The sequence below is a fragment of the Sturnus vulgaris genome, chromosome 1, assembly GCF_052056855.1.
Source record: "Sturnus vulgaris isolate bStuVul1 chromosome 1, bStuVul1.hap1, whole genome shotgun sequence".
In the NCBI taxonomy this organism is placed as follows: Eukaryota; Metazoa; Chordata; class Aves; order Passeriformes; family Sturnidae; genus Sturnus; species Sturnus vulgaris.
In genome coordinates this window covers 22,109,340-22,235,226 of record NC_142243.1, presented here as the reverse complement: position 1 = coordinate 22,235,226, position 125,887 = coordinate 22,109,340, and the positions used below count along the sequence as shown (strand labels likewise).

At 37.9% G+C, this 125,887-nt stretch overlaps 1 protein-coding gene across 3 annotated transcripts; it reads right to left on the bottom strand.

The window, feature by feature from the left end:
• Window positions 1-9,686: 9,686 nt before the first annotated feature.
• STEAP1 (STEAP family member 1) lies at window positions 9,687-119,377 on the bottom strand. 3 transcript variants are annotated; one of them, XM_088161358.1, is made up of 8 exons: window positions 118,944-119,377; window positions 37,057-38,967; window positions 33,059-33,266; window positions 21,540-21,848; window positions 17,707-17,811; window positions 16,438-16,950; window positions 14,835-14,999; window positions 9,687-13,325 (listed from the first exon to the last, which is right to left on the bottom strand). In XM_088161358.1, exons 5-8 carry the CDS (start codon window positions 17,797-17,799, stop codon window positions 13,068-13,070), a joined length of 1,029 nt encoding a protein of 342 aa, XP_088017484.1. In that variant the 5' UTR covers window positions 17,800-17,811; window positions 21,540-21,848; window positions 33,059-33,266; window positions 37,057-38,967; window positions 118,944-119,377; the 3' UTR covers window positions 9,687-13,067. The 3 variants fall into 3 exon arrangements, with proteins under 3 accessions (XP_088017484.1, XP_088017491.1, XP_014731086.2); XM_088161365.1 differs by lacking the exons at window positions 37,057-38,967; window positions 118,944-119,377 and having other exon boundaries at window positions 33,059-34,231; XM_014875600.2 differs by lacking the exons at window positions 21,540-21,848; window positions 33,059-33,266; window positions 37,057-38,967; window positions 118,944-119,377 and adding an exon at window positions 20,815-20,983.
• Window positions 119,378-125,887: the final 6,510 nt, after the last annotated feature.

Sequence of the window (125,887 nt, the reverse complement as noted above, 5' to 3'; positions counted from 1 at the left end):
ACAAAGAGGATGAAGGATCTGGAACATCTCTTACGAGGAGAGACTGCGGGAGCTAGGCCTTTTTAGTCTGGAGAAGAGAATGAGAGGGAGTCTCATCAATGCATATAAATATCTCAGAGATGGGTGTCAAGAGTTGGTGTCAGGTTCTTTTCAGTGGTGCCCAGCAACAGGACAACGAGCAATTACCATAAACTAAAACTCAAAAATTTCCACCTCTACATGAGGAAAAATTTCTTCACATTGAGGGTGGCAGAGCACTGGAAATGTCCACCAAGGAGGTCGTGGAGTCTGCTGCTGGAAACATTCAAAACCCACCTGGATGCTTTCCTGTGTAACCTGCTCCAGGTTACCTTGCCTTGACAGGTGTTGGTTAGATGATCTCCAGAGGTCCCTTCTAACCTTAGTTCTGTGTTTCTGTGATGGATGACAGCACAGGGGGTTGATGTAGGGAAAGGGCTGTGGATGGCCCTGCCGTGCCCTCAGCTTTGGCCGCTGTCACTGTGCTCCAGCCCCTCTGGCCTGTGCGACACCCCCAGCACAGGCAGAGCTGGACCCGAGGTGCTGCTGGCACAGGAGCAGCTGTGGGCAGCTGGCCCGTCCCCAGATGAGCTCATGGCCTGGAGGGTGAAACGTGGCTCCCAGGCCCTGCCCCACCTCAGCTGCCTTGGCCCAAGCCATTCTTCACCAGGAACCAGTCACCAGCCCCTTTCCTTTTCCTCTCCTGGCAGAAGGGTGCTGCTGCAACCAGTGCCAGCTGCAGGGCTGTGCAATTGTACCATCATATGTCACAGAACTGACATATGAGTTGGAAAGAACCCTTAAAAGTCACAGAGTCCAACACCCTTGCAATGACCATGAACATCTTCCATTAGACCTGCTTGTTTAGAGCTCCATCCAGCCTGACTGAATATTTCCAATGATGGGGCACCCACCACCTCTCTAAACAACCTATTCCTGCATTTCACCACCCTCCTCAAGAAAAATTGATTCTGAGGGGGTGTTGGGTGTCCCTGCAGCCCAGAATAGCTTCCCAGGTTTGGTTAGTGGGGGGGTCACTCCCCATGTTTGTTGTGTGACCAGTATACTCTGTGTAGGTGGGAGTTGTGCTCTAATTTCAGTGTTACTCAAAATGAGAAACACACAGTTCAGCCACAAAAAAAGCAAAGCTGAGCCCCAGGATCTGAATTCTATCTTATTCGACATGGAAATTTCCAGTTGAAAACAAATTGAGCTTTTCCCTGAAAAAGCATAGCTTCTGATTTTAACATCTTCTGATTTACCTAATAAAATCTACCTTTCATTAAGCTATGATGTGTATGTAACTAGGTATAATCCTCAATTCTTTGTTTTTAATGCATTTCAAACTGACCAACCCACATGAAAATGTGTCTCTCATGTTGCAGCAAAAACTGATGAATTCACAGGTGATTGTGCTTGAAAGAAGCCATATGATGACACCGAAACACTGAAGATAACAGTTTTCAACTTTTGTATATGCATACTGACTTGTTTCTAAAGTGTATTAACCAAGGACTTCAGCAAAATTAACCATGCAATCAATACAAACATCTGTTTCCATATATAACCATGATAACCATGCTGGAGAACTTGAAATGATGGCTGTGACACTTTTCTGTTGTAGTTCAGAAGCCATTCATTCACCTCCCCAGTTACTAAATTAGTAATTTTCTTGATTGAAAATACATATTTTTAAAGTATTTTTTTATTTGGTAAACAGGTGCATGGAAATTGTATTGCTTGATTTTCCAAATTGCATTTTCAGCTCCCAGACACTGAGGACTGAGTTGCTACTCCACAGAGCAAAACAAATAGGTGAATCCATTGACAGACCACTCAGAACTGAATTGGTCCTTTCCATGATGAGAACTGGCATTTCAGCTCTTCATTTTCTTGTTCTAATATTCTCCTTTGCTACTGATTCAAAAGTCATTACCAAGGCTTGTTTTTTGGTAGCCAGTACAGCTACAATAGTATGAGCGCAAAACTTTTAGTCCAGCCAACAAATATATCAAAATAAAAAAGCACAATGTTCTTTCCTGCATTATTTGTGGCTGATTCTCTTTATATTCTACTTTATGTGACTCCAGAAAAGTATTTACATGAAAATGGGCACTTGAGTCATGTGCCTCAAAATGATAATATATCACACAAAATCAGAGCAGTCACAGTCTTATAATTCTTAATTTATTTGAATTCATGTATTAATAAGAAGGCTATAAATTGGAATGTTTGTCATTGCTTTCCTGCAGGATTTTTTTAAACATTATTATTGCAGCTGAAAGCCTTGAACTGAAGTCTCCGACTTTTAGGAGATGATCATTAGATCCATGTTAATTCTTTTAACAAGTAGGGAGATTTTTTCTTATGCAGGCATATGATTAACAATGCATGATTTGTTACCTGTTTCTTGAGCAGCTGTTTGGCCTTGTGCTTTTAGCTACATTTTCATGGGAAGGCGTCACAGGTTCTGTCCTCCAGCCTGCACTGTGTAGGCTGTGCCAGCTCTGAGCCTGGTCCTTCATTCCTAACCCACAACCCCATGGATATCATTCAGTATAATTTCTCACCTACATTGTTAATTTCTACTCCAGTTGTTTCTCCTCTTGCTATGTGCAAACCTATCTGACTTCAGCCTTTGGCACAGGGGTAAATGAGGGAACTTTTGAGACATGGTAATTTACCACGCTGCTGAACAGGCACCACTAACTTGGTATCTTGTACATTTAAAAATGAAAATCAAGGCAGTTTCAGGGATTTAACTTGTTCATATGTTTTCTTTCTCCCTTTTTAAGTTTGAAAATTCTTGTTTGAAATTGGGACTAAAACAACTACAGCCTTTCTTCCATTGCTGTGTAACTGATCTATTCAAACAGGAAAAGCATAGAGGGCCCTATTTTGTAGGGAGATTAGCATGAGAGCAAGGGTATATAAATACCTTTTATATACTTGAGCTCTCAGTAAAATTGGACCATGTCTCAGTAGTAAGAGGGTGAAATTGGATAAGTACAGTTCTCTCAAATCATGTACCAAGATCTATGGTCACTGTAGTTCCCAGACACCCTGTTAAATGGCTATCTCAAACAATCTGTTAAAATAGATTATTTTCTCTTAGCAGGTGTTTTTCCTTTTTTAGAAAAGACCAGGGCAGCATTATTATTTCTTCCTTTAAGGGATAGAACATAACAAAGGACTTTCCAAATGGCAAATGGAACAGATATTCTAGTTCTTCCTCTTGGCAATGGGAAAGCAAAGCCCTGGGGATTTCCTTGTGGCAAGAGAGAGAAAACAAACACATAAAATTTTGCTTCCCATCAGGGCAACAAAACCAAATAGAATAATTTTTGGCATACTATGCTTACACAGCTAATTTTATAACCTAGCAGAAAAATACAATGTTTCCCAGCCAGGAGCATTTAGACCAACTAATTTTTTCTTATGGCAGCCTGCAATTACTCTAAAAATAAAACTTATACTTCCTACCCATTCTTTGTAAGGACAAAATGGATTTGAGAGATATGTTATTATTTACTTGAAAAAAGGTTTTTTTTTGTTGTAATAAATAGATTATTAAAAATACCACCACTTTACTACTAATTAAATGAAGAACAAAAGTGAATGGTTAAACATCTCAACTAAAGTCTCTTTCTTCACTTGTTGGATTTTATTGATTTGTGATATTCCCTTTTCAGTAACTGTCCAGGTATCACTACTTCTCTCAGACCCTGTTGGGGTCTGATTTTCAGTAGTCAAAAGAAAGGAAAGGAGCACAAACTAAAAAAACTAAAACCATTTAGATATTCTTTTGAGAGGAGAGAAGAATGTAGTAAAGAAAAAGGAAAATAAAAAAAAAAGATAAAAAAGAGAAAGAATGAAGAAAAGAGAAGAAATGCCTTTATAGAGCACATTTAATAAACTATAGTTGAGAAATAACTGGAAAGTTATGTGGAACAAGACAAGGAATCTCTTTCTTCTCAAGAGAAATTACAAAATAAGGGTGATTCACCTGAAGTAGAGGACTACTCTTCCCCCCACCCCTTTTACCCTCACACAAGAAAAAAAAATCCAAGTTTACACTTCTATTTCTAAAGCAATCCAAGTAGGAAAAAAGTGAGGATTGTTTCTGATTTTATGATCTATCTGATTAATTTTATTCACCAGAAAGAAGCGGAAGGAAGGAAACCTTTCCTAGATTTCTCTGACTATGGTTTTCCATAGCTATTGTGATGCCCAGTTGAGGGGTTTCAGGACCTTTGTTCTTGGCTTCATGTGGAGAACAAAGTCATGTGGGACCTTTCCACTTCTTGAAACAACATTTGCTCTGTGGTGTAAGTAACAAAAGGTCAGACATTTTTTTCTTTATTTGTGGCAGTTCATCTTAAAAGGTATCTACAAAATGAGACAGTAGGTTGTAAAACTGTGATCTATGACTACAATAATTGTTGGACCCAAAGTCAGGGGAAAAACAGATTATTTTTCTAATGCAAACAATTACATCCAGACCAAAGCTTTCAGTCAGCTGGCTTCTTAAACAAGAACAGACACGCCCTCCTTCTTAGTGAAGTATGGATATTACAAAACTGAAAAACTTATTCAAAAGACACTAATATTTGCCTGAATACTAAAGTAGGTGAGGAAGGCATAGGCTGGATTGTGGCTTGGCCACCATTTGACAGCCTAAGACTAGCGTGTTTTACTTTTTTAGCTCTCTGATTTCAAATTTCCTTCACAAAGCTGCAGACCACAGGTTTTTCTTGAGAGCAGAAGAGAAGTGAAAATCAAGATCTGGAATGTTTCAGGTTGGAAGGGAACAGAGTGGGTCATCTGGTCCAACTACCCTACCCATGCAGGGTTATCCTAGAGCACATGGCACAGGATTGTGTCCAGATGGTTCTTGAATATCTCCAGTGAGGGACTCCACAACCTCTCTGGACAATCTGTTCCAGTGCTCAGTCACCTGCACATAAAAAAGTTCTTCCTCATATTCAGGTGGAACATCCTGTGCATCCGTTTCTGCCCTTTGCCTCATCCTATTGCTTGGAACCACTGAGAAGAGCCTGGTCCATCCTCTTGGCACCCTCCTTTCAGATACTGACAGACACTGGATGAGGTCCCCTCTCAGTTGTCTCTTCTCAAGGCTGAACAGGCCCAGTTCTCCCAGTTTTTCATCCTAAGATATTCCTGTCCCTTAATCATCTTTGTTCTCCTCTGCTGGACCGACTCCAGGAGCTCCATTTCTCCCTTGTACTGATGAGCCCAGAACTGGACACAGCAGTCCAGATGTGGCCTCACCAGGGCTGAGCAGAGGGGCAGGATCACCTCCCTGGACCTGTTGGCAATTCTGTTCCTAATGCCCCCCAGGACACCACTGGCCTGCAAGGCCACAAGGGCATTGCTGGCTCATGGACAGATTGTTGTCCGCCAGGACCCTCAGATTCTCTTCCTCAGAGATTCTTTCCAACATGTCAGCCCCCAGTCTGTACTGGTGAGGTGTGTATTATGTATCATTATGGTGGTGAAAACATAAAAATATTTAATATGTAAAATATTTGTAATCTCATTATTACATGTACCTTGTAATTGATTGTGAACATTCTGTTTCACTGAATGGGATTGTGCTGGCTGTGTAAAATATTTCCTGACAAACAAAAATGAAACCATAATTCAGAAGCAACTTATCACTGCAAAAGGAAAATCTGCACGTTTATAGAGCAATGAAATACTAATTGAGTTCTCACTCCTGTGAAGAATTATGTAGTTAATTCCACAGATGTGAACCGAGATCAGCGAGTTGCTACAGATCCTAAGAGTTAAGCAGTTTTTCACTATCAAGGCAATAGCTTTTTCTTTAGAAATTAAGTTGTCATTCCTAACATATTTGTTTTCCAGCCACGAAACTTACAGGAATGCATTAGTCTGAGTGATTTACTCTTGATATAAGGGAACATAAGAAACCATACTTGGTCAGACCAATAGCCTATCTAACTCACTAATACAGCAAAACAAAATGCCGTTTAAGGAGAGTGTGCAATCTTGGCTGCTGTATTTTGTACTCTCCTCCCAAATCCATATTTACCCTAGTGATGTCATTGGGTACATACCTGCAAAGCCCTTTGGGTGTTGTTTTAGAGGCTGTTGTTTCTGGGTTTGTCTAACGTCCTTTTGAACCTGCTGATTCTGTTTGCCTCCACAGCCCTCTGTGGCAGCAAGGTCCAGAATTTGTTCACTGCAAAAAGATGCACATTCTTAAACTGATCTACTATTTCTATTGAATTCTCTCTGTCCTGGTAAGGTAGATCTGGTTAAAAATAGTTCTGTGCTTACCTTGCCCACTGTCTTCAATATTTTGTAAATCTTTATTTAATCCCTTTCCACCTTCTTTGCTGTCATTTGAAGATGTCCCACCTTTTTAATCTCTTCCTGTAATGCAGCTGCTCCACACTCTGCTCATATGAGAAGCACTTCTCTGTATTGCTGGGTTGAATTATCAAAGGCTAATTGTGGCAAAAAGACCCAATGAGGGTCAGAGAAGCAGTAACAGGCAAAGGAAGCTGATCAATGAAAATGAAGCCAAATTGCCTACAGCCAGGACTATCCAAGGGGAATGACCAGATCATTGTCACTGGGGTGAAACCTGCCAGGGTCATCAAAGGAAGAAACTGGTTCCCCTGAATGTAATGTGAACTCAAGAGGTGTTTTTTTGAAGAGATGTGGAATTTGATATGCAATATATCTGAAAATTATTATTGGCTATTTCGGGGGGATTGTAAGAATGTGCAAGGCATACTGTGGGATGTTTAGGGAGGGATCAAAGGTGGAGAAAGAGAAACATCAAGGAGGATAAGGTTGGAATGGAATGTGAAAACAGAGGGAAGGGGGCATTAAATTATACCCTCCTTCCATCTCACAAACTTTGTGTAGGCTCAAGTTTCTCCCCGCTTCATTCACTCATCCTCACCTCATTCTAGTAGCTAAGTGTATCTCATTCCTACTTACCCTATGTACTTAATTTTCTCTTCCTCACTATTGGCATTCCCCACCATCATTTTTCCCTTATTTTTTTAGCACCTTGGTGTCAGAAAGGTGTAAGAACTCAATTATGTGGAAGAGTTTCCAGGGACGTTGTGCTGGTTTTGACACCAGCAGGGAACTACACTCCAAATACACGACTGCCTTTCCTCTGCCCCTTCTGGTAAGGGAGGGACAATAAACCACAGACTATGGATTGAAGTAACAATTTACTAAACCAGCAAAGCAATGGAATAAGAAACACACAATAACAACAGCAGTTGTTATTAATAGCAAAAGTATGCAAGAGAGATTATTTACCTACAAAAGGGTATTTGCCACCAGGAACAAAACCCCAAGATGCCGGACGCTTCCCATAGTTCTGGCTCCGTGGTGCCTGGGCCCCTGGCTCGTTTGCACCTCACAGCTGTCTGGTCAGCACCACAGGTCCGTGGTTGTGCTTTGGAGAGAAGAGGAAGGAAAGTCTGGTGGGTGGCAGTGGGACCAGGTCTGCAGGGTTAATGGTGACAGCCCCTCTGCTGGGGCAAGCCAGGTGCACTCCTGGTGCCGCTGCCCCAGCTTTTCCTGCTGAAACCAGCTCCCAGCAATGATGTTTGTGGTACAGAATAAACAGCTGGGCAAGGCCACCAAGCCCCTTCTCTGGAATCAGGGCAGAGGTGCTTAGGAATTACTGAATAAGGATGTTAAACAGGGCTGAGTAAAATTTTGTGAGATTGCATGGCTCAGCTGCTGTGTTGTGACATGGAGTGTTTCAGGCCAGGCTGATAATAAAAAATGGTAACAAATTTTATTGCTCTTCCCATAATAAGCCTGCCTTAATGGAAGGTACATGGCTGGATAGAGTTTATCCCAAACACTGGAGGAGGTGAACAAGTTTACCATTGGTAATTGGATCAAAGACAATGAAGACATGAGGTATTTCTGTGACTGGAGGGGACAGATCTTGCTCTGAATAGCTAAAAGGCCCATTGGTTTCACTGTGAATTTTGCCTCTGCAAAAACTAAATGGTGACAATTTAATATTTGAAGCAGAATAGTGATATCAGCACAAGGATAAAACTAAAGCTCTTAGGAATTTTTTAATGTGTAATGCACCATCTAAATCTGGTTTCAGTCGGTTCCTTATTTTGCATTAGAAACATTTAAGAGAGCTTTAGTTTCTTTGTGTCTTCATAAGAGTTATCCTTCGTTTAGCACATGATGTACATTTTACCAGGAAACAAAACAGCAACGTCTGCTGTTATTTGAAAACAACTCAGTTTATATATAGATCATTATGAAAAGTGGAACAATATCTATGACTCCTTCCTCAGATTTCAGAAATGGTATGTCACTGAACCACTTATAACCTCGCTGGTGTTCATCAGTAGATTTTAAACAGATTTCCCCAAAAATGCCTCAAATGGTATTTCAGGGTTGGAGAAATGTTTGCAACTTAATAGTTGCACGTCAAACTCTACACATACCTGGGTTCTTTGTATTTATTTATTCCATTCCCCAGGTCCATGTGGATAATCAGTCCTCTCATCCCCTCTGTTTCAAGGATTCACTTCAGTGTTTTCAGGCTCTGCCACCAGGACAATCCAGTTGTCCTCTATTTCACGCATCTCTCTTACTAAGAATTTCTATTCTCTACTAACTTGATGATGTTCATTGATCTCATTCAGTATCCTCCACCTACTTATTTTTACCCTTTAACATCCATTGGGCTCCTTTACTCTTTCCTCTCATAAGAAAATCTGAGTGCTTGCAATGTCTCCTTTCCTCTTTTTACAGATCTCCTATTGCCCTGTTCCAATTCCATGTTGATACCTCTTTTCATAGATTCATAGTCCCAGAATACACTTTGGTCATTAATTAACAGGGAATAAATAAAGATGTGAAAAAATTATGTGAATAAATTAAGATGTATAAATTCTATTGAAAATTAGAAGGGAGAAAGCCATCATTATTTTAATTATGGGTGACATCCAACAATTCTTAGATTTCTAAACTAAAGTTGCAGAAATACTTGAGGAGCTCTGAAAGCGGCTTGTTTTTTTTTCCCAATTCGAGCTTGTTTATTTTCTTTTTAAGGATTTCCTGTTAGATACTTAAGAGTATTTTTGAATTAGTGAGATACATTGTTCAGAAGTTATTCTGGTACATGGACAGGTACATGCAAGAGAGAAGTGCCATTCGGTTTTATATATGAGTCACACGACTGAAAAAATAAAGCAGAGACATAATTAGAGATGGGTTATATGGCCATTCCTTAAAGTCCAGCAATAAGATACTTCTCAGCATTTCAAGTAATGGAATGATTCATGTGGAAAATTATTTTTCAGTAGAGTACATTCCACAATAAATTGTAAGTATGTATATAAAGACTGCACATGACTGCAAGCTACAAATTTGACCATCCAGTTAAAAAATCCCCACATTTGCCTCGCTTCTTTTTTAGTAGTGAGACCAAACAAATGAAATTTAAGTACCAAATACTTCTATCTAGCAATGGTATTATTCTGCAAGTCCCACAGAGACTACACATCTTTAACCAAGTCAAAGACATAGTATATTTATCACAGCAATATACTTTCAAGCTATTAAGATTAAACATACATAAAAAGAAACAAAAAAATATACAAAACAACTCAAACTTCTGTTGTATTATCTTTATTGAAAATAGCTGTGGTCTTTATGTTTAAAGAGTTGCGTTCATGGATTGGTTTTATGTATTTTCAGTTGAAAAATCTCTGAAGACTTATTATGCCTACTTAATAAATTAGCCTCACTTCACCCCTTCAAATGTTAAATTTAATCTACAGAAAAGTTCAAAAAAAGATGCAAAAATTGAACCCTAATGCAACTGATTCAATGAGATGTGCTTTAATAAAATAAATAATAAGAAGTAATTTTGCCATCAGCAACAGAATATGCTCATGGGATCAAGAAATCCTGGCATTACTGAAAAAACATCACTGGCAGTCGTTGCCAGACACATAAAGCAAGTACAGTGGATTACATTCTTCAGGGGCTTTTTTAAAAAATGGTCTTTTTGTTTCATTTTTTAAAAATTATTCTTTTCATGCCATTTAAAGAAAAACAGTTTAAAAGAAATTAGTCGGAATTTCAAAAATGGTTAACATAGCATTTTGTGTTGTTAACGGACAGTACTAGAAACTATGGATGTAGGAGAAAAGAGCAGATGTGAGATTATCATCTCTACAAATGAAACCACATAGCCCACAGTCACGTAGAAGTCAGTCAGTTTTATATGGGTTTTGATGACAATTTCTAGAACACATTTTTGCCCACTGATTCATAGAAAACTAAGAACATGACAAAGAAATGAAGCAAGGGAATATTCTTGCTACTGAAATAGGATGAAATAATGTACGTTTTAACTTTTAGGAGCACTTGGAACCTTTCATTTAGGGCTGGTTTAAGTTAAACTGCCTGTTTATACCATTCCTCTTCTCGTTCTTCCTACTGATGTGTGCATGGCTGTCAGCTGAACAAAGCCCATGAGTGGATCTGGCTGAATCATTCTCTCTGCATTACTTTTCAACTGGATCCAATGTCCTACTCTGATGAACTTCATATCTTTAAAGACTTGCAGCACTGAGAGAACAGAGAAGAGTGGCCAAAGGGAGGGACTGCTTACAGTAAATGCTGCTGTCAACAGGAATTTGTGTTACACAATAGCCAACACAGACCTGGCTCTAGCTTCCTGAACAATGATTGTTGCTATCACGTCTTGGGAAGAGTATTCTGGCTATGACCTCTCCAAATGAATTTGGAATAAAATTCCTCAGGCTCCTTTAACAATTTATATCTTCAGAGTTTCAATTCTTTGTCTCTCAAACACATTGGAGATGTGTAACAACAGAAAAAGTTATTTGCAGGCCTTGTAGAGACATTTTAAAGCCACTGCCACTAGAATGAGGGATTCTTACACAAAAGTATGCCCATACATGCCCTTCCTCAATGCCATTGCTATTCTTGAACTTCTCTTGATCTTTGATCATTATTTCCAGGGATCTCAGGTCTCCCTCCAAAGCTTCCTCTTCCTTCTCACAAAATCTCTGAATGCTAGAATATACAGTTGAAGGTTCTGTCAGGAAAAACGTAATTTCATTATACTATGAAAGTGTCCATTTTGCTTTCCACATCTTTGTTTTCTTTCCTTTGGAGGCTCCAGGCTCATCACTAGTGTGGAGAAAATGGTTCCTCTTGACTGTTTATATCAGCAACTCCTCTAGAGTGTACTGTGCCTTTTACCCTTTTACCCTGGATGTATATGACAAAATGGCAGGTACAGCATACATTGAAGCATTTAATGACACACAGTTTTATAAAACTAATTAGTGTTACACAAATAAGTGCCTAAAATGTGCACACACATTCAATTAATGTATTATAATAGTATATAGGTTATTAATACACTGAATTTTGAAACAGATACATAAACATAAATTAAAATGTACATATGAACTTAGTTTCATCAGTATTGAACTAAATCATGTCTGCTACAAATGGAGAAATTAAATACTGTCAATGGCATTTTCTTCTTAGCCTATATAGATCTACCTCACTGTTTTATCTGAATGCCTAAAAAGCAAATCATAGAATCATTACGTTGAGTCCAGCCATAAATCTATCAAGCCTACCATGAGAACGTATCCCAAAGCACCACACCTACATGTCTTTTAAATAACTCCAGGGATAGCGAGTCAACCACTTCCCTGAGCAGCTTGCAGGCTGGGAATTGAGTTACTAGGACATAGTTTACTAAAGACTTACAAAGCAGTGAAGAGACTCCAATATGAAGTCTCAAGTTCTGGCTATAAGCATTCAATGGTAGCTTCGAGAGAGATGGCTAGATGTGGCAATAGGTGGCATCAACAGTCCAAGTCCTAGTCAACTTGTGCAGGCAGACTGGAAGAAATGTTCCTGATGTTGGGTGAAAATATTTACTACTGAATAACATATTTCAAAACAGATACTAACAAATGAATTATTAATTTAAAACTTTCAGCCAGACCTGCGCAATGTAAGGAAAGGATTTAATGAGCTTATTAAAGTTACTAGGAAAATTTCTGTAAAAGCAATGCATTTGGGAATCATTTAACATGAGAATCTCACCAAATCAATGGCAAGATTCAAATGTCTATTTTTAATGTTTTTCTTCCAGTCACACAATTGTGCTGGCCCTAGAGTAAACAAAAAAACATGTTACCTGATAAGAGTTATCCCACTGGGATAATTTGTGCAAATAAAGTTTAGCACACGTTAAGGGCTGCAGGCTTAGGTCAAAAGCATGGAAAATTTCCAGCATCAGAAACAAAAGAACGTGTTCATGGAAAAAATATGGGAAATGTTTCATCATTTCAAGTAAACAGACACACCTAGTCCTGAATAAGATGGAGATCTGAGTCTAAAAACTCTTTCTTTAGACCGTGCACAAGCCTCAGGAGGTGTTTACCTTGTAAAGATCCCTGTAATTCTGCTTGCCCAGTTGTGTACATTCAAGACCTCGCAGGAATACACAGTTTATGTCTGGCTCATACGCCAAGGTCCCTACTGAGCATAGTGAAATACAGGCTGCAGGTGCTAGGAGGCAATGGGATGATAAATACTCTAGTTTTTGTCCCATTGTAATTCTGAGATTTAATGAAGGTATACACATAGCTGTGCGAAGCAGAAAACATTCCTGGGCTCTGTGGTGTACTAATTTTTTTACTTTCTGTGGTCATCTGGAGAAATGATTTATGTTTGCTTTTGCATACAAAAGAACTGGGATAGAGACAATGAAAAACACTTGGATTTGAAAAGCAGATTTTTAAAGTGTAAAATAAATGCGTTCATTTTCTGTCTTTGAAAATGATGAAATTGCATCAAGTATCTCATACTTCTGAAATTAAAAAGAAAAGTGAGAAAGAAATATCTATAGCAAATGTGAAAACAGAGCTCATGAGTGAAAATTTCATGGCCTTGAGCACATTTCCATACATAGACAGGAAATGTCCATATTTGATCTACAGTCTGGAAGTTATGCTGGCTTGATTGGCTTGTGCCTTAGCTTCCCAACCACTTCTGATTTTTCTTATCCTCTTCCTAAAACATGGGAGGAGCAGTACGCATTTACAAAGCAGAACTACAATAGGAAGAAAAACTGCAATCATAAATGAAGGTGGCGTATACCAGATGAATTGGTTAGCATCAACCCACTTATTCCAAGCAAACACCAGTGCATGAACAGTGCACAGCAGCAGGGCTAAATATCCCATCTTGCTCTGCAAAGAGAAAGAAAATAGCAAGCTATTTATTTTTCCCAACTTGGCAAAAAAGTACTCAGTTAAGCAAATACAGAAATCTGAACGGGCCTTGACCAATATACTCAAGTCAAAAGCGACCATTGGCTTTTAACTAAAAGGTAAGAACTATAAGTCAAGACTCCAACTGTAGTCCTTTATGTCACTGTAAAAGAAAATGGATGAGGCACATTTTTCAAGTATTGCTATGATACTTAGCTAAAATACGGAAGAGATTGTGGGTTATTCCTGAGACATGCTCAATCCTGAATATCTTGATTTACAGATGCCCTCTATATACTAAATTACTTAATTCTGTGATAAATCGTTATGAGTTAAAAACCAGGTATGTTAAGGGATTGATTACTCACAAAGAAAAAATTTAAGCCAAATTAAAATCACAAAGCACTGCTCAACTACAGAAAGCTCAAGTCTTTCATTTCACTTACAGTGATAAATTTGGCTTAGCTTGTCTACAAAATTCAGGAGTAAAGAAAACTTAAAATTACTACTAAGTTTCTTGTCACTTAATAATCTTGTACTCATTAGTGAAGTTGAATACTGTCTTTCCAACTGCTGAATGTACAGAATATGATTATTAAGTAATAAGCTTATTTGTTTATAACATAAATACAATACAGAAGTATTACTTTTCTGGGTTTCTTAACCATAGTCTTTCAATAGTGAAAGCAGTCATGCATTTGGAGACTTCCTTCTGACTTGTCCATATTCTCTGTACACTTATCTTACACACGGTGGACTTCATAGAGTGTGCAGATCACTAACTGGTGATTATACACTTCAGATCTGCTTTTAAAATATAAATCAAATTCTCAAATGCCAGGTATTTATTGAATTTTCAGATTTTGGTGTTTGAGGGTCTGATCCAACACTTCCTTAAGTCTAGTGTGACCATACTGATGTCAGCAGAACCACCCTGATTATTACTGCATATGATAAGAGAATTGAGAGCAACCCAGATGCCTGGGTTAAGGAAACAAGCACAGCTGTAGCAAACTCAAGACTGGCTGGATTTGATTATCCAGCATCTGTTCTAAGATGTCTCTCTCAGAATGCACTGTGTCATATGGGAACAGCATTGATTGATTCAATGCCACCTACTTGAAATTCAGCAGGACATGGGACATTCCGGAGAGATAAGTACCTAGAAGATTAATTCAGCACCAGAGCTAAGAAAAGGTCTCAAAGGGACAACTGCTGCTGGCCACAAAGTCAGGAGGAGAAAACAAAGTTGTATGAAGTTGTCTTTTTTTTCCATTTTATACACTGAACACAACAACCTGTTCTCTTGATGAAAGAGTAATGGAAAGAACATTTCTCACAAACCAGTTAACAAAGAGTACGGAACAAACTTTTCAATTGGTTTCACTAACTCTGTGTTTGATATTTCTAACTCCTAATGGTCTTAGCTGATAACAAACAGTTCTACAAATGGGACTAACAACGTGCAGTAATGACATTCATGCACACCTGAATGTAGTGGAACTCTCTCCAGGTCAAAGAATGACTGACAGATGGAATTGATGTTATTGCCAACAGGGCCAGCAGAGCAAGTCCCAGAATTCCTAGAGACACATAAATCTCCATTCTCCAAACATCATGTTCAATCCAGGCATTTTCTTTTTTTTGTTTGACCTGCCAAAAGAACACAATAAAAATTACAGACTGGCACATTTGGCTGATTGGATTAAATATAATTTCATTATTTTCACCAAAATATTAATAAAATAAACAAAGAAAAATCAGTATTTTGGTTTGAATGTCTTTGAATATAATTGCTATTTACTTCTGATGACAAATCTTCACTAATATCTGCAGAGCAGTGCAAAGGTGAGCTTTTAGACAGAAGAATTTAGACATCATCAGTGTCTCGGCCCAGGAGAGCTTGATTCTGAGGCCTCTTAACCTGCCTTCACAGCAAGGGTAAATCTTGGTTTTGACAAGAAAAAAACCCACCTATGGCTAAATACCATATCAGGGAGATTATAACAACAGGAAATATATTAACAGCACTACTTCAGGGAAGTAATTCAGCAGGCCCTCTTAATAAAAATACCCTGCCAAGGAGTTGTTTAGCTCTGTTTTTTTATAAAAAACCACAACTTGGTACATTTGTGATTTTAATAAACTGATGTCAAAGCTTCTCCTATCTACAACTACTGCAACAGCACTTTAATCCTACTAGTGATCACCATGGCACAATATGCCCCAAATATCATTTCTGCATCTTGAAGACTGGAATCTCAAGGAAATTTCTAGTAATTCATTCAAGTCAGATTACCAGTAAGGCTGATTTCAGAGTTTTCAACAGGTAATTTGACTGTTTACAAAAATCTTAAGAATCTACTGACATTATCATATTGTCCTTTTAATAATTTTTAATAGTTAAGACTTTAGGGGTAATGAAAACATACATTTTGCAGTCTATACCTTATATTGGAATATCCCTAATACTGCATTACCTATGGCACAGAAGGAAATAGGTGAGCATTAGGAACTCTCTAGTTACAGAGGACATTGGAGAGCTTTACATGCCAATTATTGACCATGAGTCAGAAGCATCATTGAAATCCTATCTTTAAGCAAGCTAGGTTTCAGTCCAAAAGTATTCACAAATTTAGTTTGTGCAAATACAGATTACTGTGATTTAGCTCAGCCCTCCTTCACTGCTGGCTGATTCACTTTGCAAAGGTGTCTAAAAATGTTCAGTGCTCAGTTTTTGTTTCTAGATCTCACTGGTCCAGAGAAGATTAAGCTACACTAAATTAATAGTGTGCCAGACTTACATGTTCCTATGACATACAATTTTGTGCATTTTATAGATGGAAAAAAATCCCAAGTTAAGAAAATTACTTATTTAATATACATTGGCACAGCTGTGATGACTCTTAACTCTCTATTACATGCTTTGGCAACTGGGTCCTGCTCCATCCCTGAACAGCACTCTCTGTGAATGTACTTGAAAATCAAACAAAGGCAATGAAAATGGCTTTCCCCCATCCAGATTTGCCTGAATGACCAAACCAAGGATTTTCTGAATACAGAAGGGTTGATGTTTGTGTGCCCATCGTACCTGCTGGAATGCCCAGTTCAGCAGCTTGTATCTGTATGATCTTCTCATTGGATAGCACAGGCTATAGCAGGCATGCAATGTAGCGAAGAAGAAACTGAGAAGTCCAAATTGTTTTCTTGATGACATCCATCTATCCAGCCACTGAGGAAACCTTTTATACTTGGTGCCAAAGTACAACTGGAAACCAGCAGCTAATATTCCTGGTAAATACACTAATGCTAAAAGGGTAATTGAAGTCACTGGTAAAACTTTATTTATGACAAGGATTGGAATTTTATAGAAAACGTTTTCCTTTCTGGTTATAAAAGGATATATGACATCTCTCATGGAAGTGTAAATAAATGTTAATAATGAAATCACAGATGCTATCTTCATTGGCAAGTGCCACTTTGGGAACAGATCCTGCTTGCAGTGCTGTTCTGAAGAGTGTTCAAACTCACCAAAATGGTGTGCTTGATGTAAATCAAAAAGTGCAGCTGCTTCTGATGGATTGGCAACCTGCATATCCACATTCTGGAAGAGACAGAACGGAAATACAAAGGGAGTTCAAGAGAAGATTAAAAACTTCAGTAATGACAGTATTTGCTATCATGACTTTTACAACTTATTGCAGTGGAACCATATACAAAACATATGCACTATGAGGTAACTTGGAAGCATAACATATCAAACAACATAGTCGGCACTAGAGTAAGGCACTCGTAGCATATATTTCCCATTCTTCATTATCTGCAGTGATTTTAAAATAGATTTTCATTCCAGGAAGATAACTACACTGCAAGGAAGGAAGGATGACATTATGTGAAGCATCATTTCACCTTCTTATTATATGAGTTACAGACTTCAAATGTCAAATTTCAGCTATAGACTTAATGATGTGGCCCAAATACCATGCATAAGAAAGGATTAAAGGACTTTTTTTTGTAGGATGTGGAAAACTTTCTGAGTGCAATGTTGCCATAGATAAATTTCATACTCCTGTGTAAAAATCCTGAACTATTTCTATGGAGTTTCGCTCATTTGTAAGATACAATTAGCAGCTACCCCCGTGTAATTTTTAGCTGTCTCAAACTTTGTTTATTTTTTATCATGGACTGTGATTAAATTGAATGAGATGTTCTTTATCTTTTTATCTCCTCATGTCAATATTGTGACAACACTTCAGAAATATTCATGATATGCCAATGTGATGGTAACACTCTGGACAAAACTGAATCAAGGATTGCTTTATTCTATGACATATGAGCTGCTTTTTTACAGAAACATTACCAAGTAGTTAAGATTTCCTGTATTTCTTCTTGGCATGATGCTCTGACTTGCATTCTGATCAATGGCACGATTACCACCTTCCCTCTTCTCCATTGTAGAAACTCCCTGCAAAACAAACACAGGATGTAAAACAGGTTTTGAAATGCCATACTGGAACTTTGAGGCCTATTCTCCCTCAAAATGTTTTCTTCCTTGTCCTCCACACACTTGCTAGAGAAGGTACAGTCAACTAGAGAAAGGAAAGTCTGTTCTCTGGGAATGGAAAAAGCTCAGCTTATTTTCTGGGTAAAGCAGAGAATAAGAGAAAGCATAAATCAACATAAGAAAATTACTAATGAAAAATAATATTAAAGCCAAATATCCCTGTCACCAGCGGAACTGATGCATTAATTCAAGTTTTTAAATGACAATAAATTAGTTTGAAACAGCTTACAGGAAAAAACACGTAAAATGTGAAGATGGATTTTAAGTTCATGAGACTTGCTGATACAAGAAGCTCATGGAGAGGTGTTGTTTCTAATATATTTTAGGGTTTAGAATTGGTCTACCTGACAGTCACTCTGGGGCTTTAGAGGTAAATTCTCCCTTCAAGATTGTCAAGAAACTGGAGCTTCACTTATGCTGTTTCCAGTTATTTTGGCAATACTCATCACCACCAGTAGTAACAGAAATGGTTCTAAGCTGTTAGGGATGACAAAAAATCAGAAAAAGAAGAAAAAAGAAAGACAATCAATAAACTGAAAGAGATTATTTCTGGAAATCCTAGGATAGCAGGGAAGACAGTATTTTGAAGAGCATGAAATAACTACAGGGCTTGCAAGGACCTTGCAACAAGCGCTTCCCAGGTATGCATCACACTGTTGCACACTGCAGGAGAGGCACTGGCACCATGCTACTGGAAGCTCAGAGTCCATACCACAGGGTGACTTTCTGTGACAACCTTTAAGAAAATTTCATGGGTCTTCCATGTACTTTCCTACCGAACAGCTGAATTACTAGATATTAAATGTTTTTTTCTAAATACTGATTCTTTTATATCTATAAATCTTTTGGGACATTATCTAGAGAAATCAGACTTTGACAATTTTCCTTCTTTTAGGAAGGTTCCTAGGTTAGGTGTCTAGTTCCTTCAGTGGATGAGTCTCAGTCTTTTACTGTCTGCTATGAGGGTTGGCTCTCTGCCAGGCCACCAGGCACCTAAAGCTGAAGTATTCTTTTTTGAAGTGTTCTTTCCCTTAGTATTTCTCTTTGGATTTTTCCCTCCTGGTAGTCAGCTCTCCCTTTGAGCATAACCTTTCAGACAAGTGTTGCAGAGGAGGGTCAACAAGAGTTCTCTCTGAAGGTCAGGCTGTTAACCCCTTCCTATACCAGCTAATGGTGTAGGAAAAGGTTATCCTTTGTATATCCTGCACACAAGAAAGTATGGACTGATGAAGGCACACTTCTGTTTTTCCCCCCTATTCCTAGGGCTAGTCCTGGTGATTTTATCAAAAGTTTTGGGGTATCACATATCTTCATAAAGCCTCAGATTTTACCATTTCTACTTCTACATGTTTCAATTTACATGATTTCTAGCTGTTACAATTCAAATAATAGTTAGCAAATAGAACTTAGTAGGGTGAACTTACCTGTAAAGAACCTAATAACAAATACAGTGAATTCCACATCTGTTTTTAAGGAACTCATAATATGAAGGGCAGACACTAGTTTTGAGGCCTACCTTCTGGCTACCAATGCTGTCTTAGAGGTCCAAAAGTGTAATTTAGTTTGGGAAGCTCTGTATGGAAAAGCCTGCTTCACCCAGTTCGTGTACTCCTATCACGCTTCATTCAGACATTTTCAAGTCCATTATTAGTTTCCAGTTAAAGGTTTATATTGATGAGGATGTAATAAATGATATGATGTGAACAAAAGCAACCCATGAGCTAGAATGCCAGCAGCTGATCCTAAAAGCTGATTTATTGGTTCTTTTGAAATACAATGTTTAATACAATGTTAAATACAGCGTTAGAGGTTTATATAGCAGAAAACAAGACAAAGAAAAAAGAAAGTGTGTGCGAATGAATGCATGTGTTCATCCAGGGAACTATGTGTTTCAGCCATGCAACTTAATGCAAGGAAACTCAAGCATCATATTTCACCTGGCTTCTGATACCAGTTAACACGAAATTATTTCCCAGTAACAACAGTAATAGCCTTTCAAAACCCTAGAAGAAGAGTACCTACAATTCACTATTCAGTGCCTTATAAATTGCTAGAAATAAGTATTCTAGACTATATGTCTTTCTGGAATATATCCGAAGAAAAATTAGAGTCCTGCAAGAGACAGTTAGTCACCTAACTCACAACTGTAGTAAGAGAAAACAATTATATTAATGTCCATCCTCAGCGCACATCCCTTCCGCTCTGGGAGGCAGCTGTCAACGAGGGGTGGAGAGCGTCCCGCTGCAGAAAGCCAAGTTTCCAGCGCTGTGAGCACGCCGCTGGATTTTGTACCGAGACAGCACGCTCACTGTAACGCTGAACCATCAGGGATCTACACTGTGCTGACATTATCCCGGGAAAACACCATCCCAAGTCACTGGGAAGTTTTCCTGAGTAAGGGGTTTCAGGGCTGACTCCACGAAAAAAGAAAAATGCGCAAAATAAACGAGGAGGGGATGGAAGAGGCGCGGGATAGTGCCTGCACCTCTCTCTCGGCACTATCGGAAAATTGCAGCATGGAACTGCTGGGGATGTGTGTCTCACTTTCCAAGTGCCCGCTGCATCGTGCGGGACGCTGTAGGCACTCGGCACACGAGCTCATAACTCTCCTCTCTCTTCAGAAATTCTGCTGAGCTCGGTGGAAAACCGAATGAAAGCCCAGAGGATGGGAGCCGGAGAGAGTTCCTCTTCGGCGGGGTGCACTCCCTCAAGGCGCCCGAGCTCGCCGGGTGCTCCCGGCCCGGCCCAGCCCAGCCCAGCCCAGCCCGGCCCGGCCCGGCCCGGCCGCGTGGCGGGCGGGGCCCGAGTCGGAACGCGCCGCAGCCCGCCCGGACGGGCGCACACGGACACCTCCCCGGCGGCTCCGGGCACGGTCGGCCCCCGTCCGCCCCTGGGCTCACTCACCTCGGCCCGGCAGCCCGGCCTCTCCTCCCCGCCCCAGGTCCCGCCGAGGAGGGGCGGCAGCGGCGGCGGCGCGTCTCGGGTCCGTCCGTGGGGAGCAGCGCCCGGCGGCGCCGCTCGGAGGGGAAGGCGGCCTCGGGACAGCAGCGGAGCGCCTGCCGGACTCTGAGGAGATGAGAGGCGGGGGAGCCCGGCCGCAGCCTCCACCTCCCCTCCCGGCCCCGCCTTCCGCGCCCATCCCGCTCCCCTCCGCCCGGCTGTGCGAGCCGCGGTGCCGTGCCCTGTCCCGAGCAGCGGCGGGACAGCTCGGCCGGGGGGACTCCCCTCCGACACCGGCCGGCCCAAACAGCGCCCGGTCGTGGGTCTGCTGGGCCCTCGGCCGGACAAAGGGCGCATTCACCTGCTCCCTCCCCGCCCCGCCGCAGGGAGGAGGAGGAGGAGGCGCCGAGGTGCGCTTCTCCCCCCGGAGCCCCTCGCCTCCAGCAGCCGGAGCTGTGCCCGCAGCCCCGCCGCCTGTGACCCTCGGGTCCCGGGAACTCTGCTGCTCTCCTTTCAGTCCGTTCTCTCTTCCCTGCTGCTTCCTCCAAACGTGTCACTCTCCTAACCTGACAAAACGCCCTATTAATCCTTGCTTCTCATACGAGCAGTCCTCACTTTAATTTTTTTTCCCCCCTAAAATACGATGATCCCGTAAGTTCATTTTTGATTGGTGATTTTTTTTTTTTTACCTGTGCTGGCGATTTTGAAAAGGCAGCTGTCTCCTGAAATTTTAGTCACACAGTTGTGTGAACTATCATTATCTTGCGAAATCTCTGTTTTAGTGCGTATTTTGACATTTAGTTACTTCCTGGCGTTGAAGGACACACAGCCAGTTCGTGTTAGAAATGTTTTCATGCAGAGCTCATTGTGTCCTTCTCGGGATGTCTTCACAGAAATTATGCCAAGTTCCATCAAGTTGTATCTTGGGCGGGGGGAGAGTAGATTTTTATTTTCTCCTTTCCAGTAGATGTTAAATGGACGTAGACTCCAGCTGAATGCTACATATGGGAGAAAAGAGGAGATTGCCTTAGAAGGATTAGAAGAACGGAATAATTCTCTTGAATAAAACCTTAACTTTTACATGTTTTTTAGTTACTTTCATTAGCATGTTTTTCTGTGCTTTGCAAAAGGCTATTTCCCAAGTGTTTCCCATTAGTTACTGTTTTTGCAAGGGATGCTGACTTGGGTATGCGCTCACTTTGTGCAAGTGCCGTTTGATTTCCTTCCCTGCTCCTTTCTTTCACGGTCGGTTTGGGATTTTTGCCCGTTCCCATCGGCAGGGTGACGCCTGGCGGTGGGAGCGCAGGGGAGGAGGCTGCCTGGGTCAAGGTGTGCCGGGCGCTTCCAAACCCGGCTGGGCACACTTTGCAGTCTAGAGGGCTAAAAGCATGTTCCTAGTGAACTCCTTGGCAAAGCACTGCTCAGAAGCCCTGGTGTAAGCTAGTGTTACGGGAACTGCATTTATAAAAGATATCTCAAGATGCGGAGAGATTGCAGCATCTGGATATCCTGTCTTAAGAATAGAATATGCTATCTTAAGGATAGAATATCCTTAAAGTATCCTTGGCCTTTTCATAAAACACACAAGAGCTCAGCCCCTGCATATGCGTTCTCAGAAGATGAGATGAAAAGGCAGCCTAAATGTGAACCTGACTATTAAATAAGTACCTGGTAAGCAGTTCTGCACAGATGCTTTTAGGTATCTCTGGACAAGCAATCCCCTCTCTAGTCTGCATCCTGAGTACTATTAGGTGCCTATCTGTGAATAAAAATGGAAAGCTGATTTTATGTGGGTGCTGACAAAGTGGAAATAGATTCAAATGCTAGTGAAAGCTTTCATGCCTACCCTAAGGCATGACTTCCACATCACTCAAAGTACTACTTATATTAGAATGGTTACTGGAAAGCAAACTGCATGGCAGTCCTGCAGACCATTACACCCAGATGATGTGCATGCTCACTGCATGCTCACAGCTGTGAACTGGTATTTATGAGTTATGCTTTGTAAGAAGTCTAAGGCTGAAGGTAGGAAACACCAAAGGAATCAGGAGTTGATTCAAAATGAGATCATTTCTCTTGGAACATGCTGAATGGGCATGATGTCACTGACAAGTATGTAAAGTTATGCAGGTTTGGCTAGCTCCAGAGGTTTAGAATAGTGTCAATATGCTTTAACTCTTGTAGGAGCTGAGGGAGAAAGAATAATACTTTTGTGTTTGCTGAAGTGTGTCAGGGTTTTTTCCAGAGAACAAAAATACTCTGGTGACACTGTCTTAACCACCTGTGTTTTATTCCTTCTATATTCTGATCAAAGTCTGTGTGTGATGTTGACAAAGAACATGAAGGAATGCTTGATTACATTTTCTGGAGGAAAGAAATACTGCATAATTGACAAGATTGCCAGAGAGTTCTTTAATCTTGATAACAGTTTCATCAGAATTTTTATGTGGAGAAGTCTGTGGTCAGGACAAAATTTGTCTGCTTCTGCAACTAACTCTTTAGACTAGGAGTTCTCAGAACAACTTGCCAAATGGTGGAAAAATGGTGCAGTGTTCCAGTAACTCGCAGACCTACATATAACCACACTAACAGTCTTACTCAGAATTTGTTGAGTAAGCTGAGTGTAACTATTAGTGTCAGCAAGATGACTACAGCATGCCCTTGGGTGACTCAGAAATGATGCTACATAGAGGAAGCTGGTGTGGAAAGGTGGAAACCATTCCCTGTAATTTAACCAAGTGCAAACGGGCTGGATTCAGCCGTGTTGAAACGCTTAAATGGTGACTGGGTTTCCAGGATGGCACTTGAAGGGTTCACTAGAGGCTTACCAAGGTGGTAAAGGGCTCACAGCTCATGCTCCCTGGGGAGAGCCGTGGAGAAACTGGGCTTGATTTGTCTCGTGAAGAACAGACTAAGGGATGACATAGTAGCATAGTACCCTCCATACTTGAAGCGAAGGTACAAAGCTGAGGAAATCCAACTCTTGTTGGTAGTGCCAGTGAGTGTAAAACAGTCAGGGATCACAAATGGCATTTGAAGGTTCCCACTGGGTGCTAGGGAAATATTCTTCACTGAGAAGATAGTGAAAATCCTCATTGTGTCCATTGCTTCTTGTCTTTCCTTTGAACTCCACTGAGAAAAGTGTGGCTCCATATTCTTTACTGTCTTCCTCTCTCAGGTATTCATATGTCATGTTAAGAGCACCCATGAGCCTTCTGGTCTCCAGGCTGAATTGTTCCAGCTCTCTCAACCTTTCATTGTAGGAGAAGTGCTTCAGTCCTTTAATCCTCTTCATGATGACCTGCACAGAAGCAATTTCAGTACATCTGTGTCTTGCTCGTTCTGCGGAGTCCAGAACTGAACACAGCAACACAGATGAGTCTCAGAGGGGCTGAGGGAAGGGGAAGGATGACCTGCCTTGACCAGCTGGCAGTGCTCTTCCTATTGCAGCTTAGTACTTGGTCTGGTATTGACAGGAGTCTTCCTTTGAGTGGGACAAAATTTAACTGCATTAATGTTTTTGCCCATGAAAATATGTGAGATGACACCAAGAGGACTCTTGCTCAGAATCCCCAAACTCAGCAGTCTGTGAAAAGGAACATAAAAATATAGGAGCTACAAAGAATCATGTATGAATTTAGAAAATTATGAAAGAATTTGAAAACTCATGTTGAAATGCTATCAAATCTAACCTGATTTTGAAAATTGCAGCCTAAGAAAATGCAATGTTGACTCCTAAATAGGAGTCAGGAATGGAAATGGCGAATTCCCCGTGCTCACGTTGTGAGTAGGAATTGCAGATGCAGCTGGTAGAGAATGCTTGTCCCTTGTGGACTGAGGCCATTTGAGAACAGAGACATCAGACAATGTACTTGGTTTACTGTCATTTAATAAGCTTCTTTATCCAGAAGGAGATCAGATAAGCATACAACTGCTGTATTCCCTGTTGAATGAGTATGTAGTGAAGGACCAGCTGTTCTTAGTGAGTAACATTGTTAAAGTCAAACAAATTTCTTACTTGGCCTGGATTTATCACACAAATCCTGATTCAAAGAAGTGGCACTCAAGCTACTTGAAATAGTTGAATTCCTCTGGAGGATTTAAGTCATCGGTGCCAAGAAATGGGAAGCTGAGGAAAATAACTACAGTGAAAAAGCAGAGAGGCTCAAGATTGTTTGAGAGGGCTGTTCAATCTCTCATGTGTAAAAAAATTATGTATTACTTCTCTTGAATTGTGAGAAATCAACAAAGCCACATGACACTCAATCTTTTAAACAGTGATACTTTTAGATGTTGTTGAAAGTACAAGTAAAGGCCACGTGACTGCCACAGTTAAAGTTCAATGAAATGAGTTGAAAAACAACTCAAAGTAGAGGAGAATAGCAGTATTTTATTTTCTCATTCCCTGTAAAAAATTGCATTCTGGATTTCAAGTATATAATTTATAGATAAATTTAGAGAGCACTTCCATTCTTAATTTTTTGAACTAGCACCTTTCACAGCATTCCTTTCTGATAATGCATGTTGTTTCTTGGAAGCAACAGAGAAGAATTTGTTTTATATTTAAGAAAAAATTTTGATTGAATCAGACATAGTGATATTCCTTGGGTATAATCACACACTCTTAAAGAAATGCTTGCCCTTCCCAGTGCGTTTGTTACTTTTGCTTATGTAACATCTAAAATTGTATTGTTATCCCTTGAGGCAGCTGTGGTACTTCTCTGTGGTGTCCTGTTGATTTCAGTATATTACCACACACATGCCACTGGAGTATAGAGCTCGCTGCCTTAAAATACTTATAATAATGAAACCAGTGATAACAAAAATAACAGTATTTTATATAAAGATTAACAACAACAACAAAGCCACAACAGCCCTGACACACTTCAAGGCTGTAAAATGTAAAGAATACAAGGAAAGGAGTAGACTTACAGGGAAAGGGTTACTGAACAAAGACAGAATACTGGTCATGCAGGTTTTTTTTACAGGAAACCTTTTTCCCTAAATCTGATTATGTAATAGCAAACATCAGAGATATTATTTTCTGCTGTGGTATATACGGGTATTCATTACCTCTAATTGTTAAAAAATATAAGGTTTTACAGTATTTCTACAAGAATCCATTGAAATTAAAATACTTTGGAACATATCTTGTGAAAAAGTATGGCTTATTGCTCATAGCTGGGGTTCTTTGATGGATTTTGTGGTTGTAATTGTTTAACCCCAGCCAGCAACCAAGCTCCAGGCAGCAGCTTTCTCACTCCCCCTTCTGTGGAATGGGGAAGTGAATTGGGAAGATAAAAGTAAGAAAACTCATGAGATAAAGACATTTTGATAAGTAAGAGAAAAACTATGTTCACAAGCAAAGCAAAGCCACTTCCCGTGGGCATGCAGGTGCTCAGCCATCTCCAGGAAAGCAGGGCTTCATCAAATGTAATGGTGACTTGGGAAGAGAAACGCCATCACTCCAAACATCCCCCCTTCCATCTTTTCCCCCCAGCTTTATATGCTGAGCATGATGCCATATGGTTTGGGGTTTTGCTTGGGTCTGTTGGGGTTGGCTGTCCTGGCTGTGTCCCCCTTCCAACTTCCTGTGCATCCTCAGACCACTCACAGTTGGAGGGGTGTGAAGAGCAGAAAAGGCCTTGTCTCTGCAAGCCCTGCTCAGCAATAACAAAAACATCTCTCTATTATCAGTGCTGATTGCAGTGCAAATCCAAAACACAGCCCCATGCCAGCCATTGTGAAGAAAATGAATTCTACCCCAGCCAAAACAGCACAGGGGTTTAGGAATGGCATTCTAATGTCATTATACTTCCCGTGTGGAGTTACAAAGGCATGTGGTGACACAAAATTGTCAGGATGTTGTAACATCCCTCCCACAGTCATTTTCTTTCCCAGGTTTTCTACCTCAGAAATTTATCAGAAAATCTTGTTACAATACCATATTTTAAACTCCTTAGAGTTTGTAAGGAATTTTTTGGCACTACACCTACAACAAAAACATGCAGGTTTTTTCCTATCACCTTAGTGCCTACAAACTCCAGTCCCTGGTGTCAGATGCAGTGCAAACACAAACCACGGGCACTGACACCTTCTCTGCAGCCTGTCACGTAGGTTTCACATTAGAAACAGTAGGAGACAGGTGATGCAAGCACGTGGGGAGGAAGCTGAAATGAACATGGTTTTAGAAATGTAATGAGGGTGATGGTTTGGATGTCAGGCTGTGGTAATAACTGTGCAGTATGATGATAGCAGTCTCCACTGCTGATGCCATTGTAATAGCAACAGCTTCCTAATTTTAAAGAGGGATTTGAAAGAAGACAAAGAATTAGCTTTGTCAGAATTTATAAATAATTTCTTGGTTACTAAGACGTCTTTGTGAAGTGAGCACGTGAGAAAAGTTCTTAAAACACTATGTTAAGGGTACTGAGGTACTTAAAAAGACCCTACGTTTGTCAGATGGTTGTGAGAAATTTGATACAATCTAAACAACTGTGGAACAGAACCTGCTGATGCATTTGAAATTACTTAAATACTTCAATCAAGTAATACCATAATTAATTTAAATGAAACAAAGTTGTCTGCCATCCAATTTTGGGAAAATACTTTTTATGTGAAACTACGGCATGAATACATTTGTTATGGTTGACTGGTAAGGGAATCGTTGCTCACATGCAAAGACTGACAACACAATTACACTTACGTCTTCAATATGGAAATAATTGTGCTAATTAGAGCTTTTTAAGTTGGATATTTTGGTAGATTTGGAATTAATTTTCAACAATTTTGCTGCTAATATTGATATTATATAGCAATTGTAAGTTCTTAGAGCAAGCATATTTTAAAATCTGAACAGTTTTCTTATGTACAAAAGAAAAGAGCTTTTGTCCAAAACTTAATACTGGAATTCTAGTTTAGGATTCCGACTGTTCAAGAATACTGTCCGTGGTCAAAATTAAAATGCTCCTGCCATCCAGAAACACTATTCTATGTGACTAACTTCATGCTACAAACAATACTAGATAGCTGAAGCTAATTGTCAGAAATAATCCAAGAGATTATATCTAAAATGAGATATTTGTTTGGATTTATTCCCACTGCCTGGGGCACTGGTCTACTCTAGAAGCAGAGCAAGGACTCAAAAAATAACTGGAGCAGGAAATGAGGCAGGGCTGGAACAGACAGAGAGCTCAAGCAGAGCAAGAACAGGGAGCTCAAGCAGAGCAAGAACAGCAGGCTCTAGCATGCTGCAGGTTCCAGAGAAAAGCTGTAAACTTCCATCTAACATCTAAATGAGCTTTGCAGGAGACGCAAAAACTGTGTGGAGTGGTAGATATACCAGATAGTTTTGCTATAATTTGGAGTTGCTTCAGCAGGCTGGAGAAATGGGCCAATATGAAGTTCAGCTAAGTCCTATACATGGGAAGAAATAAACCCATACACCAGAACGGGCTGGTGGCTGACTAGCTGGAAAGAAGCTTGGCAGAAAAGGCCTTGGAGACACCAAATGAACATGAGCACCCTTGGAACAATGAATTATTCAATTCCTGGGCAGCAGGAAGCAGAGAATTGCCAGAGGGCTGAGGGAAGAAGTTCTCCCTCTCCTCATCTCTCAGCCCACATCTAGAATGCTGTGTGCAGTTCTGGCTCTCCATACTTGTATGGGTCCAGCAAGGGCTGCCAAAGGATTAGAGGATTGGAGCATCTGACATAAGCAAAGATGGGCTGCATAGCTTGGAGAAGTGAAGGCATGGGGACACTTTATCTATGTGTAAATACCAGGGAGTAAAGAAGAGACAGACATTTCTCAATGACAGAGCAAGAGGCAAAGGGTACAAAGTCAAATACATGAAATTACATTTAAACCTAAAAGAAATATTCCTGATGGGCTGTGGTTGAGATTGCGTTGATTGTGAAAAGACTGAAGTGAAACTCCACCCTAATGAGTATGGATGGTTTCAGGAATTGGACTGGAGAGTGCACTAACTTGAATATAGAGGTTGAGTGATGAAACAAGAACTTGATGAGAATTTTAAATCTTTATCAGAGGAAGTGTAGTCAGAAATCTCCTTTAGGGTAATTTTTTCTGTTTGGTTATTGGCCGTACTTGAATTCTAGAGTAGAAGTCTAGATTTCTGCTATTTTGCTATTTACTTTGGCACACTTGTTTGACTAGAGTTGGTGGCCTAAGGTGACTTATCATTAATGGCCCTCTGAAAATTCTGTCTCGGCCAATTCTAATAGAGATCTCAATGAAAGTGGAGGCAGAGAAGGTGTGGTGAAAGAAAAGATAGACACTGGCCTGGGTAATGATTACAGGCTGGCAGATTTAAGCTTGGCAATCACTTCACAAAGAGATGAGAGTCAAGTCAGAAGCTCTTTAAATTACTTAGTAGAAAAATTGCATATATCTTGTCTCCTATCTAGTTTCAAAAACAATATTAGAAGATAAAACAGTGTAAAGAAACCCAGTCTGAGCGTTCATTAAAGAGCAGCAAAGCCTTTTATGGAGACAAGATTTTCTTAAAATGATTTATTATTATAGTTCCCTGATTTTCAATATGGATCTGTAACAGCCCTGGTTTTGGCATGAACTACAACATGATATTTTTTCCCTTCCTAATCTGTGTCAGCTGATAATATTGTCCTGACTTATTTAGTCAATGGTTCATGAAAAAAATAGGAACTTCAAAGACAGGAACTATGGTCCTAAATATTCAGGTGCTCTACTAAGGGTTGAGCGCTGCTATTTATCCTTTACTCTCACCTAAGGAATCTCCTATGATTACAAGCACTTTTTTCTTATTGCCTAAAATAATTGTTTGGATCTTTGTGAATTCCATTCTGCAAGGCATTTGTCTAAATTTTGGGTATTATGGTGCTTTGCATGCCTAAGAAACTGAAGTGGGCTGATATATTTAAGGATGCCTTAGTGTCTGAGGAACTTGCCTAAATGACTGCTGTAGTGGTATTTAATAAACATTAATTAATAAACTGGTGTGGTAAACCATAAACCTTTTATCTTTGTAAGAAGATACTCTTTTTGATTGACTCATGACTAAACCTGTCCCAATTCTACCAACTCCTACTTCTTGTAAATTTAGAACTTTCAGCAAAACAAAAATCACCCTAATATACACTACCAAAACACAACTTAGAGGGGAAAGTTAAAATAAAGTACTCTGAATAGATGTAATTTAGTATCCTTTGTGTTTTATAGTCTAGTGTTACTTAATTTGGGGCTCACAAGTGCTATTTTATGTTGACAGAAATTGAAAATCCTGATTTTCATTACTTATCCTGACTGTCTTGTTTAAAAGTAACTCAAATAATGTGCTTTTATATTATCTAAAAGCCACCGATATAAAAGTAGTTGAAAGAATTTAGTACATTTCAATAATGGTGCTGGTAAAGCAATAAAAATAAATTATGTAATTTTTTCAAATTTTGGTTATATTAATACTAAATTCTGCCCTATTATTACTGCTTTGGTGCTGAAGAAAAAACCCAAATTTTGTCTTAGTATGTTTTTTGCACAGTTAATTAGTACAAAGCATACATAGTTATTTGTAACCCTATGAAGAAAATGACAGGTCAGGTTTTTTATAATGTCTTTGAAAGGAAGAGAGGTGTAACACATTTAACAAATCAGTAGAGCAAAGTAAAATTATGATGAAAAAAGTTCTTCTGGTAATACATTAATTTCAAATGCAAGTTCACATAAAATTCAGATGTTGCAAGAATTTTCATAAATGAGTAAATACTGTGTCAGTTCTAGCTGTATATACATGCAGTTGTAATTAAGAAAAGGGCTAGAAATTATATAAGAGAAAAAGAAATACTCTTTTCCTATGCAAGTCTTTCTTCCTGCTCTAAGATGTAGAGTCAGAGGTACTAAATGAAACATTGAAGCTGTTTGGTGTAGAGTGGTACATGTGGATTGGAATAAACAGGACTGCATTGGAGCTGACAAAGAAGTTGACTTGTATTTAAAATTGAATCAATCATTTGAAAATGGTTGGTAGTGGTGTATAATTCTACTGTTGTGGAGTTGATTCAGCATCACATCTGCTTGACACTAGTGTTGTGTTATTGTTGGTAGAATTGTTCCTTCTTTAGCATCACAAAAGAACATGGCTTAACCCTATAGAATGTCCTCTATGGAAATTCCTCAAAAAATTAAGGGACAATTTAATTCATGTGTTAGATAACAGAACATTCCATACTGAAATAGGTTGTGGTCCTTTAAATATTCCATAAAAATACTCTTAGTTTTACTTTTGCCCTTGAACAGCAGCACTTTGTGTAATACACAGGAGCAAAGTAAATCCATATGCTACCAAGCCCTTTTTCTGCTAGAAAGGCTTTTGATTTTGATGGCATGGGAAATCTCACTCATTAAATAAAAAACTCACTCATTAAACAGCTTCTCCCCTTACTGCCATGCTGACCACCTCTACTTTCATTCACAAATTCATCTAGCTATCTCTCTGAGACACATAAAGTTATACTTTGGCTCAAGGGAAGAGAAAATAGCTTCCTGTATATGCTCCTCATCCCAGCTGTTGACTTTTCCACATGGCCAGCTGTTTCCCTGCGACAACCTTCCCTCTTCAGAACAGCATATGTTGGAAAAATGTATAACATTATTTCTGGAAAACAGCTTCTACTCTTCCCCCCTCCATTCTTGGCCATGTTCTGTGGCCTGAAGAGTAAAATGTCAATATCAGTGTAGGGTTGTTTGCTTGTTTAGTTGGTTTGTTTGTTTTTCTTTTTTTCCTTGTTGTTGTTTAAGACCAAAAATGTACTGAAGAAGTAATTTCCATTTATCCATTTCCATTTCCATCCTTATTCAAAATTTTTGTTTTAGCTCGGAGAAACAGGAAACTTGGATGAGGGTGACTTTGAGGAAAAAAAAAAAAAGAAAAACTCTGGGTGAGAAGAAAAAAACTCAGTATTGGGTCTTATCTTGTTTGGGTTCTCTGAAAAGTTCTTTCTTGTCCTCCCCCAGTACTACTATTACTAAATTAGCTACAGTGCCAGAACATGCTCATATCCTGATACAGCCCTAAGAACTTCCAGCTTGCAGCAGCCAAGCTTTCCACTAGTGGTTTAAACTAGCACATCGTTCTTGCAGGGGTGAAAGCATGACCAAAAGGTCACTGAGGTCAAGAGCAGATACTTTGCCACTGACTTCAGCAGACTTTGTATCTGGTCCTTTGTCAGAAGCTCAGACACCAAAAGCTCCGGAACGCAGGTCGGTGTCAGAGCCAGGGTTTGCTTTCCTCTGGAGCTGAACACCGGGCGAGAAGGAAGCTGGGATTTCCGCGGTGGGCACGCACAGTGCCTCGCTCACACTCAGCAGGGCACCTGGGCTACAAGGCTGGCTGGCTTTTTGGCTTCCTGGCTATTTCTTGGTTTATGTTTTGCTGCAATGTCTTACGTCTGCTGTGCACTAAGAAAAGGAACATATAAGTTACCATAACTCAACTGATGTTCAATAACTTGTTAAGCTGCTGTCAAATTGTAACAAGGCGTGAAGTCTGAGCATGAATACAGCTACCACTCTCAGCAACAAATGGGAATTAAAATGTTGTATCAATTATGGTTTTTATAGCAGGAGTAAATCTGTTTTAATTACTGAAATGGGTTAAGCCATGCCCAACAATAATAAAAACGCAGTGAAAACGTCTATTTCCTAAACTAACAGGATGACATGAAACAGCCTTCCTGAAGTAATAAACACGTAGAATTAAGCAATGAAATCTTTGTAATTAAATACTTCATAAGGGAGGCATAAACTTACTGTGAAAGATACAGAAAGGTGAGATAAGAAGAAATGCAAATTAATATTTTCACTGAAGTTATTTAATTTTGTTTTTCAGTCGTTGATTTTTTCTATAATAGGTGTTTACTTTATAAATCCACTATGTACTGAAGTTCACCAAGTCATCAAGGGTGCTGAAAAGGAAGGTGCCAGCATGTAAGCCAGCATATTCTTCTCATCAAAACTTTTGACAAATCCCAGAGCATAAAATAGATAATTAATGCTGGAGGGAGATTTCAGAGGGTATCTTCCATGATGCTCATATATTTTCTGGAAGACACGTACAGAAATATAAACCCCAACACAACAATGCTTCCCAGCTACTTCAGAGTATCTGTTGTCTCAGCCAAATGTCTGTCCCCCGAGCCAGACACTGACCTTGGGCAGTGTCCTGAGGGAGCATTTTTAGAGGGGCTGTCCTGTGGTTGGTGGGAGACACAAGGCAGGCTGGAGAAAAGCATCCTGGAGTGGGACTCTGATGACTTCCTTCTTGGCCATCTGGACAGCTGATGGGATGCCTTTGGAAAAGACCACTGCTCTGTGTGTCTGTTTCCTCTCTTTAACATGAGGATGGTCGTCCTGATATCTGTGAAAATATTTTGAGGTCACTAAGGGCAAATACTACAGCAGAGAAAGACAGTAGCAATTGCTGTACTTATCAGTCTTGGGATGTGCTAAACTGTAAGCCTGAGACTTCACCAAGTCTGAAGCACCAAATGCTTCTGTTACTTATATATACTCTTCCTACAGGTTTACACACTTCCCTGCCACACATTCCTTATTCTTACCCAGTTGAATAGAGAAGGTGTATCTGTGCTCAGGATGTTCTGGGTTCTTACTGATTTCAATTAATTCATGCACTTGGTGGCTGCCAGACAGTAGCTATGCTGCTTCCTGACTGTGTAACATTTTGTTAATGATGGGAGAGTTAAAAAATGAGCAGGTGTACTCGGTGTCCTAAAGCCAGTTGGTCTCAGCATGTGATAAATACTTGACTGTCTTTTGTGGAGGTACAATTTAAAATAATGTTAATCTTTCTCGTGTGAACATTTTAAAATGATTTATTAGAATATAAAATAGTTTCAATTGGAAGCAGATTTTGGGTTGTGCCTCCTGGGAATAGTGGATGAATTGGGTGGTGTTTGTGAGAAAAGGCTGTTAGGGATTAGGAATATTTAATAGTCTGCTACTATACAGCACATATTAAAATTAAGTATTACCAGTCAGAGCTGGTCTCATAAGAACCATTCACTGCATGGAAATAATAGGGTAGATGGTGATAGCCATTCATCCTCTTGGCTTTTCTTTGTGCTTCTCTGCTGAGACTACAGGAAGTAAGTGGAGAGAGGTGACTGCCAGTTCCATGATTTTTGAAGCTCCGCAATGCTGAAGGCCATTACAGCTTATGGGAATCAACAAATGTAATTATATTGGGCATTTTCTTTGGAATTATAAATACTTTGGTCATAAATAAACCCTTTATATGTCTTTATACAGTAAAGTCTTCTCCAGTTGCATTTTAAGTGCTGTTACTGTTTAAGATTTATATTAATATACTTGTAATAATAATCTATTAAATGTTATGTATGCCTTTCTGTGACACCAAGCAGTCTTCATTGTGAAATAGAATTCTGCTGTACATTAACAAATGTGAATTCTAATAATGATGAAAGAGTAGCTAAATATCAGAAGAAAACAAATATATAGTGGGAGCTATTGATCTATGGAGAGAAAACAAGTTGACACTAGCTCTTAAGTCAGCATATCCAGAGACTTCATAAATTTGTGTTCAATTGAAGTACCTCAGGAGGGTTGTGAATCAACAGCAATGAACTTTTCTGTAACTGACTTCAGAATAAAATAAATTTGGGTTCTTTTCTTGTCTGACCTTTTTCTAGTTCTTTATGTTGTGTGGGTTTTATTTTCAGGGTTTTTTTCTTTTTTCTTGGTTTAGACTTTGAAAATGTTGAGACTGAAAAGTTATATTTGTATCATCTTGCACATTTTGGTCGGATATACTTTTGGATATAGTGGATACAATTTTTTGATTTGGAGGGTTTGTTTGGGTTTTTTTTGTTGCATTGTTATTTGTGTACTGTTTTTAAAAAAGTAATAAGAAAAACGTTTGACCACAAGGTGGCATTGAAGACACGCAAAATACACAATCCTACATTTGAATAGAAAACAGTTTAAAAGAAAAGTCTGCTTCGCTTCAGCTTTAAGAACGTTATTGTTAAAAAAGTTTCCAGTTAGGTTGCATACTAATGCACCCTGAAACTCCAGAAGAAGTTTGGCTTATTGAAGTAACTTACTGCTTGATAAAAGTCTTCTATTGACTTGTGTGCAAGACAGGAGAAGAATGGCTTTACCTTGGCATTGTCGAATGCTCAGAGAATAGATGACAGAGGGCTCAGATTGGAATGGAAACACCCAAGGCACTGCCCATCCATCATTCCCAGTGCACAATCCACATGGCTAAGCAGCTTTTCTTTTGCTCTTCCCATCCAGGCTCTGTTTGAGAGCAAAGGAGGAGCCAACACTTGACCTCTTTGGCCCATGGTGAGATCTCTGCCTGCTGTGCTGCCAGCTGCAGCCCCTAAGGATGTTTGGTTCACTGGTGTCTTTGGGGCACATCATCTATGGCTGTTCCTCTGCCTGCCAAATGTTTATCCAGCTAAGGAACACATATGACATTGGTCTCTTTTGCCCCAGAAGCTGATTTTGTCTTAAAAAATTATTTCCTTTATCATACTTATTAGCTATGACTGTAGCTAAATAATCTAGTTGTGCTCTATAGAAAATAATAATTAAAGAGATAACTTCTTCCTCAAGTGGTATTACCCTGGGGCTTAGTTTTCTTTTATGTACTTAAATTGTTCCTCACTTGAAGAAAAATGTAAAATTTGAAGAACATACACAAGTATATTAATGTCATGGCTGAAACACTCTGATTTTGTTTCTGGGTTTATCCCATTGGCAAGGTTGAATTCCTATAAATGCCTTTTGTTAGCTCTGTGTTTTTCCAGTGCATTTTCTCATGAATATTAGTCAAACATATTATGGAAAGTAGGGGCGATGTATACAATGAAAGATAGCTTCATTTATTTGTATGTCTGCTTTTCACAACTTTTAATCCATGGATCTCTTGATCTATAAGACATCAAAAACTTGTCTTTGGAAAAAAACAGTTTAAAACAAGTTATGATGTCTTTGGCATATAAACAAAGAAGTAAGCAAATAAAATAGTGGGAAATATGAATTTTAAAACAAATATTCAATATTTAGTCTGATTTTTATTTGGTTGGGCATTAGAATTCTTTGTGAGCACCCTCTTTTTACAAAACTGTAAATGGTTCTCCTTGTGAAAAGAGGTTAAACAATGCTGTTAGCTAGTATCCTACTGAATGTGTGATCTAGACAGCTTAAAAAACTGACAGCTTGTCCTCTGGGAAGCTGCATCACTGTGTGATAAATTTCTTTGCAAGGGAATTTTCATGCCATGCAGTCTAGATTTACTGGGCATCACATGATGTTCATCAGATCCCACTATTTTTTAAGCCTGAAATAAGCTGGAAGTTAAACCTACAAATGCTGCAGTGTTTTAAGATGCTGTGTTCTTAAAAGCCAATGTATAATTTGGTGTAGGTTAATCCCATTAAAATTAGAAACAAATTAGCTTGACATTGAAGATGGGAAAATCAATCCCTACTTTACAGAGAGCAATCCTTTATTTTCACACCAGGAATTGGAAAATGCTTTTCCTACTTTCCCAGTTTTTGGTATATGTATTTAAGACTTTTTTCTCTTCTCAATACAGTTCAAGACAACCAGGGGAAACTACTCACATGAAATAGCTTAATGAAATTAATGAAATTAATTGATTAATTAAATTAAATTAATGAAATTAAATATATTTACTTGAATCACATATCTTTCTGAATAATAATTTTTCTGAATTTATTAAATGAGCTTGTGTCATTTGGGTTTCTTGTTCTTCCAAGGACTCACAGCTATAGATTTCTTAGATTAGCTCAGTTTGGAATGTTTGTGCAGTTTTGATGGCAATTGCAAATACTTAGTTAACTTGTCATAATTAAATTCTTTGCAAACTGTTGGTGAACCCTGAACAGATTAAATGAAATCAAGGAGATAGATACATCATAAACACATACTTAAATACTTGCAGAGACCAACACATGGAAATTGCTTTTTTTGTTAAGTTCATGCTGTGAGACGCTTTTTTGAGCTATATCCTTTTTTTTCAAGTAGCTACCTATGGATATTGGGTGGCTACAGACAAATTCACAGGTGTTTTGTAGTCAGCAGACTGCTTCCCCACTGGAATGGGTGCTGGAAATGCCTGAACGTGGCCTTACATGTGAGATGGCTGCAGCCTCTTGCATTAGCCCTGCGTGTATCATTGTGGTGCTTCCTCTGTGCTGTGTGGCATAGAAAAATTTGCAGCACTGTTGATTTGGCTCGCTGAGATGGGACTTTCTGTTGTGGATCTTCTGCTGTTGCAGAGTTCTCTCATTAGATCTGGCTCTGAGGAAATGTATGCCTCTCTCAATGGCATTAAATTCCATCTCTTCCCTGTACTGGTGTTATCACTGCTGCATGCAAAGAGCTCTTTAGATGCAGGAAGGATGTGCTGGGTGCATGTCCAGTTGAGGCTGGAAAGTGGCCAAGATGTTGGTTCTCCCCATCAGGAGGAAACTCAGTGTTGAAATGAGCTCAGATTCCTTTGTGGAATTAAGGAAATGCCCCCATGCTCCTGACAGCACCCTTGCAGCAAATGGAAAATACAGCTCTGTTGCTGGGAACTACAAAAAAAACAAAGACAAAAATACTGTGTTTGGATAAGATACAAAATGTCATGTTCTGAAATTTGACCTGAGTTTAAGAAGTATGTATTTAAAAACTTGTCCCTCTTGTGTGTTGCAATTAGTGGCGCAGAAACCTCCTACTTCTGGAAGACAGACTGCAGGGGATAAACAGTATTTCTTTTTCTCTATAGTTATAAAAGAAAAATTATTATTCGTAAACAACAAAACAACAACCTTCTTTCCCAGCTCCAAAAAATAGTGGGTGTAGTTAGTGCGTGTAGTTTCTTGTAGTTTTTTGTCAGAAATCTTAAGCAGTCCTTCAGTTAAAAAAAGATGAAGAAGTATTTGGTTGCATTGATACTATTCCATATAAACTTGAAGTAACTCCAAAATTTAAAACTTTTCCATAAGGTCACTGGTAATCTGAAATTCATCTCTTATATGGTGGATAAAAAAATCCAGTCATTTGGAAAGAGATTTATATGGATGAAAACAGATAAATTTTTCATATTTGTATGGAGAGGGAAGGACTTTCTTGTACAGAAAAATAGATTAAACCAGGAAAATTCATGTCGACAGTTTTCAGAAAAGGAAGGCTATGATATTTTTAGAGTTGCTTCAAATACAATTTATATATATAAGCTGAAATGTCAAAAAGACAGTGGTACTTGAATTTTAGTGAATTTCTTTGGGAAATGTGTACTCAAGTACATAATGTCCCTTAATCTTACGCATTAGGTACACCTCTTTTAATTCCAAATGTTAAAATTACAAATCTAAAGCATGGTTGTCTAAGTCCTATATGTTATAAAATATATAAGGTCCAATTAACACTGCAGTTCTACTGCACCTTATACTTAGAGTCCGGCGACTGTTTCAGATACAGCTTTCCTTAGAATACATAAAAGTTGTGCTGAGGAAAAATTTTCTATACTGCAACATACACAATATCAGCATCAGAAATGCCAAGAATCAGCACTGGCTGCTGCTATGCTTAGCTGATAACATCCATTTGCCCATCCTGCCTGGATTTCCCTCTGGGAAAGCTGGAGTGCTGAGAGTTGACTGGATCTAGCCCTGATAAGGAGCTTGACTATGCTGTAAATTGTGCCTCGGACTGGGAACTTCAAAGGACAGGAGATTTGCAAAGTAAATGTAGCTTTTATGAGATAGTTGGAGCCCAGTCGGGGGGTGGCAACTCTTATCAGTCTCTGTTAAAGCTTCAAAGTGGGGCATAGAGAATCTCTGGGTAATGGCTGGTTTGAAAAAAATCTTTGAATAATAACTCCTGTTATTATCATTGTCCAATTATAATCTTTGTCTACAACTTTTGTTATACTAATGACTGATGACTTAGCTTGTCCTGTTGTGTGCAAAACACATCTCCTTTCAGGTTATCTTCTTTAGTTCATGCTGTTTATTTCCTTCTCAAGGTATGTAGTGAATGCTTTTTACTTTCCCCTGCAGACAGAAAAATATCTTCAATTAGATATTTATCTAAAGCTGTTATCGGCTTTAGCTGTGTTTGTTACATAATGGAATTCCCACGCAGCAAACCCAGGCAGGCCTGCCCTGCAGCCCCATCTAATAACAGCAAGAGCTGCACATTAAACTCACAGTATGGCCACATTGCTTTCACAGTAACTTTTATACATTATCACAGGACAAAAAGAAAATTAGCAGCCAAAATGTTATAACCAGGAAAGCAGCATGTAAGAGGGATAAAGAAAGAACAATTTAGAGCTATCAATTATGAATATTTAATGATAGCAAGGTATTTTTTTTTTCAGAGCTTATCTTAGCTGGACCCCTTCTTGCCAACAGAAGCATCTAATTAAAAAAAATAAATAAAAAAAAATCTGATTTAAACAATTACTAAGCCCTTTTGTCCAATTTCTCATGTTCCTTCTTATACCCGTAGTACAAGACTTCACATTGAGAGCCTAAAGAAAGCTTCACCTTTCTTCCTATTGAAACATTTTGCTTCTTACACCTTGGGAGATAAAGTTAAAGACCAGAAAAGAACATACAACTTCTAAGTGGGAAGTGATGTGTTCTTTTCAAATGCATTTTGCTCAAAATATATACTAAGCTGTTTTTAGTTGTTAGACTAATATAAACCAAGCTCTTTCTAGTTTTCAGATGTCTGATTGATTTGTATATCTGAAATCTGCAAGGTTGTTGACATCTGCTGCTTTGAGACTGAAACACGCTGAATACTACTAATTGTTCATTGAGCTATGGAGCCTCTTATGCAATTAGGCCACTTTTTTGATGAGAAAATCAATTTTAAATTAAAGAACTGCACTAGGGAAAGGTGTAACTTAAAGGTTCTATCTAAAAGGAAATTCGAAAACTATACTAGAATTGTAGTGCTTTGTCATGCAGCAGATCTTTTATTCCTGCAATGCACCTCAGTACCTGAAGAGGAGCATTTTGCAGAACATGGTAATCCACCTTCAGAAGTTTAGTTACATTATTTTGGAGTTGGTGAGATTGTTGTGCTGGTGATAAGACAGTGTATGGAGACGGCAGAGAATACATGAATGACAGCAGAAGTACACACAAGACAACTGAACAGTGATGCTCAGGGAATATTATTGGATGCACTCACATGTTGTTTAACTGCAGAGGTATTTTCTCCTAGTGAAGTACAAGTTCATTTTTTTGCCAGGAGAGTAAATGCAATTGATACAAAGAGCCCCTTTTATGACATCCTGAGGCTGTGGAGTTTTCTCCCTCTTTATTCTTATGCTGCCAAAGCAGGCAAGCAAGCTCACACACAGAGCTGCCAACTGGGCTACTCCACTTTGTACAAACTAGAACAACCTGAGCTAACATTCTTTCACACCTCTTATAGCTGATACTGACTCTCCTTTTCACCCTTTACTTCTAGGTGGATGTGAGATGCCTCGGCTTCATGTCAGGTGAAGGTGTGAAACTGGGCTAAGTATTAGGTTTGTAAGCTCCTTGATGCTCTGTCTAAAGATCTCAAATAATCTTCTTTTCAATTACTATCATTACTTAATCTGGCTTGGCTTGACTATGTTAACTGATGAGTTCACACTGATACATTAAAACTCTTATATTTAAGCTGAGCTGCTTGAATCCTTGCCTGTAGTCATGGACAGATGGACTGGTGATGGACAGATGTATCAGTGTCCAATTCTCATAAGATGATCCCCTCACAATGTCAGAGATACTGACCTTTCCTGGAATAGAGTATGTCTCACTCACATGTAATCTACTCAACCTCCTGAGAAAAGAAAATATAATGATGATGTGAAAAGTATGAAATGCATCCTTTGAGTCAAAGCATTGGTTTGTTTGAGTCAGAAATAGTTACGTATGTAAAAAAAAACTTGAGTACTACATAAATACAAACATATCTGTGTACATGCAAGTATGAAGCATCCTTAGATTATGTGTCCTTTACATTTCCCAAGTATGGCAAGCAGTATGTATTCAAGAAAGCTATTTGTTTCACCTAAACTTAACAGAGAAGACACTCATCTGTTTGGCAAAAAGAAAAAAGAGGCATTATTTTAATTTATCTCATTGGTGGTGCTTTCAATTAATTATGCAAATTTCCTAACAGTAAATGAAAATGAAAACGCTGAAAAGACCCTTCAGTTTAGTTCAGTTCAGTATCTTCTCCTTTAACTAATCTCCCAAGGACTTTTTGTTAGATATCATTATAATACTGATTTCAACATAGACTTCACATGGTATTATCTTTATATTTGACATACCTTTTGTATCTAAACCTGTTTAAAATGTCATTTCATGCAGTGTATCAAATAAAATGAATTGCAAAGATATGCTAAAGGCATTGTCTTGTGAACTTGATATGCTCTCTTTGGTAGATACTTACAGACAGATTATTTCTGCACAATTTGGCTTGGTGGACTACACTGAAATCTGAGTCTTACGGTCAGAATTCAGCAACTTGTTGTATGCCTGAAATGTAATAATCTTGTTAGAGTAAATGAAAGAAATACCACCATCGAATAGGTGCTACTCTTATTGAGATATGGAAGGCAATGTACCAAATTCTTATATAAATTCTATCACTGGATCTGCCTTGTGTCTTTTTTACTTTAATTTCCCCATATTTCTTTTCCAACAATAAGTTTCTTCCATCCCTTCTTTGGTGCACAAAGAGGCAGGAGTGGCTTTATCTGAACAAAAGTTCTCTCTCACTCTAAAGTTCCTGGAACTTGTATCTACATGTGTCCTTGAGCTGTGCTAACTCAAGTTGGTGGTAAGAGATATAAATTGCATTTTGTTGTGCTACTCCAGCTGTGTGCTAAGGGGATTAATTTCAAGGCAAGATATATGTTTCTGTCTCACTGTTCTCTGTGGCTTCCAGAATGGAAGGGCAGCTTTGATTTGCTCAGGAGCTGTTGGTAAGGAGGGATAGTGACTCAGTTTCTTATTTGTGCTCTGCATTTCTGTCCTCCCTGAGGTACAGCAATCAACAGCTTGGGTTACACAATGTTTCTCTTTGTAGAGAAACATTGACCCAGCCCTCCATTTGTGAGTGTTGGTCTCAACCTTGTCAGGATGCAAACTGATAAAAACATTTGTGAAGCCCTTATCTGTGTGCTGAATCATTTTTCTTTGTTGTCTTTTGAACTTGATGAAACCCACAGAAGAATGTGGTGAGTCTTACCTAGAGTCATCTCTAGTACAGGCATAGGGAGCATGGCCTGTAAGGGGAACATTTCCAACACTTGCATGGAGAAGCAGCACAGGGGGATGAGGAGAGGCTTGGTCTCTTGCTTATTTAAACCTGGACCCAAGCACAACAGGGTGCCTCAGGTTGGTGGCTGGGAAGTCTGGGGGTTATTATGAGTAAACACTGAAGTAGTTGGTGCAATTCATTTAATGTCAAAGAGACCTAGGTGTTCACTCAGACAGTTTCAAGCCCAAGTGCATTTAATTTAATGTGCTGTTATTTTATTAGTGAAGCAGACAACTTCCAGCAGCTTGCTTATGTGTCTGCACTTAGCAGTTGTTGCCTTGATCAATTTGAACTTCTAGAATGGCAGTTCGGGTTGTTACTGTGCCTAGTCCGGATTCAAGAGTGCAAATATTTTTTCTCATTGAATTTTGTTATTTCAGGATATTCCCTGACCTGCAAGAATTGAAATTTCAAGGAAGCATACTGAGGACCACAAAAACCTTAATCGTAGAGCTACATCTCCCTCAAAACCTTCACATAAATTAGGATGTGTAGATTGTGATCATTTAATATAGAAAATTCTACTTTCTAGTTGTCAAAATTAGTTCCTTAGAGGAACTATTTATTTATTCATGCAGTAGCTCAACACCTTGAAGAAACCAGAAGTGCAATCAGTTTAAATACAGACATATTGATGGGCTACAATGGATGATCCCAGTGCAAAAAAATTCAAGATGTGTTTGCAGATGAGTGGCAGTGGTGATATTCAGAAAATTATATGGAAAGCGTGAGGGAGAAAAGGCTGTACAGAAAATTGTGTACCTGTGGACAAGTCTGAAAAGGGGGTGCATGGGGCTGTCCTGAATGAAAACTGGATGGGCATGACTGAATACAAGATATAAGAAGACACTGGCTTATGAAGAAGTAGAATTGCTATAAATAGCTCAGTTTAGGGTCCAGGGAAGACTATTCAGTAGGAAGGTTAGAAGGTGGGAAGGATGGGAAACAGGCAAAACTTCTGAGTACTCTGTTAAAGAGTAGGATATCTGTATTTCTAACGTGTCATGAATGTTCCATGGAACAACAGAAACACACCAAAAATCATAAGACTAGTCATATTGTTGGATAATTTATACTTCTTATGATGTGCAACATAGAAAGGCTAGTAAAGTCACTAAAGTGTTAAAACATTTGTCTTGTGCCTTCTGTAGAAGAAAGAATATGTTAAAATTGCAACACAAAGGTCTTCTTAAACTGGAAATGGAGAGAGAAAAGAGGGAGTCATGATTCCAGGAAGTGCTTTGAATATCAAAGGCAACCCTGAATATTTCATTTGCTTTGAAAGGACACTGATCAAGCTTTGAATGTTTCATTTGCATTAAAAAGGGACAAGAATACACAGCTAAGAGAAATCATCCAGGATTGGAGGAAATCAGCCAGCAGATGGAGTAATTTGATGAATCCTGCACCCTTAGCTTCTGCAACAAGAGTTTTTGGGTGCCTATTATTTCTTGAGCTCCTAAGAAGAAATCATTTTGCTCTTAAAATTTGGGTGTGCATTATTAAGTGTTTTATTATTTGCAATCCAGTTTAAAAGTTTCTAATTAATTGTACAAACCTTATCTTCAGAAACTAGCATTTATTGTGCTTTGAGCTTTCATACTCAGTATTATAGGGGAAGTTTGGGTGAAGCTGAGAATTTAGGGATTTATAATGCAAAAATGTAAAAAGCATTTATATGAAACAGCTTCCTCGGGACAGTTTGCACATAAAATAATGTTTTTAATTAACATGTGTGCTTTTCTGGTAAGCCAGGAGCTGGTCTGCAGCCTATTAAATGCAGAAATTGGTCCAGTGAACAACCAGCATAAAGGCAGCAGACCCTGGAGATATCTTACCATGAAGTTTGAGAATGAAGCAAGTTCCTGCAAGACTTTTTCATCTGGTCTACTTGACCTTAGGATCAATTGGGTTGGAGCAGTCAAACCTCAGTAGCTAACCTGACTCTTATCCTCAAATAAGATTATTTGAGGGTTTGGCCTGAAACCGTGCCTAAATCAGAGAGTTCAGTTTGACAGTAGCTTTCAACTTTTATTTTGTAACTCCACTCATCCCTCTCCCCAAGCCTTTAATGTGGTCTCTTTGCAACCACAGAACAGAAACCTTGTGAAGTCTTCATATCATCTCTAGAGGGCCTCATGGATTCCAAAAATCTGGCATTACTTTGTAGATAGGAATAGAATTTGTGAATCTCTTCTTGCCAATCTGGCATTTTTAAAAAAGAAAATATGTTTAGATTAAATTAAGGAAGAGTGATAGTGGTAAAAACCCCAATGGTGAGTGGGTACTAATACAAACATTACTGCTGGGTACAATTAGCCACTGTACCTCCCATTAGCCATTGAACCCTCCCTCTCCTCAAAGACATTTTGGTAAGCAAAACCAGAATTTATGACAGAGTTGTAACAATTAACAAAGTTGAAGAACCTTCATTATAGAAGTTTGGAAGGTACCTGTGAATGGCACAAATTACTGCTCAATTTATTTGCTATATTATGACACACAGGTTCTGCCAGAGCCCTTGGCTCATAAACTGAAAAAACCCCCAAACCTCTTATTACTCTAATTAGACACATAAATCAGGTCAAATTTATTCTATTTTGGCAAGAGATGGCCAACTCATAAATTAAATTGTAATTGTGCTTTGTAGGAATCTGAAGGAATGCTTTGTAGCATTGCTGCTGGGCACTAAAAAAAGATAGGGTTGGTTGAGGCTTTTTTCCCAACACTTGAAGGAAAAGGATTCAGTGCCCCTTTTAAGAATCAGATTAAACTGTTGTATATTAACCCCTCATTAGGGCAAATAATAGATAATTAGATTTCAGAATCTTTTTCATTAAAGAGGGTAAGTCTTTGCTACTCCTCTGTATTCGGTTGTTTTCTGTAAGTTATATCATGCATGCAGCAATAAAAAGTTTTTTGCAGATGATGTCTGGTTCTAAAACCCATGAAGACTTGCTTTCAAATTATGAGAATGTATTAAGAACTGAGTACACAATATGTGTGCAAATATTGCAGAAAATTCTTTGCTATAGGATAGATGAAATACAATTTTCAGGTTTAGCAAATGACATTGAAATATCTGGGATATTAATGCTAGGAAGTGAAAATAGCTGAATGTGCTGGTTTGGGCTGGGGTAGAATTATTTTTTCCGCAGTAGCTGGTGTGGAATTCCATTTTGGATTTGTAGTAGGAACAGTGTGGGTAATATGGAGATTTTCTTGCTGTTAATGAGCAGCACTTACACAGTGTCAAGGTCTTTTCTGCTCCTCACCCCACCTTTGGGTGGGTTTGGGGTGCACAAGGGCACACAACAGGACAGCTGACCCCAATGACCCAGTGGACATCCCAGCCCATATGGTGTCATCCTTAGCATATAACTTTGGGGGGAAGGGAAGGAAGGAGGGATCTGTGCACTGCTCAGCAATAACTGAAGTATCTCTGCAATAGAAACCCTCTTTTCAGCATAAATCCAAAATGCAGCTCCATGATAGCTACTGTGAAGAAAATTAACTTCACCCCAGCAAAACCAGCACACAAAATCAATGCCATTATTGCACTAAGCACTGAGAATTGGTGAAATAATGGTATTTCCTCTCAGACTCTCTGAGAAAAGAAAAATGGAAATTATTATTTCTACCAAGATTAAGTTAGCCTTAGGGAGATTCCTACCTCTATAGTAATTTCAGAAAATGGGGACACTCCTGAAAATGAGAACCACCTTCTCACCCTTAACCTGAGACTATTTGGCTTCTGAAGCTGTAGTGGTATCATATTTATATTAAAACAGGCCGTACAATATCTACTTTCTATCACAAATGAAATGCCATTGTGCTCTAGATCCATTATTTATGGTTCTGGACTTTGAATTTTAGTTAACCTGCAGTATTCATTAGACCTGTCAGATAAAGGCCAGCTTAGTGTATCAACATCAATTTAGCCTTCATTCCATGTAGAGAAAATTTCAAGCTAAAAATTGAAGAGGAAGGTTCAGAAAAATCTGGCTGCTTCATATGTATATATACACCTCCAAAAATATCCCTGTTAGTAACCAAGGCCTGGATTTCACCTATCTTGAGCTGCCAAGAAGTCTAGCATGTTCTTAAATAAGGTGATATGTTTAGATATATCACATCAAAATGAAGTCCCAAAATATTTGTCACTGAAATACCCAAATACTCTTCTTCCTGAAAGTGATACTATTTATACAAACTGCCAACCATGCAGTGTTATTTTCCACTGACACACCAAAGTTCACACAGAAAAGCATGATAAAATTGTAAAACTATACTTACATAGAAATAATTTTATATATTATAAAATTATATATAGATGGATTATTTATACACACACGTGCACATGCAGCAGTAGACAGAGACACACATAAAGTTATAAAATGTAACAAGAACTGGGGGGAAAAACTTCGCACACTTGGAATGAAAACGAGCAACATAGGAGATGAAAGGATCATTCTTTGACTCATTCAATTTTAACAGAAATAATCTTTTAATGCCTTGGCCTTTTCAGGGGCCTTAAGAAATGGAAGTTGAACCAACTGACTGATATTGAAGGTGTAGGGGAAGAAATAGCAGGTAGGTTTTTGTTCAAGTCAAATCTTCCAGAGTTCGGGTCTGATACCAGTGTGATTCTAATACACTTAGTTGGCCTTAATAAAAAATGGTGTCTTTATACAGTGTAAAGCAGGCAGTTTACTAAAGTTTTGTAGATTGTGAGATGTGAAAAAGAATACTGAATGAAAAGCATTTGTTAAGGAATCTTAGTCCCCTTGAATGTGTTAAAGGATTTCGTAGCTGGAGACTTAGACAAATAGCTGGAGTTAAATCCATATGGTTTTTTCTGTGTTATTTTCCTCTCTTCTTCACTTTGCATATTTTTCTCTCTGACTTTATTTGTCCTATTTTTGCATGTCTATTTTCCCTGTGTTTTAGTGTGTCGTATTAATCAGTACAGGAGAACTACTGTGTTCTATGTTCAATACACAGGCATCCAATCACTGAGAGAATATTTTCATCTGTTCTCATGTTTAATCTTTTTTCTTGTGTTGACACAATTTGTTTGGTTTGATTAAAAAAACCAAGATAAAAAAGAGAGGAAAGCTAAAAGTGTTTAATAAATAATTAAGGGGATGTGTTGACAACCCTTTGACAGCCAGAGAAGGAAATACATAAAGAATTTTAAATGAAAATACAACCCCAGCAGGACACGAACACAATGGGTTTTGAAGTATGTCACAGATACTTTATCAATTACTCTTTAAAAAAAAGTGATTTGGTAAATACCCAAAGAGCGGTCAAAGTATTTTTTTGGGTCGTAGATTCACAAAATGCTCTGTTAATTGAATAGGAATTGAATCTTTATCCCACAAAGTTTGCAAGTAATTTTCCTGACACAGCACAGTAGTATTTTTTAGGAGGAAATACTAAGAAAGCAGTGCACTTGCTGGTGAGTTCTAACTAAGAATTAAAGATGTCTGAAGTGTCAGAATTTTTAAAACACGAGTTTCCTGCTACCCCATGTATGTAAGTCATATTCTCTTTCAAATTTAAATACTTCCTTTTTATATGTTAAGGACTTTATCAGTTGTCCTTGTGGAGATAAAGTTCCTATTTGTGGACATAGTGACCCTTAGATAAGATGGGTGTGATATGTTCCCCTAGTTTACATTAAATAGGCAGCAGCAATCCAAAATCACTGTACCCTCATATCTTTAATCAGAATTTGATTTGAAGGATGTATTTTGAATTCTGAATTTAACCATCTCCTCTGTAAACCTGTCCTAATTTCCTAATTAAATGTATTTGTAACTGCATTTATCCATTTATTCCCATGTTCTTATTGCATTTTATCCAAATTAGTTATTCTTTTCTTGGGTGTTTATCCTTCTAATGCAGAGACCCATCTTGTTCACTCCTCACTTTTATTTTGCTCAGATAAACAGGCCAAATCCTTAGAGTGTTCACTGTAGTACTTGTTTCTCTAGCCTCCAAATCATCTCAGCATCCTTCCAGTTTGAGTTCACATTTTTTGAAAAGAAAGATGTCCACCTAGACAAGTTCTCAGTGACAGCTGGTAATATAGCAGTAATTTTCCATATTCCCACATGACTGCTGACTTCATCTGATATACCCTAGGATTATATCTGTGCTTTCCATGAAGGCATTGCAGCAGTAGGCAAATCATGTCCACAACTAACCAACAGTTCAAGACTGTAGTGTTCTTTTCCTTCCTTATTAGCATTTCCCTTACAATGACTCTCAGGTTATGGCAGAAATACTTATTATGCCCTGGCTGTGGGTCTTTGTACCTTTTCCTATAAAAATTTTATTTGTTTCCTAAGACATAATTTCTTCCCGTGCAAGTTTACAGGCATCCAACCATATAATTTAAAAAAAATTATTCTACTGTTAGTAAATGTCACCATGTTGTGGTCATTAATGGTGACTGTATATTGAGAAATTCCACTACAATGACAACTGTTCTTTTCAGATCAACTATTTAATTTTCAATCAGTTTTTGCCTCCCTTCGATTCTTGTAGTCCCAGTCTTTATTTTAACTGATGATTTGTTCTAGGGTGAACACAGGAAAATTTCTTGAAGACAACTTTGTCCTAATCTTTTCAGTCTTAAAAATCAGTTATCTTATTGAAGAAGGGATCTGGCATGATTTACCATTAGTAAATTCAAGCAGAATTTTTATATCACATTTTATTTAGCTTCAAGTCTTAATTTTTAAGGTTACCAGGCCATTAATATTATTGAGTTGTTCATTTTTCTTGCCTATATTTAGAAGGTTTATATTTACTATTGTGTAGCTGTATGGAACAGTCCAATTTTGATTTATTAAACAACCTCTTTGATCTTTGCCTTGGATTTCACAACATCCTTTTAAATATACACATTGTGCAATTGTCATTGTCCCACTCTGCTGGGAATCCAGGAGTCCCTTTTCTTTCTGTTATTCAAAATGAATACTAGATTCCTCCTTCCAGATCTTATTCTCTGGCTACAGATTGTTCTGTCTGTTACATTCCTATATTCCTATTCCTTTTTTCTCTTTGAGTCCATTCACTGGTTGTGTCCACCAGAGATCCACTGTTTCAAATGGAGAGGATTTTGAGAATTCTTTCCATTCTTGTTTTTTTTTATTTCAGCGAAGGAGCATAGTAAAGATGAATAAGAGCTCTATGATTTTGGACCTGTAAAACACCTTGAGTTCTGTATTGTTGTCATTACTGCTCATCTAGAGGATTATCTGGTCTTCAGCCCAGTGTGGTCCATGGAGATCACACAGCTTGGATCCTGCACTCCTTGCTCTCTGGCTTTTGTCCAAAATCAAGGTCACACTAACCCACCTTAGGATTCACTCCAAAACTACTTTATTTTTTGCATTAAATTTATGACTACAGTTTCATTGTTGTTGATTTTAGAGGTTGTGGGTTTTTTTCCTCTCACAGAGTTAAATTGGGCCTAAAAAGAAAGGATTCTGAGGCTCTCTTTACTAGCTGGGCACTAGTTTTTGGAGTGGTGCTATTAAAAAATTTACTTAATAGATTGTAGAAATGCAAGAGAAACCATGAAAATGATTCTGAAAGCTTATTGGGTTCTATTTGAACAGACTTTCAGTTAAATATTGTTATGAAAATATTTCCTCCTAATTTTTCAGTTAGTAACTTTCAATCTCTCTGATGCCATCTGATGTCTGCTGAGATCTTTAGTTCCCAGGCCATTTCAGGACTCTCAACATATTTTCTTTTAAGTGTCTTTGCCCACTTCAAGATCAAGAAATGCTCCTGTATCCCAGATTCCTGTGTATAGTAACTCCCACATGCCCTTTCACATGCTCTCTATCTTCCAGGAATACCATTGCTCTCTGGTTTTTGTCTCATTGGACTGCTGGACAAACAGAAATACAGACCTCTCCAAAAATAATATGGAGTTTGTTCCATTTTATATAATCTGTTCTTGGAGATGGGTGTTGTAACAGATGCTGAATGTGAGGTCCAAAAATCAGATAACACGACTCTTGTGGGTAGACTTCAGCTGTGCATACCCCAGTCATCTGCTGCACATTGTTTGGCTGTCTTTGGAATTTCTGGCAACATAACTGGAATAAACCCCTGTCTTTATGGCCAATGGGGCCTTCTCTTATTCAGATATGTGGAACCCTGTGGGCACAGTAATGTTATTGACCCTTAACATAACAGATCTAGGTCCATGTCATTCAGCTTTCCTGTGTGCTGTGCTTCTCTCTGAGAAATTAATTTCATATGAGTGGGACACTAACAGACAATTACTGCAGTGGAACAATTGACAACAGTGTGGAAACTCGGATGACTTTCTTTCCTCCCACAGTTAAAAATCTGTTTTTCATTTTAGTTTTCCTCCTGCAGTGTAACATCCTGTCTTTGACATGTTCATAGATCAAAGGTATTTTCTCCCCTGACTGGAGACACAGTTTGCTCATGTACTGTTTCTAAAGTGACTGAACTCAGCTGTACCATGGTAGCCATGGTTAGTCTCTGTGCACTAAATCTGGGCTGTCCTCTCCTATATTTGACTTCCAAGTCCTTAGCTAGTTCCTATGTTTGACTCTGCAGGTTCAAAAGTCCCCATTGTGCTGGGAAAATAAAGAAATCTGCCTGCCATGGCAAGAAAAAGGTTGTTGAACAAATTTCTCTGGTGCCCATCTCAGGTATGCAGCCTTTAGAAATCAACAGGAGGAGCATTCATGATCTCAGCCTTAATGCCATTAGAAATCCACTTCATAATACTGTCAAACACATTGTAGTTCTTTGGTAGCAGGAATTTTAAATGCTCCTAGTTGAACTGGAATCAAACTTCCAATCTAAGTCATGGATAAATAAATGATATATAAAATAATAAACTTGATGCCTTTAACAAGGCTTTCAATTTTCACATGACAGATAGAAACTGATAGATGAAAATGAATCTTGAACCAGGTTCCAAAAATAAATGATGAATATACTTCTAATGACACTAAGTGATTAGAAAGACATAAACAAATGGTAAATAGGGAAAATAGAAGGGGGGAAATACTTAGAAAAAAATTAGAGAAGAGAAAAACTCACAAAGTAGTTAATTATAAGTAGGATGCCAAAGGATGTCTAAAAGAGGATGAGAATTTAATTATGGTTGCATAAAACTAGGCTGCTTCTAAGGGCAATTAAAGAAAATAGAGGTCATAAAGGGAATGTGTCATGTGATCTGTTCACAGAAATATATGTAAATTTGAATCTTGTTGGTCAGAGAAAAGAGTAAAGCATTTTCTTTACATTAGGGAAATTTGCATTATTTGGGAAAATTTTCCAGTATCTTGGACTAAGTGGTCTGCAGGAAGCATGGACTGTAAGTAAGAAGAAATCTGTAGAAAATGTGTAAGCCCAATAAAATCATAGTAACTAATAGCATAAAACTGTTTCAACATTTTATATCCTTCATCTTTCATTCATTAAATTAGTGCTAGAGAACAAGTTATAGTGTTTTTAAAAGGTAGAGGATTATTACATTGAAATTGGTTGAGAAAATTTAAATTGCAACAATAAAGAAGATTCACAAATATGCTCAGTTATGGCAGAAAGAGAAGTTATGAAGCCTGATGAGTGACAATCTAAAGTGCACTGTGATCTTACTGTGGGTGTGCCAAAATTTCATGAGAAATGAAGGTTTGGCAGTCATGAGACTTCTAGAAATTAAGCACCCTTAGAATACTAAGCAAAGGAATAGCTGTGTGAGCACATGAGTAACACACATGGAGTTCCATTTCTCTTAAGACTCTGCTCGATGTCAAATAACCTTTTTTTGGTCTATGTGACAAATAACTTGATCTCTGTACAGGGACAGAAATCCCTGTTTTGTGTGTGAAAAGATTCAGAGTGAAAGTTAAGTTGAACACATGAATTATGTGGCATGATCATGAGATCACTGAGTTCTGTTCACTCATCAAATACTTTAGAAGAAATGTCCTTGGATTGAAGTGTGCTCTTGCAAGATCAAAACAAGTGCTGTTTTTCATCTTATCTTTAAAAATTAAATCCTCATAATTCAAGTGGATTGAGATCAATCTTGTGCTACTCTGTTGCTAAAAGCATAAAGGTAAGTGGAGATAATTCTGATGTCAATTCAAGAGGTTGCTTACTTCTCTTCAGCTTTCAGTTTCAAGCCAGCTCCCATTAGTATTCAATAAATACACCCACATGCAGGGAGATGTGAGTTGACATCCAGTGCTTCCAAGCTGCAAAGTCAGATGCTGGAATGGAATTCAAGAGCCTCTTAAGGTCCTTAATTTGCTTCCAAAGGAAATGAGGGCTGTCACATCCCTTGGGTTTATAACACAACACGTGTGGGAGTTGTTGAAAACAGCTGGTAGAAAACACTAGAGAAAGAGCTGCAGATGAGATTTTCTTCTGTGTTAGGTCTCTCTCTGGAACAGCTGTTCAGAAAGAGAAACTGCTTCCAGGGTTCACACACCTGAACTGGATAGATAGGGACAGAAAATTGGATTATTTTTTTCTTCAAAACAGACACTGGATGTGCATTTATATTCATCCCATTCAGAAAATGCTCTAGGTGTGTTCAGCACATTTCAATGTACCTCTGTAATACATAGCCACATTCATATTATATCCTAGTTTCCTGCTGTTGGAGGAACTTTTATTCTAGATTAGAAGGATGAAGTAAATAGATCTTCAGAGAAAGAAATGCATTTCCAGCTCTCCACAGTGTAACTAACAAAGTATAATAATTGCCAATGAAAAATCTAGCATCAAGAATATAGTAATAATTGCCTAATTGCATATACAACAGGTGTAAATTAAATAAGTAGATAAATGAAGCTGAAATAAACAACTTTATAGGGAACACAATTAATATAACAGATGATAGACATAGAGAAGAGTTGTTCACAGCCCTACCACAAGAAAATCTTCTGCAGGGAAGATGTGTTTTATAGCTCTCTCCTAAGGTAGGCAAAAAGATTTGGGTGTAGCTACATCTCCAGTTTCAGAGGAATGCTTTGAAGTGCTGCTTGTAAAGTTGAAATTATATTGAACAGCTATCTATCAAGGACTGCTGAGCTTCATTATATATTGTATATGGCAATAAACTGACTGGAAAATGAAAGGAAGAACCAGGACATTAACAGTTGGTTAAATGGGCTGGTTGTCTGCTGATTAGTAATTTAAAATGATTAATCAAAGCAATAACATAAGAAAACAATCAAAAATCAAAGAAAGGTTGTGAGAAGAAAGACAAGTTTTTCGGTGGCACAGTATTATAAAGGACATTGGAGTAAAGGACCCTGCAGGATCTGAGAGCCAATGGCAAAGAGGCAGAACAGGTGGATACAGAGCTCCAAAGACTCTATTCAGCAGATACTCATTTTTCACATGAGCGAAGCTCAGAAAAATAAATGGGAGCTAAGGGCCTTCCATGGGAAAGTCTATTTTCATAACTGCACTCTGTGAGATCAGTAACCAGAGCTTCTGTGACCTCCTTCAATTTGTTTCCATACTTTTTCCATAATGTTCATTTCTTTGGTGGCTCAGTTTCTTCTTCATATGTTCATAATTGTTCATTCCTTCCATCTTCCTTGTTATGGCACAAATATTTCTAAGAAGACAGAGTTTTAAGTGTAAAAGCTCTATGTCATATCTCTTCCAAGGAACTCTGTATGTTCCAGCTGGTTTCAACATGACCAGTGAATATTTTTTGCAATGTTATCATGTATTATCATCCCACTTCTCTTTTATCCACTTTATAGCCATTTTGCTTTTAGTAAAGAGGGTCAGAATTTGAGAAATTGTGCAGTGTAAAATTTTATTGCTGAGCACTTCCACTTTAGCAGTTGTTTCTACACAGGCAGATTGTATTAAAGATTGAAACGGCAGCTTCACTGGACTTGGCATATTTAGGAAGAAGGCAATACTTTCTGAATTCAGACGCTTTTTTATGTGTATTGAAAGCAGAAACTCATTTAGAGGCACATGTTGATAATCTTGAGAAATCCTATATGCCTTTTGTTAATACTACCAGTAATATTAAAAGGTAATTGGGGGGAGGCCTCCATTTAACTGACCTTGAGCAGGTTGTCAGTCAGTGTTTCATTCCAAGTGATAAAATAAGTAGGATCAACAAAGATGTTCATTTAGCAACCTGAAAATTATTTTGCTCAGTTCCTGAATCAACCCTGTGTTTTGCTTAAAAATCCACAGTGGAAACAGGGACACAATCCACATGATTAGTAAATTCTTTAGATGGCATCGTTAGAATAGCTGTTCATTTAATCTGGATGCTTCAAATAAATTGTTACTTTTAAATGCTGTTATTAACAACATACATTAATTTAAGGAAAGGCTCATTTTACCATAAAAAGCTAAGATAGAGTATCAGAAATGTCTGTGTTCTGTGGAAAAGCCAAGGATATACACAAAATCAAAACCATGTATTGTCTTTATGGGGCTTCCACAAAGACCACTTATCTGTACCTGAACATTACATTCTGTGAGAATCCAGTATCTTTTTCAAAACATTTCAAGGTTTCATTTTTATCCACATGACCAAGTCTATACATTAAATTACAGAGAGTGAACAATCTGCCAAGAAAGGCCAGCTGATTTCAGTGCTTCATAGTTTCCTTTAGATAAAACAGAGAAAAGCTTTGATTCTCTCTATCACTAAGGAACTCTATGAGATCAGGACAGGTTGGTGTTTAACTCAGTAGTTCATACATGACACACAGGTGTGTTATCTTATCTCACTAGGGATATTGTCTGTGAACCTTTGGAAACAGCTAAACAGTGGGAAGTGGTACCACACCTTATAATAAACTGAAAAGATATCTTGAAGATTGGCCTGCTTTAGTAGGTTGGGTTGTATAGCCAGAGATGAACAAGACAGCAGCTGTGCTCTGTTCTCTCTGGTGCATTTGTAGCCGTGTTTCTCTCATAATTGATTTTCACACTTAAGCTTAACTCTGCTTTTTCCAAGTTCTTGCTCTCTACTGTAAATTTGTTACACAGTATTCAAGAAGGTAAGACCAAAGGACCTTGAGGCAAGAGACAAGAGGGCAAAGCACCATTCCAAACACACAAGCTACTGGCCTCATGGAAAACCCTTCTAAGTTCCTGTGGAGCAACATACTGCACAGGTCACCTTTTACCCTCTTTTTACATGTACCCCTAGGAAAATTCCTTCCCCTTGAACAGATAAGAGTCTGGGAAAAAAGTGAAAGAAAATCTGTATAAATGTGTTACTTAACTCATCACCTGTTTACTCTAAGATGATTTAAAGTGGCAGAAGGGCATGTTCTAAAAGGTTCTCTCCTAGGGTTAAAATTTTTACAGTTCTGAATTTACCATGTCACCTACATACAATAATTCTTTTAATGTATTTAAACAGGTTATTCCATAGACTATACATAATCTTCAAAAAGGTAGCTGAAAATTCGACTTGACATCCTTCTTCCCTTGTTTGAAATATGGTGTGCCATCTCCATATTTTTCTGCACTGTATGATATCCTGGCAAACTTTCCAATGGTCTAAAATAATAAAGATAATCTGTATTTTTCCTGTTTAGGATCCCAGTTCTGAGATTGCTCATGTTCTATTTTTGTAAGATTAGCAGGAGAGCAGCCTGTTATAATTTATTCAAAGAGGGAGAAAGGTCAATCAAATATTTTTTACATTATGGTTTTTTTTCTGGCTTTCAGAGGCAGAATTATAACCAACAGCAATATAACCAATTCTACATAATTTTCTTCTTGCTCAGCTCTAAGTAATATGTACCAAAATCAGTAAATCATTATCTCTTTAGAAAACAAATAGGAAAGTCTCAGAACTGATGGATCCAGAGTATCTCTGAAGGCATTCTTTTCAAGAGGCTAAGAGTTTGCACACCCACTGCTTTTATTGCACTTGTCTTCTAAGGAGCATGATGCTAAAACCTACAGAGGTGATATTTTTCACTGAGCTTTGAGTCCCCATGGAGTGTGTTAGCCTTTTGCTATGCTGTGTGCTGTTAGATACAGAGGTGATGGGGGACTCAAATTCTTTGTCATGAGCTAAACCTTAGATCTCAACAGCAGAACACACTGGGGGGAAATAAATACACAAAGGTTTAGAATGCTGCAAAACAACTGTAACCCACAAAATAAAATTAAGAGAGCATATCCTTGGCTATGATCCACATCTCAAAAATGTTTGTATGATCACAATTAAAAAAAATCGATTATTTATTGGTATGCAGATAATACATTTTAAAAAGATTTATTGAAGAATGAGAGGCATTCTTTAAAAAGCAAAATAATTAGGAGGCTTTTATTTCTCAGACAGCATTTGGAACCTTGCAAACACGTGTTCTAGGATTAAAATATCAGCATCATTATAAAAGAACCATGTGGCATTTCTGTTAAATTCACTGCATCCCCCTTTTTTCTATTGTAACTCTCTGTTTTTTCATAGCTGATAGGTATGAATCATTTATCTCTAAAACAACTTTGAAAATTAGTTTTATTTTTCTAACATTTTGCTTCAGGAAGAAAATGCAGGTAATAATCTTTTACACCATCTTTTAAGACTCTCTACATCAAAATCTTTATTGAAAATTCAAAGTATCCATTTTTTACCTGGAAGGTTTTCTCTGCTAAATAGAGTGAAGTACAGCAGTGAGATGACACATATTTACGTGGAGATAGAACTGAAAATGCCTAGTGGGTCCTCTCTAGTCACAGATGCTGGTTTAGCAAAGCTGTACTTCTTAAAGTGTGCATACTAATAGGAGATACTCTTGGAACCGAGCTTGCATTTGCCTTCACATTTTGAAGTATAAAGGTCTAACTCAGTGACAACTCTTAAGGGCAAGCAAACCACCAGGAATTTCTAGCAAGCAGTGGGTTTGCTACTTAAGTGCTTTTTTGTAGCATATATTTTTCTTTTACAGAAAATATGGTAATACAAGGCATTTTAGTGAACCCACCACTTGATAAAGTGAAGATTTTCTCCTCAGCAGTTAGGTGCCCAGTTTCCAATAAAATTTGATAGGTTTTTGGTGGCTCCTTTCTTTAGAAAATCACAGTTTTCTAGCACCATAGATACAGGTTACAACATGGTGTTAGATACATGGAACTGAAGAAATTCTGTGGTAAATAAAGTATATCCATGCAATAGATTGAAATTGCCCTTTGCCCAAAATAGCCACTGCAAGTTAGTCTCAGAATTTGTGAAGGAAATCATTGATTACCATCCCAGTCCTTCCCAGGCAGACCAAATTAGTCTGGCCATGTCCCTGTATGCAAGTGTGGCAATGTAGCAGGAGTGGATGAGCAGGGCAGAACAGCTGGTGCAGAGGAGCTCACAGCTGGATCTGGAGAGCATGAGGGTATTTTGCTGCTCTCATACTGGGTCCTGAGCCCTGGACCCCACTGACAGCTGGTGTGACCCAGAACCACTCTCACATGTGACACACAGAGCAGCAAGTGCAACTGGTTGGGAGATGCAGATCTGAACTGAAAAACCAATGCAGATATATCCTAAAAATCATCTGTGGGACGTGCCCTCCGACAAGACAGCACCTTAGAAATGCTTTTGGCCTCTGCTATGGTGCTCTACTTCAGGTTCTTCATGGAACATAGCATGAAAAAATCCAAGTAAACAGGGCATTCTGAGTGAAGTATGTCAGAAACATTCCTGATTTCTCTGAAATGCTGCAGTTACCCAAGTTTCCCTCACCATACTTACATAAAATTACATTATATGGCAGTACCATGCTGAGTGTGCTTGCCTTGAGTGAGTTGATTGAAAGGTTCCTGTTTTCTGGAATTACCAATGCCTTGAAATTTCTCTTCCCATCCTTGGCTGTGCCAGTAGTATTTCATCTATGCTATGTGATGGTTAGATGCTAACAAGGAATTGAGCAGAAATCTTATTTCTGTGATGGAGTAGCAAGATGCTTGCATTATTTTAAATTGTTGTAGATGAAAGAGGGGATTTACACCTTGAGCATCATCAAAGATGATTTCAGCACATTTTATTTCTTGCCACTAGCAGCATAACTATTTCTGTTATTTATGTGAAAATAAGAGCTGAATTAATAAAGTCCTGGATTTTTTAACCTACAAACTGGCTTCCTTTGAACCAATGGAAGTGTCAGATCAGGCCAGCAGAACCCATTCAGAATTTATGTTTTCTTATCTTAGCAATGTAAATGTAAAATGTTTGATACAAATCTCCCATTTATTCCACTAGTCTCACATTAATTTTAACTGAGGTGGAAAACCTTCATAGTTTAGTTTGTGGCTGTATGTCTCCTTCATTCAGAAGAAGATATTTGGTGGGCATAGTGGGGTTTTTATTTAAGATGAGTGGCAAGGACCTAAAGGCCTAGCAATTCCACATTGGAATAGGAAGTGGTATTTCTGCTTTTAAAATCAAAAAGATGTTTTATTTCCTAAGAACTGAACAATTAGGATATTGATAGAATTTTCTGAATATTTGCATATAATGAATATTATGTAAATTGTGAAATGCAATTTTATAGAGAAATCTCCTGTAGATATAAATGTACCAATATATAATCCCGGAATTCTGACCCGCTGATATTGCCATTATATAAGATTATTTCAGAAAAATCTGTTCAATGGAGATGTTTTCTGTTTATATTTGCATAAGTCTGAAATTTAAGTACTGTTAATGTGAGGTCTCTAGAGATTAACCTAACTTTACTGGATACAGAGTCATCTGAGTGACTTCAGCAAATGATTTATTTTAATTTAGAATCCAAATTTCCATTTTATGAATTTCTTTTATAAACCAAAAGGATTAAGTGCTATGTCAGTGGAAGACATGGAGTATTTTACCACATCTGCTTACCTGAATTTCTGCTTATTAAGGGCAGAATTTATCCTCTTATGATTTTAGTCTATAATATATATGGGAAGAAAAATATTAAATTAGACATAGATAGGAACAGAAAGACTGATTTAGAGAAGTGGTTTTGGTAGAAGAAGTTTAATGAAAATGAAAAAATAATTTAACCCCCCAAACCAAATGCTGACATATACTGTGCTGAAGTGCTTCAAATGTCGGCCTCCCATCTTGAACAATTCTTGAAAAATATAGGGAAATATATTTGAGAGCATTTAATTTTCTTGTCTTCCCATGAACTGATAAGAGCTGGAACAGTGAATTAGAGCAATAGCAATATTACTTCATGAGACAGTTTTAAAGAAAGAATTAAAATATAGAAGAAGAAAGAGCCTTAGTTAAGAGAAGTAAAATATCATAAATGTGCTAAACTATTGACCAACTGATCTCATTTATGGTGTTTTTGTTTTCCAGAGACAGATGTTTTAAATAATTTATTACCTGTTTGAAGAAGTTAATGAACAGTAAGAAATGGTGAAACTTTTGTTCTTTCCTTTTTTTTCTTCTGTAATGATGTTTACTGTCTGGCACAATGATTATTCAATTTTCAGAGATGTTCACCACCTTCTGCTGCTGATTAAATTCCTGTTTGGTTTCCCTGCCAAATCTGCTGGATTAAATTAACAAGGTCTGTCTGCTTTAGTGGAAATGACCTGCACTGACCTTCAGCTTGTACAAAATAATAATCTTTTCAGTGATTTATTGATTCAGTGCTCTTTATCTTCTTTTAAAGTAATATGCAATGGAAATGTTTGCCTTTACCTTGACTGAATTTGCAGACATGCTCTCCTTATTTCATGATGCTAGAGACTTTGGCCCTTTATATGTAATATTTTTGTACTCTTTGCTATTATTAACAGTTTGTTTTCTTTCAAAATTTCATTGGAGCTTGATTACTCTAAGAAAAAAACTTCATGTGATCCTTCAATCTGTAATAGGGCCCAGTCTTGAAAATCATCCACACCAAAGGACCAATTAAAAAAGTTTAAGCCCTTTCTCTTTTTTCTAAAGTAAATTCAGTTTTTGTTTAATTACTTCTTTAATTCATTTCTATTTGCTGTCAAACAAGTAGTGAAGAAACTGTAGAGAAATTACGTTAGGAGCAAATGTGAAAAGGATCTAAATTATATTGAGTGCAAGAATCTTTAATCATACTTCCATTGCTATTCCAGTTTCTCCACTAAGTGGATAAACTTCTGAAGTCCAGAGAAATGTAAGTACAAACTCTCCTCTCTTTTGTGCAGGATAGATTTCTATATGTGTGGGCTGTGAGTGCTGCCTTGGCTCATGAAATCTGATGGCCATTGCTGAGGCATAATACTTGTGATCTGCTGTGGAAAATAGTGCTCAAAGGGCACAGATCATATCAGATAACATCCATGGAATAAAGAAAGAGAAAGGCTGCTCACAGAACCACAGAATTACACCTTTGAAGCCAAGAATCCAGGCGTTTCAAATAGCTCTGGTGGTCATAATTGACCAATGAAAATTTTGCTAAAGGAGTCAAAAGCTGTGGGTATAGGATAACTGAGACTCTGCAGAAGAGCTGAACATTGCTTCATATTTTTCTGTTCGTTTTCATTTTTCTCTTTTGTTGGGTTTGCCAAGGTGAAGATATTTTTATTTTATAGCATTGGTTGTCACTTCACTTTTGAAAATACAGTTAATAGTGAAGTCTTTGTAGATCCAAATCCCATCACCCTTCAAGTGAATGTTGTTTTCCCCATTAGACAGGTGGGAAAACTTTTTAAAAAAGATTCCCTTTATGCATGGCTTTGGAATGGATATTTTTCTTTTGTTGTCAAAAGGAGATTTTTAAAAATCTGCTTTGTTGACACCACTGCAATATTAAACCATTTCTAAGCTATTTCAGTAAATCGGTTCTTTGGTTTATCCCAGTTGCAGAGCTTCAGCAAATCCTTTTTATGTGAAATGTAACGGAAAAATGGCTGCAATACATTTCAAGCAAAAGACAAGATGAGCACTTGCAGACATTGTGAGCAACCAATTGATTTGTTGATGACACTGATGAAGGGCAGTGTCCCTTAGTAAAGAGAGATGAGGTAACCACATAATACTCTGATACTGGTGGTTTTGTGTTATGGTTGTCTGTGCACACAGATGAAAACCAGAATAGCCATCTAAACCATACTTTAGTGCCTGTATTGATTGCTGGCTCTCAAACCAGCCCTGTTATGAATTGGCCATTTATCACTTCAGAGGAAATAAACATCCCCAGATTTTGAGCTACAACTTCTGTAATAAGGATCTTTTCAGATAAAAAATCAACAGATAAGATGAAAGCAAAAATAAGAACTATATTTTCCAGCCTTATGTGTGTGAAAGGATAATACACACAGGTCATGGTGCTTGCTGCATGCACGTTGTCTGCTGTGACACACTGGCTGCACTCGAGAAGTCCTCCTGCAAAGCCACTTGGTTGTCTTACTCTGCAACACCCTGGAGGATAATTCCTGTCAGTGCACTCTCTAGGACACATTCCTGTGCATTAGAGCAGTAATAAAAGTCACTACTGTGCTCAAATAAAATTTCACTGAGGTCCGAAGGCCATAGCTTTGGCCCGAGCTTCAAATTCCATTTAAAAATTGTTGTGTTTGCCTTCATTCTGCAGCCTTCCACACTCTGCTCTTCTTGTTCTCTCCAAGTTTTATGTAAAAAGGCTTAGGTTTGCTTTGAGAGCACATAAATTTTACAACCATATTTTACTGACGATAACTTTTACTTTGAAGAGGGTCTCACTTTCCTGCTGTGCGTTTGGCAGCTGTAACAGGCTAGTATTATTTGCTTTACACAAGAAAATAAAGGATAGAGATTTTCTAAATTGATTGTCTGAGACTTAAATACATATTGAGTTTTCTAGTTAAATGTCCTGTTTTCAACAGCTATATTCTATCTCACCTCTATTTCTTTGAGGTTTGGAGAAAAAGCCTGAGTAACCAGTGCCTTTGAGAAACAGTCCTGCTTGGCTTCTAAATTAATTCTTGATATCTTGCTAAATAGTTTGATTTTTGGGTGTCTTGGTCTTGTGAACATTTCTGCTAACTTCGGTGGGAACAGCTAGCTAGTTTGGCACTGTCATCTTAAACTCCATTCTTAATGTGATTTGGCATTCCCTGCGTGTCTTTCCTGTAAGTATTTCTGTATTTTGATCTCAATTATCCAGTTGCTGGTTCACTATTGCTTTGCAGTCTCTACAGACAAGAGACATTAGATAATTATTTTGGATTATGAACCATGTATCAGCCTATCCAACCGGCCAAGCAAAGGTGTTGTTCCATATGAAATCTTCTGAAATTACTGTGAATGCTCTTTAAAATGCAAAAATATTTTCAAAGTGTGAAATAGGTCTATGAAGGTATCTGGTCCTTGTGCCATTAGCCAGTCAAAAAACTAATTTACTGTAGTTATGTATCTCTGAACTCCTGTGTAGACTGTGTGGGAGAACAGGTTCCTCCAGAGACAGTTCCAGATCTGTTTTGAGATGTCTTAGTGAGATGGGATGGATTGGAACAATGCATCTATGTGTAGACTATGTAACCCTTGTGACTTAGGTCTGGAAGGAATCCTGCTGCATTAGATATATAGAAAGAAGTAACAGGAAATGGCTGTTAATAATAGTTATTGTCTTGAGAGGTTTCTTCCATATTAATTTTTTGTTACTCTCAGAAATCAATTCTTTCTTATTTTAAAATATCATCGCTGTCAAAAAAAAAAAAAAAAAAAAAGTAAAATCATGACATAATGATGAAATAGACATCCTTTCACCTGAGAGAAAATCACACTTTTAGTGGGTAGGGGCTGCTCCACATTATGTTAGTGATGAATTGCAGTTTCCTGTATGAAAGATTCATTGACTTCAACTTTGTGTCTCCCTGTCAGCAGGCAGAAGATAGGCTATCTCTGTCAGAAATGTGTGATATAAGTGACAGGATGCCAAATACATGGTCTTGGGAAGAATTTGCTTTCTCCTACTGTGAATCACAGATGCCTGAACTGCATTTTTTCTACAAACTGCAAGTGACTGTAAGGGCATCCACACTGCATAGAGACAGGCATACAAACCAGGTAGCTAAACAAGGACCCAGAACTTCTTAGATGTGATTTTTAAATGAACCACAAGATCTCCTATCACTGCATGACTCTGGGAGGAGCTGCCTTTTGAGACTCACCCTAATAGGAGCTAATAGGATTCCTGGCTTGCTCTCACTGCAAGAGAATGGTGATCAAACTGGAAATCAGTCAAGCCATGCTTAGCCAGGTCATGGAGAAAAGTCACTAAGGATGAGCTTGACTTTTGGAGCTGAAAGTAGGTGGGAAAAGGCTCTTTTATGTGTGCTTCACTGTTAAGGTTCAGTTGGTGTGGAATTGCTGCGTCTAAAGATGAAACAGCATCTTTAAATGCACAAATGAATCAGATGTCTTCACCTGAAGTGCTTATTGCCCTTAGCTTGGTGACAATGCTGTTTCTTCCATATGCATACTATTTCAAATTAGCTTTCCCTTTTCCTCTCTACAAACTGCTCACTTAACCAGTTCATAGGTTTGGAGAGCCTGTGGAATCTGAACTTCAGCTGTGTTTGAAATGTAGCTTCATTAATCCAGCTGCAAAAATAAACTCCTCACTTTTTTTTGCAGCTATATAATAAGTCACAAGAGGATGATAATCACACAGGATAAATAAAATGATCTGTATTTCATAAAAAGAAGTTAAACGCAACAAGGTACTTTTATGATGACTGTTTTTCTAACAGTGTTAGTTCTTAGCATGTTAAATTTGCTTTGCATTGGTCTCAGAGCACTAAATAGCAAAAAATCCCAGATGAACAGGCTAGGTTAGTATGCCCATGTATATTTCTCAACGATATGATGGCAATGTTAACCTGATATTAGATCTTTGAGGATGGGAAAGTGTGGTTACTGAAAAAATGCATGTTCAAAATATCTTGAATATCTGTAGGTTAGAAATATTGTTTAGAACAGCCCTGAAACTGCTGTGAATAACTCCAAAGAGCTAATTGATGAGTTATGGGACAAAGTACATGATTATGGAACTACAAGTGGGTCTAAAACCCCTATCTTAGCTTTTTCTAATCCAAACAATGATATGACAGCAGCTTGACCACTGAGTTAATAATAGTTTATAATTTTTCTTTGTTTCCTAAGGCAAAATGAAGGTACATTTCAATGGTGCAGTAACTAGTACAGACAGCAAGGTGACTGGCACCTTGGATGAACACAATGAATGCTAGGCAGCTAAGAAGATGCAGCATATAAAGTTATTATGACAAAGTTAAATGCTCTAATTAAAAAAGAGCTTCAGATTATGACTAACAGCTGCCCCAAAAAAATTGCTTCCCTTAAATAAGGTAGAAATAATGCTGACCTGCATCTCTGAATTACAGCTTGTTAGCCAAATGTCCTTTTTGTTGAAACTTGACATACATATTTTATACTGTTAATACATTTCTTCTTAAAAGCACTTAAATCAAATTTGATCTGATCTGTGGTAAAATTAATGATTTATCTGGAAGTCAAAGGAAAAATTAGCTTTCTTTTGTTTATACCTTGACTGATATAAGACTTCATTTTGACAATGTTACATCAAAAGGAAGACACATATTCTCGAGTTCACACAATAGCAATAAGAAATAACTGCATTTTTATAGTTCATCTTGCATGGAAAATGCTCTCAGGAGAAAATCGGAGATAAAATTTATCTTTGGAGGTGAAATGAAGGGGAAAAAAGCAGATCTCGGGTTTTCACTCTTATATCTGCCATCAGGATTGCCTGTTGCCTGTTTATCACTGGAGTTCCTCCCCTGTCTTTGGGGTTGTCATGGAGAAGGCAATGGGAGCCATATATGAGGTGTGTTGCATGGCCACTGGCTGCTCACTGACCCTTGAGGAAATGGGGAAACAAAACAAAACAGAACTGTGGTATTTTCTAAATGCTTTCTAAAAGTAACGTTTCAACAGGACGAATTATAGGTATGTGGCAAGCCTGGGTAGATTAGAACATACAGTTCCAGTTTCTTGCATGACAGTGGTACTTGGATAAGCAAGGTAGACCTGAAGATCATTCTGAAGCCCACCTCCTGTTGCTACCCATCTCACAGTCCATCACCTGTCCATCCTGATTAGACTGATCTTACTGCTGCTTTTCTATGAGCTTGATGCTTTCTGAAATTCCAGAAATTGTTTCAAATTAACTTTGTTTTGGTGGTCATAAGTCTAGAGATCTGCCAGCAGTGATCCCTCTATGCTCTGCTTCTGCTTCATAATCATAAATCACTTTCTATGTCAAGGACTAGCCTAAAAAGCAGACTGCATGTTAAATTGGGCAGAGGGTCTACTTTGGCTGTCAAAGATGTCAATGTTGATGGCACTAAGTGGGCCATGTTGTAGCAAGATGGCTTATGTGTCTCAGTATAGCTGAGAACTAACCTTAAGCTTGACCCTGAATATCAGCATGAACAGATCCTGCATCTCCTTCTAAAGAGGTTTCTTTGTGTTTCTTCCAGCACAACCCAAGTCCTTGTACTTTCTCTGTGGAAGAGATGTGCTGGAAGAAACTTCTGTTTGACTTACACAGTTAATAGTGAATGTATGTTGAATGCTCTGAGAACCAATGGAGGGAAGAGATTGGAGAAAAAATGGAGGGAAAAGGAAGGGCACAGAGTTGAAGCTAAAAGTTCAATGGAGATGCAAATATAAAATTCCTTTTTTTCTACTGTTATCTGAGCTTTCTTAGCTTCTGTTATAGGAGGGCATTGATCACATTGGAAAAATAAAATGTGGGTTTGCATCTTTCTGCTGTCTGAATTAAAAGTTTTTTGTCTAATTTTGGGCACATGCTTTTGGGTACTGCTTGATGTCTCCAGTCAAATCAGCTTTTGTTTTCTGAACTACCTTGCCTAGAGTAAGTTGCTGTCACAGTCAAGAATCTTCTCAAGTGTGCATGATTTCCCAGTATCTAATTGACATATGTAGTTTGTAGATATGTTACAAGATGAATATTTTTCTTAAATGTTTCTTAACTTTAAACATCTTCCTACTTACAGCAAAATGTTAGGGGGCCAAATCTTCAGGTAGAGTAAAACAATGTCTTTCTATTATGCCATTTTGATTTACAGCTACTGAACCTCTCACCCAAGATATTGCTTTAATATTTTGTTTCCTAATGGGAACAGAGTCTGAATAGCTTCTATATCTTTTTTGCTTATTCTGTTTCTTCTCCTTCTGCATATTAAAAATAATTTGATTATTTTAACAAATCCTGTTGCAGTTTTTTTACTATGTGATTTTACTATATGATAAAATCCCTTCGGATTGTTTATGGAAGTTCACTCATTTATTTATGCAAAATTTCTGCATTCTTCACTTTTTTTCCTCATTTACCATAGTGTTAAAATTAAATATTTTATTCATTGTTTGCAGTTGTGCCCACCATGCATATTACTTCATCATGAAGGAATAAGATTGATATCCTATCTTGTAATCACCTATCTATATAAGCCATCTTTGTCAATACTGGTTCATTTTTCTTTTTCTTTGCCAAGAGGAAAGTGCAGGAAATCAAATAAACGTGTATAATACTGCTTCAAAATTAAGTTTATAACATGAAATCTGAAAAGTGCTAGAAAAATAGTGGGAAACAGCTGGGCAAAGTCCAGGCCACTCTTGGAAGGTTTCACACTGTCATCAGTTGGGTTTTTTGTCAGTGTTCCCTGTAGGATTGGATGGGTAAATATTATCAACATTAAAATATATTCAACTTGAAAAAGAGTCTGCAAGTGTGTTGTTGCAGTGGGAGGTTAACATTGTAAAATACCTATCTTTCTATTTTACTGCAGAGAGCTTAGTTTTAATTTTTTTCTTTAGTTATTCAAAGACTGTTTCTTAATAGATCCTACCATACATATATATATGTAATATCCTACATTTATAGTACATGGTCATACTTTATCACATTTTCTCCATCTCAGAGTACTAAAAAGAAACTTCTTGATTCTTTTATTAGCTTTTTGGAGCAATGAGTTTTTTCATTTTGTACATCAGTTAGCACAAGGCCTCATGCTGACTCTTGAATACAGCAAGAATTAGGCTTTCTGCTCCATAATTCTTGTTACAATGCAGTCATGTCATTTTTCAGTGTGTTCAATAAAGGCCCTGCTCTCCTCTGAGAAAATGTTAATGTTAAAGGCTTTCCCAGCAGTTCTAGGTCTTCACTCCTGACTGTTCAACAGTGTCTGGGGGACAGTGTAAGACACACAGTCTGATTTCTTACTTAACTTCTATAAGGCCCCATAAAAATGTGTGTGTAGATGTAGGGTTGAAAGAAATGCTGAAAGTCACAGACCACTGTGTAACCTCAGGGCTTAAATACAGCACAGATCCATTCTGGCTTTTCTGGAACATAAAGTTAGCATGTGACTATCAGGATTCAAAATATGGCTATGCTGGAGACTATTAATATTGGCAGAGTCATTTGCGAAATACTCAGTTTGAAAAGTTCTTTCAGGATGACTATTTGTGTACTTTGAAAGGAACACATGCAAAAATAATTGGCTGAATCAGGTCTTAACGTAAGCACCAACGTGACTTGTTCCAACAGTTCCTAAAAACTCCTTCAAACTAGAATTCAATTCTTAACAAAACAGTAAAGAGTTTTGTAAGAAAAGAAAATGTGGTTTGTTTTGCAGTTTTTTTTCGGTTTTTTTTTGGTTTTTAAAAAGATTTTAATGGTTCTGGAATGCCTGCAAAAACAAAAAACCAAAACAGGAAGTAAGCTACAAAGATAACAATAAATAACCACGACTCTGACTTGATTGTCATTCTTCATATCATGACCATTTACAACCTGGTGGGTTTTCCACTTCAAAGCATGATGAGATAATGACATTTAGCTATTCTGCAAAGCAGAAGAACATATATTTTATAAGAAGTGATTGAATTCTATACAGGCAGTGGTGGCCATATGTTCTCTTTGCTTGTTACATACTACCTGTAAAGCATATTTGTCTGCTGCTAAACTATGTGAGCAGTCATATTTGGATTTTTTTAAATTGAACTTTTACTTTTTTCCCACCAGCATTTGCTTCAGGCAGGGCAGAACCAAATTCTGTTGAAATGAACAGAAATATTCCCCAACATTCTATGGCTTTAGGTTCACAAAATTTTAATCAACTGGCTACAAGTGCCAATCTTTTTTTTTTTTTTAGCTTTTCTTTCCCAGCATTCCACTTCTTTTGTTTCAAAATGTAAGCATGCTCATTATCCTGGCTCCTGGTCCTCAGATAAAGCATGATAAACAAACGATATCCCTTGTACATGTACAAAATCACAAGATAAATATTTGGTTTTTTTACCATTGAGCTGTTCCACCTCCAAACTGCACCTACTGTTTAATAGGTCCTAATATATCTTGTGCTTAAACATGGGTGCTGTTGGAGAATTATTACATTTTCAGCTCTTGAAAGAGACACAGAATTAGATTTCAGCTATTTTAAGTAGTTCTCTGGACCAAAAAATTTGATTGTCCATAACATGAAACTTTTGTTAACTCCTTGATTTTCAAAGTATAAGAAATTATTTCTACTATTTTGTCCAAAAAACCTCACCTTTCAGAATGTTCAACATCTGTCACCTTCATTCATTTTTGTTTTTAGAAGCTCTATTTTGTAAAATATTGGAAACGAATAGAAAAGAAGCAAATTCCTTTTGTACCACTGAAGTAGGCACACTAGGGGTACAATCACCCTCAATTATGATTTCCCAGTTTTAAGTGACACTTTGGGTTAAATTAATTCTCAATTTTTGTGCTAATAAATTAAACTTATGTTAGTGATAAATAAGTTATTTGAATTTACTTTTGTTTAATATTTTAATGTTTGGCTTAGCCAAAACATTCTTTTATCTAGTGATAGAGATTACTCTAATAAGATAGATGATATGAAGGTTGAAAATCTGAAATGGATCCTTATGGAAACATTAAGTGATGTAAAATAAGGTAGAGTTTCTTAATGTTTGTATGGATAGGTGGTGATGACAACATTTCAGTGTTTATTACAGGACAGTGTTGTAAATTTATAAATTGAGGAACATGTCTGACCCTTGCCATTTTAGATGTAGGGTGTGTTATAAAAGAGGGGCGCTGTCAGACAGGTAAAAAAGTTGGGTCACTATTAATTTATGGCATGGATAAGATCCCTCACTAAGTTGGAACTGCAGGACTGATACTGTGTTTGCTTTCCAGTGCTCCATGAACATTCACTGCATGTTGGACATGTCTGAGTACTTCCTTAGCTTGAATAAGTCATAAGTGCTGCAGTTATGTCACCTTCAGTACAATTGTCAGAGCACAAAGGGGGAAGGCACGTTATGATGAATGTAAAATTAACTTAAACAAAGATCTCTAAGGTTTAAGTCTGAACCTGGGTGGATAAAAGCACATTTTCTTGAATATGTGAGAACAGCTGGACTTTTGAATAAGGCAATAATAAAAAAAAAAGTCAGCAATGAAAATGTAAATTACATATTCAAAGTAAGTTATTTTTTAAGATTTTATTGCCTGTATCAGTGAAAATATTGCTTTTATATTTTTTTTACAGTGAGATATATTTTGTTAAAAATGTTCTTTCATTTACTTCCATAGAATTACCTCAATTAGCTTTTAAGTAAGTAAAAAAATACTTTTAATTCTTTTTTATTATGTTTTCACTGATTTGCCACAAATACAGAAAAATGGAAAGACAAGTGGTGTCCAGGCTATGGAATCTGCTATTCTATGTGTTTTATGTCATTGACAAAAGGTAAAGATTTTGTGTGCTAGTCTGAAGAGAAGCTCTTCAAAGGAATAACTTGTCACAAGCTAGTCACTGGTGTTGACATTACTATTATTATCTAGAGACAATGCAAGATGAGTACAATGGAAACTTCCTAGAGTGGAGAAAATATTAATGTATTTTTTTCATCTATAAATATAATGTATGCTGCCCCAAAGTGGTAAGGACTGGATAAACTGGTAAATGTAACCAGGGGGCATATGAGAGCATTTCAATACCAGTGTGAACAGGTAGGACAAATATATATTTGTCCTTTCACACACTTATGGATAATAGTGTTTTGCAAAGGCATGAGAACTCTGTTTAAAAGGATTTATTTTCTGTCCTCATTTTCATTCCTTTCCTTCTGCCCTCTTTTTAAGTTACTAGACAGTGTGGTCAAAAACTCTGGTATCTTTTAGAAAATGATGCAGAAAGCTCTTGCAAACTATTCAAGTGAGTCACAAATACCTGTCATCAGAAAAAAAAAAAAGGCATATAGTGAGTTGTGATTAGATTTAATTTTTCTATTGTTTATCTGCAATTCTTGTAAGATTTCTTCAAAAATGAAAACTTGTAAGAAAGTCTGGATGGTATCCAGAAAAGACAGATGTGTAATTCAAGCAACTCCTTTTTTTTTCAAAGAATGTCAGGTTCTAGTAGAAAAATATAGGAAAGATATATATTAAGAAAAAATTCAACAAAATAAATCTGAATAATGAAAGCATTTGAGAAAATCTGGTGAGCATTTATAAAGAGAAGAAACAAAGATGTCAGAATATTAATTAAAAATGCTCTATTTTAAGGAAAATATAACAAAAAAAACCACCTCAAATCCCCCATCCTAAACACCAAAAACCAGAAAGAAAGGTTCAAGTGGTTTCTATTTGAAATGAGTGAGCAATAGAGATTGTCACATGTAAATGAGGAGGTTTATAAAGGAAACAAGGATGCTTAAATGGTAGGTTAGCACTATTATTTCAGGAATTAGATAACCAATACATTAAATTTTAGTTTCCTAGCATTTTAAAGTAAGTCTCAGAGATATTAAAACACTGAGACTATTTACCACTGACTATATTGTAGACTCTGAACTGCTGATGCTGAAATAGGTCATGTTTTTACATCACATGCTCTCCCATTTGGCTGACTGCTTTCTGGATTCTCCCACATTGGATATTTCTCTCTCTGCACCAGGAAACCAGACACACAGTGCATGCAGAGTGTTTCAGTGAATATGCTAAATCATTGTATTGACCTGCTGTTAGCTCCACTCACTAGCCCTTGCTCTTGGTCGTGTAGAACGCTATCAGTTTGAGAAATGCTTGTAAGGTCTAACAAAGCACTTAGGGCACCATGCACCCTGGGGGCTGTGTGATGGAGTGCAGGGAAAACTCAGTCTGCTGGGAACTCAGGAGTGACTCTCCATCCCAATCCTTGCTCTTTGTCGTGTACAGAAAGATCACAGTGAAAGACACGACAGCCTTACTGTGAGCCTCTGTGCCCTAGGAGAGGCACAGGACAATACACACTTGCTGCACAGTAAGTCAGGCCCCAGCTTTGTTCTGGAAGTAATTCTTCTAGAGGTGAGCACCAAATCTGACTTAGAGCCGGTCTCAACCCTGAGGATTAGAGCAGCTTCTGGAAGAGTACAGCAGGATCTTCCTCAAGGACATATTTTACAAGTATTAGAAGCAGTGGATTATGGTACAAAACATAGGCTGGTCACCTTTTTGTTCCATGAAATTTCTCTCTTGTGCTTTTAGTGTGTGGTGAAATCTGCACCTTCTGCACATCTGGGCATTGTTCTGAATCCCACAGGAGCTTAAAATGGATTTATATACCTTGTAGCTCAGGATGGTCTGTTCTGAGTGACCAGAAAAGCAGAATTGTCTGCATATATGTGCCAAACCAAACAGGGACCTCCAGCTGAACTCAAGGGTATGTTGCTGCTGAACAAGGAACTATTTTCTCATAAATGTTGGGGTTAAAGACTAGTTGTGTCTGTAAGTCCTGTGTTAGTTGCATAATTCTCAGATTTTAGCAGGCTTTTGGTTGATCCAAGAAACAATCATTGCTTGAAGACAACAGGATTTCTTTAAATATTGCTATCACCACTTATGCAAAGCAAGTGAAAGAAAACTTCTCTGAACAAAAGTATTACATGCCCAAAGAAAGCAGGCAGTCCATTATGGTGTTTCAGCTACTCTTAAAAGGACAAATGTTTGTTCCAATATCAAGCCCCAATCTCCTACGTTGCAATTCAAGCTTTTCTGTCTCAACTTTAATATATACTGACTCTTTTATATATTCATACAGATGATTTCATATAAAAAAAATCTGATATACTAGGAAATGTTATTGTTCCAGTTCTTTCTTAGACAAAACTGTTGTGATTTTCCTTAATCTTCCCTTATAGATCATGTTCTCTACAGTTTTTTTTTTCAACCCACCTGAACATGATTTCATCTAGAAGTCAGTTCTCTGGTTTGTATACTAGAACATTTAAATTTATTCTAGATATTAGGAAAGCCTTATTAAAGTCCAAATATATCACAGCTGTGTCTTTTCTCTTATCCAGTTAGGCCAGCAATCAAAGAAATAAATTACATCGGTTTGACATGATTTGTTGCTTATAACTCCACATTTTCTTTTTTATTACCATCTTACTGTTTTGTACCTTAGAAAAGAATTTTTAGTAAATTGCCCCAGAATCTTTCAAGGAAGAACAGTTCAAGGACTGGTTTGTATCCTCCCAAGCAGAGATATTTTCCCTTTTTTGAAGTGTGACATTGTGATTGCCCTCTATTTCTCTTCAGGGAATTCCACTCTTCTTCATCAACTCTCCAAGGTAAGTGCTATGATTCAGAGATTACGGGGGTCGCTTTGTTAAGGTTACTTAATTGAAAGTCATTGAACTAAGCTAAATTGAAAATCTCTATCTTTTCCAATGTCCTCACCCATATTCAGGAAGACAAGCTATCTCCTTTAAAAATTTAATTTAATTAAGTATTGGATCATAGTTAACATCTATTTGAAAATTGAAAGAATGCATTGAATGCAATGGCCTTCCTTGAGTCATTCATTATTTTATCTCCTTAATACTTCCTTTTACTCCTTTAATGTGTCATGTATTTGTAGAATCTTTTATTGTTGCTTGTTATGTCCCCTGTTAATTGCAACTCAGCCTTAGCCTTATTGAATTTAACTTATCTGAGCAATTCTTTTATATCTTTAAGTTATATGCCCTTGTTTTCCTTCTGTGTGCAGATCTTTTTCCATTTTCAGATCACTAGACTGCTACTAATAGAGTCAAAATATCTTCTATTAGAATTCTTTTCTTTGAGGTCGTTTCAGTTGTATCATTGGCAAAATGTTTCCAGTAACCACCAGGTCTCTCACTTTTTCAAAAAACCCCAAATTATCCATGCAAAAGACCTGAAAATAAATCATTTCTGCTGATGTTTGCTTTCTCAAAGTGCTGTCAATATTTTGTAGCCCTTTTTTTTTCCTGTTTCCAACAACGTCTCCTTAACCCAAATGATTTTCTGCCTCTGGCAGAATCATTTTAAAATGGCTACTGTCCTAATAATTTTCCTTCCAAAGAAAAGACTGTCTTCAGTAAATGCAGCAAATATTTTGAGCCCTACAATGTAAGTGTTCCAAAATACGTAAAGTCATGTCCCCAGTCACCAAGAGGCTGCCTCCCTTGACTTGTCTCTAAACAACCATATCCAACAGCCTCTCATAATTTTAGAAGAGGAGATATTGCCTTAAAATCTCCTTTTTCTATCCCAGAAACCATTGAAACTATCATTCAATTATGTGATTTTTCCAAAGTTTATAAACTCTTCTTGATAAATAACCCCTCTACCACTGCATCTCAGGGGCTTCTCAACCCTCCCTAGATGCTTCCTTGTATACTTACTATATTCCACTAGGAATTTGTGACATCAATTATACAAATTATTTAAGCCTCTGAGTTATTCCTGTTTGTTCCTCTTGTCCTGACCATGTACCTAGGAAGTATTTCAGATATTCCATTGCTTGTGATATTATTCTTTCACTTGCCTCATCGTTTCTCATGTCTTTATCTCACTTTCCAGATGAAGGCTGGCTTCCTCTAAGGAGGAAAAATGTCTAAAGACAGTTCTTCTCTTTTGTTCCTGAAATTTTGGAAGCCAAGCATGTGTTATCACTGAGATGCTGTCTTATTTGCACTGTAGACTGCATATCCATTCCCTCTCCTGTCCTTCATGTCACAAACAGACTAACTACATTCTGCAGGTTATCAGTGACTGCTCCAGGTGACAGTGACATTGCCCTGGGAGTAGTGGTAGAAAAGTAGGAACTGTGCCAATGGATTAAAGTGTATTTGCCAGCTTGCAGTTTGTTGAAGTACAAAACATCTAACTGTGACCTTTGGTGTTCTTCCTTTGGAGGAGAGTAAAAAGAGTTACCCTAACCCTAGTACTAGAGCCGAAGTGACTGCACCTAAAAGTAAAAATGCCAGCCTATTAGAAGCCATGATTTTCTTTCTTATCTAAAATCAAAGGAGAAAGATCAGTTTTCTCCACATGCCTGCATTTGAGAAAGATTTGGGGTGGCTTTGAGGTGGACCTTTTCCTGGTATGAAGGAAAAGGATAACATCAATAGAAGTATTTGCAATGATCTGTGTGAAGATCACATTTCTGTCTTTAAAAGAAGAGATAGTCTGTGTGGGTAAACCAGAGTAGTGCCATTTTGCTGTTAAAAAGAAGCTTGTTCAGTGACTGTCTAGAGAAATCAAATTGTTAGGTATTTCAGCAGCCTGAGTTACAGCTCCTCTTGGGAAGCATGATACTGAAATATAAGAGCCCTTCATTCCAAGGTCAGTGACTCAGATCTGCCCCTAGGTGAAAGAGTAAAAAAATCCAAACCCTTACCTGATGGCTTTTTGGTGATACATGTGAAGAAAGCCAATGGATTACAATCAAACAGAGAGGTGCCCACACTGCAAAACTGCTGCCAGAGCCACTGGTGCCTCAGCAAAATGGCCAAGGGCAAAAGAGTCATGGAGAATCTACTTAGTGCAAATTCCTTCTGGCAGCTGCTGAAGCCAGTGATGATGGACATGCACCTGTCCTATGACTGCTCTGAGCTTTTGTGAGGAGCAGTGGTGGGCAGTGAAGGACTCTGACCTGTAACTTCTCTAAGATAAAAGAATCCGTATCAGGAAGCCGTGTGTGCTCGAGGTCTCACCCAGGATTAGTAATTTTTATCACAGATATCTGAAGCCCTCCCACCCATTCTGAAGTGAAAGGTAAAAGTGTTTGACAGGTTAAAGCAGTTCTGAAATCTCTTCTGGCAGAAGCCTTCTCCTGATGGGCTGTGCCACAGAAACTTGTTTTCTTGCAGTGCCACCCAATGTGTTAAGAAGAAAAGTGGAATTCAGTGCAGTCTGCTATGTCTGAGTATTCATCCTCAGAACTACATATAGAGCAGCACTCCAGGGGGCTTTACCTTTGAGGAAGGAATAAAGCTAACAGGATATCCATGGATCATCCACTGAATTTAGTGAACCTCTCAAATGTACTCCTGTACTATGCTTCAGTTTGCACTGCGGAGCAGCCTCAGAGCATGATTCCCTTTGTGTGGAACTTAACTGGGAGATGCTCTCCAGGAGTTCACCAGTGGTGAGTAGGCAGTCAGTCAGTGAGAGCAGAATACAGCTTATTTGACACAGAAAAAAACCCCATGCAATATGAGCAGGGAGGATGCCAGGTCCTCACCAGCTACTTCACTTTACCACTTCTGTTGATCTGTATTGCTTACTAATATAGATGCAGCTAAGGGATTTTGGCATCCTATACATGTCAGTTATATTTTGCACTTCGGATTAAAAATTGTATGCTTAAAAATGAGGTAGAAAAGTAAAATTTTTGCTGCACTTAATTCTGTGGTTTTGATTACTCTGTCATCTATATTAAAGTAAAAGAAAAAATCCTAGTGCATTTAGTACTTAACCAACTGTCAACAGTATGTCAGGATAAAATGTATCTTTAAGCATAAAGTATAGCCAGTCTCATTCTTAAGCTGGTATAGGGAGTTCTTGAAATGACCTTGGAGGCTGAGAATGAAGAACAGCTATAGTCAAAAATGCTTTTTGCCTTCTGATGTCAGTGGGCTGGATTTGACCATCAGTGTATCACAGAAGTCACAAGCTTTCACACTGAATATAGTCATTTTTGGTGGCTGTGGAAAGCATTTCTACAAATTTGTAAGATTGAAATGTTACTGGCTTTTTTTCTAATCTTGGCAAACTCAGGTTTTTACATTTCTGCACCAAACATATTTGCAAATATGCTTAATTGTAGCAGACCTGTTAATTATGGAAATAATTCAAGGATGAGATAAAAACCCCAGGACAAGATATAAAGAACCTTAGATTTTTTTCCTTTTCTGTAATACCGTGACAGTCATGTTTTATTTCATGTGAAGAAAATAATGTCAGAAGGATACTAATCATCAGTTTACTACAGCTGAAAACAGCACAGCTGGCAGATGAGTATTTTAATGTATTTCTAGATTAAGGAAGGCAGTTTAAAGAAAACATCATGCAAAAATTCAATCTGCTATGGGTTTAAAATAAAGTCCTCATCCGTGCCATGGTAGAGTAGTAGCTACCTTATGTTTTATCATATTGCAGTGGATTATTTTACTAATGAAGCTTGTGGCCCCCTTAAGCATTCCTCAGATATTTTGTATTCACTTTGGTCTATAATAATGCAGTGATTGAGTGCAAGAGTGGATTTTACTTTAGTAAGGCTCTATCAGGACACTTTTCTTAACAAATTAAACTCTAACTGAAAGCAATCTATACAGGCAAGGAAAACAAAATACAGTGTATTAATTTCAATGAGCTGTTTTATTCTCATCAAATTGGATTCTTTGCAAAATTAGTAAGGGTTTTGGAAAGGGAGAGAAATAGAAGTTTGGCTTTTGTTTATATTTGTTTTAATACCTCTTTTTCTCTTCCAATCCTTAAATAATAACTCCACATAGTACACTTTAGCTGGAGTAATACAGTTGGAGCTTAAGAGACTACAAATTGGTATTTAAGACTTCATCTATGGCTGGAGATTCCTCTACTTTCAAGAAGCCCAGATTGAGGGAGAACTAGATTTTAATTACTCCAGAGAATAAGATAGAATGCAGTGGTATTAAAAATGTGTAAGAAATGGCATCTAAACTGCAAAATGGGAAAAAAAAGTGCAAAGAAGGTGCAGAGAACAGGTGTTTTTAGTCATGTGCACCTATTGTCTGAGGTTTGGAACAGACAAGATATTTGTTCATGCCTTGTTTCACAGAGGAGTGCTCGGAGCCCAGGCCTGAGGCTGGGAGCAGGAGGAAGGGTCTCAGGCCACTTTGCACTTCTTTGGGCCAATATGGGGTCGTGCTGACTTCCTGCACGCTCTTCCATAAATTGTACTGGTTGTCCATGCACCTTCAGGTAAGTCTGATTTCTCTTAGGAGGGTATTCTACAGGCTAATATATCATAGGAATCAGATTTTCCCTCCTCTGTGCTCTGCAAGGTTTTCAATCCCTTAATTGCAGTCCATCATGACTCATTTTGCTGTATTAACTAGTGTCTGTATCTAAGGTCCTTCAAATAAGCTAAATATAACAGCAGAAAGACATCACCACTGCTTGGACTAGTCTTTTCACATGATTTTTTCCTCGCATGCTTCTCTGGGAGACAGGACACACCAGAGGGCATTCACCTTTCCCTTGGCAGTAATAAACTTCTGTAGCCCAAATAGTTGGTCATTTTTTTGTGCTATCTTGCACCAGCTGATCTATTTAAACCCTGTTACTTATTTACCTGCTTTTTTTTTTTTTCCTTTCAGGTAAGAAGATGGCATAGTCTCTGTCCCTTAGGGGTTGGCTGCTTTCCCTGCCTTCCTTCCCTCCATCCTTATAGAGCCTTTACTTGGACTCCTTTCAACTGTGGTCCTGAAAAATAATTTATGTGGAACTTTCCTCTTGCATCAGTCTCATTCTCATCCCTTTCATCAGTGAAGACAGTCTGGCATTCTCTCTCCTAGCCCAAAAGGAATATTATCAATCTCAGTCGAGGACATTATTTGGGACTAATCCTATAAACCATATACTAAAACTCTCCTTGTGATGACCTTATCCTAGATTTGAATATTTTTTTAACTGAGTATATCTAGTTTACAAGAGTAGATATGGCTTGTGATATCAAGGGTTTGGATGGGTGCTTTTAGGGGATAATATACTAATTAAGGCTGAATGTCCCATTCAAGACCAGTGGAAAATCCCCAGGTAAATTAGGTCACGCTAATCAGTCACTGACTTTTTATCTCATTTCATGCCTTCTTCTTTTAAAGATAATCTTTGAAAGTTGAAGAACCTAATAGTTACTGAAATTTTACCATCAGAATAAGTAAAACCATGCATGATTACTTCAGAATGATCTGACAGGTTTTTAACTTAGCCTCTCACCTTTCTCCACTCCAATTATGACACAAGGTTAGCAGCTGAATGCCCCAAGTGTGCTTAATTTGTTTAAGTTCTATATAAAAAGAATAAATAGGAAGAGAAAGAGATTTGCTCATTAGTCAAATCTGCAGATGACAAGCAGTTATTTAGAATAGTCAGATTCAGGGTTATAAAACATGTAGAGTGTGCAAGTTACAAAACTTGTGTGTGTGCAAGGTCAAGGAATGCTGAATAATATCCACTGTAAGGGAACAGGACACCAGCCTAGTGGCCTGCAGTAGGGGAGCAGAGACCTGCTGGCTCTGATCAGTCCCTTCATTTTGGGGGACAGGTCTGTACTGCCCTTGGCATATCTGCAGAGAGGCACTTCTGAAATCTTAGTGAGACCCCCTAAACTCAACCTCACTGTACTTAACCACTGTTCTTGCGAGAGGGATCTGCATAAGAGGTACACAGAGAGGGATCTGCACGACTTTGGGGATAGTCTAAAGAGAAAAGGTGCTCACAGTTCCTCTGCTGATCAAAGTAAACAAGAAAGTAAGGTGGATGAAAAAGAAAATAAAAATTAATATAAAGTATTGTTTTCACAGGAGCTACTGCATAGCGCCCTGTTAGCCTATCTAAAGAAGAACACTGTTAAATTAAAGAACAATCATAGAAAGGTTATATTGTGATTAGGTGTTTGAAAATCTCTCTAATTATGATGCTTAAATGATGGGAAATGTCTATTTTAGGCAGACCTGTGCAGGGTTAAGGTGAGAAAATGTAAAAAACTAACAACTTAGAGATGACAGATAATGAAATTCTGCTCTCCTTACTTCATAAAAAAGGGGAGCAAAGAAATATTTTCCTGGAATATCAAAACTTTAAAACTTGCAAATGAAATGTTTTTTCAAACTTGATGGAATTAAGCTACGAAACGTATGAAAACTACTGTATCCCATAAGATACAAAGGATTTATTTTTGACCAATTTTGATGCAATGGAAAGGAGGTATGTAGCTGTTTTGGTTATTATTATGTATAGAAATGCAACAACATAAAACTAGAAAAATACCACTTAGAAAAATGTATAAGGAGAAGAAAGAGATAGAAAGGATGATGGTAGAAAGATTATCACCACCTGTGGATTAGAAAGGTGTCTCCACCAGTGGATACAGCAATCTGTGTGTGCATTGCTCAAAGGCACAGTCACAGTCTTGATCCATCAGGGGTGGGGGCAGCCCCAAAACACAGAGTTCAGTGGGTTGATTTATGTTCCTGTTTAGGTGGGAATGGCCAGGTACCTCCCCTGGCAGGAGGGAATTTTCCACTGCCTGTTGCAGTGCTGTGGGTCAGTTGTGGTGGAGCACCTGGCTCTTCTCTCAGCTCCAATGAGGTGTTAATGGTCAATAACACAACACAACACTGGGCATGCACTCCTGGGAATGCAGCTCTGGCTTTAAGGCTGGAACAACTGAGAGAGGAAGCACTGGGAGATATTGTGGGTGGCTCCTGCACAAGAATTTCTGCTTTTTATTCCTGTTTGCCAGTGGGGACCATGAGAAGCCTCTCCTCTCACAGAACTGCTATGATGTCCTTCCTATCTCCGGTATCCTGATTTTTTTCTCTTGGATTAAATAAAGTAGTTTAACGTACAGATATGAAAAATAGTCAAGATGATGAGACTAAATGCTAAAATAAATTCTGGAAGAGAAAACGTTGTGATACAGAGATACTTTTTAACAACCTGGGCTTGAAAAGTCTCTCCTTTGTTACTGAGGAGGTGGCATTGCCAGTCACCATCTGCAGATAAGGCAATGGTCTGGATGACAGGTCTGGGCCAGCAAAAACATTCTTAACAGTATTGCAGCACTAACTGTAAACACGGTGTGGGTTAAAAATCCTCTGAAAAATGTCTGTGAAATTTATTATTCAGTTTGGGAGGGAGCAAACTCGGTTTACTTGTATTTCATTCCAGCTGCAGCATCTGTCCCCAAGGAAGTGTGACTGAGTCCTTGACCGTGTCTCTCAGTAATATTAGCAAAACTTTTCTGAGTGATACTGCAGAACTGGAGAGGAGAGGAGCTGGTTATGGGCCTGATTTTTTGGAGGTACTGAACAGACATGTATCACTCTGACTTTAGCTGGAGCTGTGGGTATTCAAGGATTCTGGTAGCTTGGAATATTTCCCAAAAGTTTAATCAATCTTTATGGAGTTACATTTTTATTAGTCATGAAATGCATTTTTTTTACATCGATTATTTTTCTCCAAAAAGTGATTAAGTGATGCATGAAAGGCAGAGAAGTAACTAAATTAAATTCAAAAGGTTTGAGGAATAATAATTTGAAATATAAAGATCAATTACATTCTAAATGTAATTCAGCGGACTCAGAAATCCCGTACTACAACTTTTACAAACTTTTACAACTTGTCTTCTTAATCCTCACATAGGAATGGGAGTACTGTGCATCTTAATACCCATGTAAAGTTTGGTCTAACTTAAAAGTAGTTAATTTTCTTTATCGTCTACTGAGAATTCACTATTTGTTGAAGACTGCATAAACTAAAGAAAAACATAACATGATAAATATATCAATAATCTATAAGTGGGATTGTTAGGGAAGATTTGAGGTAAATTTTGGAAAAAGAAGACTTCCAAAGATGAAAAAATCTTGATGTCTACAGCAGGCCTGAATTAAAAGACTGCATACTGGTTTTTTAATTCTTTTTTTTTTTTTTTTCTTTTTCTTTTTTCCTGCTAGCAGTGAATATAATAAGTAGTTTTCAAATTAATGTCTGTAGACACCAAGGAATTTGCTAAGTCTGTCCTGGTTGTCAGCAGAAAAAAAAAAGTTAATTAACAAGTTAGCCAGGGATGGGACTGGTGGCAGAGGAAGCAGCTCCTGAGAAAAGCAATTATGAAAAGTGCACTGTGAGATGGAGTTTCTCAAACCAGCTATACCTCTGGGAAATTAAATGGTGATGGCACTTCATGAAGTGCCCCTGTTTTGGCTGTTCTTTTCACATTTGTAGCAGCCCAAAGCCCTTGTCCTAGAGCTCAGGACCCCTAATGTCCTGAGAAGCCCAGAGATGGCATTGCTCCTGGGGGGTCCTTGGGTGTTAAAGCAGCCAGGTGCAGCAGGGATACGAGCTCAGGTTCAGCCCCAGGGACTGCTGTGACACACGGTTCTGACCTAAAGCATCAGAGAGCAGAATCAGGATTGCTCCAGCCTGACGTGCCCCAAGTGTAAGAAAACAGATGGATAGGAGACAACCAAGGAGAAGATGAGATAATTCTGGTCAACTTGATAAACAATTATCTCAGCAGACAGACTGCCTACATTATTTCAGATTTAATTATTTGTGCTTTGAGTGCAAGTTGTACATAGATTCAGCCCAATTGCTAAACAGCAATAGCAAACTATAAAATCACAGGCTTTTTCCTAATGGTTTTCCTACGGAAAGTTTTGGCAATGTTTATTTCTCTTGCAAGTAATGTGCTTAGATTTAATGACTAGTAAATAAAAAAAAGATGCAAGTTCTTATAATATGAAAGAAGAAAATGTGCTACTTCACTGATTCATAGTTTGGTTGTTTTCATTTTTGCTTTAGCAGATCATAAAAGAAATGTAACATGAATGAAGGTACAAGAATAAGCATTTCTGAAGAGTAGATGGAAACTTAGTGGAGATGAGTCTTACAGCTCGTATATCTTTCCTATCAGCAGCAATGCACAAACTTGGTGTCTATAGGGGTAGAAATATTTTTACTGTTTAGATAAACAATTTTAAAAATAACTGTTAGCAGTCTTCTTGCTCAGCTAAGATTAGTTGCTGATATACTTAGTTCAACTGCAACATCACATTAACAAAAAACTTCTTTGATGCTAACTACAATGCTCTGAAAGCCATAGATGTGCAGTGCAGAATTCTGTAAAAATATATAAAAGACTGAAATTTAATACAGCTCTGCAAGGTATGGTATCTTATTAAACAGAAGGTATTTATTTAACAACCCTTCAAGAAAACTAATAGGTTAATTTTTTTTTCTATACTCATACTGCTTGTATTGCCATTGTAATTGTGCAGGAATTTAAAGCCTGAAGCTATCTTTTCCATCAATGGAAATTTCTTTACTGACTTAAGAGAGCACAAATGTATATAGGTACAATATACTGCTGTTCCTTAGCAGTATACCAGAACAGCCTTGCAATTTTATCCAGGCTAGCTACTTGCAGCCAATTTTGCTGTCAGGTCTTCTACATCTATTTCTGAAAAATCTGAAATTGTGTTTACTAAAGTTTTCTGTAGTTCTCAGCTCATGAGTTAAAAAATGAAGCACTTTTGTTAGCCTTTTGAGGTACAGGAAATGCTGGATCCTTTAACTATACTTGCTTGTTTTATTGGACCCTTCCATCATCTGCTCTCTGTTGATCTACTGACTAAGCTGCTAAACTGTTCACCAGCTGAAGTGAGTGCTATGTCTCCCTCTAATTTCTATGCTTCTGGTAAGAGAAAAGAAACAGCAACTCGAGAACTGAAGTGGGACAGACTTTTATGCAGTATAATTTAATAGGTTATAAATTTATGTCTTAGTTATCTCATTGCAATGCCTAAACCTCTGAGGAGACAAGCTGTCTTTGTTAGAAGCTTGCCTCTGTACTGTTAGCTGATTAGTAGACTGCTGCCAGATCTTGCAGCAAAAGGGGGTTAGGCTGTTTTTAGTTCTCAAAAACAAAGTCTGAACAAAGCTGATTCCCAGACACAATGCCGGGGAACAATGCTGATTCCCAGACATATGATACTCTGGTAATTTTGAAGTTAAAAATAGATTTTTGGGGGATTTTTTTAAAAAGTAAGTTTCTCAAGCTTATTCAGCAAAACCAGTGCAAAGTAGGGCACAGTTCCTTACTTCATAGGTCACCTTAAAGCACAGATTACTCACAATTCCAATTTTAAAAATAAAGATTAAATACAACTTCTGGGAAAATGGAGGGTAGAACACCTCCTAAGTGTTTTAATAATAATCCTTTTTCCAAAGTGCAAGAACATTTCAGCACGGAGCAGATACATGCAACACCATAAATCTCTGATATTATCATAAAGATTTAATGTTAGTACACTAACGTACTTTCTAGGAAGTCCAAGTATCCAAAACATGCCTTAAAATCGATCTATATTTCCTTATTCTCTATTGTAATGGGCTTTCAGGGGTGGCTACACACATTTGGACAAATTTAACAGTTCAAAATTTCTTGAAAGCAGTTGCTTGCTCTTCCTTCAATCTAAAAATAAGTTGCTGAGTCATCAGTACTTGCAGATACAATGTGAGAACAAAGTGGGAAAAAGATCAAACACGGAAAAAATAGATACTTAAGAAAGACTGAGAAAATGGTAAATAGTAAATGGTATCTGAACTGGATTAAAGAAAATATTCAAAATTGGAAATCATGTGGCACTGAGAAGATCTTTGGCTTATTGGGTACTAAGAAATACATGTGTCCAATTAATAATTAAATTTGTTTTTTCTAGCATTTCATGAAAAATACCAGATGACCACTGAGTTCTAGTAAGAGAACTGCAGTTTTCAAACAAGTTTTGTTTGGTTGCTCCCATTATGCTTCTGGAGAAGGCTTGATATTCTTCTGTTTAATTAAAAACAAGGCCTCATTCTGCAACTCCTCCTTTCTTCCAACTCCCTTTAAAAATAAATTGGTACAAATGTTTTTTCTGAGACCTGAAGACCCATGGGTCTCGTGTTTCTGGGTACTCTGTATTCCCTTTGAAAGATAAGCATTACATTTGTCTTCTTTCTGTCTTTTCCTCTGACCTTCCAAGACTGTAGAGATAACTCTTATTACCTCTAAGCTCAAATTTCCAAGTTGCCTCCCTCTAAAGCAAATGATCAAAGCATCATCAATGCATGATGAATGCATGAAAGCAGCTATAAAGTTAATGAACATTTGGGTTTACTGATACTTGAGAAAAAGAGGTCTTTGAAAGTAAAACAAAATGTACTTACTAGATGTGTATGAAAACACTTGAACTAAATTCTATGAATTCTGAAAATTCTACGGAAATACTTAAATGAAAACATTCTAAAACTTATACTAAAAATTTTTTTTGACTGCAGATATTAATTCCAAATTAATATTTCCATGTGAATATATAGATTCAAATATACATCTCCATTTTCTACCACCTTCCAAAATATCACCCTTAAAATAATAAGCAAAAATAACAACTGAGTGAAAAAATGTTTTGTATTAAATTGTCCTAAGATAGGAATTAGAAAATGCTTTTGCCAAACATTGTTGATTATTTTATAATCGTATATTATATATATATAGAGGATATATATCACATATATATATAATATAATCATATTTAAAATATATATTATATATATAATATATATAAAATATATAAATAATAATATATAATCATATGTTATATTATATATATATATATATATTTATCTAAAATCATAGAATGGGCTGGATTAGAAGGGACTTTAAGGACCAGTTAGTTCCAATGCCTCTGCTGTGGGCAGGCATGCCTTTCACTAGACTTGTGCGGTTTGCTTTATTTTTTCCCTTCCCTTTTCCCTTTTTTTTCTTTTTTTTTCTTTTTTTTTTTTTTCAAAGTAAAGCTAAAGGGGATTTATTTCAAAGTACAGACCTAGATAATCTAGTTGCAAATGCCTACTGGTGATAACAATGTGTCAGTGTTTTGATTAACATTTGATGTTATTATAAAATCTTATATGAGTGGCTTATAAAAACTATGTGCCCTAAAATATAAACCAAACATAATATGCAAAGTAGGTATAACAACGTTTGCCGATGTTAAATAAAAAGTTGACAGCAAAGAGCTGGGAAGGAATTTGGAACAAGCACATGGTCAAGTGACCCAGGTGAACTAGAAAGTCACTGTGTATAGACACAAGGTGATGTAAATGAGAAATAAACAATTGTCATTTCACAGGCACAGTGATGAACTCTGAAGGAGCCGTCACCACTTTGAAAAGAGAACTTGGAGGAAAGAAAAAGGAGATATATTGACATTAGTGGCCAAATCTATATTCTAAACTGCAAATCCCAGGTGTAATAGTAGTTCATCTAATACCAGAAGGAGAGCCAGAAAAGGTCCTTGAGGAGGCAAGAAAGCTGATCAATGGTATGAGATTGCATTCAAATTAGAAAATGACTGACTAGAGCTGTCCCAGGTGGGGATGATGACAGAACAGGTAGATCAGAGTTGATAAATTACCTAGGAGGAGTCACAGTCCTTTCTCCTTGTAAAAGACTTATAAGTTATTGAACATATTGATCAGGTGGCAGTTTTAGAACACACATAAGATGGTAACTTCTCAAAACAGTACATAGGTCAGCTAGGGGGTGGTTTTCTGCACTAAGAAGTAGATGTCAGAAGTTTTCAGATCTCTAAAAAGCAAATAAACTAATGAGAAATGTCAGTTTGGGAATATTATTTTATTTATGAAGAAGAATTTCTGGCTTAGGAAATCTTTGATCTATAGGTCATTGAGAACCTGCAAAAATACATTAGAGCCACTCATTGTCTATTTACAGAATTTCTATACCCTCTCCTAGGTAGGGTTGTTGACTTGTGAAAGAACGGGGGTCAGGCATGGTTACATGAGGCTTTTCTGTGGATGACGTTTGTTGAGCAATTGCACTTTGCAAGGCCAGAGCTAAAATGTATTAAGTTTGAAACATAAACATAAGCCATAGTCTAAAACTTATCTTACACTGCTCCTGTTTTACTCTTTGATGGTAGACAAGCACTTTGGTTTAGTAGTGGAAAACTTTCTAGCCAATAGCATAACATTAAAAGCTGTCAAGCGTTTGCTCAGGCCAATTAATAGTTACATGTACATCCTGCTTAAAAAATAGCTTAAAACAATTGATAAAGCTTCATTATTAAGCTTACATATTTCTACTGTCTTCCTTAACGTATTTTCCTGAGGCCTATCTTTACACAGCTCACAGCCCTATTGTTTCTTGTCTTTGCACCTTCAGCATTCTTGAATTTCTCCATCCTGAGATTTGCTTTCACACAGCTTTCTGAGAGTTTTATACATTTTCTATTTCCCACAATTCCTCCTCTTGGTTTAATTTAAAGGCGATATTTTTAATGACCTTGTTGCATATTAACTATTTTGTGTTAAATAGTTTTACTACAGTGTATTTTTACATATTTAGTAAAGTAGCATTATTTGCTCTTTAAACAAGGCTATAAACACGAATTTTATTTAATGTATTTGTTTGGTTTTTTTAAGGCATCGTTGTTGTTTGTTTTGAACCACAGTAAATCTACAGTTTTGAAAGATTTGGATGATTTTAAGAATGTAAGGATCTAATTTGTAGAGCCGGAAAAAAAATGACACCCCCAGATGTCACATGTCTGGGGGGGCAGGGCCATGTGACACCTTTGTGAGTCACGTGTCCTGATGGGTGGACCACGTGATATGTAAAGCAGTCACATGTCTGGGGGCGGGGCCACGTGACACCCCTGGTAGTCACGTGTCTGGGGGTGGGGCCACGTGACACCCTGGCAGCACCGTGTCTGTGGGGGCGGGGTCATTGACCCTGCGTTGTGTATGAACACAATGGCAAACATGCTTTAGACGAGGGAAAAGATGAGTCTGCCTCATGAGCTCCAAATTGGATTTTTTGCTGTCATGGCTTGACCCCATTTGGCACCCAAGTCCCACACGGCTGTTGGGACTGGGGGAGAACATGAAGAGTAAAGGTGAGAGAACTTGAGGGTCGAGACGGAGACTGTTTAAAAGGTAAAGCAAAAGCTGCACACACAAGAAAAGTAAAAGAAGTGATACATTCACCACTGCTCCATGTGCATGCATGCGTTCAGCCAGATCCAGGAAATCAGGGCTCACTCACATGTAACTGTGACTTTGGGAAGACAAATGCCATCCCTCAAAACATTCCCCCCTTTTCTTTCCCCAGATTTACTGCTGAGCATGACGCTATGTGGTTTGGGCTGTCCCAGCCATGTCCCCTCCCAGCTGCCTGCGGGCTGGTGGGGTGGGGTGAGAAGCAGAGAAGGCCTTGATGCTGTGTAAGTAGTAGTGTAGCAAGTGTGTAGTTCCTTCTTCAGCAGGAACTAAACCATCCCTTGTTATCATCACGATTTTAGTCAAAAATCCAGAACACAGACCCATACTAGGAACTGTGAAGAAAACTAACTTTGCTGTTTTAGACTTCCAAATTAAGTATCTTAGTGGGGCCTGAGATGTAAAAGTTCTCAAATAGATCAGTTTCCAGCTTTGTAAAAATGGGAATTTTTTGAGCTACTTTGTGTTAAGTAGATATATTAAAGTTAATATAATCTATGTTAAGTTCTTGAAAATGATCCAAAGTAAAAGTGGAGCCATCAGTTTGAATTTTTTAATTCAGCCCGAAGACACATTTGTCTAAGGAGTTATTTTACTAACCGTTCTTGCATTTCCTGAGATATTAAACTGATTTAGCTACTAGAATGGGAAGGAACAAAATCCTAAATTCTTTTAAATTCACCCAGATCTAGTTTTGGTATTATTTGCTTTAGCAATAGGAAAACATCTATTTCTACAACAAATGTTAATCCTACCGTGTAATTTCTAGTTAAAATCAGGCAGAGTAAGAACAAAAAAGCTCACAAGTGCTTTTTACAAGTGTGCTGGTCCAGACACCAAACTAAACTTTCTGAGCAGGATCAATATAAAGTAAAAATTCTTGATAAGAATTATACAGACCCTAAGATAGATCTCTTCCCTTAGTTAGCATTTTAAGTGTTTTTCCCCTAGGGAAAAAGTACCACTTATCACTCATGAAGAGCCTTGAAGGATATTTGGATTTGCTTTGGTGTTCAGTGATGAAAAGCTTTAAAACTTTATAATGGTCTGGGAAAGTGTTTTCTAGACATTTTGTCAGTACAAATAGATGTGACAAGTGCAAACACAAAAACACAGATCGCTCCGTAAGTTGATAAAGTCTTATGTTGAATCTGGATATGAATGTTGTAACTTGTGAAAAGAATAGATGATATTAGGGAGAGGACTATTCATGGAGAAAAAAAGCATGTGGGTATCCTTAAAATTCACATTTTGGCACCATTATTTTTTAATAGAAACTGAGTTAGACTAACAGTAAAAACTTCAAATCATTGAAATTCAGTAAGCCGAGATGATTGCAAAAAATTCTGATCCTCTTTAGTTGAATGTGATTAGAGTAAAGAACTGCTATGAGTTGAAAATCCACATGGAGACATTTCTTTAAAGTAGCTCAAAAGTCAAGCAAAATAAATCCAACAACAGCACAGTAATTTTTGTCTAGTAAACTGATCAAAAACTCTAAAAGAAGTATTTCTAACATACATATTCATTTTAGAAATGTTGACTATTCAATTAAAAAATAAAGTCCTTATGATATCTTGAAGCTGTTAGAAGGTTTTTCTATTGTTGAGAACTAATTCATTGACTAAGGATAATGTGGGAATTACAGACTTTAAAAAATGCCAGCAATTTTTATTTTATGAAATATAAACATATATTCAAAACATGATCAGTTCAATATTGTCTTTTCAGCAAATACCTGTACTGTTTTTATGGAATAAAAATAGCTCTGGGATAATTCTCTGTTAACTTCTTGTAATTGTCATGATTTTTCACAAACAATAAACACTCAGTTTTTAATTACATCCTATAAGTGCTGTTGAATGTGTCTCATGTGTTATTCTGGTTTTGAACTCTTCCTGCTTATATAAGTATTCTGCCACCTGTTGCTCTCTCAGTGCTGGCTGTCTGTCCTGAAGCCATGCTGGTACATGCAAAGACTGGAAAGCACTGAGCACTTTGGTCTCTCCAGTTCACAATTTCCCTGTGGGGAGTAGTCAGAGAGGTGGATGTACCAAACCTCCTTGGCTGGAAAACAGGTGTGTGTTCCCTAAAAATACTGCAGGTGACAACCACTGGCTGTGGATGTCCCCTTCACAGTGCTGCTCTCATTCTGAAGAGCTTGGCCATGCTGCCTGATGTCTCCCTTCTTTTCCCCCTCATTTAGCAGAGCTCTGACTCTCTCCTCTAGGTGATGGATCCAGGTAGAGCAGGACTGACAAATTTGCTTTTGGCTGCACCATTCTCCTTGCTCTTGCCTTGCCAACGTGTACATTTTTTCATACAACAGCTCAAGATTTTTTCACTTCATGCTCAGCATGCAGCTTTCTCATGTCAGGTTAAAAGGAATAGCAGAAAAGGCCTGATTTAAAAGGGATAGAAGGAAATGGAAGTATGGCATGCTCCAGTGAGGTCCCTGCACCACTCTGCAGTTACAGAACACTCCAGTGTCTGGAACTGCTGTATAGCAGATAGCTCTGCAAATTAAAATATACACACAAGTTACAGTAGTTTCTAGCTCTGCCATGCCAAGACAACTTTATGCCTTTTCTCTGTATATTCCACTTCAAATGTCACTAGATTTCAAGTTTCTGATCTCATTAAAATTGTTCTGAGAACTTATCTTCCTGAACCTCAAGACATTGCTGGGTTTTGATGTCTTCTCAGAATCATAGCTGAATGTTCTTCTCAAGGACTATGAAGAGAAGAGATGTGTCAGCTCAGTGAAGAAAATATAGGTTAAAATGTAGATTAGTGTTTATATTTAACACATATGCCACCTGACCTAACTTTTTTCAAATGTAGTATGTGTTTCTGGTATCTTGTGAATATTTGGGTGCATCCAAGGAGATTAAAAGCATTGAGAATTCATGCACTAAAAATTACAAAGCGCAGTAAAGAGAAATTCTTATAATGATTTTTAAATTATTTTTCCAGTTTATGCAACTGGACAGTATCTTGGACTATCTAAAAAAAATTACGTGCTTATCACTAACTAGCACCATATAAATCTATGAAGGTATTTTTCACATGGTTTTATGTTATGTGGAAAATGTCTCATTGGCTGAGATTTTTGCAGGATCTTTAGTATGAAGATCTATTTTAAATGAAGAGAAAATAGTGAAAGATTACTCTATAGCTCAGGCAGTCCATCATTTTCTGAAAGTATGCACTGAGAAATCATTTAATGTGTGCATAAATGCTTTAGTCAGAATATGCTGCTACTACTATATAATTTGTCAAACCCTGAATCTTCTGCAGGCTGAGAAGCTGCTGTAAATACTATTTCAAATTGTTTTCAGATGAGAATGTTATCTGAGAAAATTCACATGATAAGAGGCAAGAGAAACTTTACTGTTTGCTTGTCTTTCATGGTTGTAGGACAAGATATATTGATTGCTGTGATATTTTTCTTTTTTACTGGTAACCTGAGAATTTTGATATCGACCTTCAGTACTTTCAGGGTTTTTTTTCAAACAGGGGTAACACTTTTAGGTCTGTTCTTTTATGTATCTTTTGAAGAGGTTGTACAGATACAACCTGGAAAGCTGAATAGCTTTTCATGGCCACTTAGGGTCTAGTTTTCCTGATTTGCATAATCTTTCTTTTTCTTTCCTATCCAGATTTTACCTCATTTATTTGTTTCAGGAACTGAAATTCAGCTTCCCGTTAATTTTGGCACTTTGAGAGGACCTTGGGGCCAGCCTTAGCAGGACAACAGAACAACCTGTTGGCTCTGTGCTGTAACCAACTTACATCAAAATCTGAGTAAGGAAAAGCTATTCACTCTGACTTCATAATACAGCTGCCAAAGAGGTAGCAAATGAACTTAGCAAGCAGCTGTGTAAGAACAAAAGAAGGGCTTTTTCAAAGAACTGTTTCCTTAATCTCTTTTAGATAGATGTGGATGAGGAAAATTCAGGCAGGTGAAGAGGCAGAGACCAACAGACACAAAACATAATTTTCCAGATGCTATTAAACAGAAGGAGATGCCTGTTGTGATTCTCTCAGTCACAGAGCATGAAAGCTATGGGGACAACTCAGTGCTGTCATTAGGTGTTTCGTATTCTTGACCTCTGATACTGGGCATTAAGGGAGATAGGATAATGAAAAATGTATTCCCAGACTCGTGCTACAGAACACTCTTGTTCTTACAGGAAAAGCCGTTACTGCCATCTCCAGAGGAAAAAGAAAAAACAAGTAAGCCTTGGATGGGTTTAGGAATTGATGCAATGATAAGTATTCCAAGTATTTTGGCATTTGAGATTTTTTTCTTTCCCGTTACAAAGAACAGAATGAAAGGAGACAGTATTTAATATTGCTTACTTCTTCAGATGTCTATAGCCCTGAAACTGTTCCAGAATCAGAGAATTATGTTAACAGTAATTACAGAATTTACTCTTTTCAGGACTGGCATGTAGAACACTGGCATGAGATGAGAAAAAACCCAAAACACCCCACCATACTACCCATGAATCAATATTAATCTGGAAAAATGTGAACGCTGTTGTGACCATTCCTAATTGCATAGTTTCTCCTACCTTTGCAAATGGAGTTTAGGGAAGACTGTTTTGTCCAGATGCTCTGCACCTGTTATCGTCCCAGCATTTACTCCCATGACAGAAGTTTATGCCCCCCAAATTTACTAATGTCATTCATATATGACAACTGGCCTGGATATGTGCCTGACCATGTGAAGATTTGAGTAATTTCATTACCATCAAGTATATAACTGGTAGAAATGGCAACAAAATTTTTAAAAAATGCTGAAATACTTTTCAACACTTTTAGGTTTCTGACTAAGGTGTCTGTGTTTAGTTTTTTTTTTGGTACTATAGCAAGGGAACTGTAAAGCAAATAAGTAATTCAGTTTCTACTATATTGTTTGCAGTTACATCTGGTCCTGGGGCTTATCATAATTCTGTGAAACTATGAAGAAATAATTCAACATAATATTGTGTGTGAACTTGTGATATACGTGGCTTTGATTTGTTATAAACCATTAGGATTTTATTTGATTAGCACGGCTTTGGCCATTCGAAAAACAGTTAAATGATTAACTTGGCAGGTAAAAGCAAGGTGTTTGCACAACCACAACCAAAAATCACAAAAATATTTCTAGCTAAGAAGACTGTAGAAGTGAGAGGGAGGAATAATGTTACTTAGATGGTGTTTTTAACCCAGGTTATTTTCCCAGACCAGGAAATGAACAACTGTTACTGATAGGTGTGATTCCAAGTGACAACAAAGGTGTATTTTAAAACATTTTAAACTTGAAAATACAGAGCAGAATCTCTTAAAATTATGAGAGCAAGACAACCAATCCCAAATGAACCATGCTTCATTTAAGATAAAGGCATAAATAATTCTCTAGGGGAGATAATATCTGTTTAATATTATGCTGTGATAATGGCATCACAGTTCACTCAGATTTTCTTTGTTTGTGACAAGCACATTGTGTTTTGCTTCTCATTTTTGGTCTGTAATGTAGCCAATGGCTGTTTCTTTCCAGATGCATGACATTTACAATTGTTCTTTTTCTTATTTATCCATGTGTGAAAATAACGGTCTATGGATGTTTTTTCCCCAAATGGTTACTCACAATATTCTTACTTTAGTGATCAAACATCATCCTATTTTTGTGTTCTTGCAACTTCTGCTTCCTACAATCACTCAGTTTTGATGTTGATGGTATGGAGCTTAATTAAGACTTTCTAATACTCATTGTGAAAAATGGGGCTGAACAGGCAGTCTTCCACAATTTTTATTTGTTATTTGTGAAACTTCTATTAACAATGAAGCATCTGTTCTCTGGAAAAGAACCATTTTTCACACACGTTGGCATTGGGAGCTCTTGTGATCAATTAATAGTGCAGGTGTAAATGTTCTGCTTGGTTCAGGAGACTTAATGGCACTATGCAAACCTGCTGTTTTTCTTCATGCAAATTATTTTATCTACACAAATCTGTTGGTTTACATGGGAAATAATCAGTGTCTCAAAACCAAAGCAAGCCCTTTCTTTTGGCACTAAATGCTAGTCATATATTCCACTTATTCCCTGCTACAGTTATAAATGGTAAATGGCAGCCTTTTAAGAAATTCCCCTGTGGTGCAGCTAGCAGGAGATTGCTCAACTGTATAATAATCAAATCTGACCAGATGGTGATGAGGCTGGGTACTAAATGTTTTTTACACTCTCCTGCTAGGTTTTCTCATTTAAAAGAGGAGAAATCCCACTTTAAGGCGTACATTGTTATAAGAAAGACATCTTTCTATGAGGCATACAGCATTGTCTATTCTGCCACATAGCACAGAGTAGAGAAGGGTCATGACTTATTTAGAAAGTCAGTGTGCTGCTCAAGGAGAGAACCAGCCTGATGGCTCTGGAGAAGAAACTGACACTGATTAGGATGCCATCTTTTAAGTTCCTATTTTATATGGGCAGTGACTAATATTCTGAAGAATATTTTGCTTCTTCACTTCGCAACTCAGTTTTGACACTAGATTTTTTATTTTTAAAAAAACCCAAACCCATGCCTTGTGCTTGCAAGGAGTACTATTCTTTGTGATTGAAATACATTTAGTGGAAAATGTCTTCCTCTGTCTACTGATGACGGGCTGAAGCTTGAATTCTCATGAACTTGCTTTGTCCTAGTTCTGACCTCCAGGTGGTACTGTGGCTGTGGTGTGGTGTCTCCAGGCACCCTCTCTTCTGTCATTCCATCTCTTCCATGGGATGTCCCTTCTTTCATTTCTTAGATTTTATTATATATTATTGATTTATCCATACCTCACATATTTTGCTCTCTCCATGCCTAAGTAAAATGTGATGGAGCTAAACACTTTATCTTAAGTCAAGGAAAAAGAACCCCTCGAATTCTCTGAGCTCCTTTTAAAATATATTTTCTATTTCCCAGATCAAACTGGAGGTTAATGATAAATAGAGAAATAACCTGATTTTGAACATTCTTGTTATTTAAGTTGCTTTTATGAAAAGCTGTGGTACCTGTTGCTCACAGTCTACTCAGCACAATATCTAGTAAGAGACACTGCCAGCAGAAGCTAGTTATTGATTCAACATTAGCTTTCCAAAAAGAAAAGCAATTTGCTTTCTGCAGTAGTGATATCTGAGGAAACCACAAAGCAAGTGTTCAAAAAACGTGAAAGCACTTTGAAAGTGCAAAGCTTCACCTAAGATTATGTATATGCCTAACAGAAACTGTTCCTCCTACAGTAACCCCTAACTCATCACCTTAACTTAGAAATGCATTACCTGCATTTTTGAAGATGGTGGAAGAAATTCTTTAGTCATGTAAGAAACTTCTCTTACCACATTGCTGACAAAGCCATTGGCCCTTTTGTGCTCCTCTGGGGAGCATTGACAGAGGAGAGCACAGCTGAGTTATTGGCTTGGCAGGTGAATCATTAATTTCCAAATCAGCACATTTTGTCTGACAGCTGCCGCCCTTCCCCAGAAGAAGAGAAGGCGGCCTGGCTGGCAGCACGTGCTGCCAAAACTCCTGGGATCCCTCTGGAGCTGGGCTGTCCATGGGTGCATGAGCCTGGAGCTGTGCCTTCATCTGCATGTGGATGTAAACTCCTTCTGCTGGCAGGACAGGCAGCTGAGCATGCAGCCAGCACCCAGGTGAAGGATGCTGAAGGATGCTGGAGGATGCTGAAGGATGCTGGAGGATGCTGAAGGATGCTGAAGGATACTGCAGCCTCACCAGCTGCCTGCAGTGCACTGTGCCATGAGCAGGTCAGAGGGCTGGGCAGGCCTTAGGTGCAGCTTTGTCTGTGCTATTTGCCTCAGCTATTGCCATCTGAAACCAGGACAGCTTTTTCTTTATTTTTTTTTTCCTTCCAATGAATTAACTAACTGCTACAAGTGGAAGGGAAGGAAAGCAGTGCTGTGCTTGTGCCTTTCCTCCAGGAGTATGTGCAGATCTTACCATGTGCAGTCTGTGGTGACCAAACCCATGCAGTGAGGCTTGAGCAGTGCTCTCCCCTACACACAACCTCTATTTTCCTATCTCCCTGTCTTCTTGTGACTCTGGAAGTTCTGATATAATTTTTGTGAAATTAGAGATTTTTTTTTCTGTTGCATGAATTTAATTTATTATTTGCTGTACCTGTAGCAGTCTGGCCTTCATTAAGAATAAAACATTCAGTATCTCAACAGTTTATTCATCACAGATGTTTCACTTAAAAATAATTCCTTCTTCTTCAGATTTGTCATTCCTGTGTTTTACTTGCATTCTGAACTAATCCTACCACAAATGCAATTCCCTAGTGTCAAAACTCTACTCTGGCAGTCATTTTTTTAATCCTTTTTTTTAAGTACTGAGTACTGGAAGAAAGGCCTATGACCCTTCTGTTTCTTTCATTGGGTGGTTTTCGTTTTGGTGTTCTTTTTTTGCATCATTTAATGTCTTCTCTCTTCTTCTTTACCATAATCTCATTTATTCATTTTTATATTTCATGTGTTGTGAAAATTGCACCAGCTGGTACATCTTCTGAAATGACATGTACTGATTAAAGGACTTGCTGACCTATCAGCTACTGAATAATTATATCCTCAGGTGGGGAAATTGCACCAGACTAAAATGCTCTTTAAAGTGATATTCAGACAACTTGCTGCATACTTTTATGTCTGTGCCCATATTTGTGTGAAGGATTGGTAACTAAGGCTTTAAGTTAAAGCGAAACCAGTTCTTCTGTAGTCCAGGGAAGAACAGAGCTACCAAATGAGAAATGCCTTTCCTGCCAGGGAGTAGTAACAAAGAAAATGAAGCTGGGTACAGTCCTGAAACTGCTCCTGATTGAAAGAAGAGGTTGTCCTAACCTGTACACCATCCAACTCTGCAATACAGAAAGGGCAGTCTGAAAAATGAAGAGCTGTTTGGATGGATAGCATAAGTATGTTTAATTAAACTGTTTAAAGCAAGAAAAGCTACTTAAGGGCTTATTGTCAGCCAAGAAACAGAAATACATGTTAATGGCATGCAGGTTAAGTGAGGATACTGTGGTAGTTGTCATTGTTTCATGTACTTTTGCTAAAAACTAAAATGAGTAAAGCTGAAGAGATTAACCAGAGCAAGTGATGTCTAATAGGAGTTACTAGCTCAGCTGAGAGGAGCACAGTGAGCCAGGCAGGCAGGACAGCTCTGGTTTGTCTTTCAAGAGTGCAGAAGCCATTTTTGCATGAAAGGAAAGCAGTGAACTAGATCCCCAAGACAGGACTGTAAAATTGTAATAATTTTGGTATGACATAATGTGTTTTTCTATGCACAGTGGATGAATTTCCTGGTTACCTACCATTTTGGTATTTTTCTTTTCTCTTTTTAAAGTAATATGGTTTGTTAAGCCAGCCTGATTCGTATTAGATGAGCTTCTTGAGCATCATAATGTTTAGGTGAGTTTTTCCAGTATTATGGATGAGGTTTTTAATCAATGTCTCATTAGCAACCCCTTCAAATTTGAACCCATTCCTTCCATTATGTTCCTGGCAAAGATGTAGCAGTTACATTAATCCAGTTTTTATACTTCAGATTTTGGGATGAAACCAACTCTAGGTACATAAGTGATTATTTTGCATAATTTCATGCCAAGGATTTTTTTTTTTTCAGAGCCACAAGAAATTAAATTTTAAATCAGTGAAAAGAAACAAAAGAAAATCCTGTTCCACTGTACTCAGATAATTGTCAGGACTCTGTCAAAATAGTCCAGAACCTCAGGCACTGCTACAGGCTTGGGGATGAGGATCTGGGTGCTGGGTTGGTTTAGCCTGGGGACAAGGAGGCTCAGGGGGACTGGGTTGGTCTCTACAACTGCTCAAGAGATGTTGTAGCCAGTGGAGTTGGTGTCTTCTCCCAGGTAACAAGTCAGAGGATGAGAGGATGATGGAATGGGCTGCTCAGGGAAGTGATGAAATCACCATTGCTTAAGGTTGATGTGGTATTTGGGGACATAATTTCATGGTGAACATGGCAGTGGTGGGTGAAAAGTCTTAAAGGTCTTAAAAGTCTTTCCAGATGAAAAAATTCTATGATTCTATGATTTTATGATGCATCTTAAGGTCCTGGGAATCAGCCTCATGTTCCTCAGTGACAAAGAGTAAAGGGCTGCTTTGCAGGTGGTTGTAAACTTGGAAAGGCACTTATGTTCCTAGTCCTGCAAATAAACTTCCAGCGCTTTGCAAAATCTTTGAGCAAGATTCATTTAGCTCAGTGAGGAGCTGTGGCAGTATTCAACCACAAGACCAACAACTGCACCAGAGGGATCTCAAGTATGGTTCCAGGTGAGAAATCATGGTTTGCAGCTATTCTCTGTTAAACTTGTCATCGTGAAGGTGAAAAAAACCCTGTAATTTTGGGGCTATAGAAGAGGCTGAAATGCAGTGTTGCCCCCAGCTGATGAACACGGGAAAGAAGGAGGAGGGAAAGGCACAGTCACGGTGGGAGAATCTATGTGGGATTAGCAAGTCTATTTTTTTGTATCTGTGTCTAAAAGTGACTGCTAAAGGGGCCTTGCCTGAAAGAGCTTTCTGGAAAACAGTACTTTTCAAGGGTCAGTCTGCTGCAGGAACCGGGGGGAGGCTGGAATTGTAAATGCAAGGCTGATACCCTGCTTTGGGCATTGATATATCAAATGAAGGTCACTGTTTAAGTCCACTTCATGGACTTAAACAGAGGTTTTGAACACTGATGCTGTTTGAGTTTTAGAAAAAAGTAGAAATGTGCAGTCCTTGTTTGAAGAGAAGGAAGTGGGGAATCTTGGCTATCTGTAAGCATTTTCAGATTTCAGTACCTGACATGACACTAAGCAATCTGTCAGTGGAAAGTCACCCAATTTTCCAAGCTTTTGTCAAGTTCCTATAAAACTGAGCAAGGTGCTAGGAGGAATTTGGATTACAGCTAACTTGAAAAGTCTAATGAAGGTATATTTTAACAATAAACCTATCCCAAGTGCTCTTGTTGCTTTAGTTTTTGTATGGCTTTAAGATGCAGCCTTCTAAATAGTTTATGGCAGTAATCTTACCTATGCTTCTCAGGAAAGCAGTCTTATTTTAGCAAAGTTCATGAAAATAGTAGGAGATCATCAAACACTGAGCAATTTCAATTAACTACTAATTGAGAAACCTTTCTGAGACTGGAGTATAGGCCCAGCTTAATTCTTATGAGATTCTTCATACAGGAAAAAAAAATATTTAGTACAGTTTAGATAGCAGCCTGCTTTAAATACCTTTTATTTATTTAATAGCATGATTTGAACCAGCCAGGACTCAGTATTTTCTGAAATAAAGGTTTTTTTTTTGGGCAAAAGTATAGCTTTGATCAGTGAAAGCTCAGAGAGGAGGTAATTATCAGTTGACTCTGGTTTTACCAGCTTTGGAAACTGGAAAAGACTTTTTTTTGCCTTGTATTAGTTGCATTTCTACTGAGGGTAGTGGAGATAAAGAAAAAAAAAATCTTGTTTCCCTAGTTATTTTTGAGAGGAGAAAAGCTGAAGAGTTGGGGTTGTAGGGAAAGGCAACTGGGCATAGACATGCAAGTTTCAGGAGATGTCTGCCATAGTACACAGAAAACATTAAAACCCTTTAGAAAAGGCAGAAGCTATTCTTAGGTAGACAGTGTATTTTTCGTATTCAGAATTGAGGAAAAAGAGGTAAATATTGCTTATATTGAAAAATTTAAATTGGGATTGCCTAAAAAAAAGTACTTTCTCTGACAAACAGAGGAATATCTTATAACCTGTAAAGCAGCAGCTGACAATGACCACTTGCAAAAGCCCTGGTGAATCTTTTGGGGACACATATAGATGTTTCAGAGAAAGTATTTATTTTGTGACACTGATTTGGGGAAGTACCTTTAAGAAGGTCTAAAGGACACTAGAAGATGAATGCTTTTATGCAGAGGTATTTAGTATCATAGTGCTCCAATAACATCTGAAAGCCTCAGTGTCTATGCTCTGGTCCATCTATACATCATTACTTTTGTCTGCAGTACCCTATAATAAGAATATATATTGTAATACAATTATGTGTTATAGTTGAAACAAAACTATAATCACCAGTAGTTTAAATAAATATTTCCATGTCTGTGCCTGCAAATAAGTGTAGGAATTTTATCATCCACTGTGTCTCTTAGGAACACTCAAATAGTGTTCTCTATTGATTTAGGCCAACTTAGGTTCAGCATGGGGCCACTCTGAGGAAAAATCTTGAGTGTTCTAATGTTGAAGATGTGGTTAAAATTATTTAGTAATCTCTGTGAAGCTACAACTCATGCATTTAAACAAAGTAATCTTTTTACAGCTATAAGAAAAAGCAATATGAATTTGAAAGCACATTAATCACTGGAGCTTGTAATGAATAATCCATTTTCTGCACGTTATCTGATAATATATGGCAAAATGTGTTTTACTGCTTTTGTTTATGCATTGCAGCTTTTATGAAATGTATTATGTGCAGAATTTAGCTGGAATTCTTTGTTCAAGTTGCCTCTTTTATTTTGAGTGCACTTTTCATGTCTGGGAGTGTAACCAGCACCTTTCCCTTTCCTCCAGCTTTCCCATCCTCCAACAGCTGTCTTATTCAAATATTTCAGCCAAATTTTGTGAACAGGTAGAAGCCTGAAAGGTAATTAAACTCTCAAAACTTTATGGAAAATGTGTAGCCAGTGGAGGAGGAAGTCTGAAGTGGCTCAATTGAGGGATCTGTTATACTATGAGTACTCAGGTCACAGGATTCCAGGAAATTCTGGGTAGAAAGATCTGGGAAGGGGCATATAGAAAGAGTGCACACGACTTTGAGTACCAAGAGCAGTGATGCACAACTGTATCTGCAACCTCTGCTGTACCCAAGCCATGCTATGAGCTCGTGTCACATCCTATCACAAAGCTAAGATGTGCTCGATGTATGCCCTAAGGGACCAAGTTTGCAGAGTAAAACTTGGAACTTACTTTTTGTCCAGCGTAGATAGCCTCTGAGACATAAAATTGTGCAACATCTAAATCCATAGGAAACTGGGCTCCTTCAGTGTCAGTACCTGTGGAATACCGGCTTTCCTTCTCTCTCCTTTTCTTATTTTAAAAATTGCATTTAAAGAAAAGACTAAAACATGATCTGGAATGGAAAATATCTTCTAGACAGACACAGCCACCTGCAGAATTCTGCTGTGCCACTAATTGAAGTGAATGTAAAATTTTCTTGTGCTATGTTTCTTTGTATTTTACCAGTAGTCCTCCAGTAAATCAAAATATTCCTGTTGAAGAGGGAAAAGTATCACATTTATGCTGCTCTTTTGCTGCAGTGGTAAAATAGAGTTGGATCTAGAGGGTTTGAGGATAGAAAGTGTTAGAGAAACATTCTGTCACACTCCCCAGGTTTCTTGCTAGTCCTGATCCTCAGCTGTGAGCCATTCTGGTGTGTAACAGCTGAGGTGTGGGCTGTTCCTGCTGTCAGGTAGGTCTCTGAGTAATTTCCATCAAGGGAGTTATTTATAAGATGGACTTGAAAAGTCCAAGCTGATGAAGGTGGACGTTTTCTAAAATATGTAATTAAAATACCAACACAATCAGATCTTTCCTGTGCTTGCCAAATACTCTATTTTTGTTGTATGACAAGCATTTTTTATGTTGACAGTATGCCTACAGGAGAAAGTAATATTTCCTATAATTTCAAGAAGATATAAATTATAGCCTGCTCTTTGTCACATTAAATAAAAGCTAACAAACTAATAACCTAGTGGGCTTTTCTATTAATACTTGGTTAAATAAAACACCAGCAAAGAAATATTTGTCCTTTGAGTATAAAACCCAATTATAAAATTCCAATAGACTGAATGATACAACTCTATAACAAATAAATCTTTCTCACAAATAAGTGTGTGTTTTCCTCAAAAATTCCTCTTATGTACTTAAGTATTCAGTTATCTGTAAGCATTCTGATTCTTCTTCTCTTCCCCTCTCCACTGCATCAGAAGGAAAACAACTCTGCCAGACTTGGGGACTTTATTACAAAGATAAATGGGTAGTATATCAACGAAGACAAATAGTAGCTTATTTCAGTTTGACAACTGAAATATTTAGATTAAAGTAAACCTAAAAGAAATATGTTTGGCTTTTTTCCTTCTGACTGAAAGAGAGGAGAGAAAAAAAGAAGAAAAAAATTCCGGTAGATAAAAAACCCTGTGTTTTCTACAAAAGAAATTACAGTTTTATATTCTTGACCAACTGAACTTTTCAGTTTACAGTGATACTTTTAGGGTGCTGGGGTATTTTGGCTCCTTTTGTTTTTATGAAGCAGTGCAGTATATTGCTTTCTGGTGACTGTTCCACAGAGGGAAAAAATAACTTCTTATTGCCTCAGATAACTGAGTTCTCTTGAAGTGAAGTAGTGTAGAGGTCAGTGATTTTGCCTCAAAAACACTGGGCTCCAGTTCCTCAACAAATATAGGATGAGTGAGGTTTTTTCAGAATTGAGCCTGTTTGTAACAAAGAGATTTCAATCAGTCTCAGATTATCAACTCATATTTTCAGAAACTTATTAATTCCCATCAACCTATTTCTATCAGTCCCTACAAGAAGTAATGAGACTTGAACTAATTTTCTGACATCTAAAAAGTAATGATTTAAAATAGAATTTTCATGTTCTGGGTGTCTCTTGGATTGTTCCCCTTGAAATTTAAAAAATTCATGCTTATCTTTTCTTGTTGTTATTGAAAAAAAACCCCAACTGATATTTCATATAGTTCTTCAGGAATGATAGAGGGTTTTGTAGCCTGGTGCCTTTTTAATTTTTTTTTACCTTCTCCAGGGCATTTATCATTAAAAATCAATCTTATATTCCAAGAACTTAGTTATGATTAATTACAATTGCAAGACTGAGCATACAGTACTTCCACAGCCAGATCTCAAGTGTCTAAGAAATGAACCTTAAAATCTAAGGAAGACAATGATCAACCAAACATTTTTAAGATAAATTATTTACTTAGCATCTGCAGTAGGCATCTGGGTAGAAGGCAGTTATCTAGGACAGCATTTTACTCCCTTAACCTGTTTTTCCTTTTCATTCAATGCATCTTCTATCTCCTACAATACATGACAGGTTTCCTAGAAACAAAAGAGTATTATACAACATGAATTAGTCTTGTTGCCCATGGGGAATACTTTGGAAAAGTAGAATAGGAGCATTTATTGTTGCTACTGGGGGCAAATAAGAGAGTCTTGACTTGACTCTAGAACTTCTTAATGCCCTGTTTTTATTAGATTTCCTTCGCTATACATCTTGGAGTCCTTGTCAGGTAAAATTCCTGTAGTCTCTGGAGAAATGCATGACAGAGAACATGTGTTATTAAGGTGGAATGTGCAGAAGAAGGATCTGATGGAGTTTGCTGACCTAGTCTTAGTAACACTGCGCAAAGATTTTTTTATTTCTTAGCACGGGGGACCCAGAATATGAACATTTGGATGAATTTTTGCAAGAGAAGAAAAATGCCTGTCCTTGATGTAGAGAACTTGTTTTACAAATGCCTTCACCCCAGCAGGGAGGCTCTGACAGTTCTCAGCACAATGGTTAGAAAATGCAACAAGCATGAAGTGCTTTGTTCTGTGGAAAAGTTGAGTAATTTTAAACTGAAATAAAAACAACAGAAAGACTGAGGAATGCTGAAATGAATGGTTAGTATTAGTGAAATTATAGGAAACCAAAATATGGGTCTTATCCACTGTCAATCAACTTTAAATGGAGGCAGTATTATCACTGAAATCTATTGTATGAATGGGAAGAATGTTAAAGCAGTTGACATAAATAATTTTCCAATACGACCATGTGCTGATCAGAAATAAATAGATTTTCTTTTTCAAAACAGCTATAGCAGTCCAAGATATTTAGAGAGAAAAGTCCTTCTAGAGAGTTTCTGATATTTTCTCCATCTATTAGAGGGGAAAAGTCCAAATGAAATGAGTGTGGAAGAAAGGTTTGGGCTATCACTGTTAAGGATGAAAATGAAATTTCAGTTCTGCAACTATGTGGGCTCACTTGCCTTTGAACTCATGCAATTCCATTTATTTATCTGAACAAAGCTGTACTTTTTTTTCAGAATCAAGGCCTACATCTTCAAAATACAATTTGTTTTTGTGCAACCAAGTTCCACCTGAGTGTTGGTTATGAGAGAGTAATGAAGGTCCAAAGAGTTTTCCCCTCATGTGAATTCCCATTAAAAAAAATCCTATCTACTCAAGTTACTAGTTTTAGGTATCTGTGCAGAGATAAGGAAATAAGGTAGACAAATAAACACAGGCTCTAAACTGAGAAGGGTTTTCTTATGGTCATGCCATTACCATGCTCATATTAGTACATACATAAACTAGGAAGTACACATATATATAAAGCTTATAATTTTCTTAAATTACAGCAATTATTTGGAAGGGTTTGTTGAACTTTTTCAGGATCAGAGAAAGAAAAACTATCGTCAACGAAGTCTGCAGTGACAAGAAAATAATTTGCTTTTCTTTCTTTCCCTCAGCTTTTCTTTCTTTCCCTTGGCTTTTCTCCTTTTATTTTTAATGGAATATGTCTGCCAGGCACTTCCTGAGGGATTGTATTTCTGAATTCTTCCTATTGTGTCACTGAATGACTGTCTTTCAGCAAAGTTTGGCTTTTGAATTTTCTTGTCTGTCTGGTGGAAGTTAAACTGCTCATTAAGAATTTCATCTTGAAGGGTAACTTACTGTCTGATTCCATATAATTAGATTTAGAGGATGGTGCTCAAAACGTTCCACTGTACGTCTCAAACAACCTGGTCTTTGACACAATAAGTAGTGATCATCCAGTTCATTTCACAGAAACAGATAAAAAAAATAAATTACTGGAAATTTTCAAAACATTGGTTGGTAAAGTGACAATAATAATGGAAGTTTGAATATGTTAAGCATTTGGGCTGCAGGTATTTTTCCACTATAATTTTCTCCCATGGTCCAAATACAGAAACTAGGGAGCCCTTCCTATTCAGCTGGGCGTGAGTGAGGCTTCTGGGGCCAAAAAACTTTTGAGGTGGTTGTGCAACATTGCTTGGATATTCTCCCTCGGGCAGAAATTTTCCAGAAGGATCACCCAGGTTGCTGGTAATTGACACTACCAGCTATAGGGGGTATGAGGAAGACAGATGGGAATGGACAGCTGCTTGGTGGACAGATGTTTCTGCTACAGACAGGGTAGTCAGTGGGAGAAGTCTGGGTTAATGGCGCAAGAGGAATGTTAAATTAGATTGTGTCTCAACAAGAATGCCATTCTGAGCTCTTCTTTTCAATGCCAACATAAAATGCTTCTTACAGTTATTAAGACAGTGGTAACATTCTCCGAAATGCACACCTCAAAAGTAGAGTTTGTCTATGATGAAATATTCATCAGTTTGATTTTCTGTGAATGCAGAGCTGCCACCTACAGCTCTGGTATTGTACAGGAATAGTCATCAGTCTGATTTTCTGTGAACGTGCCGCTTCTCTGCAGGCACCTCAGGATGGTGACTCAGCTGATTTCCCCCGTCTCAGAGTTCTTCCACTCATTTCAAAGGTGGAAATACTTTCTGTATATGCTTCCTTCTTCTCTTAATGGCTGCTGGAGAGGCAGGTCTTTAAAGGTTTTTCTTCCTGCTGATTCCAAAGTCGTGCAACCTTTCTGGGACCTGCAGCTTGCTATGAGGCTTTGTTAATTGTTCACATAGTACCTAGTATAGCATGCCAGGGCCACCACCCCCATAAGGGATTGACAGCTGTGACAGAGGAGGATGGGACTTCCACAGCCATGGAGACCAGCTGGAATACACTAAAGACTCCCAAATGGTCTCTCAATTGTATGTGTGTGTGGATAAATGAAGCTCTGAAATCCTCACACACTTGAGAGGACTGGACATACCTCTGTGGTCTGTTTCACCTGGTTTCTTAGCTGACTGTCTAGATATCTAAGCGGTTTCTGGGATGTTTCAGTGTTGACTGTTGCAGTATTGTAGGGACACATATTGAGAAAGTAAGAAAATTACAGCCTGAAAAATATTCCAGGCTGGAGCTTTTCAGCTCTGTTCCCAGCCAATAAGCTGGTCCAGCTCAAGGCTAGGGAGAATTTCTCCTGGGGTGATATCTTGGTCAAAATAAAAAGGAATTAATAACAAGATAGAACACCTGTTGTGGTGTGTGACCAGGCCCTGGGAATGGGGTGTCTTCTCTCTAAACCAATCACCTCTTCTCTACTCTTGGAGTTGCGAGTCATGCTATAAAAGCAAGTGTGTGTCTGAATAAACTTGTCTCTTTCTTCCTGTCATGAAAAATGACCATGTAGCTGTGCATCTTATTTCTGCCACACTGAAAGTGTTAAAACCCCTTTCCACGGCTACACAGTATGACATGACACCTTTTAGTTATGCAGCTCTGAATATACATGACTTGAACAGAATGCAGCAGTTTGTGATTGCTATCATTTATTTTGACTTTGAGATGCCTAATGTCTTCCTTCCTGCCCCTTATAATGTGCTGAAGGAATTTGCTTTTTTTTAATTGCCTACACTGATTTAAAAATTGTATTTCTTAAATGAAGTTAAACACATCTTTATGACATACTTTTTAAATAATTGGTAATAGTTCACCTGTAATGGCTGAGATTAACATGGCTATTTGTTACATGGCACCTGGTCATCTTCCTCTGTCTGGTTTTCTATCAAGAAACTGTCTTCCCTTTTTCCTTGGCCATTTTTATTCCTCAGAATGCTCTCAAATTTTCTGAAAAATTTTCTGCCTAGCAGTTTGAAATATCATGCAGTCAAACACTTGCATAGATAATAGCTTTTCAGGCTCTTGGGTTAACTTTCCTTATTGTCAGCCTCACTTGACTTCCAGAATCTTTCAAGTGCTTCATCCACCTTCTCTCCACCAAACCCAAGTGATGTAGAGTAGGCGTTGTTTCAGTCCCTGAATGAGGTTGCTCTATCGAGTACAATGAAGAATAGCCCTAGCTGGTGAGGGCTTATTCTAAGAGTTGCTGTTAAGAATATAAGAGAAAAAAATCAGTGTGGGATGAATATTCCTTATCAAATGGTAATCTTTAGAAATATTCCCAAGTACCACGGGTTCCAAGTTCCATAGGAGGAACAACTTAGAACAACCTACTTGAGGAGCATCTCAAATAATGTTCCAGCAAACACTTTTCTGTAATGAATTGTTTTTTCCCAAGGAAAACACTCAAAGAGGATTTTCATCAAGGAATTCCCTACTGGCCTAGTAGTCAGAGCAATGCAACACTCATGCTCAGATAGAGTGAGCATTCGGGGAAGAGAGATGTTCTCATTAGATTTCACTAGCACTGTGTGATATCTACCAGATTTCCATATCTGAGCTGACAGAGATGATTTAGAGTGCAAATAAACTATTAACATAATTAGATTAGACATACCATGGTGCAATTAGAATTGTCTCTGTCAGCCCATTCTTCATTAACAGAACTTATTCAGAACATACTGTCTGCTTCCTGCTTCTCCTAGACTAATTAGTTATGTGTATGAATGCTTGGATTTCTTAATTATTTTCACTGTTCACCATTAACATCTTGCTGAACTGGGACCTAGTGTCACTCAGAGGCTGTGGCATTAGCTTGGGTCCAGCAGAGTTGGAGTCCAGACATCCACCAGGCTGGAATGACAGTAAGGGTAGGGAAGACAGAACAGAAAATATACATGGAAGGAGTCAATAGATTTACTCTGAAAAGAGGAAGAGTTCAGCAGAAATGCTGCTTGGAGACAAATCTTGCTGCTTACAAACAGAACTGAGAAAATGGATCCCAGATAAAGAAGGAAAATTACTGAGATTTGGGAGAAGGAAGAGATGAAGAACAGGAGAGGAGCCCTTTTATGATTTTTTTTTTTTTTTTAATAACAAAATGTTGTACTCTTGTAGTTATCTTCTGATGTGTTAATTCAAAGATCTCCACAGGCTTTGGCTTTCTAAGCCTTTAAATTAAAACTGATCATGTAGCAGACTTTTTCCTTTGGTTGGAAAAAAAAGTAAATTTGAGGTCTGTTTGGGGAAAGAACCTCAAACAACCACATCTTTGGAGATGTCAGTTGAAATGTTTGTTAACCTTCCCTTTAGAAGGCAATTTGGGAATGAAAAATACCATTTCAAAACAAAAATAAAAGTTGACATTAAATGAAATGTCAAAACAGAGTGAGTCAACATTTCTAAAATATCTCCTTTTCTCAACAGTTTTCTTGCACTGAAGCTATTTTCCAAATGTGGAATGAAGGAAATTTCCAGCTCCTTCTATCCAGACTGACATCATGCTACATTTATTTTATGACCCAGTATTTGCCAATGCTTTTGGCCAGTACTAGTCTTGTTTTTCTGTGAGAGAGGCTTACAAAATCACTTCTCCCAGTGCTTTGGTATAGCTCTACCTCCAGGAGAAGCTGCTTTTTCTAGCATGCCAAGATAACAGAAACTCAGCAGGGGGTGAAGCTCAGTGCCCTCAGTGGACAGCACAGTTGTCTAGTTCAGATGAACACACTGGAAAGGGATTATGATGCAATATCACCAGAAATGACAATTTTTAGTCTTAAAAAAATAAACTCATGCTTTTCTGTTTAGCTGTGGTGAAAATGCTGACATCACCTTTCATCTTAATGACTAAGGATTTAGGTATGCACTCTTATCCCTTCTAATTTCCCCTCTGGCTTTTGACCTTTCCAGTAAACAAACCAGTTGGCAGTTCCTTATTGAATCAGAAGGAAAAGCACAGTGTGACAATGCACTTTTGGTTCCATCTGCTTTTTTTTTTTTTTTTTTTTTTTTTTTTTTTTTTTTTTTTTTTTAATTAAAAACAAAAAAACAAAAAAAAAAAGCTGACTAAGTAACCTTGCATCTTCCAAAACACACCATTAAAGGCAAAATCATGAATTCCTTCAGTTTGTTTAATCATAATCCAGTTGTATCAGGCTTTTTCTCAAGAGTAAAACTTGAACTCTTGATAATCTGCTATGGCAAAAGTTCTTAACTTCTTGGTTAACTACCAGACAAACAAATCAGGACCTGTTCAGCTTATTTCACCAGTCAGAATTTCAGGTTTAAGAATCTTTTCTTGGGCTTAATATATAGAGTAACCTGGTCTTATCAATAATTCTGATAGCTGAATTGGTGTAAAGGAAATGACAATGAATTTCAGTGAATTTGAGGATTGAAGAAATTTTGCCATGGTATACTTAGTAACAGGGAATATTGTGTTCTGTTGTATTCTACATTCTACATATGTCTCAATTCTATCTAATAAGTGGATAAAATGTATGGGGGTTTTTTGTAATTTAAAAGGATGGATTCATAGAAAACTTAAATATGGTGCAAAGGGGCAGACTTAACATTTCATCAAGCAGTTTTATTCAATATATGATTGCTCAAGGTCTTTGGGCATGGATATATTCTTTTAACATACCATAGTAAATGCATTTATTGCTAAATCAGAAATGACAGTTTGAGATATGGTTCACATTGCTTTTCTGTTCTTCTCTCAATTTACCAGCTGCAGGAGAAGATGTTCCCACTTTTTAAACCTAACATTTCATCTCTAATTAGGAATGGTTGTGCTGTTAGTTTGTTCACAGCCCTTCTACAGGCAAGTTGCATGAAGCTCATGGAGTCTTGTCCTTCAAATACTTTAGTGGGTTGGTGGTTTCACTGCAAGATTTTGAGTGTAAACTGTGAGCTAAAGTGTTAAGCTAATTTGTAGAGATTTCCTCTATATTTTTTTCCACAATCTCTTTATTTCTAATCACTTAATGCCATGGCTTAGTTGATGAGCTGGTTTAGATCATAGGTTGGACTCAATTATCTCAAAGGTCTTTTCCAACCTAGTTAATTCTGTAATTTCATTGGACTTGAATATTGGATGTTCCACACTTAAATATGCTGTTATTAGAGCTGCACTATCCAGATGATAAGCAGATATTTTTAATGCAACTTTAAAAATTAGCTCAGTAAATCAATTTCAAAGTGAGTTTTTTGCACCTGAGATTTGTTTGGAGTAGTCACCTCAAACAATGAAATATCCCTTTTATAATATATAGCACATTTATTATTTTATATCATATTTGGGTATACCATTAGTTCATTGAAGTATGACTAGAAAGCAAAGAAATTAAACATAGACTACACAAATTCTCCTTATTGAAATGTTTTCTTATCATATTCTTGGTTTAATTATTCATTGTATGAAATGCGCCCTAATTAATTTATTTAATATGGGCATACCCTTAAAGAATAAATGATATATATCTACTTTTCTAATTTTCTTTATTTCACAGCTGGGATTATATTATCCCACGAATTGTAGAACAACATCATTATAATTTCTACATAAATAGAAATTTTGTGTGGTCCTTGAGCTGATAATGAGTAGCATTATCCTTAAAAATAAAAATGACTCTAAGGCTTTTGGGTAGATCAGTATAGAATATATCCACTCCAATGTGAAATTGTAGTCTAAATGGAGACAGTGAAAGATTATTGAATTGGGTCGAGATTTTACCTGAATAATGTGCTTGTAACATGCTACTTCTGTCCTAGCCCTGTAGTCAGTCAGAATGATGAAACTCTGTGAAGGAATCTGTCTTCTTTGAAGAACTTAGTACTCGTATACATTTCTTTATTTATAGTGCAGGTGTCTGAACTGTTCCTGAGAAAGGTGTTATCTACTTCTAATTTTTTGATGGTTTCTTTCCAGAAGGAAATAATTTATCTGGAATGTGTAGGAAGTGTCTTACAAGAAGCTATATTTTTTTTCCCTAAAAAAATATCTCTATTAAAGTACTTAATCTTATTTGTCCATGTTTATTAAATTCCTCTGTTAAGAAACTAATTGCTCAAAAAAACCCAAAGGAACCTTTGATTCCTAATTTTAAAATTTCAAAAGAAAACTTTTATCCAGAGAATAAGTGCTTTATGTTTGCATCTTTGTGGGTTTTTTTTTTTTCTGTCACTATTAGTCTTGCTCAACTACAATTCTGTCATGAAAATTAATTACCCACTTGCTTTTCTGAAACTGAAATTCAACAGATTTAGGCTTTACAAAGTCACCTTTAAAATTTCATGCTTAGTCGCACTATTTCCAAATACCCTGGTTAATTTTCAGTATTGGAAATAGGAACACATAAGAATCATATTAAGAAGCCATTCTGGGACATGCAGGATGCATACACTTCTAGAAGCAGTGCAGCCATTATTCTTTGGATGGAGACAGCCATTTGTCTAGTGAAGTTATTGTCTCTGGCTGACTTCCAGCAGAGGATCTCCATATGGAATGCATGCAGTGTGCAGGGTTCTGCATTTGGAAATGGCAGGAAACAGTCCAAAACCCTTTCATTCTCGCTCTGTTTCAGGACTAAGGTTTTACGTTAGAGGCAATTGTTTTCTCCCTGTTGGAAATAGTTGACACTTGTTATCTATTCAGGAACAAATTGTTATTTTGCTGATTCTATACCTCAGCCAGTTTCACTGAGTATAGATTTCAAATGTGGGAGGCAGAAACCCCCTTATTTTATTTCAAATCTTTTGAAATCTAGAAAACAGCACTGTAGCTACAAATCTTTACTATTCACAGCATATCCTTCTTATTACAGAAATAATCTTCATCAGCACAAACTAAAAAGAGCAAGTTAGGTTCATAGAGAAGTATATGGGAAATATCTCTCATACTTTTTTCATGGTAAAGATCCCGAGGCTCACATTTGACATACTGCTGCCTTTAAAATTGTTAACACTCTGGGACTTTTCAGTGACAGGGAATTGTATCAGTCCATCTTCAGGCAGCAAAGCTAAGGAACTCCAGAGTAACATTTTAGATATGCAAGAAACAGTGGTAGAGGCACACTAACACCTTCTGAGGAATGTGCAACTTCTAAATGCTTATGACATTAGGCTGGAAAAAGTAACAGAAAGATTGTTTAAGGTCAGAATGATTGTTCTGATGCAAGCAGAACAATGAGACTATATTAATATTGAAGAAACAGAGACAAATATTGAGGAAATTAAAGAATATTAGTACCAAAGGAATCCTCTTTATTTTTGGAATGGAATTGCAGAAGGGTAGATTAGTCTAGCATCAAATTGGTAAGTGAAGAACACACTCATGAAGGACAAAAGATGAGTCTTAGCTTAAAGTCAAGAATGTTACACCAGTTTGATTGTTTCTGCAAGTCAAACCGATTCTTAGTGCTTACACAAATAAAGCTTACCAATAATACTTTTATATTTATACCCCTCTAAACAAGCCTCATTGAGAAAACAACATTGTTTCTTTTCAGGCAAATTATCAATGTCTCTGCAGAATTCAGCAGTTCTTTGCCAAATCATCTTTTGCATAAGTAAGCTCGTTTGTAAGGTGTAAAATTAACTTTCCACTGGAATGAGAGACAGAATTACAATGAAGCAAGAATAGAGATCTTATTTTCAAAACCAGTGACAGTTATATCTCATGTTTTCTCCCTAATTTGTTTTCTTTCTAAAGCCTTTTGCAACATCTCTGACAGGCATGCAGCTCTGATAAACCATACAGATGTGGTGAAGTGATGGAACGTCATGGATGGAGCCATGAAATGACACTTCTGACCAGCTTTGTCAGCACTGTTAAGCACCCACAGACTTATCAGTGGTCCTTGCTCATGTTAACTATGGTGAAACAAGGGATTGTTCCATTTTCAAACTGCATGTCTAAGCAGTACATCAACCAGTGGTGTGTCAGGATGGATCATGAGTAGAACTTAGAGTGTACAAGAGCAGAGTTGGTGATGCTCTCAAACTAATATAAAATAGAGTTAAATGCTGAGACTCTGAGACAGCAATTTGCTAATTAGTGGTATTGCTGAAGTTCTATTTAATTGCTTCGACATTCAGTACCTGAAGTACCAAGGTATAGTTCAGTGAGCACACTCATTACCATTGTGCTTTGATACACAGATCAAAGTCTTCTTGCATCTAGAGATACAAGCTGCCATTGAAGTCCATTCTAAATGACTGCTTGATCATGTGCAACTGATTGTATCATGTGTTTCATGTCTTTGAGGAGTGCATTTCAGGACCAAGCTTGCTCAGTGTTTTTTGGTATGATGATTTGAGTAATTGCTACAGTAGTGAAATCAGCACCATTAGCATTTCATAGCAGCAGCAAAGAAAAAACTATATTGTAAAACCAGAGAATATCTATGGTTTTGCACTTTACCCATCCACACAACAAAATCAAATCTATGTAGTAATATCACATACATTATTCCCTTAAAAATTTGATTTGAGTAGTTTCTTCTATGTATTTACCATCTATTTATCCTGTTTGTGTGCAAAGATGACCTAGGCATTTTCAAATTAAAGAAAACTTAATAAGCATAAAATGTGTTAAAGTTTGTACAGCAGTGTATTACAGCTTCAGCAGCAGTAACTGGGCTAAGTTCAATTCCAGGTCTTTTAGGAAATAAAGATGATATTTTATTAGAGACTTAAGCTAGTATCTTACTCAGGTCCATGTTTTAGGAAAGCAACAGAACTATGTAATCTACTTATTTCACAGGATTTCTTCATTACCATAGACCCCTATGGAATCCTTCTTGAATATTAAACAGAGTATAGTTTTTTTAGTTAAACAAACTGATCAAAAATGATGTTTGGAAAAGTATCCTTTGCTCTTAATTATTTAAATGTTGTGTCCTAGAGTCTGCACATGTGTCTAAGAGAACGAAGTCACAACTCTTCCTAAATTCCTGAATTAATCCTGGTTGCCAAAGGGCCAGTCAGGTGAAGGCTTATGTCAAAGCCAACTGTTAAATCAACTTCTATCCTCTCTTTCCTGGTCCATACCTCTCCTTTAGCATTTCAAGACTGAGTTTACCCCCATGTAGCCTGCCCTTATTCTCAGGCTATGGCTAGACCATACTTTGTGCCAGAAACTGTTGCCATCTTGCCCAGAAGGTTCCATTTCATGGGTAGTGAAGCTCTGACAGAAAGTTCTCTCATTTGTGATTTATATGGAATTTTAGGAATTGGGGTTTATATATTTTGCTAAATGTGCTTTACTGTTAAAATTCTCAAAGAAATTGAGATGGACATGGATGATTACCATCTTTCTTGCCTTTGGAGAAAGCTCCTGTTTCTGTGATTTCAACTGAAGGAAGGGTTGACCTTGCAAGCTCACAAACTCATCTCTCCTTTTGGAGGACTGCTGCCTAAATACCACTGCTGCCCTCTGTCCTTCAGCAGCTGAGCCCCTCAGTGGGCACCAGGCCTGAGCTCCTCGTTCAGCCTAGGGAAGTTTCTCTCCATGCTGCATTGACCCCTTTCACTGGGCTTCATCTTTTTTAGTCACAAACTCAGTTCAGTATTTCCTGCCTGGCTACAAAGGAGGCAGCCCCAGAGTTAGTTGTGTCTCATTCAGTGATGCTCATTCAGGCTGCTCAGGGCCTGGTTTTGGTTTGGGCTCAATATCCTGGCAGCATCCATAGGGACTGCAAGCAGGGGGAAGGCAGTGTCTGACACCCCAGGGTGGCACATGAATGTCAGTCTGTGAGAGTGCTCTGTAAACTTCAGTGATCCCTAAGGCAATTCTGCAATTCCATAGATGATCACTTCTGGAGTGAAACACTTTCCTCATAGGGAAGTAACAGAGAGCTCCTTTTTCTTTCAGCATTATGGCCCTGGGACTATTATGTGTGAATAATTACACAGGGAGCAGAACATGGATACCCTTTGTCCTGGCCCAGGGCAGGACCTTTAGGCAGCTTGGTAACGTGAAGTTACCAGCATGTAGCTTGCACCACCTGTGAAAATCCTGTTACAGAACCAATTTAAGAAGGGGCTGGTAAATGACTTTGAGGTGTTCAGTGAATTGTGACATATGCTTACCCAGTGACAGCAGAAATAGAAAGCTGATGAGCTGTGCTTAGGCTGAATCTGCTGAGCTCACACAATAACGAAAAAGAAATCTCAACCCCGTCAGGAAAGGATTAAGTGAAGCAGCTAAGGTTCCTATTTAATGTTTTATTTTTGCATATAATCCTGTAAAAACCTCCTACCCTAGCAACAAATGTCACTTATTAAAGTCAGGTATGCCTCTATTTCCACCTATGAACAGCATAAGAATGCCACAATGACACAGAGAGCTCTAGCATTTCCTGCATACAGCAGAGTGCTGTGTACCTTTGAAGTCAAATACCAGTAATTTATCTGTTGTTCCTTCCTAGAAAAGCTCTTTTATTATGAATGCATCCATCAGCATCTGAGAGCTGCCTAGAAGTGACCTCTTAAAGCGTGTCCAATTCCCATTAGGATATCCTGGCTTTGGTTCTGGAAGGGCAAGAGCATGGCTTATGCTCCCTGTAGGGCACGGTGCTGAGCTTTGCCGTGGGTGTGCTCAGCAGAGAGGGGCTGCTCTGCCGTGCACTGTGTAACTGGGTTGCAAATGCAGGACTGCACATGGAAGAGCTCTTTACCTGCATGTCCCAGGGACCTGGTGAGCAGTGGGACCAACCTTCAACCTTCTCAGTGTGAGTGGAGAGAAGAGTTTAGGGGAAGATACCTATGTGTAACAGGGGAGAGTAACTGGGGAATGCTTTTTGTCATCACAGTCTCTGCCTAAATCTGGTGCAGTACAATCAGCACAGGGGAAGTGCATTTTCTGTAGAATTGAAAATTTTCAGTTATTTTCCTAGCGCTTGAAGAAAGAACAGGTAAAATGCCCAGATGAAGGTGGTGCTACCCAGACAAGATATTTTTCTTCCTCTTTTACCTTTGGCCTGGCAATCTCCTGTCCTCATCCATTATCATCTCTTCCCCTAATTCTCTCACAGTTGCTGTATAGCATCAGCTTTCTCACCCTTTCTTCTGCCTGCTGTCAGGTACTTTCAAAGACTTCTTAACCCTTTCCCTCCTGAGCATTATTCTGTGGGAAAGCAGGCTAGTGACAGATAATCACACAGTGCTGCTTCAAATTAAAAGGCTTTCCCTTTCTCCCTAATAAATATTCAGTGACAAACCAAAGATTAAGGAAGTTGATACACAAGGATGGAGCTAAGCTGAAGTGTTGGATAAAAATAATTTTACCCTTAGAAGGGAAAAGTAATGAATTTACAATTTCTAGTTGTATTCAGAAGGAATTGCATGATTTCTACAATGTCGGGATTGTGACTTCTGGAGAATAATTAAATGTATTCACAGAGAGTAGTTTTCTATTTAGCATATTTTCTCCATCTGTATTATGGCCATTTTACCTCCAGTAATTATGATTTCCTCTATTTATAAAACAACTTAATATGCCAAGAGACATATTCATGTCAATCATGCATTTCTTAAAGCAGTATAAAATGGATTATTTACTAAAAGTGCATGCCTTTATGCAATTAATTTCCTGTGAATATTCTGTATAAATAACTTGTAGAGTGGCTGTTCATTGACCTTTAAAAAGCTGAATTTGGTCTCAGACCAACATCCCTGAAGACTGAACTAATTGATATAGAACTAAACCTGAATAAACATCAGAATAAGTAGACATTGAGATGATTTATTGATATGATCAAAGCTAGATGAAAATTTCATTATGTGGAAAAGAGTGTTAAGATAAAACAGTTTTAAGCTGATGCTTGAAATGATTGGAGTAAATGAAAACGAAGTAGACTAGTCTTAGGTACTAGTTTCAGTTTAGTTGCATTCAATTGTGAAGAAAATTATGGTTTTAATAAAGAATCCTAAATGATTCAGTAATTTGTTTCCATTCCTGGTGAACATTTGTCTGTTGACTGACACTTTTACTGACTATCTTAGACAAGACCAAGGTCTGAGTGAACTCTAGAGACTGAGCTACATCGTTGTCAGTGATTCCTTCAGTCAAAATTAAGATAAATTTCAGGTTTAGAAGTGAGATAAATTTCAGTTTTCCCATTTAAAAATAAGAATAATTTTTTTCTGAATCAGAGTGACTGATTTGGCATTACCAATGCCCAGGATATCTGACAAACCCAGCTTTCAGCAGAGAAAGCATTAGTGTCAATGGCCTGAAATATTTCTTTTGAAGCATCATGGATTCAGGTCAACAAATCCAGGACAAAGTCTGAGGATCCAGCTTGCCGTGACTGTCTTGTAAATTAAGCAGATCCAACAGCCTTTTATGGCATTAAGGCAAACTCAGATTATTTATTACCTTATCCTGAAGAGATAATTGTTCCCTTAACTGAACCTTTCAGGAACTGTACTTACCTTGTACTGGCTGTTGCATTTTTCTGAGGAAAATGTTTGGGGAAGTGCCAGTTAAATTTAAAAGCATGCCATGGATGTCTCCAACAGTCTATCAGTACAAACATTTGTGTCCCTGCAGCACTGAATGGCTTCATTTACTGTTATGGACAGTAAGTGCTTCGTTTACTGTTATGGACACAATCTGTGCCTCCAGGAGGCATCGTGGTGCTGCTCCAGCACACAGGTGGATTTTGGAGCAAAGCAGCTTCAAGTTGTGCTGCTGTGATGGGTTCAGAAGGCCAGAGGCTGGAGGCGTGCTGCCAGAGCTGACCACGTGTGCAGAATAGATGCTTATTTCTGACTCACTTGGCCTGGGCTCCCTTTGCAGACAGCTGAGGTCTTGGAGCATGAGTCACCCAAACTACCTGGGCCTTACAGGACTTCCCAGCACTGCCTAAGCAGAGAGAGTGGGTGACCTGCCAGCACTTGAAGTGGGATGCTGTGATTGCCGCTCCAGGTCCTGTGATTTTTAAGCGTGACTCAGCTGCTGAGATCCAGGAGGTCTCTCAGCTCACAGGAAGGTTGGGAAAGTTTCTATTTCATGTGGATGTCAGAATTAAACTGGCTTTTGAGAAAAGTGAAGTTTTGTGTTGTTGGGAGGAAAAGGTTAAAAGCTGAAGAACAGCAAATTGCTCAATTGACCTTGCAGCTGGGAGTACCAAGGCTTGGAGAATATCAGTGATGGAAACCTACTTGGAAGTGGAAATGCCTACTGGTATTTATCCTTTGTCTGTTTTGAGAAGTAGAATCTCTACTTACAGAGAATTGAAGGCCCTCATGAATGTGCTTGAGCTCCCTGTCTTGGAGGTAGCCCAAAGCTCAGAGGTCATAAAAGGCACAGGGGAGGTCACACACAGCATGCTGCTAAACTGTTGCCAACAGCAGCCCTGCTGCCTGCCAGGACTGAGCTGAGCCTGGTGGTGCTGGCATTCCCACTGGAGTGTCTCTGCTGCCCCTGTGCTGCTCTGGAATCCTCCAGTTAGTGAGGTAATGAAACAAATTTACTCGTTTCCTTTCAGCCCAGATTTTGGGGTTGTTCTGGCCACCTGCCTGTGTCAATACACGTATATGTGAACTAGAACTCCAGCTTTTTGGACAGAACTATATCACATCTTTGTAGAGATAATGAGTAATCGTAGCATGAGACTGGAGGTTAAGTCTTGTTTGTTTTTCATCATCAACCAGTCCTTGAAACAGCTAGTACTTCAGAAATAAAAATGATACAATTATTTTAATGAGACTCTGCTCCTCGATCTTCGTATCTCTTGCCCTACCGTTCTAATTATTCTAATAATTTCAGTGTGGTTTCATACCCAATGCTGACTTTCTATAAAGAATTTTGGACTTTTTAAAAATAGTACAGCATCAAACAAAATTAATTTAATAGTGATTAATATTATAGGTGAACTTAGAAATTTAGCACCAATTTAGTTTATTCAAAGAACCCAAGGAGCTGGTCCAGAAAATAGGAATGCCACTATGTTCATTAATTTTTATCATATCTACAGAGTTCAGAAGTCAATCTGAGCATCCTACAGGACAGCCTTATTGTCAAGAAATCAAAAGTGTTCTCAATGACATTAGATGCTTACTTATTATTAAGAGCACTATTTACAGTTATACAGAACAAACTATAAACATGTTTAAATCTCATGCCTGACAGCTAAACTTTGTCAAGAATAAATGATAACAGGTGAAGAACAGGTTATGTCACATTTGTGTCTCAGGGGAATAATGCATATTCAGTTCAAACTTTTAGTACATTTGGAGCTAAGACACCAAAGGTGAATTTTGCCCTGTGCATATTTATATTTGCCTTCATTCTGGATATTATGTGCACTCTAATCCCCTCATCTCAGAAAAGATGTGTTAGAACTGGTGCAGGCTTAGAGAAGGGTAACAAGCACAATGAAATGTGTGGTCTCTCATATAAGGAATAATTGAGCTGGCTGGGGCTTCTCAATATGGAAGAGATGACTTAGGATGCAAAAGACAACTGCAAAATTATGAATGGCATAAAGTGGGAAGAGAAAGATTAATTCGTCCAATAAAAATACAGGAGAAAACACAACTACTAATGATGCCTAAAAATTTTCACTGTTTGTGTTTTTCATATATTCACAGTTTTGTAGAATACCCTTGCATGGTTTTGTAGCTCCTAATAATTTTCCTACCTTTATTCACTCTGTCTGTGCTTGAGGACAGCCCACCAGTCAGATGTTGACTCCCAGTCATTTCCCACCATGTTCTACAGGCCACATCCATTGGGAGGAAAGGCAGTGACAGGGCAGTTCCTTTGTATTCATCCTCTGCTGTGTTGGGAATTCTCCCTGCCAGATATTGGCATAGCATTGATCTTTGGGCTGCAGTTTGTTGTCCCATGGGAAAAGCTTGTTTTCAAGGCCAGGTTCTTCATTAACATGAAGGTTCTCCATGCAATGTTGAGTAGTCCTGGAGTTTTTTCCTTCAGCAGGAACTTTAAGCAAAACTTTTCCATTTTGTGTCATCAGCAAGGGCCACTCCTCACATGCCTCCTTCCTGAGCTGGGATTTAGTAAATTTTCAGGCAACATTTGAAGCTGGGTTCAAAGCAAGCAAAAGCAGGTGATTCTCCAGCCTACAGGCAGTAGCCTTGTGAGAGTACTTGCAAAAGCCTTGAAGGTATATCAAGAATGATTGGAATAGTGCTTATAAAAGAGATCCATTGCAGTTTGCCAATGAGCAATACTCTGTCAAGTTTAGGAAATACCCTGAAAGAAAAGGGTTTGAGTCTATGAGAAAATTAGGAAAGGATGTTAAACATTTTCCTTATTTTTACATCTTCCTAGTTATCTCCATCAGCTAGGTAGATTCTTACTCTGAACCAGAAAATTCTTCTGTTCTTATTCTAGGTTCAATCACAAAGGATAATTGATATCTGTCTCTATACAAACCTGTGGATTCAAAACAACAAATGGGATATGCATTAATTTTTACTGCAACAAAAAAATGTTGACATAAGTAGAATAAAATACTTCTTAGTGATGCTTCTTGTCCCTACTGTTTCTCACACAGTGGATGGGGGTTGCAGCCACTGGTTAGTGGAATGTTAAAGAATGCCTTCAGTGCAGGTAGCTCAGTGTGAGCTGCAGGTAAAGCTCTGCCTGGTGGGCGAGAGACTGTGACCTGGTGCCAGCTCTTTGTACAACAAAGGACACAGGGACCTGTGTCACCAGCCAGGTGACCAGAGACACAGCAGGAGCCACTGGCCCGGCTGGAAATCCCAGACTGCCACGTGCTTAGACTGTGAGGGTGAAAAAATCCAAGGTCCCCCCCTGGAGACAGCCAGCTCAAGCTGTTCCATTGCTGCACCATGATAAAATCACTTAACGGAGACAAAGGTCTGAGACTGTGCTATGGGAAACCCAGGGCAGAGCTGCTCAGAAAAGCCTTGGTCTGACTGTCAGAGTGGGCTGAGCTGGGGGCCAAGCAAGGAACCTCCAGGAGCTGCCTGTTGGGAAGGGACCCCAGACCCAGCAGTTAAAACTCTGGTGATGGGAGTGTGATGGCCAGAGTCCCTCCTGAATGGTCAGACAGGGAAGCTTCCTTAACTTCCCAACCAGCCCCTGATTACATTTATTGTGAACAGCATACATAAAAAAAATATTTTACCCTGTTGGATTAGAGAGATCAAATCCAGAGTTATGCCACCATCTCAAAGTAAAATCTGACACTGATTATTTTATATAACTCCATAAACTACCAGAGACAATAATCTTGGACTCACTGCATGAAATAAGACAACATTGACTTCAAAATACAGCAGTGTATGGTTATTAAAAGAAGCATAAGTCAAATAAAACTGAATTTTTTGCTTTGGAAAAATACCAGGTCTTATATTTGTGGATGCCAAACACTGTTTAAAAAAGAAACATAATGGACCATGCAGAAAAAAAAAAGAGAGAAAGGGGAAGTTTATTACTGGTGTAGATGATTCAGTTCCAAATATATTTATATAGTAAACTTAGTGTACACTTTTAAATATGCCAGTATATATCTTTGAATCCTTAGAAATGATTTGAGTAGACAGCTTGAGTGTCACTAATACCATTAGGGTTTTAACTATTATTAATTCATCCATTTTAACTTCCCAGTAGTGAGATGCAGCTTTACTTATCAATTTTATTCTTAAAATGTTTCAAGAGGTTGCTGGTGCTAGCATGTTTGAGTTTTACATGTGCCTCAGCATTTCTGCAGGTTAATAATGTCCTGAAGGCTACAGGATTTCCTTTTGGTTTCCAAAATTACATATGCATTATTGCAAATGAGTTCTGCCACAAAGGAATTCATAATGAAAACATCAGAGGGAATTAAAGTGCTTCTTATAATACTTGAGCTTGCTCCATTAATCGGAGGGCAAAATGAATTGAGTCATTATGTTCCCAGACAGTATTAGGGACCAAATGGGAAGCCTTGTCCCAGCTTGATTTTTTTTTTTTTTACTGTAAGTATTTTTTTCTGGGGGAGTGGGTCAAGTCCAGGGGCAGCAAATCCACAGTGAGTAATTCGAGTAATGTTTTAATTCAAGTTTTAATCTTTATGCACAGAGACATCAGGCCATTGTTAACTAGCAAGAGAGGCAGAAAGATTAAGAATGTACACAGTGTATTACCTTGAGAGGAGAAGGAAGAAGCATAAGTGTCTTTTACTCTAGAATTATTTGGCTTTCAAGAGCTGTCTTCTCATACTTGTATGCATGACTTGATTGGAAATTTGTTGATATCTGAAAGTTGTCTGGAAACCAACAGGCAGCACGATCTTTATAATAACAGTAATTGTCATTGTCAAGAAAATGAACAAAGCAGTACCTTTAATTAAGCCAGCTGACCCACCTGGGACAAAACAGACAATTTCAAATCTGAAGTAGGAGCAACAAACTTTGAGTTGGTATTTATTCAAGCAGTTAAAATGTGAAGTTCTGCTACTGCACTGTATACATTTTATAGGGAGATTGCAGTGCATTTTTATTCATTTGAAATAAGAAACAGCTAGATGTATCTTTCTGCAAAATTACATTTTTAATTAGCCTCTTCAAATAACATATTTGGTTTTAAGCAGGCTGCTCTCATACTTAAAACACCTCTTACATATTTATGATGACTGTGGTGTATTTACACTAGATATTGTAAGAGGACACCATTTTGCTCTTGCTGTACTCCAATGTGGATGAATTCACTTTATGCTTGCCACAGGATAGAAAATTTGTGTTTAGATGACAGTGAATACGTACATATACAGCACACTGGAAAGCTGGATGTTTTTGTCTATGGTGTTGCTATAAAATGCTACCTATGGTCTGGAGCTCCATTAGGGTGCATGTGACCACAAGAAAGCACAAATGTATCCAAAAAATATCCTTGCATGTGACAAATGACGGTTCTGAGAAGTGCTGGAATTTGGCTAGTGCAAGTCTACGTGCCCTGCATGAAAAAGCTGATTTCATGCTTGTGATCAACAACAGGCTCTGCCCGTGCTGCTGATCTGTGATTTGCATGATCTTTCAACAAGGGAACACTTAGAAGATGGGTGAGGTTGTAGCTTCTTTTCCTGCCCTCAAGCTTCTAGCTCATTCCTATAGGAAAATGTTTCCTCAAAAATCGCATAGACAGACCTACAGTTAAGCTGCCAGGCATATCTTTCATATAAAAGCATTTTTTTTTTACTGGGAGTATCCCACTTTTTAATCAGCATGTTCCTTAGAAATGGCTTGGTTTTCAAAAGCTTCCCTAGAAACAAGGACAGAAACCTTTGTGGTTTGTAATTACTGAGGCCAGGGCATCCACAGCCACAGAGCAGCATGCCATCTGTCTCATCAGGGATGACAGAGCTTGCCTGTCCCACAGCAGGCAAGTCCAGTCCCAGCAGAAATTCATGTTTTAAGACTCTTTTGTCTCTCCTTGTTTCTGTGTGGGCATCCAACAGATCTGAGGAAATTCCATTTTGAAATGAAGGAATGGGTGTTCTCCATGAAAAAAAACCTTTTATGCATGTTATTATCCTCAGTATATTTAAATTAAAATGAAATTTCATTGAAATGAAATTTAATTTTGAATTGGTAATTATATAACTTTTTTTTAAGTGTTATAATTTCCTGGAACCCTGAAAATGTTATATCAGATCTGTTTATAGATGCTAGTTGCTGATGTAGTGAATATAAAATCTTTCAAAAAAAGGGAAGGCAACGCTTCAGTCATGGCAATAAATTAAATTAAAATTTAAAAATTAAGTTAAAAAATGGGAATTTAAGGAAAGAAATATAGTTCTTCTTTCAAATAATATTCAGACAAAGAATTTCAATTTTTTAAGGTAAACATGAGTTTAGGCAATTTACTGTTTCATTCTGAATTAATGCTAAGATTGTCTTCAAATCAGAAATCTCAGCTAAAGGATTAAGTTAATAAAAAAATAAACATAAACAATATTTATGTTGTAACAATGATAAGCAATGACTGGAAAAATAATAACAGTTGGTTTTAAAATCCATTCATTCTTCTGTATGCAATACTTTTTATGTATTTAAAAGAAAAAGCTTTGGGAAAGTGAAAACTAACTTCTAGTTAAGTTTCGTAATTTTAAATATATAAACAGAAAAAAGACACTTCCAAAATTTCCTTCAAAATTAAATACCAGCAACTCAGGTTTAGGCCATTTTTTTTCTCAATAGCTTATGTAGAATTTTTTTTTTTTTTTTTTTTTTTTTTTTTATTATGACATGCACATTTTTTTGAAGCAAATGAGGTAAAAGTGAAAATGCTCAAGTGTAAAAGTGTAAAGCATATACCCTCTCTCAGTGGGCTTTTAAATTTCTTTTTTTTATCATAAAAGCCAGCATGCAGTCAAAGAAACAAAATGATGTTTCTGCTGCTATATTTTGCCATAAAAAAAATTCCAGGCGAAAAAAAAGTAGTTTAAAATTGTACTTCAAGAAAGAGATGAGAAAACAAAGTTTTAGCCAAGATAAAATTTTAGGTATAATAAAGCTTTGTGTGCAATATTTCTTTCCTCCCTGTAAAAATATTGGGGTGTGTTGGGTTTGTGGAGCAGCAGGGTTTTGGTAGTGGGGGTACACAGGAATGCCTACAGTGAGAAGTTGCCAGAGGCTTTCCCTGTGTTTGACAGAGCCAATGCCAGCTGGAGCCAAGACAGACTCAGTGTGAGAGGGGTAAGGTGCAGGAACAGTTTGCCCAGGGAAATTGTAGATGCTCCATCCCTGGAAATGCTCAAGGCCAGCTTGGATGGATTCTGAGCATCCTGGTCCAGTGGAAGATGTCCTTGCCCACGGCAAAGGTGTTGGAACTGGATGATCTTTAAGGTGCCTTCCAACCCAAACCATCCTGTGATTCCATGATAAAATGCTGGGCAACGAGATGGTTGGAAAACTGTGGCTGCACCTCCCAGCCTGCATAACCCATTGAGGTTTGGGCTAAATTGCATCCCCAAAGAGTGGGATGCAGCAGGGTGGGAGCCCTGCAAACCCTGCTAATGTGAAGGTTCACTGTGCTACTTCTCTGAGATGCATCTGCACAGGAGTGGATGGGGTGGAAGTAAGGCAGCTGAGCTCCTGCAATGCACAGTACCCTCTTGAGAAAGGAACTCTTTTAACATCCTGACAATCTGTTGTGGTGATGATTCAGGAGACTAAGACTTCTTTATTTGGGATGATACATTTTTTGACTGTCTAGTTCAAGCTAAGGAATAACTCAGAAATGTAATCAAGACAACATTGAGAGTAATGCAAGAAAAACTTTATCTTCCCCTTTCGGATCTCCTTTTTCAATATTTACACAATTTATTTTTGAGTGATAAAGAATGCTGATGAAAATGATGAGTTACCCTGTAACATTTTTGGCATAGTCATGTAATAAAAGAAAACAAAAAAGTTAAATAATTTTGCTATTTCATTAGAAAATAAAATACTTCTGTCTCAGACTAGATATGAATGGGATTGCATTTGGATCAGAGACCAGAATCAGGGTGGCTAGATCACTCTAATAGGTTTCTGGTTTAGGAATTTTCAAGGGGAAATAGGACGGGTAATCCCCATCTTGGTTCCTGTATCTCCCTTATTACTTTTATCCAGATTTTATCCTCTTTCTCAATATTCTTTGCCTTCTGTTTTCTTCTTGCTTTCTCCATATGCTGGTTTTACTTCCGTCTGTGCCTTCCTTCCTTCCTTCCTTCCTTCCTTCCTTCCTTCCTTCCTTCCTTCCTTCCTTCCTTCCTTCCTTCCTTCCTTCCTTCCTTCCTTCCTTCCTTCCTTCCTTCCTTCCTTCCTTCCTTCCTTCCTTCCTTCCTTCCTTCCTTCCTTCCTTCCTTCCTTCCTTCCTTCCTTCCTTCCTTCCTTCCTTCCTTCCTTCCTTCCTTCCTTCCTTCCTTCCTTCCTTCCTTCCTTCCTTCCTTCCTTCCTTCCTTCCTTCCCTCCCTCCCTCCCTCCCTCCCTGTATCTCTTGTCTCTTTTTCTTTCTCCTCCCTGACCCCCAAATTAACCTCTGGTGCTGCTTGGTTGCTCTTCCTTGCAGCCACCAGCACCAGTTCCTCCCTTTGCCTCCACAGTCAAGGCGAGCAGAAATCCAGACTTTGATCCCCTGTAGGAGCAGGCAGTGTGACCCAGGGGTTGGGTTCCAATTGTTGGCCATGAAATCAGCACTTGAGAGGGATAAAAGCAATTCATGCCTTGAACTGGCCAGACCTTGGCTTCCTCCTGAGAGAAGGACAGGCTCAGACCTGTAATATCTTTTCTGCCTAAACATCATGTTATTGTGGTTACTGACTTCATGGGGAGACCCATTTTGGGAGAGTCTTATCAGCTGAAGCACTAGCTGATCCTAGACACCAGAGGTGGTACCTAGGTCCACCTCAGACCAGAAGGGATGGAGTCAATGCAGTCTTGGGGCTGGGGGGAGCACTTAGCACTGCTGCTGAGCTTCTCCAGGGTTTTCTTAATAAGCTGGGACATTCCTATACACTTCATTGAAGATGTATGGGAGGTAATCAAGGAAAGTAGCCTTCTAGTAATTAACTGTGATTCTTATTTTCATCTGCTGTTAAAACCAGGGAAAAAAGTGCTCATTCCAGGATTT

Bases quoted from the DNA above. Each gene is read 5' to 3' on its own strand.
- STEAP1 (XM_088161358.1), bottom strand. From the start codon at position 17,799: ATGGAGAAGAGGGAAGGTGGTAATCGTGCCATTGATCAGAATGCAAGT. The intron at 16,951-17,706 runs GTAATGTTTCTG...TGTCTCTTCCAG, and splicing joins CAGGAAATCTTAACTACTTG to AATGTGGATATGCAGGTTGC. The intron at 15,000-16,437 runs GTACGATGGGCA...TTCTTTTGGCAG, and splicing joins TGAACTGGGCATTCCAGCAG to GTCAAACAAAAAAAAGAAAA.